This window comes from Vipera ursinii, assembly GCF_947247035.1.
Source record: "Vipera ursinii genome assembly, chromosome: 3".
NCBI classification, from domain to species: Eukaryota; Metazoa; Chordata; class Lepidosauria; order Squamata; family Viperidae; genus Vipera; species Vipera ursinii.
In genome coordinates this window covers 86,433,778-86,577,956 of record NC_139516.1, presented here as the reverse complement: position 1 = coordinate 86,577,956, position 144,179 = coordinate 86,433,778, and the positions used below count along the sequence as shown (strand labels likewise).

Here is a 144,179-nt window from a genome sequence, read left to right as displayed (position 1 = left end):
GAGTTTTTGGTAAGTTATTTTCCAGAATAGGTTTGCCCTTGCCTGCTTTCCAGGGTTGAGAGAGAGTGATTGGCCCCAGGCTACCCAGGTGTTTTTGTGCCTAAGGTAGGATTTATAGACTTCTGGTCTCTACCTGGTGTCTTACCTACTACACCAAACTGGCTTTGGTAAGGTGGTAAGCAAGTGTTTTATCAAACTTTAGAATAGAATTTTTCTCAAATGGGCATGTGTGCCACCATCTTTTCTCTCCTCAGTTTTAATTCTGGAATTTCATTAGATCTTCATCTTGGCTGTACTGCCTTCCTCAATCCTAGGGGCAGTATAAAACCATTCCTTCTAATTACTTACTTACTTACTTAATTATTAATTAAAATGCATTAATAATTACTTAATTAATTAAATTTATATGCCACCCATCTCACTGTCAGTGCCTCTAGGCAGCTTAGGCAGTGTTTATGCTCCTTGGAATCCCTAAGGCACATGCTCCTTTGTGGCTCTTTTTACAGGGAATCTTGGAAGACATACATGTATCTGATTTCAAAGAACTGCTCTTGTAGAAATTTACTTATTTGTTATTTCTTCTATCTGGCCAAGATCCTGACATAACTTTCCAGGTTGCCTGGTTTGGTGCCATGTATATCCAAACTATAGAAAGGTTAGTACAATTTTTGGTGGTTGCCACTGTTATCTGTATTATTGTTATATCTGCATTAATTTATTTGTATGTAATGTTATTCTATTTTATCTCTCCTTTTTAGCCTTATTAATAAGTATAGGTTTATGCATTTTTATTGTAGTGTTCTCTGGCCTAAAGTCATTAATAAAGGTAATTTGATTTGAACAGGATTTACAGCAGGCTGTGGAAACTTAATAATGTGGCCGCAAACTTTCTTTAGAACGTTGGCAATGCCACCAAAATTTGGACCTTCAATAGCAGCATCAACATTTGGTAAGGAGTTCCAGGGCCACAGCCGCTCTCCATATCTATACCAACAATAAGTGTTATGACATTTTACAAAAATGCCTTAGTGCTATTTGATTAAGGTACAATGAAAAATATTGTTACTTGTTTATTTATTAAAAAAATTAGACATTTAAGGGAATTTAACTTCCAGCATAGTATATATCTACCATGAAATGTTATACAGATTGACTTATGACTGTAATTGAGCTTGAAATTATGGTTCTTGGTCATGCCACTTGTTATGCAGATTGCCATGTGACCATGCCTGATTTTGCTACCATTTTTTTGCAGCAGTCATTAATCGAACACTATGGTCGTTAAGCAAATCCATTGTATGCAATTGACATGTTTTGCTGGAAACCAGAAGGAAGCATCGGTCATAAATTGTGGTTAAATGATTGAAGAATGCTGCAAACAGCTGTAAATGGGAGGTCGTTGCCGAGAGTCCAAAATGTGATCATGTGACTGTGGGGGAGGCAGCCATTGGAACTTGGAATCCAGATCACAAGTAGCTGACCTGTCCTAAGTCGAGGACGATCTGTATTTTTCCAGGAAGCTCAAATGTTCCTGGAAATCCTATACACACCTATTAAAAGTAAACAATAAATAAATCAACAATAAAGGTCCAGCTAATTAAATATTTTGCATAATTGAAGTGAGGTGCAAATGTTTTGACTCTCCAAATTTTGCTTTCGATTAACCAGTAAGAATGTTTTGAATATTGTGGGGAAAACAAATTTAAATAAGAATTTTGTAAACAGGACCTATGACGAGGCAATCAAGATGATCAATTAGAAAAGAAGCTTTATATTGATGTGGTTATTATTTGCAGAAACATGAGAAAAATGTCTATATTTAATTGTCATTTATTCAAATAATAAAATCTGCATTAATTTAAGATTGGCAAAAGAGAATATTATTGGAAGAAGAGAAAATCAAGCAAAGCCATTATATAGACTATAGAATTATAGAAATTAATTGTTATTGATTGTTTTTAAATATAAACCCAGACAACACCTTGTTTACCAAATATTAAAGTGATTATGTTAAAAATCAATGAAACATATTTTTTTAAAAATGAAGTGAAATGCAAAGGTTTTTGACTCTCCAAATTTTGCTTTTGATTAAGCCCTGAGTTAATTCCAGAAGTTTTCTATTTGTGTTTATTTTCCAACTTGCCAAATACGTGCAAGTGTGTGCATCCGTGTGTTGTTTTTTTTCTTCATAGAAGTGTTTTGTAGTTCTCTGAAATACTTAACACATCTAGGAAATATTTTCTGTTTTTTAAAAAAAATCCAGTGAGGATCATGACATCATGACTAATAAAAACATTTCCTCTTTGCTTTAAAATGCGAAAATTTCCAAGAGGAAATGGAGTCACTGACTTTCCACGAGTGGTTCATCAAATTGTATTTTTCAAGACAAGCTATTAAACGGCATGCTCGCACGAAGTGGGCAGTCAGATATACAGTAGTTTGGGAAAGCTTTAAAGTCAGGTCTATAAATATCTGTGTATTTGCTTGCCTATAATGACTGAGAATCGATTCCATACAAGTAGACAGGAAAACTCTCGCCAGCAGTGGTCTAAATGGGACCCTTTGCTTGAGGTACTAGGACCCTTTGTCATCACTGGCCACTGTTGCGTGTCCTCTGCTTCTTTGCTCTGCCACCTCTTCCGAAAAATCTACATTTTGAAATATGCATTCTGATAAAAATTCTAACATTGCAGGATATGAGGAAATAATCACATGTACTCTTTCACAGCAGGATATGAGGAAATAACCAGACAGGGTTTCTAGGTATTCTAATAGTTGCCAGTAGAAGGAGTCAATCAATCAATCAATCAATCAAAATAGAGTTGTAAGGGACTTTGAAGGTCTTCTAGTCCAACCCACATGCTCAGGCAGGAGCCCCTATATATCATTTCAGACAAGTGGCTGTCCAGTCTCTTCTTAAAAACCTCAAGTGATGAAGCACTCACAGCATCTGAAGGCGAGCTGTTGTTCCACTGGTTAATTGTCCTCACTGTTAGGAAGAGCCTTGGTGGAGCAGTGAGCTAATGCCTCCTTAAGTAACACCAGCTACCTGCAATTAGTGCAGGTTCGCATCCCACCAGGCTCAAGGTTGACTCAGCCTTCCATCCTTCCGAGGTAGGTAAAATGAGGACCCAGATTGTTGGGGACTTTGTAATAATGCCGCTGGGGGGGCCGAAAGCCCTAATAAGCAGGCATATACATAGAATGAAGGCTATTGCTAAGCACATTGATTTGTGCTTAGATTGTAAGCTGCCCCGAGTCTTCGGAGAAGGGCGGGATATAAATGGGATTAAAAAAAAAATCCAGGTTGCTTCTCTCCTTGATTAGTTTCCATCCATTGTTTCTTGTCCTGCCCTCTGGTGCTTTGGAAAATAAATTGACCCCCTCTTATAAAAGAGTCCATTTGCCTCTTCTAGAGAAATATGCCTCTCATGACTCCTACACCCATCACCCTATTCCTTTTCAGAGTAGGCAAAATTTTGTAAAGTGCAGAAAATGATTTAAGAAACATGAAGCAAAGAAATGTAAAATGCCAGATAAGAAAAAATGGAAATATAGCGATGTTTAATTTACAGCAACTTCATTCTCTATTCTGTTCCATAACATTTTTATAACCATTTTTGCTTTCACCCGCTCATTTTATACACTGTCTTTTGTTTTTAAGCTCACTACCCTTCTCTTTTTGGGGATCTAATTGACTTGATTCAGTTATGATTTCCTTTTTCTTTCTGTTTCTCTGAACCCATTCACTTTTCTTTCATATATTTGTTTGTACTTTAGTCCTCATTCCTTCTTTATATCTGGCCAATTCAATTCAAAACACTTTCTTTATACTGGTCATTATTGTTTGCATTCAGTGGACATTCATTTATCATTTATTCCCTCCTCACTCTATTTTTACTTCTGCTACCACACATACAGTATTTCTTAAGGAGCTCATTTCACTGTATTCAACTATTATATTTTACCTGATAAATTCAGCTATCATATCTATTAAGACAGCAAGCAGAAGCATGTTCTTAAAGACATCTATTGCCTTTTCTTTTGACCAACATTACTGTAACTCCTCAAAAAAAATGTTCCAAAGGCATAACATAAAAGGACTATATGATTACTAATTTAAAATAAGCAGCAACACCATGTTCCTTATTATTAAGGATATGCAAAGCTATTCAGTATGGATTTGTGAGAATAGAACAGCTGGTTTGAGTGGTTTACATTCAAAATAAAATTAGTCTTTCAGATGCTTCAATCTGAAAATGAAATGCTTTCTTCTGGATATAAACTAAAACATGGTTATTTGGAGTAGAGAGTGTGGAATTCAGGTTTTGATTCTGTATGGCTTTCATTGTTTTATCTATATATAAAATAGAAATAGAAATGGGAAATTAGGGCAAGAAAGAAGAAAGGGGGGTGGGAAAAGCAAATTCAGGTTTTGGTGATGTGAGGAAGTTGCCCTGCTTCTCTTTGGGTCAGTCATATCTTTCCTGTTGTTGGCTCAGCCTTGGTGAGGTTTAGAGCAAAGCAACAGGCATTTAAGGAGTGTGTAGCACATTGCAATACAAGGCTGTGATGAGCCCAGGATTCATCTCAGTGAGTGAGTGAATGGTTCTGAATGACCCAGTTGAGTTGATGTCTTAAGGATGGAAGAAGAGGCAAGCAGAGTAAGATTTCTAAGGAAAGACAGAAATAGCCCTCAGGCAAGATGGTCCAAAGAAACCAGATGAGACACATGATACTGCTTAGATGATGGGTCTGTATTAACAGCCATTCAACATGTTAGAAAATCATGTTTTCCGACTTTTCCTCTACCTGGTTTTCTCTACCAGATCTCCCCGTTTACCACCTTCAGTAAGCAGGTGGTACTTTCCCTGTATCACTGATAGAAAGTGTCTGAATCTAAGCAGTGAGGGGCACTTTACCTTAAACTTCTGTTCTAGTCGTGAGCGTGTGCTTTGTACTTCTTCCTCATCATGCGTTGGGGTTGGATGAAAATAAGAGGAGTATCTACTGTAGTAGCAGATACTGCAGTAGATACCGTAACTCAGCATTTCCCAGGGTACAGGTCCTGCTGGACATGGCTCAAATGGAAGATGAGATGTGAAAAATAGATGAGTATTTCTTACCTCATCCACCCATCCAAATTTAACATTTTGCCTTGATGAATGTAGTCCACTACCCATCCCCCAAATAATAAAAAGTTTCGTCCTGCTACAGACCATGATCCACAGGTTCAGTGAAACTTTCAAGATGCAACATTTTGTTTAAACGCAAGATGAACCACTCTTTCTGTTTTGTGCAACATCTTTATTCAGGACCATCTTGGAGCAGCTTAGTTCAATACTAATCCAATGGCTTTAATAAGAACGAATGCATAAAGGAGAAAAATAGGGGGGCAACCCTGAGCAGATGAACTTATTACTCAGGAAATACAATCAGAATTGCTGTCTGGTGCAACGATGTGAATGACTACGATAGTCACAAGAGTCTCTATATACTTTCATTCCACCGTAGGGCAAATGCTCACTGCCCAGTCAATCAGACAGAGGAGAATACCCCTTGCCTTTATAACGTACCATCATCATTAACTGGAAAGCTTTACTTTTCTAGGAAATGAGAAAAATATCCTTTGACCCATGACTGTTTTTAAAAAACAAATTTGCTGAGCAGCATTAATTGGTCAGAGCCAGGCAGATTTATTTGGAAAAGGCATCTTGCTTTTGTCTATTATTCATCATTTGATGACAGAGTGGAAAGACTTAATTTTCTTCTGAAATCTTTCCCTCACTTACATCCCAACAACACATATATATATTTTTCTAACATGTCCACTTGATGCCTGTATCTCATCCCTAACCTATGAGTTCTATAGGCTTAAATCATCCTTAGCTAGACCCCTGCCGAAGTAGCATTTTCTTAAAAGTCTAGGTAAATATTGTGTTTTGTCATGTTTGATCTTCGAAGGAAATCAAATGACTGGCAGCAAGGGTGTGGCAATGGGGAAACAGACACAGTCAAAGCAATGTAAGGATTGGCAATGGGCACGGCAAATATCTGTGGTTACTCAAGGATTGTTGAAGACCACTTCAGCTTTGCTGTGGGAAAAGGCTTTTAGGCTTGAGTTTCATTAACCATCTTGGATTGGGAATCTGAACTCTTAACCAAAACTTGCCTAAAGAAAGAACATTGGTGGTTTAAAGCCCACTCTTATGTTCTTGATTTAACTTGCTCTTACAGTGTTGCTCTGGCAAGCCCCATTTGTCTGCTGCTTGGGGGGTGGGGGAAAACCCCCCACAATTCTCTAGAACTCACTTCGCTTGTGATCCTTCTCTTGCATATTTGAAAATCACTTAAGAAGGGCGACAATTCACAGCCATTGCTTGTTTGAGCACTCTGGTTCTGCTTCTCCATAGCACTTGATGAGAAGAGGAACATTGTGTGGGGTAAACAGAGAGATAATTTTGATCAAATTGTCAATTTTCTGATTTAAGGCAGACATTTCCTTTCAGAGCCACTTTATTCCTTTCCAGACACCGACTGGTTGGATCACACTTCTTTGTGGTTTATAAATGGCATATGTGTGACATGGCAAGTTGAAGCTCTTGTTAATGTGTATTTTGTTTGAGAGTGGTTTTTCTGACTGCAGTTAATACATATTTATATCATCCAACTGATAATGTTGTCCATTTGTTTTTAACATTAAAATGTTTGTATGCTGGTTGAGGTTCAGCTTTTTTATCAGCCACCCACATAGAAAAAGATAGTTGTTTTTCGAATCGAGCTGACTTGTGGATAAAAACACATATTTAAAAAGCAGTAATGGAAATGTGAATACTAGTATTTACTAGTTATAATACTAGTTATAAACAAAATACCCTGTTTTTAAAAATGATAGTACTCTATAAATAAGAAAGATAAGCAGCCTATAATTTATTTATTTATTTTATTTATTTATTTGTTTTTATAAACCGCCCTTCTCCCGAGGGACTCGGGGCGGTGTACAGAATAAGGTAGGCATACAGAATGAACAATAGTGAAAAAACAATAGTAAAATACAAACTGGGACCCCAATTAGAGCTATCAGGCCAGGCCAGACTGCTGGAACAGGTAAGTTTTTAAGTCGCGCCGGAAGGTGCGGAGGTCGGGGGCCATCCGGATTTCGGTTGGTAAGCTGTTCCAGAGGGCTGGCGCACCCACTGAGAATGCCCTCCCCCTGGGGGCCACCAGCCGACATTCCTTGAGCGGTGGCACCCTGAGGAGGCCCTCTCTGTGGGAGCGCACAGGACGGTGGGGTGCTGACATTGGCAGAAGGTGCTCCCGTAGGTAGTCCGGACCCATGCCATGTAGGGCTTTGTATGTCATTGTTAGCACCTTGAACTTCACACGGAAGGCAACTGGAAGCCAGTGCAGCGCACGGAGGAGAGGTGTGATATGGGAGTATCGGGAGGCTCCCAAGAGTGTCCGTGCCGCTGCACTTTGCACCAGTTTAAGCTTCCGAGTGGATCTCAAGGGCAGCCCCATGTAGAGAGCGTTACAGTAGTCTAGGCGAGAGGTCACAAGAGCATGGGTGACTGTACGTAAGGCATCCAGGTACAGATAAGGCCGTAATTGGCGAACTAGTCGAACCCGGGAGAAGGCTCCCTTGGTCACAGCTCCTATGTGATCTTCCAGGGAGAGCTGTGAGTCAAGGAGGACACCCAGGTTGCGGGCCCTATCAACAGGGGGTAGTAACTTGTCCCCGATGTTAAGGGATGGGATGTTCTGAGTATCCTGGCTTGCCGGTACGTACAGCCATTCAGTCTTGTCCGGGTTTAGTTGAAGCCTGTTCCTCCCCATCCATTCCCGGACCGCTTTCAGGCAGCGGGACATCACGTCGAGGGCATCACTGATGCTGTTTGGAGTTGAGATGAAAAGCTGGGTGTCATCAGCATACTGATGGTACCCTACTCCAAAGCTGCGAATGATCTTGCCCAGCGGTTTCATGTAGATGTTGAACAGGAGAGGCGAGAGGACCGACCCCTGAGGGACTCCGCAAGCGAGAGGCCTCGGGGTCGACCTCTGTCCCCCTGCCAGCACCGACTGCGAGCGACCCTGGAGAAAGGAGGAGAACCAACGCAGAACCGTGCCTCCCACTCCCAGTCCCCTGAGGCGTCGCAGCAAGATACCATGGTCGATGGTATCGAAAGCCGCCGAGAGGTCTAATAAGACTAGGACAGAGGAATGGCCCCTGTCCCGGGCTCTCCAGAGATCATTTATCATTTACTAATAATGCAATATTAGTAAATATTATTCATTTTGTGATGAATTTCCAATATGCATACTTTAATTTTAGAGAACTGAAATTCATTAATATATTTCTTATAAATCACAGGGTGCAATTCATTAGAAACATACTCTCTTTTTCCATGTTTTCTGACCTGGAGATATTGACATTTAGAATCATTGTGATTAAGATCATTTTCTTTAAAAAATCCTATTCATGTTTTACTTCAAGTATTAACAACTGTTGTTAACAAGTAGTAATAATATTTCAAATTCAGTTATAATTGGGAACATCTATTTTTAGAAAATGAACAATTTCACATACCTCATTAATGTTTCCCCACATAGAAAAATATTTTTCTCTCATTATGGCTAATGATGATGATTAATTGCATTTACATACAGAATATAATTGAAATACTATATATTTAGGGATGTATTTTTCTTGTTTTTAAAATATTAATAGCAGTAATATTTAGAATAATTGAATTTGTAAGCAAGCAGTATTTACTATTACAAGTCAGAATGCATCAGATATAGTGACATTACACTAATTTTATGTTATTTAAACCATTTGGATAAATATATATCTGACCAGATTTTTGAGATTACAGAGATTTTATTACCGGGCAATCATTATTGCTATACTTTTGCCAGATTGTTATTGGTTAAGTCAAAAGACTTAAGAAGTAAATGTTTTTATTTCATGGAAAAAAGTAACCATGAAAGCCTAGTATATAATAATTCACTTTTTATATTTTTACATCAAATAATGGAAACAATAGAGAAAAATAGGGAACTCCTGCAGTGATATTTAACATAATTTTAAAAATTTATTCTCATGGCTAATAGGTTGGATGGTAGACAGCATCCACCAACAATGGCTCTCCACTCTTTATTGTTTATTAATTCCTTGCTTTGATTCTAATAAAGAAACAGATCTAGAGTTAAAAATGGTGCCTTGAAGTGGCTTTAGTTTTGTTCCACTGGAACATTTTTCAAGTTAGTTTTCCTCCTCACCCCTCCTCAGTTTTGAGCACACCCACTAATCAACCCAGAAATAATTCTGTATTTATTATTGCTACTCCGAGAAAGTTGATTTTTGAAAGTTTTGTCAATATTACAGTTATTTTTAGTGCCATTTCTAAAATGCAGACATGAACTTGTGTTAGATCTCTTAATCCCATGACAGATTTTTCCCATGGCAGATGACAGAACTGAGAGTTGGTCAGACGGTGTATTTTCAAATGTCATTGTGGAAAAAGTAAGAATAGGCCATTTTGAGATGCAGACTGTAAGGTGAGATATAAATAACATCATAATTAAATGCTAAGTGTAATCGGACAACTACTACTAATATACTAGTGACTAATATCTCACGGGCTCAAGAGTCTTCCATCCTTCCAAGGTTGGTAAAATGAGGACCCAGATTGTTGGGGGCAATGTGCTGACTCTGTAAACCGCTTAGAGAGGGCTATAAAGCACTGTTAAGCGGTATATAAGTCCAAGTGCTATTGCTAATAGACACCAATTGCAATATTTCTCTTGAAACTAATCTAGAGACTCACAGGTAGAATATCAGAATTAATATGGCAATTGTTGGGAATTGTTTCCCCTTCATCTCCTACTTTTCTTTCGCCTCTCTTTTGCCGATGAGTTTTCTGAAAAACTTAAAATTTGTACAATTTTTTCTATGGCTCAATAAAGATCTGTGGAACATATATTTTTAGATTTTCTTTGTAACTTCAGCCTGTATTAATCTGAACTGATGGTTGTGTGCCATGGAGTCAGTGTTGATGTCAAGAAATGAGTTTCAACTAATAGTCTCAGAAGAAAGTTTATAAAACGTGGAATTCTAACTTTGTCTTCTGCAGAATTAATTAGCCTTATTTTTCGATGTGACTCTCTACATCAAAGGCCCCCAACCTTATCTATTATCACCGCCCTGAGTCCTTCGGGAGAAGGGCGGTATGGAAATTAAATTATTATTATTATTATTATTATTATTATTATTATTATTATTATTATTATTATTATTATTATTATTATTATCATCATCATCATCATCATCATCAGGAGCCGCTTCCGTGAAGAAAATTTTTTCCATGGACTGGAGGGGGTGTGGATTTGTGCGCTGCCTGCATCCCGCAGATGGGGCTTCACTTGTTTGCATGCACGGTTGTTGGCATGGCGTGGACTGGTGCTGGGTTGGGGACCCCTGCTCTACATTCCACCACCAGTAAGATGGGCCTTGGTTCCAGGTTGAGATCCAAAGCTTCCACATTAAAAGTTAGGACGGGTGGAAGGCTGCATCTATTATCTCTCTTCTGGTGTTGGGATACATTTCCTCAATTTCTGAAGTTCATTGGCGTACTCATCTTCCACGAAAGTCAGTGAATCTAGCTGGACTAAGAAAGATCACTTTAACACAGAGCTCTTCCTGCTTTGTTAGGCTGATTTCATCCAGCACAACATTGAAAAATACTTAAGTAACTTGATTTGCAGAATCTGTATTTAGTGGTCCACAATTGAGGAAGATAGGAATGGAGAAGAAAAGGAGATCAAATGTGTGCGAATATAATACAAGTGAAAATATCCTCCAACCCAGCTGTGACTTAGATGATTTACATCTAAGATGCTTCATAGTGAAAATGAAGGAATTTCATAAATAATCTGACTAGCAGTGTCTTGTACCTGTCAATATATCGGGCCCAAGATCAAAACATGCATCTATTCAAAAGGACTGGAGTTTTGATCACATGCTCATAGGCATTATCTTGACTTTTTAAAACTCCCCAACAGATACTTTTAATCTCCAATATATATTTTAAGACTGTAAAACGTGTAAAGTGTTGCTTTACAATCTACTGAGCTTTGTATTTTCAGTAACACTTTTTGGCCTTGTATTTTCAAGTTATCTTGACTGCCCCCTCTAGAAACTGTTACAGTACATGAATCGAGCAGGATCTTGAAAAGTAACAGGCTAATAGTGCTAGCCTTTCAGAACATTTAGAAATATTTTTAATAGCAACCGGTTTATTTATAGCTCTGAGCAAAGCCTTGAATAATAGCATCGTGGAGTATGAGTCTACTTTGTGTTCACAAAAGAGGTTGACTGATGGAAATGTGCACATCTGGACATCACATTTTATTCTAACCAAACCATCTCTTCAGCGCATGCGCGCGCGCGCACACACACACACACACACACACACAGGGAACATGTTGTCCTCAGAATTTTCTCTTCAGAGAATACTCCCCTCCATTACTGCAGAGAAATCTAATGGACTATTCATTCACAGAAGTCTTTCTCAAAGGTGTGACTCATTCTCTTACAATGTGAATTTCAGTCTACTTACTTAGTGGCTTTCTCTTGCAGAGTGTAACTGCATGCCAGTTCACAAACCTTTTATAATTTTAAAATTATAATTATAAAAAATATATAATTTTTAAAAGTTCAATTAGCATTATGAAATTAATATAACTCTAAACGTATCATTCAAGTCCAACCTTAGTTTAAGTGCAGTTGAATGCTAAATTTTAACAGACACAATAAACTAATGAATTAAAAAGAAATATTACCAATTCTTATTAAAAGACAGAACAATGGCTAACAATAACGTTTTGAATTACAAAATGTTCTACAACAGTCCTATGCTTTTTATTTACCTATGTTATTCCATACTATGTACATTTATTCAAAGATGGTTTTAAAAGTATAATGGCCCTCTGTCATTCCTTATTTGTTGGCCATTCTGAAAGTTTTACATTGAAACACATGAAATAGATAAACCTCAAAAATTCTCGCTGTTTAAATATTAGTATAGCTGTTTAAAATGCTTGGAAATATGCCAGAGCAAGAAATCATTATTGTCCCTGACATTACCCACCTTAAACAAGTCAGTGATTTTCAGATAAATCTTAGCACTTTTGATATTAATGGCTTTATGTGAGAACAGAGAATATATTTAAATTCTAAAATGTCTACGTGACCCATTAATTAAAAAAAAAAGTTCACTCATGAAAGACGGATTGAGAGGTCAGAGCCCAGTAGCCAACCCCCACATACAGGTTATATTTATTCTAGAGATCACAGAGAAATGTGAGGAACTGTCTCCAGTTGTGTTTACCATGCATCAAAAGCTATCTCTGACTGCAATGGGAAAAGAGACTCCCCCCCCCAGGAATTCTACCTCCCACTTTCAGGATCTGTAGATCTGGCAAAGATCAGATTTAGGAGACAAATAGAGGCTGCAGGTAAACAGTTGGTACCAATCCATCTCCCGAGTTGTGCTGGCAAATACCTTCCATTGGATGAGCATCTGCAATGGATACCCACCAAGAATACGGACTGGATGGATAAGGTTTCATAGATAGAATCAGCCAGTGCTTTTTTTTTGTAAAAGAAAAAGGTGCTGGAACTCACACGTCATACAACCTGCCTTGCCTATCCTACAAGGTTCCATCCCAAAAAGGTGCCGGAACTCCGTTCTGAGTGTTCTATGACAAAAAAAGCCCTGGAATCAGCTAATATATATGGTCAGTTCAGAATGTGTGCTGTGGTCTTCTCTGAATTCTCTGAGACCACAGCTGAAGAGAGAAATCAGACAATCAACCCAAAGAACCAGGATGGTCGTCTCACACCTACAGCAGCATCAGGCAACAATGACCCTGAGTAGATCAGACCTGAATCAGTTAATTGGGGTCAGATTTTGGCAGGCACATAGCTGGGTTGAACCAAAGGCAATCCGCATATTTCCTTGAAGCAGACAGCAAGGCCACTAATAAAGGCATGCCAGCATATGGTGTTATATACGAACAGTTTCCAGGCTCTTGTCCCTCTGTTGAAAAACAACAATAACAAACAGCCTTTGATTTTGCTTCTGCATTCTTATCCCTCTTGCTTCTTGTCCTGCATTCGGACAAGCTCATGGAATTTTGTAGGGCTCAAACTAGACTTTTACAGACCACAGTTTCTGCTCTGCCTCTGCCTCTCTTCTGCTAGCAGATCACCAACTGTTCAAGTTACAAGACAAGTTATGTTCTCTGTGAACCTCTAAAGCTTAATTGCCTCAGTAATTGGATAATTACCCAATTCCTGACTAATACAGTATCAGAAAGTTCGTGTCATGACAATAAAATGTTTCAAACGTGTATCTGTCTGGCTTTTGGTTTTGGCAAAACTGGCACAGGATGATATGCCAAGTGAATGAATGGGTAAGTTCTCATGTTCTCCACCCTCAAACACTTTGTGTCATATTTGCTCTCAGAACCCTGAGAGGTTCAAAAGTCAATTGCTTGTGGCTGATTGAAGACGTTTCTCAGAGATATGATTTTCTCCCCTCCTGCTTCGATGAATGTTGTCAGAAGCTGAGCAGGATAAGTGAACTGCTGCCCATCAGCATTGCTTTCTTCTGATTCTGATTCTGCTGGTCATACATAAGTACTGGACAGGACTGTCTGGGCTTCTTTCAGCAATTGTAATTCCATCATCATTACAATCCTAAAAGGAAATAAGCTACATTAAGGCAAGGTGGCAGGAAGCAACAAAATATTTTATGTGGACCTGGCTTGTTTACAATACTTCTTTTTCTATAGCCAATAAAACAGAGGTACCCAACCTTTTGGGCACCAGGAACCGGTTCCGTGGAGAGTGCGTGGTTTTGTGTGCTGCCTGCATCCCACCGATGGGGCTTTGCTTGTTTGTATGGACCAGTTGCTGGCATGCCAGGGACCGGTACTGGTCCACAGACCGGGGGTTCAGGACCCCTGCAATAAAACATGTGTATAGATTTTAGAAAGCTGTCTGGAGAATATATTTGGTCCAAGAGGACAGGATTGATTCTACTTATGCTTTAGCTGACTGTATCATTCACTAATGTGCTAAATGTCTAAATAATCCCTTATGTAATCCCTCTTGCTTCCATTTTTGTCTGCTTTTACATAAGTCATATGGCACAATGATTTATTTTCTGATAGACTTCCCCTGTCTTGCTTCCCAGAGAGTTGTATGTTTGCTTGTATACCGGTATTTGTCTACCGTGCCTGTTTTGATTTCTAAATAACTGTGTGGGAGAGGCGTATAAGAAACTTACTTTGCAGATGGTTTTGAATCACTCAGTTGTGCAATCTATCATTAAGAGTTTGGCTTTAATTTCAAACCACCAAACATTTCATGCCAAGTAGCAGCTACAGATATGGGTATGGCTCCCCACATTAGTATTCTACTTTTGTGGGAAATGTTTTTTTTTTTGGTGGGAAGTGGCTGATGAAGTGCATCAGTTTTGAGTATGAGAGTTTGCCTACACACTTTAAAAAAACAGACCTAGGATTAATTTTTACTATTATGATTCTTCTGGTGGTAGAAACCAGCATTAACAATCAGGCATACGGCAAGTAACTCGAGTGTAGGGTTGGTTAGCTTATGCTTTTACCCTGATCCTGTAGAAACATCTAAAGAACTGCAAATGCTTTGTGCTTTGGCAGTTGCTTTACATCTCTGACTATTTGGCTGAGCATGTTATGTGTTGATGTGTTGTAATTGCTGGAATGGATGATTGTGCCTCTTATCTATTTTGCCTTATGCATGCATTCTCAAGCCCCTGATCGAAAAGTAGAAATCAAAACTTTTTTCTTTAAGGAAAAGAATCTCCATTTATTAATTTATATTAATAAATTTATATATAAAATAAAATTAATAAATGGATGTGTGTGTGTGTGTGTGTGTGTGTGTGTGCACGTGCCGTGGTGGTGCAGTGGTTGGAATGCAGTCCTACAGGCTACCATACACACAAACACAATATACCATACCATACCATACCATACCATACCATACCATACCATACCATACCATACCATACCACACACACACACACAATATGTGTGTGTGTGTGTGTGTGTGTGTAGGTGGGTAGGTAGGTAGATAGATAGATAGATAGATAGATAGATAGATAGATAGATAGATAGATAGATAGATAGATAGATAGATAGATCTCCATAAGAAAGGTTAAAACCACCTCACAGCAGAAATAAGGTTATTTTTTCTAAAAAGGAAAAAATATATTAGTGCAGATAAATGATAAGAGAAAGGATAACCATTCCAAGCTAAGGTAAATTAAAAGACCAGGGAAGATAGGGGATTTTTGCCTGATACTAGAAAGACATGTAGGTGATCTGCAAATTAGCATATCTCTGGCATTAAATAACCTGGACTCCATCTCCCAAGAGCTGTTTCTTTTTATCAATACATCATGGTGTTTATCAGAGGTTCTTTTGCTTCCAGAAATTGCTGGGTCTTGATAAGTATATAGGGGGGAAAAATGATTCTGCAGCTATTGAGCCCATAATTATGATGGCTACCCTGAAGTGGACCCAGAACAGGCTGTAGTGTGATGAAGTCAGATTTTCTATTAAATATTGTGTTTCAACCTTATTTCTGGACTATTTTCATGTCCAGAACATGAGCAGAATTATCCCTTGTATTGTTCTTAGATAGCATCTTGGCAGAACTTTAGAATCAAAGGAATTTGAATAGCTATTTCTCTTACATGTGCATGGAAACTATCTTCAGTTCCGAATGGGACATAAGTGGGCTTATGTAAAAACAGAATATGTTAGCTGTTTGAGAAGGAAATGGGGGAAACTATAATTTTCAGATAGGACTCACAGAATTATAAATTCAAAACATTTTCTGGCAGTCACATCATTATATGTGGAAGAGTGGATTTGGCTAGTTTACTAGAATGTTCTGGCTCTTCTTTTGCCTGCTATCAATATAGATATGTGTAAATACACTAACATATGACAAAATTCCTTAAATCTCAGTGCCTGAAATTGAAAAGAAGAATCAATCCTTATAATTTTGACTAGTAGTTAAGACATCAGACTAGAAACCAGGAGAGGTTGAGTTCCATTCCCACCTTGGGGATGAAAGCTTGCTGGGTGACTTTGGACCTGTCAACCCAACCTACTTCACAAGGTTGTTCTGGGAAAAATAGGAGTAGGAAGGAGTATTACATATGTTTGTGACCTTTTATTCTAAAAATAATAAAGATGAGATAAAATTAATGAATAATCACTGCACAGTTGAAATTCCTTAATGTTTCAGGAAGTAGGATGTGTATTAAAGTACTTCTGGTTTCTAAATAATAATAATAATAATAATAATAATAATAATAATAATAATAATAATAATAATAATAATAGCCTTGGGTGCAATCCCAAAACATCTGGAGCACCACTTGAACACCATTGGCATTAACAAATTTGCCATTACTCAATTGCAAAAGGTGGCCTTACTAGGAACTGCTTCCATCCTGCGACGATATCTGTAATACCCACAAACATCCACATCTGCCTATCCCAGGTCCTTGGTAAGGACTCGATAGGTAGACAAAAGTACCAAATCCAGTCTGAACATCTGGCTGACTGTGCGATGATCAATAGTAGTAGTAGTAGTAGTAGTAGTAGTAGTAGTAGTAGTAGTACTTGGAAGGGACCTTGGAGGTCATCTAGTCCAATCCCCTGCTCAGGCAGGAAACCCAATACCAATGTATGTCATACAAAAAAAAATCCATCTTCTTCCAGCCTCTTCCCTAAATCCGTGAGAAAATTGTATGCAATGAGCTCTTCTGATATTTAAACATCAGGAATCATTTAGAAGTTTGTCTGCCTACTCATTCCATCTAATGATTATGTAATTTTTCTTGTGACTGTTTGGTGAACAGATTCCTCTGCTATGTAACCAGAGATCCACGCCCAGAACTATCCTTTCAAGCTTCCTTCAGATTCTTAAAAACGGAAATATATATTCATCCTAATAAGGCATGTGTTTGTCTAAACAGTGATGTTGTTAGTATAATTATAGGACTAAAGTATTTTTTTTAAATGGACTAGATATTTAGCACTGATAACAGTATAACTGAGCCTGGGGGAATTAAATATGCATGTAATGAAGAAGGCAGCGTAGAGAAACTTTTCATAATTAGAGTGCTCATTCTGAGGAAGGCTCTAGTCTAGAGTATTGCCCGTGGGTGAAGAATGTTACTCATCTAAATTTAGAAAAAGAAGGTGGCTGCACTGAAGTCAGTTATGCTCCAATATATCCAGAGGTTTAAATTATATAAACCATGCTATTCAGTTTTGCTTAAGGATATTCTAAAACAGGAGCCAGCTTCTTCCTCAGCCTAGCAATCCTTGAGAAGATGAGAGGGTAATATTAATTCCACTGTGAATGTATCAGTGGCCAAGCATTCTTTTGGTATTACATTATCACACATCTCATGATAACACCACTTTCCACAGTTAGCAAGAAGCTGAATATACAACTCCTCACCACCACCACCAGTGATCTATCACAATCCATTCATACCTGTTTTCCCAAGTTTCAAACAGACATTTTTCACAATATACTGGTACCAACCACAGGGATTCAAATGTCTGGTGTCCATATACTATTCCATGTGGTGGGCCATCTCATAAGTCTAGGAACATATGAGGTGCTTTAAAAAACGATCTACAGCCAACTTGCTTGCTTGGACAAAAACACAGTAGGCTATTTCAGGGCTTTTCAACCTTTTCACCCATTGTACCACTTTTAGGATATGGCAATATCTGAGTACCACCAGTCGCCTAGCAAGGTGTCAAAAACCTGATGACCCCCCCCCCAAAAAGGAAAAAAATGATGAAGTACAGGTTGTCCTCGACTTACAACAGTTCGCTTAGTGACTGTTCAAAGTTACAATGGCACTGAAAAAAGTGGCCCCCCCAAGCCACAGCTGAGCAAGACACCTGCCTGCCAGCCAGGCGGCGCTCTTCCTCCTGTCCGAGGTTTTCATTGTTATGAGCATTTCTGTTGAGGATTGGCAGTGTGGGTGGGGAGGGGGTGGGGGTTTGGTTTTTATTCCACCCCCCCTCTGCTGGGTGGTTGCAGCAGGTTTTGGTCACTTCACATGACCCTGGGACACTGTGACCGTCATAAATATGAATCAGTTACCAAGCATTGAATGTAAATCACAAGACGCTGGAGATGCTGCGACATTCCAGCTGATTGGCACTTCTTCTGGGCTCAGCAGAAGCACCAGGATCAGCACCGAGCTCCAGCTGGAACCTGGCGCTGATCCTGGCGCTTCTGCTGAGCCCTGACAGCCCTGCAGCTCCAGCCATCTCTTTTTCAGGCTTGTGCGGTGCTTTCACCAGTTCAGCTCATTTCCCTCCCCAGCTACCACTTTTCTAGGATGGTCGCGTACCACCTGCCAGGTGCCAATGTACCACAGGTGGTACCTGTACCACTGGTTGAAAAGCCCTGGGCTATTTGAAATAACTTCCAAGAGCCAGAATGGTTAATACATTCTTATTTGACTTAAAATCATAGTTAATCAAACCCGATTTTCCAAACGTTTTTGTAGTAAGTGTTAAGTGAATGTGGTGATCATTAAGCAAACACAGTGGCTGTTAAGAAAATCCAATTATCTAATGGCAGTTTTTTGCTGGAAACTGGAAAAAGTAGTAAAAAAATGTCAACAATTATGGTCCAATGACTTTGGACACTGTAAACAGATGCAAAGGTGAACAGGTTGCCAAGCTCCCAAAATCTAATCACCTAACTTGCGTCGACTTTCACAGCCATAGAAACTTTGAAATCAGGTTGTACTTTGGGGGGGGGAGCGGGGAGCTGTCATAACTATGAACAGTCACTAACTGACTGGTTGTAAACCAAGGATTATCTGTAGTTGCAGGTTGGGAGACTCACGTTCAAGTCCATCTTGTGGCATGAAAGCTTTGGACCAGTTACTCTCTTGACCTAATTCATGGGTGTCAAGCTCAATTTCATTGAGGGCCGCATCAGCATTGCAGTTGCCCTCAAGGGGCCGGGTGGGTGTGGCCTGGGTGGGCGTGGCCTACTGGGTGGGCGTGGCTAAACTGCATATTCACCTCACAGGAATATTGATGGGAGGACAAAATGAAGGGAGGCCAGTTAAAAGATGCCTTTAATTCCTGGAGGAAGATGGGACCACCTAGGTATTAATCACTTCCTCTAAGTCTGCTTAAGGCCCTTTAAGACACAACAGTGCTGTTGTGAATAAAGAAATGGGTGATTAACATGGGATTGGAGCTAGCACAAAGTACTCTATTCAGCTATTCTAATGTTTGAGAGCAGAATCAGAAAAAACACTGAATTTTAAGTGAGTCTTAGTTGCTTAAAGACAGCTAGCTACTAATGAGGTGCTTGCTCACGTCCACCATCTGTCCTTGAATTCTAGCCACAAATTCTCTGTGACTTACATGATCCATTCATTTTTTTATTAAGGCTGACAAGTCTGTGGTTTTCATATTTTCTGGATTCCTTGCTTGGCTCCTTTTCTGTCAGTATTACACAGCCAGGATCTCAGGGCATGGGTTAATTTAGTTGACTACAATATGTTAATAACCCACATTGAAAGTTCATACGTAGGCTTTTTCTAGTAACCGCAGTACAAAGAAAGAAGCCAGCATATGAGCTATTCAGCCCACAATTTGGAAAATATTCACTCAGATCTTAACAGTGCTGGGGCTTCCCATAAACCACCAACATAGAATTACTCCTTTGTTACTAAGATTAGGTTGTTGTCTAGCAAAAGCAAACAGTAGCTTCAAATAATACTGTGGATCCGGCTAAGCTATTAAGAAAAGGATGTTTACTTTGTTCATGTTTTACATGCTGGAAGTGATCACCTATTCTGCACATATTCTTCTGAATTTATCTTTGAATCTTATATATTATACAAATCTAAGACTTCTTAGAAGCAAATGTTTGGGATGGCACCAATCAAAAAATATATTTAAAGGATTAGATTAGTGAAATATCTGGAAATTCAGAAATATTTTGCGTTATCACAATCAATACCGGAAGGAGTTGAATCTGTTTCATGCAGACATGAATGGATTTTGAAACACATGCTGGATTATGAAGTTAATTTATTTGTTATGGTTTTTGTTTCATTCTCAAAGATGTTCTCCCGCTTTCTATAGTAACATATGGTCTAAAATGTTTATTTTTATTTCTGTTTACTGCATTAGGGATTCCTTGTTTAGCCCTCTTCAAGCACATACAAACATTTTTTTTGTTTCCATCAAGATGCATTTTCCTGATGCAGATCCCCAGGAGAACAAGAGATTCACAAAGAGAATATCAATTCCTGACCAAAAAATTAATCAAAAAAGGAGTAAATTTTAGAATACTGATTCCAGAAGGGATTTTAATTAATTGGGACATGAAAAGATACAGATTGGACACTGTAGTCAAGGCAATGGAATTTTATGAGAAATACAAAGCATTTTTGGAAGGGGAAAGTCTGGAATTTCATGCAGAGAGAGAAACAAAGAAACAGGAAGAGGCAGCAACAGAAGGAGCAGCCAAACCAAGAGAAGAGGAAGAAACAAAAAAAACCACAAATATAGAAGAAGGGGCAAAAGCAAGAAAACAGAGGCAGATAAGTACAATTAGAAGAATAAATCCTAAATATAATTGAAGGAGATGGAGGAGGAAAATGGGATTTTTTTAATGAACATAAACGGATTGAACTCCCCTACAAAAAGATTTTTTTTACATGACTACAAAAACTAAAAATGGATATAATTTGTCTCCAAGATACACATATTAAGACAGGGGTGTCAAACTCAATTTCATTGAGGGCCGCATCAGCATTGCGGTTGCCCTCAGGGGGCCGGGTGGGTGTGGCCTAATGGGTGGGCGTGGCCAGCTCTACATTGTTGGCATCAAGGGTGCCTATGGGGGCCTGGGCAGTAGTGGGACAGATCTGAGGGTCTCTGGCAGAAGGAGGGTCTCTGGGCCAGGGCCAAGGCAGTGGGGGCCGTTCCCTCACTGTTTCCAGGATGGCTTCGCGGGCCACATGAAACCACTTCACAGGCCGGATCCGGCCCCCGGGCCTTGTGTTTGACATGTCTGTATTAATAGATAACATGATAAACTGTTGGAACAACCAAAAATTGGGAAACTCCACTTCACATCAGCGCAACAAAAAAAAGAGGAATACCTTTATATATTAAAGAAATAATGAATCCCAAACAAATCTATGCAGATGAAGAGGGAAGAATATTAATGGTGGAAATAATGATAAATCAAAACAGATACTGATGGTAACAATATATGCACCCAATAACAAACAAAAAGCATTCTATCAAAAGTTACATAAAAAAATAGTGAAACGAGTATCAAAATATACTGCTCAAAAAAAATAAAGGGAACACAAGATAAGACATCCTACTATTAACTACAGTACATTGTGCTGTTTAAGTGTTCCCTTTATTTTTTTGAGCAGTATATTTGCTTAATGGGAGACTTTAATGCAATGTAGATGGGAAGCTGGATTACAGAAGCAGTAAAATTGGGTGGAAAGGAAGGAATATACTACCTAAAACTTTCTTTAAAATGGCAGAAGAAATCTGTATACAGGATATATGGAGAGAAAAGAATAAAAAAAACCACAATATACATTTTACTCAAAAAGGCATAAATCATGGTCCAGAACTGATACGACATGGATATCTCCTTAATTAAGCATGATTATAAAAGAGATTGAGATAGAAACCAATATATGGGCAGACCACAATCCGATAAAGATAACCTGGAGAGGAGCTAAGAAAAAATTAAGATTGTCTCTGAACCAATCTTTATTGAAAGAGAAAGAATTTCCATGAATAGCAACAAAGGAAATGGAATTTTTCTTTAAAATAAACAAAAAAGAAGAGACATCTCTTCAAAATGTGTGGGATACGGCTAAAGCATACTTTAGAGGGCTGGCTATAACCTATATGGCAAAAAAGAACAAAGAAAAAAAGCAGCAGCAAACAAAGTTAAAGGAGGAATTTATGAAATTAGAATTAAATCTACAAAGAGATCCACAAAAGAAAACACTTTAAAAACAAATGGAAATAATAAAACATAAATTAAACTTAGCTGAGGCTGAAAAAATGGCCCAAAAAATTAAAAGGGCAAAACAAAATTTCTTTCAAAATGCTAACAAACTGGGTGGGTGGTTAGCATACAAATTGAAAAAAGAAAGAGAGAAAAAATTGATAAATAAACTGCAAGACTCAAAAGGAGATTTATAGTTCCAAAATGGCATAAAAAATAATAATAATCAAAGACTTTTATGGGACACTTTATGACACAGAAGAAACTTCTCAAGAAAAAATAAAGCAATACATAAAAAAGCTGACTTACTAAAAATTCCAGAGAACATACAAAACATGCTAAATGAAAAAATATCAATGATGGAGGTAATAGAGGCTATAAAAAGGCTAATAATAATAATAATAATAATAAAAATAATAATAATAATAAGAAGAAGAAGTTGGAAGAGACCTTGGAGGTCATCTAGTCCAACCCCCTGCTCAGGCAGGAAACCTATACCCTTTCAGACAAATGGCTGTCCAATCTCTCCTTAAAAACCTCCAGTGTTGGAGCATTCACCACCTCTGGAGGCAGGTTGTTCCACTGGTTAATTGTTCTAACTGTCAGGAAGTTTCTCCTTAGTTCTAGGTTGCTTCTCTCCTTGACTAGTTTCCATCCGTTGCTTCTTGTCCTGCTTTCAGGTGCTTTGGAGAATAGCTTGACTCCCTCTTCTTTGTGGCAGCCCCTGAGATATCGGATCACTGCTATCATGTCACCCCTCACTCTTCTCTTCATAATATGACTCCAAGTCCAGATGGGCTACCTGCAAAGTTTTATAAATGTCTACAAGATACATTAAGCCCATTAATGAAAGAATGTATAATAAAGTACTCTCAGAGGCTAAAATACCAGAAATGTGGATAGAAGCCAACATTACTTTAATACCCAAAGAAGATCCAAATTTGACACAGATAAAGAATTATAGACCAATATCTCTATTAAACGTGGACTATAAAATTGTTGCTTCAATAATAGCAGAAAGATTAAAGAAATTTTTCATTGAATTTATACGTACAGATTGAAGTGGATTTTTACGTAAGAGACAAATAAAAAATAACAAGAATGATCTTAGATATTTTGGAATACTGTGAAATGTACCCAGGGAAGCAGATGGCACTAATATTCCTAGATGCACAGAAGGCTTTTGATAAGTAAATTGGCAATTTATGATTCAACAACTAAATGAAATGGATTTTGGAGAAAACTTTATAAATATAATTAAAACAATTTATCATAGACAAAAGCTAAAGTAATTGTAAATGGAGACTTTACAGAAAATTTTAATATTAAAAAAGGCACAAGACAAGGATGTCCATTATCCCCATTATTATTTACATTAACATTGGAAGTATTGAATATAAATATTAGGCAAGACTCAGAAATTAAAGGACTGGAGATAAAGTATGAAAAATATAAATTACAGACATTCGCAGATGACTTGGTTTTTGTATTAGAAGAGCCGCTTGAGACAAGCCTCAAGCTTAAGAAAAATATAGAAGAATTTGGAGGAGTGGAAGGACTGAAAATAAATAGAGAAAAGACCAAAGTGATAATTAAAATCATACAGATAAACAAAAAAAATCAATTGTCAGAAAAAACAAACCTTCAAATAGTTAAGAAAATGAAATACTTGGGGATATATTTAACAGCAAGATGTGCAACAACAAAAGAAGACAACTACGTAAAATTATTTAAAAAAATAAAATTAGACTTGGAAAAATGGAAAAATCTACAACTTTCAATACTAGGGAGAATAGTAATGGTGAAGATGAATATTTTACCAAAACTACTCTTTTTATTTCAAACAATACCTATAAAACTGGGAAAAAATTTTTGATTAATTAAATTGATTTTGAAATTTATTTGGCAAGGAAAAAAAGCGAGAATCAGATTGAAAATGCTACAAGAAGCAAAAGAAAATGGAGGATTTGGGCTGCCAGATTGGGCTTTATATTATCAAGCATCTGTATTAATTTGGTTAAAAGAATGGATAACTCTTAGGCATAAAAGATTACTATACCTAGAGAGGCATGACCTACAACTCAGATGGCATGCCTTCCTATGGTATGGGAAGAATAAAATACATAGATACTTTCAAAACCACTACATAAGAAATGTACTACTTCTAGAATGGGAAAAAGTCAAAGCAAAAATCTACATGAAAATATCTGGATGGCTTTCGACAATGGAAGTGTTTGTTTACCCAAACTTAATTAACTATGAGAATATTGTGACCTATAAAGACATGTTGAATACTGAAGGGAAACTCAAACCCAGACAAGAACTGGAAGAACAGGGCATTGATCTATCATGGTGGCCATACATGCAAATTCAAATGAGATATGAAAAAGATTTTAAAACATCTGGATTTCATAATAAAGAACAGACAGAATTTGACTACGTATTATTGACATCAGACGAAAAATTAAGAAACTGTATAAGTATATGTTAAGTTTAAAGATGGAAGAGAAAAAAGTTAAAGAAACAGTGATAATACGGGCAAAAAACTTTGGGCATAACATAGAGTTAGAAAACTGGCAAAGCCTTTGAGAAAGACATTCTAAAATAACAAAAGTGGTGACCTACAAAGAAAACCTATACAAAATGTTCTACAGATGGCACTTAACACCTGTGAGGTTAGCTAAAATATTTAAAAATATGTCTAGCAATTGTTGAAAATGTAAACAAAACCCAGGCAGATATTATCATCTTTAGTGGACATACCCTAAAGCCAAAAGATGTTGGTCAAGAATACATATATGGTTAGAGAAAATGACTAAAAAAACACAGATTTTAAACTAGAATTATTTTTGTTAGGTATAATTGTAGGAAATTATGAGAAGGAATGTGTATATTTAATGTTACATGTATTAACTCCAGCAACAATTGTATTTGCTCAACTTTGGAAAGATGAAGGATTACCAGGGTAGGAAGAGATAATTAAGAAAATTATAGATTGTGCAGAAATGGACAGATTGACACTGAAAATGAAAGAGAAAGAAGATTCAGAATACCCGTATATACTTGAGTATAAGCCGAATTTTTCAGCCCACTTTTTGGGCTGAAACATTCCACTTCGGCTTATACTCCAGTCAACAAAAAAACTTACTGAGGACTTGTGCGCGGCTTTGGTGCTTCCGGGATCGCGCGCACCTCTCCCAAGCCACCGCCGTCCAAGACCTGCCGAAGTTTGGGGAGGTTTGGGGAGGTGCGCGCGCACCTCCCCAAACCTCCCCAAACGTCGGCAGGTCTCCGTTCCTCCGCGCCCTGCCTGCCTGCTTCTTTCCGCAGCGGAAAGAAGCAGGCAGGCAGGGCGCGGAGGAACGGAGACCTGCCGACGTTTGGGGAGGTTTGGGTGCCTCCCCAAACCTCCCCAAACGTCGGCAGGTCTCCGTTCCTCCGCGCCCTGCCTGCCTGCTTCTTTCCGCAGCGGAAAGAAGCAGGCAGGCAGGGCGCGGAGGAACGGAGACCTGCCGACGTTTGGGGAGGTTTGGGTGCCTCCCCAAACCTCCCCAAACGTCGGCAGGTCTCCGTTCCTCCTGCCGACGTTTGGGGAGGTTTGGGCGCCTCCCCAAACCTCCCCAGGTCTCCGTTCCTCCGCGCAGACCTGCCGACGTTTGGGGAGGTTTGGGTGCCTCCCCAAACCTCCCCAAACGTCGGCAGGTCTCCGTTCCTCCTGCCGACGTTTGGGGAGGTTTGGGCACCTCCCCAGGTCTCCGTTCCTCCGCGCAGACCTGCCGACGTTTGGGGAGGTTTGGGCGCCTCCCCAAACCTCCCCAGGTCTCCGTTCCTCTGCGCAGACCTGCCGACGTTTGGGGAGGTTTGGGCGCCTCCCCAAACCTCCCCAGGTCTCCGTTCCTCCGTGCAGACCTGCCGACGTTTGGGGAGGTTTGGGCGCCTCCCCAAACCTCCCCAGGTCTCCGTTCCTCCTGCCGACGTTTGGGGAGGTTTGGGCGCCTCCCCAAACCTCCCCAGGTCTCCGTTCCTCCGCGCAGACCTGCCGACCTTTGGGGAGGTTTGGGCGCCTCCCCAAACCTCCCCAGGTCTCCATTCCTCCTGCCGAAGTTTGGGGAGGTTTGGGCGCCTCCCCAAACCTCCCCAGGTCTCCGTTCCTCCGCGCAGACCTGCCGACGTTTGGGGAGGTTTGGGCGCCTCCCCAAACCTCCCCAAACGTCGGCAGGTCTCCGTTCCTCCTGCCGACGTTTGGGGAGGTTTGGGCGCCTCCCCAAACCTCCCCAGGTCTCCGTTCCTCCTGCCGACGTTTGGGGAGGTTTGGGCGCCTCCCCAAACCTCCCCAGGTCTCCGTTCCTCCGCGCAGACCTGCCGACGTTTGGGGAGGTTTGGGCGCCTCCCCAAACCTCCCCAGGTCTCCGTTCCTCCGCGCAGACCTGCCGACCTTTGGGGAGGTTTGGGCGCCTCCCCAAACCTCCCCAGGTCTCCATTCCTCCTGCCGAAGTTTGGGGAGGTTTGGGCGCCTCCCCAAACCTCCCCAGGTCTCCGTTCCTCCGCGCAGACCTGCCGACGTTTGGGGAGGTTTGGGCGCCTCCCCAAACCTCCCCAAACGTCGGCAGGTCTCCGTTCCTCCTGCCGACGTTTGGGGAGGTTTGGGCGCCTCCCCAAACCTCCCCAGGTCTCCGTTCCTCCTGCCAACGTTTGGGGAGGTTTGGGCGCCTCCCCAAACCTCCCCAGGTCTCCGTTCCTCCGCGCAGACCTGCCGACGTTTGGGGAGGTTTGGGCGCCTCCCCAAACCTCCCCAGGTCTCCGTTCCTCCTGCCGAAGTTTGGGGAGGTTTGGGCGCCTCCCCAAACCTCCCCAGGTCTCCGTTCCTCCGCGCAGACCTGCCGACGTTTGGGGAGGTTTGGGCGCCTCCCCAAACCTCCCCAGGTCTCCGTTCCTCCTGCCGACGTTTGGGGAGGTTTGGGCGCCTCCCCAAACCTCCCCAGGTCTCCGTTCCTCCGCGCAGACCTGCCGACGTTTGGGGAGGTTTGGGCACCTCCCCAAACCTCCCCAGGTCTCCGTTCCTCCTGCCGAAGTTTGGGGAGGTTTGGGCGCCTCCCCAAACCTCCCCAGGTCTCCGTTCCTCCGCGCAGACCTGCCGACGTTTGGGGAGGTTTGGGCGCCTCCCCAAACCTCCCCAGGTCTCCGTTCCTCCTGCCGACGTTTGGGGAGGTTTGGGCGCCTCCCCAAACGTCGGCAGGTCTGCGCGACGTTTGGGGAGGTTTGGGGAGGCGCCCAAACCTCCCCAAACGTCGGCAGGTCTGCGCGGAGGAACAGAGACCTGCCGAGGTTTGGGGAGGCGCCCAAACCTCCCCAAACGTCGGCAGGAGGAACGGAGACCTGGGGAGGTTTGGGGAGGCGCCCAAACCTCCCCAAACGTCCGCAGGAGGAACGGAGACCTGGGGAGGTTTGGGGAGGCGCCCAAACCTCCCCAAACGTCGGCAGGTCTGCGCGGAGGAACGGAGACCTGGGGAGGTTTGGGGAGGCGCCCAAACCTCCCCAAACGTCGGCAGGAGGAACGGAGACCTGGGGAGGTTTGGGGAGGCGCCCAAACCTCCCCAAACGTCGGCAGGTCTGCGCGGAGGAACGGAGACCTGGGGAGGTTTGGGGAGGTGCCCAAACCTCCCCAAACGTCGGCAGGAGGAACGGAGACCTGGGGAGGTTTGGGGAGGCGCCCAAACCTCCCCAAACGTCGGCAGGTCTGCGCGGAGGAACGGAGACCTGGGGAGGTTTGGGGAGGTGCCCAAACCTCCCCAAACGTCGGCAGGAGGAACGGAGACCTGCCGACGTTTGGGGAGGTTTGGGGAGGCGCCCAAACCTCCCCAAACGTCGGCAGGTCTGCGCGGAGGAACGGAGACCTGGGGAGGTTTGGGGAGGGGCCCAAACCTCCCCAAACTTCAGCAGGAGGAACGGAGACCTGGGGAGGTTTGGGGAGGCGCCCAAACCTCCCCAAACGTCGGCAGGAGGAACGGAGACCTGCCGACGTTTGGGGAGGTTTGGGGAGGCGCCCAAACCTCCCCAAACGTCGGCAGGAGGAACGGAGACCTGGGGAGGTTTGGGGAGGCGCCCAAACCTCCCCAAACGTCGGCAGGAGGAACGGAGACCTGCCGACGTTTGGGGAGGTTTGGGGAGGCGCCCAAACCTCCCCTAACGTCGGCAGGTCTGTGCGGAGGAACGGAGACCTGGGGAGGTTTGGGGAGGCGCCCAAACCTCCCCAAACGTCGGCAGGTCTGCGCGGAGGAACGGAGACCTGCCGACGTTTGGGGAGGTTTGGGGAGGTGCGCGTGCACCTCCCCAAACCTCCCCAAACTTCGGCAGGTCTCCGGACGGTGGCGGCTTGGGAGAGGTGCGCGCGATCCTGGAAGCACCAAAGCCTCGGCCGCGCGCAAGTCCTCGGTAAGCTCCGGGCAGTCACTTGCTTCGCGTCTCCTGAGGGAAGGGGGGGCGACTGGAACGGGCGTGTTTCCTCGCCTGCTGGGCGCCGCGATTTGCCCGGGGAACGCGCGGGCCCCGAATGGCAGCGTGGAGTGAGGAAGCGGACAGCCAGGGCTTCCCCGAGAGCCGCGGCCACACAGGGTATTCCTGTGTATTCAGGCTTGCAAAATGGCGGATCGAGCCTCTGCTGGCGGCAGAGGCTTGCAGAGTGCGGATCCAGCCTCCGCCGGCGGCGGAGGCTTGCAGAACGGCGGATCGGCTTATACTCGAGTCAACAACTTTTCCCAGTTTTTGGGGGTGAAATTGGGGGTCTCGGCTTATACTCGAGTCGGCTTATACTCAAGTATATACGGTACTTTAGAACATGGGATACATTTTATCAAGGTAGAGAGAAAGGAGTTTAATATGTATTAGCAAACTAAACATTGGAACCCAGACAATATGTTGCTGATAAAATATTAAGGATTTCTGACTATAAAAAATAATAAAACATTGAACAAAAAAAGATGGGTTTTCTTGCATTTGAATCAGTTCTTGCTCTCTTTAACTACCTTCTTTTAAAAAAAGACGATCCATTCTGAACATTAGTACTTTATTAGCAGAGAAACAATATCAGAGGAGGCTAAAGTTGTATCCTAGAAACCAGACAGTGATAGAAACATCCATTACTTTTATTACCCCCTTTCAGAAATACACAATAGGTGAAAGGAAGAAGAGGTAGACAGCTAGTCTCATCTCAAAGTCCTGTGGACACAGCGGACACAGCATGAAGATAGTCCCAGCTTACTTTTATCACTTCTCTTCATAATGCCCCAATTGTTTTTAATCTAAGGAGGAATTTTCCACTTGTTTACCAGATCTGTAAACCACCAGCTTCTCCAGTAAAAATCAGAGGAACTGTTCAAGAGCCTATAATTGCAACAGATAGTTATAAGATCAATTTTTTTAAATTCCCAGGGGTGAAATTAAATTCTTCCAGAAGATCTGGAGCACACTGACAAAATGGATAGCTAGTCTTCCCAGAGATGACTGCTCTATTAGATGCAATATTAGATGCACCTCCTTTATTAGATGCAGTCTTATTGGGCCACTGGCCGAACTCTCGGACCATCCTAGAAACCAAATGTATTTTATTTTTATTTTTATTTTATTTTAATTCCATTTATATCCCGCCCTTCTCTGAAGACTCAGGGCGGCTTACAAGCTTAGCAGTAGCCTTCATTCTATGTATATGCCTGCTTATTAGGGCTTTCACACACACCCTAAGTGGCATTATTACAAAGTCAGCTTAATTGCCCCCAACAATCTGGGTCCTCATTTTACCTACCTCGGAAGGATGGAAGGCTGAGTCAACCTTGAGCCTGGTGGGATGCGAACCTGCACTAATTGCAGGCAGCTGGTGTTACTTAAGGAGGCATTAGCCCACTGCTCCACCAAGGCTCTGTAGTGTAGTGTAGAGGTTGGCCTAGAAACCAGGAGACTGTGAGTTCTAGTCCTGCCTTAGGCATGAAAATCTGGCTGGGTGAACTCTCTCAGCCCTAGGAAGGTGGCAGTGGCAAATCACTTCCAAAAACATTGCTACAAAAACCACAACAGAACAGCAACTACCAAAAATGACTAGCTAAAAATTGTTGAGCCATCCTAGAAATCTTACTAGCCCAATTCTAAGCCTCACAGGAATAAGAACATAAGGCAAATATTCAGTTTAGGAGTTCCCAACTTCACTCTTCCTTCTTAGCTACATTCTTTGCAGCTCTCCCCCCCCCACCCCCCAATTCATTATACAGTATCTTACTCTCATTTTATTTTTTGCAGCAGTTATTCTCTGCCGTGCATGACTTTACCACTCCTTCGTGCATCTTTTTTCAAAATACTGCTGTGGTTCCACACATTTCCATGGCGTTCTGTAATGCAATTCTCTTTCAAGCATTTTCCACATCTATTTTCCTTACCCTTGCTTTCCATCCATTCTTTTGGGACATTACTCTATTTTCTAGTATTTTCTCTCTTATGGGACTCATGCTTTCTCTCCCTTTACTCACTCTGCTTTTAACTCTAGCTTCTTTCGCCTCTTCCCTTTTTCTTCCTGTCCATTTCGATCCTATCAAATACATCTGGACCTTCTCAAGAACATATGTTAATACCCTAAGAGGTAGATATAATATGCCAGCCCTTCTTGTGAATTAAGGGTGAAGAGTTGATGAAGCATGTGATTGTGAAATGCAGATTTTATATTGATTCACATTAGTTACTATTTTAAGAAAATGCCTACCTAACCAGAAAAATGTTACATTTAGTATTTTTTTGGTCAATAGAAACCCAGAAAGTGCATCTGGCATTTCAGTTATCTGGAGAAAAATATGTATTACTTCTTCCAGGAAAGAGTTAATTAGCAGTCCTTTTCAATCACTTTGTCATGTAATTTCAACTTGATTATTACATTTTATTCCTGAGGTTATCTTCAGTCAGTACGCCTACAGGTTTTCCAGGCAACTGTCTTAGCTCCACAATTAAAAGTCATCTTAAATAAAGAGAGGGGAGAAAGGCACCTCCCACAGTTGAAATGATAATCACAAGAGTAAAATGTAATAATTGCACTGAAATTGCACAATAAAGTGATTACAAATGGGCAGGTTTGATTAAATGACTCTGAAATGAATTCTCTTTATATATAAACTAACAACATGAATTTGTTCCTAGAATTATGTTACACTCATCATTACTGTCATGATAAAATTTTAGAATAAAGATTTGGAGTCTGAAATGAATGAATGCAAACAAGGGCATTAGGTTGTGTGTGAGGGAAGGGGGGAAACTCTCAAAAAGTCAAGATTTCTGTCACTCTGATCAAAGTCCCACCTCTTTTTTTGTGCAAGGTCAATTGGACTGCCTTGTTTATTTGCACATAACTATAGCAACACACACTACCATGTAAAAAGAGGCTTTAAGCATTGTTTAACAGCCATAGAAATGGCAGGCAGAAAGGGAATGTTATGGACCCAGTTGGTTTAAGAATTTCCATGTTTTTATTAACTTTAGAAATGGAAAGTGAGCAAGTCAAAGAAACAATCATAATAAGATGGGCGAAATATTTTGGTTATAATATAGAATTAGAAAAATGGCAAAATTTATGGGAAAGAAACTATAAATTGACAATGTCAACTTCCTGTAAAGAAAACTTATACAAAATGTTTTATAGATGACACTTGCCACCAGCAAGATTAGCAAAAATGTGCAAAAATATGTCAGATAGATGTTGGAAATGTAAACACAAGTCAGGCACGTATTATCATGTTTGGCGGACATGAGATAAGGCAAAGAATTATTGGAAAAAGATACCTGAACTTTTTTTGTTAGGTATAATGCCAGAAAAGACTAATAAACAAAGTTGACTTTGCATGTCACAACAGTGGCAAGAATTATATTTGCACAACACTGGAGAAATGAAGGAATACCATCAGATGAAGAAATAATTTAAAGAATACTAGAATGCGCAGAGATGGACAGATTGACTATGATACTGAAAGGAAAGGAAGAAATGGACTATTATCAAACCTGGGACTTATTTTACCATTGGCTAGAGGAAAGAAGAAAGGATTAGGAATTAAATATGTATTAGCATGTAAACTCAGACAGCACATTGGTTGAAAAATTACTATTGTATGTATATATATAAAAGAATTTCCACTGGCAGGGTCCAGGAAGAGAGCCTTCTCTGCTATTGCCCCTGCCCTAGGAAATACAGTAACTTTGCCCCCTGACTCTCCTAGCCTCCTGGCTCTGCCAACTGGCCTGGGGGCTTCCAAGAGTGCCATGCAACCCTTGGGGTGGTTGGTGGGTCGAAGGCAATTTTGCATTTTGTTCATTTCAACTTTGCTTTAATCTGATTTTTAACTTTGCTTTTAACTGTAGCTTTTGTACCCTTTTACTGTTATCTGTCCCCTTCATGGATTACTGCCTTGTCGTGGCGAAGGGGCTTGCGTAATTCAATGAAGCTATGAGCTATGCCATGCAGGGCCACCCAAGACGGACAGGTCATAGCAGAGAGTTCTGACAAAATGTGATCCACTGGAGAAGGAAATGGCAACCCACTCCAGTATCTTTGCCATGAAAACCCTATGGACAGTACCAAAAGGCAAAACGATATGACGCTGGAAGATGAGCCCCTCAGGTCGGAAGGCGTCCAATATGCTACTGGGGAAGAGCAGAGGGCTAGTACTAGTAGCGCCAGAAAGAATGAAGCGACTGGGCCAAAGCCGAAAGGACGCTCAGCTGTGGATATGTCTGGTGGTGAAAGGAAAGTCCAATGCTGTAAAGATTTTTTCTCCATAGGAACCTGGAATGTAAGATCCATGAATCAAGGAAAGCTGGACGTGGTCAAACAAGAGATGACAAGACTAAACATTGACATCTTAGGTATCAGCGAACTAAAATGGACAGGAATGGGTGAATTTAATTCAGATGACCATCAGGTATACTACTGCGGGCAAGAATCCCTCAGAAGAAATGGAGTAGCCTTCATAGTCAATAAAAAAATAGGAAAAGCAATACTGGGATACAACCCTCAAAATGACAGAATGATCTCAGTTCGAATCCAAGGCAAACCATTCAATATCACAGTAGTCCAAGTCTATGCCCCAACCACCGGTGCTGAAGAGGATGAAATTGACCGGTTCTATGAAGCCCTACAGCACCTTATAGAACTAACACCCAGAAATGATGTCCTTATCATCATGGGGGATTGGAATGCTAAAGTAGGAAGCCAAAAGATAACTGGAATAACAGGCAAGTTTGGCCTTGGAGTACAAAATGAAGCAGGGCACAGGCTGATAGAATTTTGTCAAGAGAATACGATGGTCATAGCAAACACTCTTTTCCAACAACCCAAGAGACGGCTTTACACATGGACATCACCAGACGGTCAACACAGAAATCAGATTGACTATATGCTCTGCAGCCAAAGATGGAGAAGCTCTATACAGTCAGTAAAAACAAGACCAGGAGCTGACTGTGGCTCAGACCATGAGCTTCTTGTTGCAAAGTTTAGGCTTAAATTAAAGAAAGTAGGGAAAAGCGCTAGGCCAGTCAGGTATGAATTAAATCATATTCCTGTTGAATATACAGTAGGGGTGACAAATAGATTTAAGGAATTAGATCTGATAGACAGAGTGCCTGAAGAACTATGGAAAGAGGTTCGCAACATTGTACAAGAGGTAGCAACTAAAACCATCCCAAAGAAAAAGAAATGCAAGAAAGCAAAATGGCTGTCTGAGGAAGCTTTGCAAATGGCTGAGAAAAGGAGGGAAGCGAAAGGAAAGGGAGAAAAAGAAAGATATGCCCAATTAAATGCAGAATTCCAAAGAATAGCTAGAAGAGATAAGAATGCCTTCTTAAATGAACAATGCAAAGAAATAGAAGAAAACAATAGAATAGGGAGGACCAGAGATCTTTTCAAGAAAATTGGAGAGATGAAAGGAACGTTTCATGCAAAAATGGGCATGATAAAGGACCAAAATGGCAGGGACCTAACAGAGGCAGAAGAGATTAAGAAGAGGTGGCAAAATTACACAGAAGAACTATACAAGAATGAGCTTAACGTCCCTGATAATCACAATGAGGTGGTCACTGACCTCGAGCCAGACATCCTAGAATGTGAAGTGAAGTGGGCCTTAGAAAAGCTGAGCAACAACAAAGCTAGTGGAGGTGACAGTATCCCAGCTGAGCTATTCAAAATCTTAAAAGACGATGCAGTAAAAGTGCTACACTCAATTTGCCAGCAAATTTGGAAAACTCAACAGTGGCCACAGGATTGGAAAAGATCAGTTTACATTCCAATTCCAAAGAAAGGCAGTGCCAAAGAATGTTCAAACTATCGCACCAATGCACTCATTTCTCATGCTAGTAAAGTTATGCTTAAAATCCTACAAGCTAGACTCCAGCAGTATGTGGATCGAGAACTACCAGAAGTACAGGCAGGATTTCGAAGAGGCAGAGGAACCAGAGATCAAATTGCCAACATACGCTGGATCATGGAGAAAGCTAGAGAGTTCCAGAAAAACATCTACTTCTGCTTCATTGACTATGCTAAAGCCTTTGATTGTGTGGATCATAACAAACTCTGGCAAGTCCTTAAAGAGATGGGCATACCAGACCACCTTATTTGTCTCTTGAGAAATCTATATGTGGGCCAAGAAGCAACAGTGAGAACTGGACACGGAACCACTGATTGGTTCAAAATTGGGAAAGGAGTCCGGCAAGGCTGTATACTGTCGCCTTGCCTATTTAACTTATATGCAGAGCACATCATGAGAAAGGCAGGGCTAGATGAATCAAAAGTTGGAATTAAGATTGCCGGAAGAAACATCAACAACCTAAGATATGCAGATGATAACACTCTAATGGCAGAAAGTGAAGAAGAACTAAAGAGCCTCTTGTTGCGGGTGAAGAAGGAGAGTGCAAAACTTGGGTTGAAACTAAACATTAAGAAAACCAAGATCATGGCATCTGGCCCTCTCAATTCCTGGCAAATAGATGGGGAAGAAATGGAGGTAGTGACAGATTTTATTTTCCTGGGCTCCAAGATCACTGCAGATGGGGACTGTAGCCAAGAAATTAAAAGACGCTTGCTCCTTGGGAGGAAAGCCATGGCAAATCTAGACAGCACACTAAAAAGCAGAGACATCACCCTGTCAACAAAAGTGCGGATAGTCAAGGCTATGGTCTTCCCAGTTGCAATGTATGGCAGTGAAAGTTGGACCATAAGAAAGGCTGAGCGCCAAAGAATTGAGGCCTTTGAACTATGGTGCTGGAGAAGACTCCTGCGAGTCCCTTGGACTGCAAGGCGATCAAACCGGTCAGTCCTAGAGGAGATCAACCCTGACTGCTCTTTAGAAGGCCAGATCCTGAAGCTAAAACTCAAATACTTTGGCCACCTAATGAGAAGGAAGGACTCACTGGAGAAGAGCCTAATGGTGGGAAAGATTGAGGGCAATAGAAGAAGGGGACGACAGAGAATGAGGTGGCTGGATGGAGTGACTGAAGCAGTAGGCGTGAGCTTAGATGGACTCCAGAAGATGGTAGAGGACAGGAAGGCCTGGAGGAACATTGTCCATAGGGTCGCGATGGGTCGGACACGACTTCGCAACTAACAACAACAACAACTGTTATCTGTAAACTGCCCTGAGGCACACAAGTGTTATGGGAAGTATAGAAATGTGATAAAACATACAAATAAAATATAGTCTGTCCATTTCCAAACACGTTAAGATTTAATTCTATTTAAAACCCTCTGTAGCTGCAGGGGAATAAAGGGTTACTTTTCCAGCCCATGCTAGACCTCCCTGAAAATTGCCTTTTCACTGGAAAGAAAGGCTAATTTCTGGTGGGGGATCTTTACTAGCGCTGTACAAAGACCAGGATTGTTACACAGTACCCCATCCCGTCCTAGATTCTATAGGCTTTATCTTTGCTGTATACGGACATCATTATGGCGGTAATTATTTAAAGACAGGCATGCTAAACATTGAATGTATGACTGCATGTTGAATTCAAGCTGTGTATAAATGGGCCACAGAATATCCTGTTGATTATTCAGCACTTGCAAGTTTTACTTCTTAAAATACTATCTGTATTTATGGTTTATTTAAGCGGGGAGGGGGTTGAGGCTGGGGGAAGGTTTTGATATTATGCAAGTGGAGATGAGTCAGTCTCTTCTGTCCATTTCACCTCCTCACCCCCATTGCCTGCCTTCGTTTCCTCTGCATCGTTATTTTTTTTCCTTTGACAGAAAGTGCCAAAAGACCTAATCAGAGGAAGAATGCAATTCAAAGACTATAAAGGAAGCTGAGAAGGCCACCATTCGTCTGCCCTCTTCTCTGTTTCTTTCTTTCTTTCTTCTTTTTTTTAAAAGTTATTTGGAAGAATAAACAGTTCAACTTTAGTGAGTCAATAACTGGCAGCCGAGTTTCCCTAAGTGCATGTATAAACACAAGGAGACAGTCGGGGTTTTTTTTTTCGTTCAACAAGACCCATCCTATAAATAAAGCTCTCAGGGAAGCATACATAATATAAAGAACAATACTATCAAAGTCAAATGAAAAGCTGCAGGCAGATACATTTACAAAAGCAGAGGGAAGTACTGAATCTACGCTACTTCCCAACTTTTCCCTCTTTGTGTAAGGCTTCGTCCTGGAACTGATCCTGTGGCCAGCTTTAGGAAGTCCACGTGCTGAGCTTTCTCTGCTCCTTCCAGAAGAACTACACCCTGCTAGCCTAAAATCAAACAAGAAAAGCCCGTTAAGAAGAAATGCAATATATTTCCAAATTAGCATGTTTCATGGGATGCCTCAGTGTGAGGAAAACTCCCCACACTGTGTCAGATGCTAGAAATCTAGATACTATATCTAAAGGAAATTTTTTCATTGGGGCAGAATGATATTTGATAAGGAAAAAAAAAGTCCAAAATCTAGAATGGGAAGCTAGACTACCAGGTCTAAAGCTGCGTAGTCCTGGACAATCACAAGATGACAGTAAAATGCTGGTGAAAACCCTAACTCTGTTGCTTTTCAATGATTTTGCACTGATTTTTGTAGCCTCTGAGGGGGGAAATGGCTGGATAAGGCAGACAGTTTTATTAATCTGAAATTAAAGGCTCATTCCTGAACTCTTCAAACCACCAAGGCTTAATTATGGGGTCATCTGCCAAAATTACTGTATACTGACAGGAAATTATTTACTTTTGAGGAAACCATTTCTCTCAAGGATTTTTTTTCCAGATAGGCATGCTTTTCCCAGCCATTAATTGTGTTTGCATTCTTGGTGGTCTACACTCCTTAGAACTGGGCTGTGCTCAGAGTAGTAGTTTCAGATTAGAGGATGACTTCCTTCCAAAAGAGAGAGATGGCTCTGCAGAATTCTCTCCAAGAGGAGCTGAAACTTGCTGCACCTTAGGTTTTTGGAAATGTTTATCTCCAAGATCTAGACAACATTTTTTTTGCAGGAGGGATGGGATGGCGAGTGTGGGGGAGACCAACGGCAGCACTAGATTCTGTAGTAACATGGTTGTTAAGTGAATCTGGCTTCCCCATTGACTTTGCTTGTCTGAAGGTCACAACAGGTGATCACATGGCCCTGGGACACTGCAACCATCATAAATATCAGCCAGTTGCAAAGAATTTGATCACATGACCATGGGGAAGATGAAATGGTCATAAGTATGAAAAACAGTCATAGGTCACTTTTTTCGCTGCCGTAGTAACTTCAAATGGTCACTAAATGAATGGTTGTAAGTTGAGAACTGCCTGTATATCATTTCAAGGAATGGATAATGTTGGCATTCTTGCATTCATTAGTGCAAAAATATTTTTGGTCATTGCTAAAGCACAGGGTTACTGTATGTGGCATACAGTAGTAGTGGGCCTGTACTAATTTAATTCCATTTTATTCTTTTTTGTACTGTTTTAATTGCCCTGTGAACCGCCCTGAGTCCTTCAGGAATAGGGCGGTATATAAATTCAACTAATAAATAAATAAATAAATAAATAAATAAATACATGCATACATACATACATACATACATACATACAAAGATCTGGATGACCATCAGACAATAGCAAAAGATTCTGTACCTCTTTAACCTCTAATGATTGCTGGATTTTGCAGTAAACAAAGCCTAGTAATGTCCAACATTTCTATGGTTAAAGAGTTCTGATATAACTATGACTTACTCTTTCTAAGCTGCCAAAATCTGGATCTTTTTGATCTCATCTAATGATTATTTGGATTTTTGCAGACCAGAAGTAGTAGTCCTGATTATTTATTTCAGGACTCTTAAATCACAGTGCATTTTATACATTACTGAGCATTGTTTTCTTAACAAGCTATTCACACAAACAAGCTTCTTTCATCTGATATGAGAACAAAAGAACAATTGTAACTGTATATTTGAAGAATTAATCCTGTGCCAAACAAGGCATATCTTTACTATGATCAAGAAGTAATAGCACTTATGCTTTCCTAAAGACAACCTGCTAAATGATTTACTGAAATATCAGATTTAAAAAGACGAATTTCCAAGAAAGCCTATTAAGTGAATTAAGTAAATTATAATTGTTCACTTAGAGTGCACCCATTGAAATGCTTGTGTTGTATAAATTATAGGATGGATTTATTTTGGGAAAAATGTAAAAATATTCCATATTTGACCATTTCAGGAAAAGGTTACTAGAACACTGCTGCTCCAGAGATCTGAAGCACAGTTGTGTTTAGCAAAGGTATTGGAGATGAATACCAGAACTCTTTGAGTTTCTTCCAGCTAGATTCCTACATGCTGAATATATATTGCTAAAGAGATGTTAATGTATTTATTTTGGACCCTACCTTGATTATTGCTTATGCACAATAATTGAATAAAGAGAGTTACAAAAAAAGTAGAATGTTTGGTTCTTTCAGGGATCACAGCTGTGTCAACAGTAAAGCATCATGTTTAACCACACCAGATGTGTTTCCCCAAGGTCTTGTTGCACTAGATTCTTTGCCTGTGGGAAGACAATTTTGGGCAGGAGAGTGAGTTTGTCTGCTGTTTTAAGAGAAAGGAAATGAAATACCGGTAGTTATCTGATTTGTTTATGGTAGTACTCCTCCTTTAATACTATACTTCCATCTGGAGGTGGAGAATCTGAAACTTTCAGCTTTCTGTATTAAGGGCCTTCTTAAATAACAACCCACCCACCCCAAACTACCTTTAATTGTGCTTATGAGCTCTCTTCACTTGTAGCTAACCATTAAGGCTACCATATCAAGGCTGCATAAATCCAATATCTACTGAACGGCTGCAAAGATATATAGGAAAATATAATGCCTTCCTGTTCTCTCAACATACTCTGAATTTTGCAGCACGAACCTGCCACATCTTTTTTATGGTTTGTTGCCAAGACGCTCCTTTCAATCAGTGAAGAAGATTGCCCTAAAACAGGGGTAGGCAACCTCGGCTCTTTTATGACTCATGGACTTCAACTCCCAGAATTCCTGAGCCAGAAATCCATGAGTCATAAAAGAGCCGAGGTTGCCTACCCCTGCCCTAAAACATCCTTAGCTGTACTAATGTCAAAGTACTGTTTTCCTCTTAAGCTCACAGCATGAGCCGTGGTGGCACAGTGGTTAGAACGCAATATTGCAGGCAAACTCTCCAGGCCCACAGCCTGGAGTTCGATCCTGACCGGCTCAAGGTTAACTCAGCCTTCCATTCTTCTGAGGTTGGTAAAATGAGGACCCAGATTGTTGTGGTCAATATGCTGACTCTGTAAACCCCCTAGAGAATGCTGTAAAGCACTATGGGGCAGTATATAAGTCTAAGTGCTATTCCTATTCAGTGACAGTTGCAAGGCCTATAAAATTGAATGTGTTTCACCAACCATACCATCAGTGTCCAGGTCTTCTTCAGCAGCACAATTTGAAAGCATCATTTCTTTAGCGTTCAGTCTTCTTTTTAGTCCACCTCTCATTGCCATACATTACTACTGGGAAAACCATAGCTTTGACTATAAGGACCTTTATTGGCAAGGTGATGTCTCTCCATTTTAATAGGCTGTCTAGGTTTGCCATAGTTTTCCTCCCAAAGAGCAAGTCTCTTTTAATTTCATGGCTGCGGTTACCGCATGCAGCGATCTTGGAGCCCAAGAAAATAAAATCTGTCACTGCTTCCATTTCTTCCATTTTTATCTGCCAGGAAGTGATGGGACTGGGTGCCATGATCTACTTTTTTAAAAAATGTTGAGTTTCACACCAACTTTTGTATTTCTTTCTTTCACCCTCATCAAAAGGCCTTTTAGTTCCTCTTCACTTTCTGCCATTAGATTGAGAGAGAAAGAGAGAGAGAGAGAGAGAGAGAGAGAGAAAGAGAGAGAGAGAGAGAAAGAAAGAAAGAAAGAGAGAGAGAGAGAGAGAGAGAGAGAGAGAGAGAGAGAGAGAGAGTGTGTGTGTTGTGATTCAGGGTCAGCCTGTGGGTGGTCAGCCTGTGGGTTCGGCAGTTGGGTTGGACGACTCAGAGGAGGAGGAGGGGGGTGTTGAAGAGCTTGCTGAGAATAATATTGAGGCTCCACAGAGCCCTCAGCCAGGCCCCTCCCACCTGGTCACGACGGAGACCCAGCTGCGTGAGCCTGACAGCGTGGATGAAGATGACCCACAGCTGGCCCTGTTCAAGGATGCCCAACGCAGGAGGCAGTCAATCAGGAGTAAACAGAGGAAGGCAATGGGGCACCTCGGAAGGAGGCAGAGAGAAGCCACGCCCTGAACTGTATAAAAGGGGAATGCATGGGAGGGCTGGTTTGCTGAAGGCAACCGCTTGAAAAGCTCCTATTTCATGGTTCGTGTTTGCTCTCTTTGTTCTGTGTTTTTATGTTAATAAATTTGGCAGGTTTAATTCCAGCCTCTTGCCTTCTTGTAAAAGGGGTTGTCCCTGCCTTTTCTGCAGGGCCGGTAGCAGGCTGGTACAGAACAGAGAGAGAGAGAGAATGTGATAATAACTGCTCACTTACTTTGTGCTGTAGTGCCAGTGAAAATCTTCCTCTGTTATAGCCCTTAAAATAAGATTGTTATTTGTTCTGATTTGTCCCAAAGAATGTTTCAGAAGAGATTGGGCAAATATGAGGGGAAAAGTCTAAGCTGTTATTGAATAATACAACTAAGTAATTTCAGAAATGATATTCCATTGAGGCCAAGAGGCAAAATAAATGGAAGGCATCTAACTTGTAATAAAAACTCTTTTCATTGAATCTGTGCTCATCAGTGGTGGTGATGATGACAACGATGATGATTCCAGCTGATCTTGGCTCCTGGCCACCAAGTTGGCAAAAGCAAGGAGTTTTCTTGGTAACATTTTTAGAAGAGGCTTGCCTTCTTCTCAGGATTGAGAGGGAGTGACTAGTCCAAGATCACTTAAGTCAGGCCTAGGATCACCCTCTCCCAATTTCTAGTCCAGACCACTACAGGAAACTGGCTCACAGTTTTATGTAACGTAATACATAAACATTATTGCATTACACAATACCTAAATTACATTATTTGAGTACAATTTAGGTCTTCACCTGGGGTCCATCAAATGTGTTGGACCAAAGTCTCATAGCCAACTGCCAACATGGCCTTTGGACGTCCTTACTTTTGTGTTCATTTCAGTTAACAGATTTCTTATTATCCTAATGAAGAACACTAGGATATTCTATCTATTCAAAAGTCACCGCAATCATGACATTTTTACCAAAGTGACGTTTATTTCAATTTTTTAGCAAAAATGCACCATAGTGAACAATGACCATAAAACCACTTAATGTTCATGTTGATTCACTTAATGTCTGATCACATAATGTTTGCTTAAAACCATCATGATTTAGGACAGGCTCCATTATAGTCAAAAGGGACGTGGTGGCTCAGTGGGTTATGACGCTGAGCTTGTTGATCAGATGGTCGGCAGTTTGGTGGGTCGAATCCCGAGTGCCACATAACAGAGTGTGTGCCTGTTATTCGTCCCAGCTTCTGCCAACCTAGCAGTTCGAAAGCATGTAAAAATGCAAGTAGAAAAATAGGGACCACTACAGTGGGAAGGTAACAGCGTTCCGTGCGCCTTTGGTGTCTAGTCATGCCAGCCACATGACCACAGAGACATCCTCAGACAAGCGCTGGCTCTTCGGCTTTGAAACGGAGATGAGCACTGGCCCCTAGAGTCGGAAACGACTAGCACGCAAGTGCAGGGGAACCTTTACCTTTACCTTTACCATTATAGTCATAAGTCGAGAACTACTTGTACTTGAAAATGGAATAACCATATTTGCCAATAAAATATGATTTGTAAAATTGATTTGCTATTTGCAAATATGCATACAAATCATTCTCTCAGAAACAGCAAAGAACTCAGAATGGAGATGGTGTGAGGGGGAAAAATTAGGGAGAAAAGTAAAGTTGGGGAGAGAAAGGAGATGAGGTCAGGTGAAGAGGTAGCTGGGCTAAGGGAGAGGGGAAAAAGAAAAGAAACCAGGACTTCAAAGTAGAGAATGTGATGCACAAACGTGGGAGATGTTCCCACCATCCCTTCTGCTTCACTGAGGATTCCTGGAAAATTCTTGACATCAAGAGATAAGAGAGGAGTGTTCAAGTTGACAAATTCCTTTTGAATCCTCTCTCTACAAAGAAGCTGGATTTTCTCCATTTGACAGAATAATGTTTCAGAACCATGACTAATGGAGGCTCTCCATCCCGCTCTTGTTTCTGGACCCCTCCTTCGTAATGAGGAAGCAGCTGTCCTGCATTTGCAGTTGTTTGATAACCTTCCCAAATGGGTAGAAAAGTGGGCAACCTGTGTAGAATGTATGGGGGAAATCCCATGATTAACATTTTGCATAGGTGAATGAGTTCGTGAAGGCCAGTCATTTCCCATAATAGAATGATTTCCTTCATAATAAACTTTAGTATGATTAAGAATACAGAGTCCAGGGGATTTATGAGGTTATTACTGCTTTTCAGAATTTTCTCAGGAGTTTATCAACGTCATTTTCTGATGATGTAAGCAAGGCTGTGGCAATGCAGTACCCATTGCTCTAAAGTTTTGCCATGGGTTAACATGCTGCTTAAAAAGCTATGCAACATCCTGTTGCCAAAAATAATATATCTATTAAAAAGCATGCTATGTTGCAGGCAAGAGCTTCCTCTTTAGAAAAACTTACTCTCTGGATAGATTTCCTGTAAAATATATGGTGTAATAGCACCATTCGTGATCACACAGACTCCAAATAAGTATTTGTTAGAAACACGCAAAGCTAATATTCACCAGTAAACAGTAATTTAAACAGTATGAAAAATTAGCAGTGCAAGATGATGAGGTTTTTGCTTCTCTGCAATATTATTTCTATTTAGTCTTATTCACACCTTCTTTGTTCTAACTGAAGCTTCTAGATTGCATTCATATGTAAGCAAATATTGTAGCCTTTCCCAGTCTGGGTTAGCAATGTTGCTGACTGAGAATGAGGGTTATAGTCCCAAATATTTGGAACTATAGCAAGGAGGACGTGATTTAATATATAGCATAAAGCAGTAATTTATATTAAGACATGGATATATTAGAATAAGGCGTAGATAACTGAAGCCAGGTAAAGTTTTTCAGAATGCCTACTGCATTGTACCATGATCCTCATCTTGACATCCCACTACAAATCAGTAAATAGAAGTGTACAACTTTTGGTGCTATTTTTCTGGGGAAAAGGGACATAAATTTGATTTAATTAATTAAATACAACTGATACTATTTTTGCACTTCAACTATATTTAATGACGTTGTTGTTGTTATTATTGTTGTTGTTGTTGTGCAGTGGGTTCTGGAGAGCAGGAAGGACGCCGACACGATGAGTACAGCATAACAGCTCTTTATTAGGTGGAAGGGATTGTACTGGAGAATAGGGGCTACCTGCACTCTTATATATACCTGGCCAGTACCTGGCCAGGTACTCAACCAACCAATCGGTTTGAACCTCTGTTTCCCGCCGAAATGCTTCCCGCCAAAACAGTTACAGTTCAACGCCTCCTGGTGGTGACTCTTATACACAGCTTTAGGTGTTGCAATAAAGCTTAATACATAACAATTATTATTATTATTATTCCAAACTAAAAACTATATAGTTTGGTGGCAACCTCTGAAAAGTGTGCCCCCCAGCATACCTTTCCACACATTTCGATATCGTTTGACAAAAATGCTAATAGTCAAGCTATGGACTTGACTTTTTGAGAAGAAATGCCTAGAAGTAGAACTAGAGTTGGTTCCTTATACACTTTTTTATAGGTAGTCCAACAAAATTGAATTGCAGGCATTTGTTCTTTCCTCCCTTCTCAAATGTGAGTGATAAAGAACACCTGTAAAGCATCCAGGGATTTGACCATGATCCCTGATTGCATCTTTAGTACTACAACAACCAACTTCACTGAAGTTGAATCACCCTGAATGAATCTTAGGTGGCAGGACAGAACATTATGGATGACGTACAAAGTCCTCAACTCTGCCTTTCCATACAACCACTAACAGGAAGATTTTGCTTAGAATAACTATATTGTGGGAAATGAGATTTAATGTATTCCCTATAGTTGCATTTATTTGCTATTAATTTGTTTTTAAATAAGCACAAAGTAGCGTTATAATACAGCGTAAAAATATTTATTATTTATTTATATTCTATTTATTTATTTTATTTTATTTTAATCCCATTTATATCCCGCCCTTCTCCGAAGACTCAGGGCAGCTTACAATCTAAGCACAATCAAATGTGCTTAGCAATAGCCTTCATTCTATGTATATGCCTGCTTATTAGGGCTTTCAGCCCCCCCCCCAAGCGGCATTATTACAAAGTCAGCTTAATTGCCCCCAACAATCTGGGTCCTCATTTTACCTACCTCGGAAGGATGGAAGGCTGAGTCAACCTTGAGCCTGGTGGGATGCGAACCTGCACTAATTGCAGGCAGCTGGTGTTACTTAAGGAGGCATTAGCCCACTGCTCCACCAAGGCTCTTTATTCTATGCTGCCCATCTTGCCATAGGTTTTTTTTACCTATCCTTCATATGAAATAAACAGCATTTTCAGAAAATAGGACAAAATCATAATATCAAAAAGCATAGTAACAAAAAACTGATTGAATAGGTAAGTCCTTGCCTGTTACAATAAGTATTGATTATACAGGTAGTCCTCCACTTATAACAGTTCATTTAAGTGACTGTTCAAAATTACAACGGCACTGAAAAAAGTGACATGACCATTTTTCACACTTACGACCTTTGTAGCAGCCCCATGATCATGTGATCAAAATTGAGATGCTTGGCAACTGGTTCATACTTCCTGTGTCCCATGTGATCACTTTTTGCAACCTTTTGACAAGCAAAATCAATGGGGAGGTCAGATCCGCTTAACAACTTATCAACTGCAGTGATTTACTGAACAACGGAAATTTTGGGCTCAACTGGGCTCGTAAGTCGAGGACAGCCTTTAACAGAGAATGGAAGGGACTTGAAAATGATTGAGAAACTTCCACCACCAAGACTCTAACTTGAATCACCACATTCCAGGTCAGACCCACACATTTAATCCCAAGTAGGACTTTGTTGCTGATCTCTATCAGGAGATCGGTTGCTAAGGAAGAAAGGACTCTTCTAAGCACTTGTTTAGAAAGATTTTCCCCTACTCTGGTCAGGTACTATATCTGGATCGGAGATTAGTCTACCTGCTGAAACAATAGCCTGGGGAAGCAGTAATTTTTAGGAAGGCCAGAGTGGTTAAATTCTTTATTCATTAATCTTGACTCTTAAATGACCTTCTCCTACCCCTGTGAGTTCCTGTTTGTTTAGCAAATATGACATTCTAACCACGTTGTTCCTGAATTTAAGTTCAGTTCCATTTTCACAAATGGAAAGAAGTACTTCTCAAAAAGATTTATTTATTTATTTTAATTCCATTTATATCCCGCCCTTCTCCGAAGACTCAGGGCGGCTTACAAGCTTAGCAGTAGCCTTCATTCTATGTATATGCCTGCTTATTAGGGCTTTCACACACACCCCAAGCGGCATTATTACAAAGTCAGCTTAATTGCCCCCAACAATCTGGGTCCTCATTTTACCTACCTCGGAAGGATGGAAGGCTGAGTCAACCTTGAGCCTGGTGGGATGCGAACCTGCACTAATTGCAGGCAGCTGGTGTTACTTAAGGAGGCATTAGCCCACTGCTCCACCAAGTCTCAAGATGTTAAATAGATATCCAAAATTGTCTAATTCTACTATCGATTAAAGCTGCCCTGGTGTTTCTATTGATACAAATGTTTTATAAGCTAAGGTACTGCTTTGAATTTTCCATTTTTTATGTGTGAAAAAAATTGTTTCTAAGAATGAAAATCATAAAAGGACGGGAGGGACCTCTTTCGCCTTTTGTTCTCTTACTTAACAAACAGCCACCAATAGCTGGTCCTTGTCCAGTTCAGCTGCATTCCTTTGAGATGAATAGTTATTGATATAGGTGCTGTTTTACAGAAACCCTAGTCAATTATCAGACAAGAACTCCTTGTCCTGTATCATGGATATAGCCAGAGAATGTGCGAGTGGCTGGTGTGCCCTTGGCAGCCCAATTTGGCTTTTTTCCTAGGTTACTTTCCCATGTGCACCTCTGCATATTAAAGATCACTTAGCTTCCAACTTGCATTCAGAGAGAAAAAGAGCGAGCGAGAGAGCAGTCTTTAGGGATTGACAGAAAGATGCTGTCTCCCGGGGTACAGATTTGTATTTCACTTGTCCCCCAACTATATGTATAGATAGTCCTCAACTTTCAACCATTTGTTTAATGACTTACATTGGGAACTACCTGTCATCTGCATGCGTTCCCATTTAACGTTTTCAGTTTTCAAAGGGGTATTGACATGATGGATTTCTAGAAACAAAGGTGGTAGCAGTTAAGGGAGTACGGTATCAAATGAGAAACAGAGAGCCAAACCTCTTAGCTTGCTTGGAACACAGTTTCTGTCACGTGGAAAAGACCACTTACTTATTTTGTAGCCACTATAGAGACTGTTATGCCAGGATTAGGATAGTTGCATGCTATCTGCAAAAAGGGAAAATTATACGCAGTGCATTTGAGACCTGCACAATATTTTGAATTCAGTTCCAAAAACACGCTTCAAAACACGAAGACCATGAATGTAGCTTCTGTTTGCAAGAGCGGCATCTTTTTCTGAGATCATGGGCAATTCTGCAAAGGTAATTCCAGGAAAAACTGCATGTTCATATTTTGGTATGCTCTGTCAGACTTTGCCCATGTAAGCTTCCATCAGGGTATAAAGCCTAAATGCTTTTGGCAGACATCCACAACTCTATGCACAGACATGTGGACACAGTTAGATAATCTGTATCTAACCTTAAAGACCACTCGGAGGCTCCAACTGGTACAGAATGCAGCCGCGAGAGTTGTGTTGGGAGTTTCCCGACACTCCCATGTTACACCTTTGCTCCGCGAGCTGCATTGGCTTCCAGTTGTCTTCCGGGTGAGGTTCAAGGTGTTAGTAATGACCTACAAAGCCCTACATGGCATGGGTCCGAAATACCTTGGGGAGCACCTGCAGCCGGCGTCAACTTCCCTCCGCCCAGTACGCTCCCACAGAGAGGGCCTCCTCAGGGTGCCACCGGTGAAAGAATGCCGACTGGTGGCCCCCAGGGGGAGTGCGTTCTCTGTGGGCGCGCCAGATTTATGGAACCATCTTCCGGTCGAGCTCCGGATGGCGCCCGATCTCCGCTCCTTCCGGCGCGATCTTAAAACCCATCTTTTTGAACAAGCTGGCCTGGCCTGATAGGACGGGGTTGGATTTTATAACTTGATCTTAACATTTAATCTGTATTAATTTATTACGGGCATTGTTGTTTAATTACTTTTTAATAATTTTTAATTTTTGTATCTTGGTTTTATTATGTATTGCCCTGTTCACTGCCCTGAGTCCTTCGGGAGAAGGGTGGTATACAAATTAAATTAATAAATAAAATAAATAAATAAATAAATAATCTGGGGGCAGACGTTGTGGAGCAATTTCACTAGCTCTTACTTAATACACTGAATACCTTTTGAGTTGTAAACAAAATATGAACATGTTCAGATCTTCAAGTTCCAAAGAGATGAGGACTTTGAAGGGCAAGCAGCTCTCTCTCAGATTGTTGTAGTTCCTTGACGGCACTTTCAATACTGGATTACTGCCCACTTGCTTAGATAAAATTCTTCTGCAAAAATGACATTACTAATAAAATCTTGAACCCTAACATTCTGTGTTTGCAAAAGTGTCTCCTGCTGAAGCATTTATTTTCAGTCATAAAGCTTACCTGGGAATTTTCTCCAAATCAAAACTATGCTTGAACTTTCTGCTATGATATTTACAGATTCAAAAATAACCTGGCAAATAAAATCCAGGACAAGTTTTCAAAATTCTATGGAAGACATCAACATTTTAAATTTCCTTCCATTAGTCAGAACCTAGAGGCAAATAGAAAATTGGTTTCAAATAACTGTTCATAACCCAGGAGAGTCAAAAACACAATTAAATATGTCTATTTAATTCTATTTAATTCTATGCCAGATTATGGACCATGGGTTGTATGAGGAAATCTGCCTATCATAGACCAGCATCTGTCATCAAAATGAATTTGTTTCCCTTTGCAAAGCTTTCTAAATATTTTGAACGTAGTCCATTAATTCTATTAGCGATATAAAAACTTTTGCTGTTTTCTTTTGCCAACCTAAACAGCTATATATTCTATGATAGATAGCACCACCTTGTGGGGGAAAAACAAAATACAAGTGTGTACAAAAGTACTTTTATCTAATGGGAGATACAAATGAAATATCTCACTAGCTTATGTTAATTCAAAGCTTGCAATCACAAAATGAAATGTTCTGCGCAGAATCCAGAAACAGTAGGTATCAATTTGATTTTTATGTATAACTATATTTCCATAATTTCAATGGGTATTAGGCTGCATTTACCTGTTATTATAATATATACAACATGAAATCACAGCTGTCAGTTCTTTAGCTGGTGTTAGCCTTCATACATATCAAACTCTTCCCAAGAAATTAAGATGTCATAATGTATTGGCACAGTATATCTCTAGACCGAGGTAGAATGGCCTTTTGTAACTGATAGACATAAATGTGGTCAATGCACAGATTTTCTAAGTGCCGTTCAACATTTTTTGGTATGGTACAGTGTGTGCTAATAACCACTGTTGTTATTTATTCATTATGGTTCAACTGTACTGTCAACCAGATGCTTTGGCTGGATTTGGCATTTTTATTCACCTATTGAGTCCTTCCTAAGGACTTGGGAGGAACAGATGTTGTTATTTGCTGGTGTTAAAAGGGATTGTCACAGGATGTCATCTGTTGCAGTAAAGCTGACTATTGCAAATGATTGATGATGATTTGGTCCATGCTGATGCTGTTCAACTGGTGTTCCAGAAGTTTTGAGATTGCCCCCAAGGTGCTTATTATTATTGGTACTATCTTTGCTTTCTTTTGTTGCAGTCATTCTATTTCTATCTGCAGGTCTTTGTATTTTGTGATTTTTCTCCAATTTTTTCTCTTCTCTTCTGCTTATTATTATTATGTGCCATAATAATAATCACATTTTTGAATGTGATCAGATAGATTTTTTTCCCCGTGACAACCTGTCCCTAACACAGGGGTCAGCAACCTGAAACAGTGAAAGAGCCACTCGGAACCAGTTCCCTCACAAAAGGAAAAACTGGGAGCCACAAAAAATGTGTGCACATGCACGTACATGCGCGCATGCGCAGAACAGGGTTTGACTGAAGAGTGGAGCCAAGGCGAGATATGCACCTACCCTGCATATTTGAATTGATTGAACTTTTTTAGTCCCACTTTTTTGTTTTTTGGACTTCATATGGCAGAGGACTGGGAGCCGCAGAAGTCGGCTGAAAGAGCCGCATGCAGCTCCGGAGCCGCGGGTTGAAGACCTGTGCCCTAACCTATTCTTTCAAATCTCCAAATTGTATACTTATTGCCAGTGTAACTGAGTCCATCTACCTTGATGCTGGTTATCCTTTTCTCTTTCCTTCCACTTTTCTCAGTATTAAGTCTTTTCCATTTTTAAAAAAGGGATGCGGTGGCTCAGTGGGTTAGGACGCTGAGCTTGTCGATTAGAAGGTCAGCAGTTTGGCGGGTCAAATCCCGAGTGCCGCGTAACAGAGTGAGCGCCTGTTACTCGTCCCAGCTTCTGCCAACCTAGCAGTTCGAAAGCACGTAAAAATGCAAGTAGAAAAATAGGGACCACTACGGTGGGAAGGTAACAGCGTTCCGTGCGCCTTTGGCGTCTAGTCCTGCCGGCCACATGACCACGGAGACGTCCTCGGACAAGCGCTGGCTCTTCGGCTTTGAAACGGAGATGAGCACCGGCCCCTAGAGTTGGAAACGACTAGCACACATGTGCGGGGGAACCTTTACCTTTTTTTAAAAAAATCTTTGGGTTTTTTTTGTCTTATTCAGAAACAAAGAAAAATATTTTCCATTTTATTTACGCATTCATTGGTTTTTCATATTTTTGAACTGCCCATCTCCTTCAAACAAGGAGATTGTAGTGTACAATCTCATTTTCCTAAGAATGTAGGAAAATTTACTACACATGATGCTAGATATGTTGTAAAATTATAGTCATAAAACCCACATAAAAGTTAATGCATATTAATCGGAACAGTTTTGTTATGAAGTATGTTTAATTTTATAATTGGCAAAATTTTGGTTTCTGCTTAAATTGCATGAACGATTAGTAACTTGATGCTAAACAGACATAATTGTTTTGCTACCTTACTTCCTACTGCAAAGAATTAATGTTAGCAAGCAGTGCTTAACTTAGATTTGTAGCTTTACTCTTAGCTGGAAAGAAATTATAACCAGATTGCAGTCTGAATGTTCTAGGACTGCCTCTATTCCACTTTTTTTTACATGAGGTCAAAGTTCAGTAAAAGAAAACGTACTTCATAGAGTTTTGAGTCATAAATATACATCTTAATGTGTTACTCTGGGAGGGTGTTTTGACAAGACAGATCCCAGCTCTGAGTGGGAGAAATCTACAAGTTGTAAGTGCTTTCACAATCACGCTGCATAATTTCAAACTGTAGAACACTTTCCTTTCTTTGCTTTTTAGAATTTAACTTTTTCAGAAAAACTTCCAGTGATAAATGAAATTATAAGTAAAGTCAGTTGTGATATTTAGGCAGATAAACCTTAGAAAGCATTATGCAGAATCCAAGTAGATGGAGGGATTCTCAAAGTGTGTAAGTTATTGACAAGGGTGATCACAATTTTTTTTTTTAAAAAATGACCAGGCTTGTAAGAACATTAACCAAAATTCACACTAGGCTTCCCTCACCATTTTGCCTATAAGTAGTCTGTGATTTACAACCATAATTAAGCCCAGAATTACGGTCATAAGTAATACTGTTTATTAAGCAGGTCATCATGTGACCAACCTAATTTTAAAACTTTTTTGCAACAGTCATTAAGCTAACACTCTGGTTGTTAAATTAACCCATTGTTCACAGTGGCTGTTTTTGCTGGAAACTGGAAGTAAACATTGGTATCTGGCAAAAAAAACACCACATCATAGATTGTAGTCAAGAGATTACAGGATGCTGCAAATGGCCATAAATGTGATCAGGTTATCCAGCACTCAAAATGCAATCATGCGACCATGGGAAAAGGCCATGATCTTCTGAAATTGGTAGTATATTTTTACTTTTTTTTAAAAAAGAGCATTATACTTCAAAATCCCGTCTCCAAACACAGGGTTTGATCTACCATTTTTAAAAAATAAATCAAAGTAAAGTTGTACGTGTGAGGACCAGTCACTTTTTTTCAGTGGCATTGTAACTTCAAATGGGCACTAAACGAGTGATTGTAAGTCAAGGACTACTTATGACGATGCTAAAATATCAGCATTTCAAAAACCATTATATAGCCCAAATGACATGGTGTTCTGGGAGAAACATTTTAGAAAGTGCCAAAACATAGATGCATGTCAGGTAGGGTGGGGTAAGCAAAAAGGAAATAAGACTGGAAAAGAGGGTCATCCATTCAGATACATTTCGCAGTAAGAGGTGTGTAATGTATTGGGCCTTGTTAACTTGAGCTGTAAGTGGGGTTTGAATGCTGTGAGATTGCTTAAGCAGGAAGTCGCCAGCTCCTCAGACAGTCAGTCTCCAGGACCGCCATTGGTTGGCTCTAGGGCGGCAACAGGTTGCTTTAATCCGATTGGCCGCCGCCTACAGGCCAGAGTATAAATAGCTGCGTTGCAGCCCTGTGTCTCAGTTCAGTTCCTGCATTCAACAAAGCATGTTCCTGCCTGTACTCTCTCACCTCCTGCTTCCAGCAAAGAACCCGGTACACAATAAGGTGAATAGCATCATCATCCCAGTCAAAGGTGACAAACTGAACAGAATGCAGCTCCTAGTCATAACTGTCCAATTTAAAAGCCTAAGCAGGGTCATCATCCCTGGTTATATGGAATGTCCAAACCGGTAGCATAGATTGCGAGAAGATCCTGGAGGAAGGCAATGACACCTCCCTTCTGTACAGTACTAATAAAACTACAGAAGTTGAGCTTGACTTACGAGCATTTTGTTTTAAGAAGGCAATGGCGACCCACATTCAAACTGCATGAATATGTCCGTCAAGTCATAAAGGAGCCAAATTTAACTAGGATGCTTTTTATTCCAAGTGCAGAGGTATAGTGGGAACTTCTCTAAATAATTGTGGTGGGAAATGTTTTCCTGCCAAACTTGAAAATAACAAGCTAAGATTAGAACAGAGGGCCAATTTGGTGTAGTGGTTAATGACCAAACTAGAAACCAGGAGACCGAAGGCAACTGGGTGACTGGTCCAGTCATTTTTTCTCAACTCTAGGAAGGAGGCAATGGCAAACCAGTTCCGAAAAAAACTTGCCAAGAAAACTGCAAGGACTATTCTAATGGAGAGGCATTAAAAGAAAGCCAGTCTGGTGTAATGGTTAAGGCACCAGGCTAGAAAAATGGGAGACCATGAGTTCTAGTCCTGCCTGAGGCACGAAAGCCGATGGGGTGACTTTGGGCCAATCACTCTCTCTCAGTCTAACCCATCCCACAGGATTGTTGTTGTGGGGAAAATAGGAGGAAGGAATAATAGATACGTCCACTGCCTTGAGTTATTTATAAAAATAATAAAGGCAGGATATAAATAAAAATAAGCACAGGTAGTCCTCGACTTATGACCACAATTGAGCCCAAAATTTATGTTGCTAAGTGAGAAATTTGATAAGTGAGTTTGGGCCCATTTTATGACTTTTCTTGCTACATTTGTTAAGTGAATCACTGCAGTTGTTAAAATGAATCTGGTTTCCCCATTGCTTGTCAGAAGGGTGCAAAAGCTAATCACAAGACCCCGGGGACACTGCAACCATCAAAAAGGTGAGTCAGTTGTCAAACATCCAAATGTAAATCACATGACCCTGGGAACGCTGCAACAATCGTAAGTGTGAAAATGGTCATTTTTTTCAGTGCCGTCGCAACTTCGAACGTCACTAAGCGAACTAAAACGATTGGAAGGCACATAGACAGCTGCATAACCGTCCAGAGCAGACTTTCTCCCCCTTCCCCCATTACAAGAGTAACGACAGGACTACAAAAACATTTCAAGAGGAATAACTCCGCAGCTCTGGCGGCTCTCGTTCCTTCTCTATTGCCCACCCCTCGCCGTGTCAGAATGCCTGTTTTTACCCAAGGGCGCAATAAAAGAAGCGCTTATTAGGCTGTGAGAGGATTTTCTTTTACTAAAATGGGCGGGCATTTCCTTTTTCCGTCACTTGCACGGGAGGAGGAGGAGGAGGAAGGGGGAGGGATAAGAAAAAGGTGCCGCAATCTCTTAAAATCCAATCGCGAGAATGGGAAGCGTGTCACCTTCTTGCCCTTCGCCAAGAAAGGTCCCATTGATTTTATGTGTTAAGTGTTACATTTCTGTGCCGCCCATCTCGCGGTGGCGGGACAAGCGGGCTCGGAGGCGCGCGCCCCTCCCTGGAACGCGGAGTTGTGGTTAAACACACACACACACACACACACACACACACACACTCCGCTCCTTCCCGGGAGCTGCCGCAACCCAACCCCCCCCCCTCGCGCCAGCACCTTCTTCCCAGTGCCCCTCCCTGGAACGCGGAGTTGTGGTTAAACACACACACACACACACACACACACACACACACACAAAACTCCGCTCCTTCCCGGGAGCTGCCGCAACCCAACCGCCCCCCCCCTCGCGCGAGCACCTTCTTCCCAGCAAGGCAAATAAAGGCAAGGCTCGCGGGAGAAAGCCGGGCGCGAAGGTGCGCGGCGACTCTTTGCAGGGCGGCGCTTTCAGCCCTCCAGCGCCGGTTTGCGGACCGGGAAGGCAGCGCGCTAGCCGGAGCCTGGGAACAGCTTTTGACTTGGAAGACCCGTAGTCCGCGCCCAGCTGCAGCGTGGCCGGCCCGGCCCTCCAGGCCTGGCTTCCCGGAGCTGGCAAAGCAGGAAGGAGCCGCCCAAGTTAACCCCAGCACCGAAGGCGGCGGGACTGGGAGAGGGGAGGGAAAAGCAGCATGGCGTGCTACAGAGGCGAGTATTTGGTAAGAGAGCGAGCGCCGCGTTTCCTTGAGGGGAGCTTGGAGGGGTGGCGCCCCCCCCCTCACCGTTGCAGGAAGAACTTCTGAGGCAGGTCGGAGAGGGAAAAGACGGCTTCGGCCCCTTGGCAGAAGTCCGGGACGTCGCAAAACGAGAAAGTCGCGTTTTCTTCCCACCCCCCGCCATGGTTACGCGCGGAGGCGGCGCTGCCCGCCAAAGCGGACTGCGGCGCCTCCCAAGCCGACAGGTGCATGTGAAGCAGGGGTCTTCAAACTTGGCCCTTTTATGACTTGTGGACTTCAACTCCCAGAATTCCTCAGCCAGGCTTGCCTGGCTGAGGAATTCTGGGAGTTGAAGTCCACAAGTCATAAAAGGGCCAAGTTTGAAGACCCCTGATGTAAAGGGAGCCTCTTTCTACGGCGAGGTTTTTTTTTTGTTTTCCCCCCTCCCCCTCTCTTGTGCATTTGTAGCGCGGGAGGAAGGGACAACCCCCCAGTTGGTTTTTGCAAGGGAACTCAATTCGGTTTGCAAGTTGAGGGGCGCGGGGGAGGGAGGGGGGGAAAGTTGCAATGTGGGAGAAAAGCAGAGTTCTCCGTATCTCGGTGGGTGCGATTAGCAAAGATCGGTTCTTTTTCAGGCATTCTTAAAAGAAGGAGCCCTGCCTTGCCCTGCCTTGCCCTGGCTCCTTGGACCTTAACGGATCTGTGATTAGGTCCCATTGAGCTGTAATGATCGCTGAATGGCGTTGGATCCATCCTTAGTGGTCAGACTAAATCATTTTGGCAAAATTGGGCTGATAGAATGAAGAAGTACCATCTACACTGCCTTGTCCTCTTTTTTGGGGGGGGGAGAAAGGGACGGTTTAAAAATAATGTGATTGGTAAACATTTGCGCTTGCTTCAGTGTAGCTTATTTATCTCATTAAGGGCCTATCCCATGTTTTCTGCAAGAGTTAAAAATGTTGGAAATCACATTCTGTAATGCACATTTCCCCCAGAGTTAATTTTATTTTTTATTTTATTTTAATTCCATTTATATCCCGCCCTTCTCCGAAGACTCAGGGCGGTTTACAAGCTTAGCAGTAGCCTTCATCCTATGTATATGCCTGCTTATTAGGGCTTTCACACACACCCCAAGCGGCATTATTACAAAGTCAGCTTAATTGCCCCCAACAATCTGGGTCCTCATTTTACCTACCTCGGAAGGATGGAAGGCTGAGTCAACCTTGAGCCTGGTGGGATGCGAACCTACACTAATTGCAGGCAGCTGGTGTTACTTAAGGAGGCATTAGCCCACTGCTCCACCAAGGATTGTATTGAGAGTTAGTGGATTGTATTGAGAGTTAGTGACTAGCTAGCCTCAAGTTACCTTCTTATTTTACGGATACCAGAGAGTATTTGTAGTATTTGTGGGGTCCTTGGTATTCTCTGAGCTCTGTTGTTTTCTTACGTTTTCATTACTAAACTAGGTAACATTAACGGTGCTAGTGAGAAGTAGAGTTTGCTCTAGTTTGCTTCAGTGTTGATAGAAGTGGTCTCGAGAGTATATAAAATGAGAGCAAACTTCACTCCCTCCTAGCACTGATGAAATTACCTAGATTGGTAATGAAACCTCTGCAAGAAAACAATCAAGCTTAGAGAGCACCAAGAACCCCACAGCTAAATTTTAATTGTAAGCCGCCCAGAGTTGCTTTTCAGAATGAGGTGGGCATCATATAAATTTAATAAATTAATTTAAAAAAGAGAGAAATCTGAACCAGGGTCTCTAGCTCTTTGGGGTCATGAGTGGCAAGTGCAGTGATTTGCCCTGAAACTTTATATTAGTCAAAACATTTACGTGCCATATAATTGCTGTAATTTTATTTACAATATCTTTTGATGTCATATCAGTTGAGTTCTAGAGAATGCTGTCCTAAGAGTACAGATAGTCCTCAAATTACAACCGTTTGTTTGGTGATCATTTGAAGTTACAGCAGGATTGAAAAAAGTGATTTATGACCGTTTTCACACTTGCAACCTTTGCGGTATCCCTGTAGTCATATGATCTAAATTCAGGCATTTGGCAACTGGCATGTATTTATGATGGTTTTTACTATCCTGGAGGTCATGTGATCACCTTTTGGGACCTTCTGAGAAGTGAATTCGATGGGAAGCCAGATTCAGTTAACAACTATGTTACTGACTTAACTGCAGTGATTCACTTAAGAACTGTTAAGAAAGACCAAAACATAGGGCAGAATTCACTTGACTGTATTGCTTAACGGCGGAAATTATGGGTTCAACTGTGGTGATAAGTCAAGGACTACTGGTAAGTTCTTGCTTGTTTCAGTAACATATATTGAGCAATTATGCAATACAGTAAAGCTGTTCATAGTATTTGAAAGAGGTGCTTTGCAACATGCAGGAGTAGAAACAACAAAAACTCTTTGAAGCTTTATAGCAGCCACTTGTTTTGTAAGGCTGCTTTAGAAGTACTTCCCATATGTCTCTGCATGCACTGCTATTTGCAGGAGAGAAAAGCAAAATATATGCTGTGTACATGCATGTGTTTTGATGTTTTACTTAGACTTATGGTACAACAAAAGGTTGTAAGTAACCATGTCCATGGATCATTTATATATATATTACATATCCAAACAGCACTTCTTAAGACATACAACAAATCTGCTGGAAAACATTGTATGAATTGTAAAAAATTATTATTGGTAAAATCTGCAGCAAAAGTTTAGCATCTCAGTTACAGTAGAACTCAATGATATTCCTGTTGAAGATTGCTTTCTTTTAAAACCATATAGCACTCTTCAATTGGCAGGAGAGACAAGGACCTTATACGAAAATCTTAAAGTATATAGGATACCTATTAGAAAAGTTACTTTTTCAGGTAATTCCTTCAGTTCATTTATGGACTCAAAAGTTGTTTTTTTTGTTAATACCCTTAACATTTAAGTTTATAATCTTGTGTGTTTGATACAGATTAAACTAAAATTATTATAATCTGACACTTGTCTGCTTTGTGCAGATTAAATTGAGTGACCAATATCTGTCCATTGGATGGCATGCGAAAGATACATTGTTTATCTAAACATCCTTAACATTTAATGAATTTTAAAATATATCCTATCTTAAAATATATACTTATCTTAGGTTTCTGAAGATAGATTTCCTGAATCAAGAAAGTGGCGACCATTGATACATAGGAAGTGCACAGACAAATTTTGGTTGATAATATTTTTCCTCTTTTGGGCAGGTTTGGTAAGTAGAGTTCCCATTGAAATAAATATGTTGAAAAGAATGAGATGTGATTGAAATTGTTAGTGAATAATGTGATAAAATGTTTCTTTATTCAACTGCAGTGGGTGATCTTTGAGCATATAAATTTTTCTGGAAGCAAAATTTTGCAATCTATTTTAAACTGGTTTTGCGACTGTCTATTGATTATATTATAGCAGGATGCAGGAACATAGCTGTTTCAGTATTCTACTGCATTTGTTTCTCCTAAGAAAATAGCTGTGTTGTTTGCCAGTAGACCCAGTTCATTGCCAGATTGCTATATATATAAGGATATAGATATGGGAAAATCAAATTTGACATTAGATTGTTTAATCTTTTTTAGCAAGAGTTCCTCCCCTCTCTCCCTTATTCTTATAGTCTAGAACAGGGGTGTCAAACTCAATTTCATTGAGGGCCACATTAGCATTGAGGTTGCCCTCAGGGGGCCGGGTGGGTATGGCCAGGGTGGGTGTGGCCTACTGGGTGGGCGTGGCTAGAGTGTGTATGGCCTACTGGGTGGGCGTGGCCAGCTCTACATCGTTCACATCAAAGGTGCCTAAAGGGGCCTGGGCAGGAGTGGGACAGATCTGAGGGTCTCTGGTGGAAGGAGGGTCTCTGGGCCAGGGCCAGGGCAGTGGGGGCCGTTCCCTCACTGTTTCCAGGATGGCTTTGTGGGCCACATGAAACCACTTTGCGGGCCAGATCCGGCCCCCGGGCCTTGTGTTTCACATGTCTGGTCTAGAATAATTATAAGGTCAGGGATCCTTAGTCCTTTCTAAGCTTGGTTGTTTTTTGCAGACGCTTCATTACCCAAACTAGGTAATATCATCAGTGCTAGATAGGAGTAGGGTTTGCTCTCAGTTTATTTTGGAGTTAATCTGTGCTCATTTGGGTCCTGGTTGCTGGTGGGAAGGTGTTTTATTGTTTTTGTTCCCTTTTTGGCTTGCTGATTGTCTCTTTTGCATACAGATAGTAAGTAGATATTGTTTATGTCTATGTGTCTGTTGATGGCTAATTTGTCATAGTGTGTCAGGCTTCTAAAAATTCCCTAGCGTTTTTAGACTTGGCTTGGTCTTGGATGCTCACAGTTTCTCAATTGAAGCTATGGTTAAAGGTAAAGGTAAATGTTCCCCCGCACATGCGTGCTAGTCGTTTCCGACTCTAGGGGCCGGTGCTCATCTCTGTTTCAAAGCCGAAGAGCCAGCGCTTCTCCGAGGACGTCTCCGTGGTCATGTGGCCGGCATGACTAGACGCCAAAGGCGCACGGAACGCTGTTACCTTCCCACCGTAGTGGTCCCTATTTTTCTACTTGCATTTTTACATGCTTTCGAACTGCTAGGTTGGCAGAAGCTGGGACGAGTAACAGGCGCTCACTCTATTACGCGGCACTCGGGATTCGGCCCGCCAAACTGCTGACCTTCCGATCGACAGGCTCAGCGTCCTAACCCACTGAGCCACCGCGTCCCTCGAAGCTATGGTTAAGTCTGTCCAAATGTTTTGAATTTAAAGTGTTTTCATCATGTCTTCTAACTGCAACCACATGGAAGCAGCATAGCACACAAGCCAACTAAAGCTCTTCAAAAGATCCTGAGTAAACCAAAAGACTCTGCAGCCCTACAAGAAAAAAACAGGAGTCATGTACAACATTTAGGGTAATGTTGCGGCACTACGTAGAACAAACAGGCAGAAGACTGATAGAATGCATCTGTGAACACCAACTAGCAGTGAGAAGACCTGATGAAAACTCTTTAATTAACTCCAGACCGACAATCATGTAAACAATATCCCAATCAAGAAACAGCCCAACCAAAGAACCTTTAAGCCTGTCCCTCCTTTCCCCGCCCCCCACCAATGGTGACAGGGCAGGTCACTAAAATATAAACTGAGAGCAAACCCTACTCCTAACTAGCACTGATGATGTTGCCTAGTTTGGATAAAGGTAACTCTGGGAGTCTTACCGTCTAGAAATGTATATGCTAAAACATAAATAAATTAAAAGCAAGAATTAAAAACCAAGGACACATGAGGGCAAGGTGGGGAGGTGGGATTTCTTGTTACTCCATCAACCATCTCCACTGTGCTGTTCCCCTCTTAAATTTACCAACAAATGAGTTATTTTCCTTTATTAGTAATTTTAAGGTCATGTTTGGGGCAAGCTCAGGAATGGAAAGGAAAATCAGGCCGTCGCTTTCCGTTAAACTGGTGCTGGTTACTAATCTGAACATTTTATTTCTCTTTTTATCTGGAGGAGAGATTTTATGGGTATCAATAAATAATCTTTGCCTTTCCTGATACGTTAAAGTTCTCCATATTAGCAGAGAAGAAAATGTTTCAACTTTATCATACACCGCCCCTATAATTGTAAGCAGAACATTTTGTTATCATTCCTATCTTTCTCTTCACCACAAAAGTCTACGGAATTGTAAACAGTAACAAGTATGTAAAGCAAAATTGTTTTTCAGTATAATCACTGACTCCTGGAAATAGTTGAGATTCCAGTTGTCAGTAACTTTGCTGTTTGTGATTATCTGGGATTCTTCAGGCTGATCTTATCAGCTACTGAAGTCATTAAGTGGCTTGTGGACTTGAATTCGAAAAAGCACCATATAATTCTGAACAAACTAGAAAGTAAGGGAAAACTATACACTAAATACATATATAATATTTTGTTACAGCTTCTGATAAATACTTCACTTGACATAATTGCATTATAAAGGAATCATAAATATTCTTAAAGGTTGAAACAGATGACCCATAATGTTCAGTAGAAGGAATGATATAAGTAGGGCAGATTGATGTGAATTCCAAGAATAAAGTAGTGTCCATGTGCTTACAGATGTTTATAACAGGCTATGCTGTAACAGCTGGAGCTACAGAAAGGCTTATATTTGGATATGATAGCTATGGAAATGTTTGTGGTCGGAGGAACACACCTGTGGTTGGTGCACCTTTGTCAGGACAAGATATGAGAAACAAAAAGTGAGCAGATTATTATTTATACTATTTTAACATTTACCTCCATTATATTTGAAGTGAAATTTGATTCCTCAGAAATCCATAATTGGTGGTGGGGCTACAGGTATTTTACACAAAGAAAAAAATGCATAAATATCCTAAAGTAACAACTATCTATAACAATATTTTGCTAAGATCTAGTATACTTGGAAATCCTCTAAGTCTTAAAATCATCTTCCTGTTTAATAAAATATTAGAGTTTAGCCTATATACAATATCAGTCAGAATAAAATTGCAGTAGTATGCAGTATGAAACAATATTAAATAGAAATTCATTTTTGGTTTCAGTTTTAAAAAAATCTGCTTTTGATGCCTAGGTGAAAATTGTAGGTAAAGTAAAATGCACATTTCATTTTGAAATAGCGATTTTCTCTCTCATCCTTAGATTTGTGTTCTATTTGAATTCATGTGGTTTGAAAATAAAAAACCTTAATATGAACTCAACTGCATTATGTGTATCAAGCTGTCCACAGGAGCAACTGAATTCTTTGGAAGATATTCAGCTATTTGCAAATAACAATGGTATGAGACCATATATATGAGTTCCTTTATATGCATGGTTTTGTGTATATATCTTTTGAAGTCTGATAAAAATATAATTGCGTGATCAATAAAAGATTGAATAAAATTATTGACTTCATATAAACATGGTTTAAAATAATTTTTGCCCTGGCGCATTATTTTATTGCCATTGTACAGAACAGTTTCTTCAAGATGGTCAGAGCTGTGGAACCAATTGCTTATTAAAATTTCTAAAAATTAACATTGGCTTTAAAATTATTAATTTATATAGATTTTTGTAATGAATATTTTGCCCAATTTACTGATTCTGCTTTTTCCCTTTTTTCATTTTTATGTCTTTTAATTATAATCTTTAAGGAATTATAAAATGTGATCTACATTTTCCTAAAAAATGGAACAAATCAGTAAAAATAATTCCAATACTCTGCACGTGATAATGAACATATTTTATGACTTTGTTTTCTGTAGGATCTTGCCTTTGTGTTTACAGTTTGAATGCTAGCAGTTGTGTAGATGGATCCAAAGCTTCTGAACTTTGTCCCACCCTACCAGTGCCACCAAGGTAAGAACAACGGGGGTATTATTTACCTAGAATGAAACACATTTTGCAGTTTACTAGTTTTGCATTGAAAAATTGCTCTTTAATTGCTCAATAGTTTCAAGGAAGGAATATTTTAAATGTTCTGCCTGTTCTAAGCACTCCGCATTGTAAAGTCCTTGACTTAACAATGGGAATTATGACTGGAATTTCTGTTGCTAAGTAATGTACATTAAATAAATAAAAATAAATAAACCTTTATTGTCAAAGTAAGAGCTACCACACCATGTGAACCAACTACACCACACACCGGCCTCCCAAGTCAATTCTGCATAAGTTCACAGAGATTATATCCCATTCAAAAGCCTAACAGCCCACGGATAAAAGCTGTTTTTCAGCCTGTTGGTACGGCTGGCTATACTCCTATATCTCCTACCTGATGGTAGGAGAGTAAAGAGATACCGTCCAGGGTGTGAGTCATCCCTGAGAATTTTCCTCACTCTTCCAAGGCAACGAGCCCTGGCGATGTCATCCAGTGGTGTCAGGGAACAGCCCACAATGTCTTGTGCTGTGCTCACTACCCTCTGTAATACTTTCCTATCCGCGGCTGTCAGACCAGCATACCAAACCACAATACCATACGAGAGGACGCTCTCTATAGTAGACCGGTAAAAGAGGGTCATAAGCCGTTGTTCTACCCTGTTCTTCCGCAAGACCCTAAGAAAGTGAAGCCTCTGTTGGGCCTTTCTAGCCACCTGGGTTGTATTAACTTTCCAGGTCAGATCTTCACAGAGGTAGACTCCCAGAAATTTAAAGGAGGAAACTGTCTCCACACAGTCCTCCCCGATGTAAAGTGGAACTACATTGCTTAGCGATGGCAACTCCTGCAGTCCACTTGCCATCTTTCACTAAGTTCTATAATTGTTAAGGCGAAACAACTTATTGCCAGCTTCCCACAACCAAAATCAATGGGAAAGCCAGTAGGAAGTTGAAAGTCTCAGGCAATCAGTGGCTGCTACCAGATGGGGAGGATGTGAGAAGGGGTGCAGGGGAAGGTGCATGAGAGGCTGTGGGGAAAGTGTATGAAGGTGCAAGGGAGGGTGCGACTTTCATTCCAATGTGTTCACTTTTTAACATTTATTATATATACATTTTAATCATCCCAGCTTATCTTTTCCACTGTTTAATCGATGTGTTCCGTGGAACCGCAAATGCTATTCCAATTTCGCACCTGTATTGATAGATGTGGTAAATGAGGTGGATCTCTTTCATCGTATTCTGGGTGGGCTCATGGCAGGAAGAGATACAGTAACAGGATTGTGCATCTTTTCAGTAGGTAAGTTGAGTCTGTTTGTTTCATGTAAACATTAATTATTTTTATATTTTAAAAAGCTATTAGTGCATTACAAGATATATGCAACTTTGTTCTGTTATGTTATCTTCAAACAAATAAAGATAAAATTACCCATGAAGAAAAAAATATCTGATCATATATTTAGTTGGAAAATTCTCCATTCTACATATCAGTAATGTATCTCAATAAGTAATAGAAGACTTTCTTCTTACTAAAGTATAGAAAAAATACAGAATATTTATCCTAAAGAAAAATATACCCATATAAATAAATAAATAAATAAATAAACCTTTATTGTCAAAGTACAACATGTGTACATTGAGATTAGCTGAGCCTCCCCCCGTGCTCTCTCTTCCCAACACACAGTGACAACAAACCCTCCATCCCACCACACTATGTGAACCAACTACACCACACACCGGCCTCCCAAGTCAATTCTACATAAGATTATGTCCCATTTAAAAGCCTAACAGCCCTCGGATAAAAGCTATTTTTCAGCCTGTTGGTACGGCTGGCTATATTCCTATATCTCCTACCGGATGGTAGAGTAAAGAGATACCGTCCAGGGTGTGAGTCATGCCTGAGAATCTTCCTCACTCTTCCAAGGCAGTGAGCCCTGGCGATGTCATCCAGTGGTGTCAGGGAACAGCCCACAATGTCTTGTGCTGTGCTCACTACCCTCTGTAATACTTTCCTATCCGCGGCTGTCAGACCAGCATACCAAACCACAATACCATACGAGAGGACGCTTTTTATGGTAGACCGGTAAAAGAGGGTCATTAGCTGTTGTTCTACCCTGTTCTTCCGCAAGACCCTGAGAAAGTGAAGCCTCTGTTGGGCCTTTCTAGCCATCTGGGTTGTGTTAACTTTCCAGGTCAGATCTTCACAGAGGTAGACTCCCAGAAATTTAAAGGAGGAAACTCTCTCTACACAGTCCTCCCCGATGTAAAGTGGGGCAGGTTCCTCCTTTTTTCTCCGGAAGTCTAACACCATCTCTTTCGTCTTGCCGATGTTTAGGTGCAAGTTGTTGTTACTACACCATATGGATAGTTTTTGTACCTCCGCCCTATATGCTGTCTCATCCCCACCTGTAATAATGTTGCGCAAACGGAGGGGGTGGGACACAAAATCTATCCAAAATCATAGCCAGACTTTTAGAAGACTGATCAGATGAATCCAGAGAGGTGTGCAAACTTTGGAATTCTGCAGAAAATTCTCTGAATGATACATTACAAAAAAATGGAGTAGAGGGGGAAGAATAGGAGCTCATAGGTAATTTTTAAAATACCTCTTCATAAAACAGCTGCTGCTGGGGAGAATTTCACCATTTATGATGTGCATGATAATTACCAGTCAAAATATTCATTCTAACACATTCAGAAGTGAGAGGCAAATGAGATTCAGGTATAAATTTGAAGTGCTTGTGAGCATACACAGTAGTTCCATTCAGTAGTTTGATATTCAGTGTGAATATCAAAAAGTAAAGTAGGAAAAACAGTTTTATCTCAGTATTAATTGATGTGATTAATTAAAAACAAAACAAGAGCTTCTTAATAAGAATTATCCTAGGAATTGTATGTTTTTAAAATTTTTGCTTTTCAAGAAAGAATACAAGTAGTTCTCACTTAACGGCCACTCATTCAGTGACTGTTTGAAGTTATAGTGATGAATGAAGGGGGCTTACAACAGGTCTTCACCATTGCAGCCGTTGCAGCATCCCTACAGTAATGTGCTTTGGTCGCTTGGCAACCAACTCACAATTATAGTGGTCATAGAGTCCCAGGATTATGTGAACACCATTTGCAACTTTCACTGATGGCTTCCAACAAGGAGGTCACAAATGGCTATCAGATTTGACCCACAGGATTTGCCTAACAACAGCAATTGAGACTGTCAGAAATGCTGTCGTAAGTTGGTGCAATCATGTGATGGTGAACTTTATGACCCAGTCCCAGTTATATGCTGGCAAATGAGGACTACCTGTAGTTTATTAAAATATCGTGAATTCTGATCTTTTCCTTAATTACATCCTTTACTTTCTTTCAGAATTTAGCAAATCTGCTAATATTAAATACACACACACACACGATTCTTACACACACATATGCACCTATATATTTATGAACGATTACCATGTACACTTTTTATTGATTCAGAAAGATTAATACATGATATTTAAAAATTATGTAATTCAGTTTTTACAAAGAGAGAAATAATTCTGAATACAAATGCAATGATAATGAAATGAAGAGCATAAGAAAAATGGAAAGTTGATCATGTATCCTTAAAAATAAACAACAATAATAAGTCTAATAGAATCTAAATAAAAATATTGTATTGAATTGGAAGAGAAATTGAATTAATTTCTATCTCCAAGTGATAAGACCTGCATGAAGATATATAGAATTTATTGTTAAAATCAAAGACAGTATGTGCACAGTAAGGATGTCATTGGATCCTGAAATATTTGGCAATTAAATTGGCAAGAAATGCAATTTCCATCTCTAGATACAAAGAAACTTTCCATGTACTCCACTTAATTAGCTTGTTAAAATAAGTAATCTATTCAATTGTTTTCGTTGCAGTTTTGTCTGCCCTAATGATGTTAGCCTTCAGATGTATCAGTATGCTCGTGGTCCATATTTTTCTTACATTACTTGTATTTGGATTATTATGTAAGTATTTATAATCATAATTTAATTTACAGTTTAGTAAAACTGGCCTCCATGCCAAATTATTTTACCAGTTATACATTAACATGAGGGCTTTTCACTTCCTTTCATCCGATGAAAAACTCTCATACCCTGAAAAAACATAATCAGAAAACTTACAGTGTAAAGAGCTACTTGCAGAAAAAAAATCTTTGAACATTCATGGTTCTTTCTATATTTCAAAAGCCACTAATAAATAAAATGATTTAATGAAAAAAATAGATCTGATTCTTCTGTCACTTAGTTTACTAGGAAATTAAAAATAATTTCAATAGGATTCATAGGTTAGTACCCAAACAAATACTTTGAATATTAAAGTCTCGTGACATCTGAAGGAATTCAGAAGCATAAGAAAACTTTGTATTAAATCTTGGAGAGAACTCTTGCTCTCTTCTTAATTATTTGATCAGGCATTTCTGACTCTTGAGTATATTTAACATAAGTGTTTTTCATAGTGTAGGGTGGTGGTGGAGAGAATTAGTAAAAAAAATACCTGTATTCCAAAAGACAAATATATGTAAAGGAAAGTAAATTGACTAATGAAGTGCAAAATTGGAATGAAGTTGCAAACACCAAGCTATTTATTTCATTTCTAATTTATATATTTATTTTGCTCCATTTTACAGAAGCAAAACCAAAGAAGCATAATTATTGGAAATAAAACTTAAGGGAAATTTCAGGGAAGGTGACCAGTTTAGCAATTCTAGGATGGATATCCACAATTAGTTAATACCTATGGGAATCGTGTTGGGATATTTCATTTTTAGGAGTTGCCCCTATGTTAGTTTCCCAGAAATTGTATAGATCTTTTTGCATCAACAGACACATTCCCCCCCCCCCAAATTCTCCTATTAAAATGGATAAACGGGCACTACTTTATATTGTGTTGAAGTTTATACCCCTCATGCAGAAGGCAAACTTTCTTAGGTGAGATAAGTAATGTGATTATAACATTTTTTTCTGCATGCATTAAAATACTATAGGATATGCCAATATTTGCAAGAATCCATCAAATACAACATTTGGGAAGCTTTTATTAACCATTTTGAATATAATCTTAAGAGGTGTATCATCTTAAAAGCTGTATACCTATTGCTATGAATTGATTTCCAGGAATCAGTCTTGAATTTGGAATGATAATTACAATTATGTTTGTTGTGGTAATCGTATAGAACAATGTAGTTGTTTATCGATGAGGGGGGATGTCATTGATTATATTCTTTTCTCTTTTTTGTCATTTATTCCTGCCCGGAATATTGAGATTAAGGAAAAAAGTCTAATGATGACAATATGTCTTTTATTCAAGAAAATTCACAACATAAGACAGGTCATCCTGTTCAGTACTCTGTGAAATAAAATGGGGGAAAATTTGAACCTCTCCCTTATTGTTAAGTTATGAACTAATAGACCAGCTTTTTCAGCATCCAAAAAACATGCTATATTACCAAGAACTTGAAATGTTACCTAACTTTACCACATACCAAATTAAGGAGGAAAAAGGTTTTACTGAAATTCGCGTGCACATTGCAAATTTTGCTTGTGCAGACATTCAGTTCTACAGCATCTAAAGAGAGGAAATGATTCTCTCCCTAAAATTGCCTCTCAAAAGTAGTGCTTGATTTCCATTTAAACCAGTTAGTAGTTCTTCCTGCCATATTTCCAACAATTTTTCTACTACTCAAGAATGATCTGTAACTGACATTATTTATTATTAAATTTGCATGCCACCCATCTCGCGAAAAGTATGAGCTAGGTAGCTTACAGGCGTTGATTAAAGTGCACTATAAAACATTAAAACAATATACAAGGATCTTAAATTTAAAAATCAAAATAAAATTAAGCAGGATGGAGAGAGAGAGGGAGCAAAGTGTGCACAGAGAAAAGGTAGGATCTACTATCTACTCCATTAGCCACCTCCAAAGTGCCACATCCCGATTGGGGCTCCAGGCTAGTTGGCACAGCCAGGTGTTCAAGGCCTTTTGGAGGGCCAAAAGGGTAGGAGCAAATCTGACTTTGCAGGACAGGATGTGCCATGGCATAAAATCCTCTTGTTCTGGACCCTGCTGGCTGAAATTCCTTGGCTTAAGATTCTCTAAGGAGATGCAGATCCACGTGTGCCTTCATAAGCAAAGAACCCAATTATAATCAAACGTTCTTCGCAGATAGTTGGAGTGGAAGGTGATATTGTATGCATCGACAGTATTGTCTCACAAAAATGCAAACTAGAGTCGAATTTTAGTTTGTGCTACCTTTTTTGTGCCAACCTATTTTTTTAGTCTCTTTGGAACTATCATGCTGAATAAATGCTTGATGATAAGCTTAATATGCCAGTGCTGCCCTTTGTCTTTTCAATTAAATAAACATTGCTGGATCTCTGTGTTTGTTCTAGTTGTCTCAGGTGTTATGTGGTGGCTTTATTACAGTAACAGCAGTGGGCCCATCATAGAATTAGAAACTGAAAAAGACAATATGAAATTATTATGTGGACTTTCTATTATATCTACATTTGTTGCGGTAAGACATCTATGTATATTATCAGTAATATTCTGTGGATACTTTATTTAATATAAGATGGGACTTCCTCAGAAATATTTGCTAAATTGAAAGCCTATAATTAATTTCTTATTTTTAATTGCTTCTAGTAAGTATACATAACCTGTAAAAAGCCAGTGTTAGTGCAGTTGAACAGACAGAAATCAGCATTTGCTTCAGGTGAATTATCCTTCCTTGATATGGCTATTATTGAACAACAATAACATAGAAATATTCACCTTCTGTCTTCTATCTGTTGCTCATTAGTGAATGCTAGGAGATATGGGGCTGTCCTGTTATCTTGGATCTTGCCATGATCCACCTCCTAAGCTGTTGCTGTTTTACATCATAAACACATCTCATGTTTAACAATCTCAAACTTTTGAAATTATATTTGGTTGACGCATTTGTTTTTCACGATACCCCTTCTAATATTAATTGCTGGTAAGATTTTATTTAAGGACATTCAGAGCACTGATACATGAAGAGTAATAGCATCAGTCATAGTATCCAAATAAGTCAGATTGCAGGGATGCCTGGATACAACTTAATTGTTTTGAATTAATCTATAATTTTCAGAATCTTTAATGAAGACAATTAGAAGATCCAGTTGGTCAGTAATGGAACTTGATGTAAAATACACTCGACATGACTGACTCAAACCTTGTAGTATTGGGCTCGGAATGTGTTAATTTTTAAAATCAAATTACTTGATAGATTCTACCAGCTAATAAATATCAGATTAGAATGGAATAGGACTTATTTAAGCTGTAGGGAGAGAAAGCACACAGTTGCTTCACACGTGAATTGTACCAATGTGAATTAGGCTTTTGTGTCCATCATCAGATTCAATTACGGTAATAGAGATTTGGGGACACCAAGAGTCAGTACTAGCAATGTTTTTGCCTCATTAGCCACTATACCCAGTTGCTGGCAGAAGGGGGCAGCAGATACATCGAGGAAGAGAGCTGTATTAACAATAAAATACACCAAAATATATTTTGAATAAGCTTGTTTTACTTAATACTTTTAACATTGTATTGTTAAGATAGAGATCTTTCTGCACCTCATTTTTAATCATACCTATAATCATACATATGATTGGTCTTTATGTTGTTGCATTTTCCTGCTGTATAATTGTAGCTGTTTATATTTAGATCAGTAAGAAAAGTTTAAAAAAAAGTTTTAGAAAAAACTTTTTAAAAGCATCCAACTAAAAAAAAATACTCATTGTTGAAATTATATTTGAGCTCTTTCTGTGTAGAAGCTATGTTTTTTATAGTGTATCTTCTACACATTTTCTTGGGCAGACGTGTTGTACGATTTTGAAATACGATATTGAAATTTTACTCTCTGTGTTGGTGTATTTATAATATAGATTTGTAAGACTACCCATCTCAAAATTATTGAGTCCAGTTCCTAAAGACTGTTTCTCATTTGGTAATAGAACCATTCTACTGCATTATTTTTCTTTTTATAGGTGATCCTTATTGCCCTGATAGTGTTATTAAGGAAGAAGATTCACTTGATTATTCAGCTCTTTCAGGCTGCCAATAAAATAATTGGCAAGGCCCCTTTTTTGTATTTTCAACCCATTTGGACGTTTGCAATACTTATTTTGTTCTGGATGAACTGGGTGGCTGTGCTCCTGAGCTTAGGAACTGCAGGTCAGTAATGTTACATCAATCCTCTTTGCTACATAAATATATCATTTTCCCCTGGTGATCAAAAGTTTTTAAAATTGTCAAGGTGTGTAAGTATGTTTGTATTTTGTTTTCTAGTATCTGGATCTACTTTACTGTTGATCTAGAACCAGTCAAGCTAGACCCTAAATTGGTTTTTATCTGATTAACATTGATATTGGCTTAAGTTGTCTTTTTATAAACAGCATATCCTAGCCATGTAGATTTACTTATCTTGGTCTCCCGTTATTTGACCTTAAGATAAAAACAGCATTTCCTGCAAAAAGAATATCCATTTTCTCTTACTTGCAATTAAGGAGGCCTGGATGATTACGGTCTTGTGTCAAAATGCATAGTATTGCTTGAATTAAGAAAACTTAATAATTTTAATTGTATGATTTAATACACCTGCTAAGGCAGTGTTTTGTTTCTACTGTGGAAATAAAGGAGAGGGTCAGAAGTCCACAGATCACACATAAGGTAAGGATCAGTATGAGTACAATGGTATGAGAATACAATATGAATGCAGAAATTAACAGTCAGCCAGCTAATTGCCTCTTTAGTGTGAAGCATCCATTATTACTTAATTTTGTTTCTATTTTCAAAACTTCAGAATGAAAAAGTAATTGGAAAAACTATTCAGTTGATGTAGATATATCCCCAAACCTTCCCAAATAAAAAAAAACATTGAGGCATAAAGTCACAATGATGCTCTTCTTTTATCCAAACTTTGCATTTGAACAGATATGCCTATTAATACTGTTTCTGTTGTATGAGGTTTTCTGTTAAAATTACATTATGTGAGATAGAACTTGATGTATCCATGTGGGTTAGTTTTATATGGTGCACTTGCCCCTCTCCAAAAGGAATGCCAATGCTAGGATTTAAATACCAAATTTAAATAATAAGACCATTCTGCAAGAGTAAAGCCATGAGGGAAATTATTTGTTGATATTTAAAAATGACTATAGAATACTCTGGGGACGCGGTGGTTCAGTGGGTTAGGACGCTGAGCTTGTCGATCAGAAGGTCGGCAGTTTGGCGGGTCGAATCCCGAGTGCCGCATAACAGTGAGTGCCTGTTACTTGTCCCAGCTTCTGCCAACCTAGCAGTTCAAAAGCACGTAAAAATGCAAGTAGAAAAATAGGGACAACTACGGTGGGAAGGTAACAGCGTTCCGTGCGCCTTTGGCATCTAGTTATGCCACATGACTACGGAGACATCCTCGGACAAGCGCTGGCTCTTCAGCTTTGAAACAGAGATGAGCACCGGTCCCTAGAGTTGGAAACGACTAGCACACATGTGCAGGGGAACCTTTACCTTTTATAGAATACTCTGTGGATTGAAGTGAAACATAATTAATTTTATTATAGTCTGCAAATTATTAAGGTAATGAAAATGAGGTGAGCAAGGACATTTATTTTTCATATTAACAGTGAAACCTATATTTATATAGGTATCCTTGGCAGATGCCGTCCTCCTGGAAAAAAAATGTGGCCTTTGATTCACAATGTAGTCATTTAGTGGGACCCTTATCTTCAAGCAATCTTGCTCTGTTCCAATCCAAATTTAATTATGATGCTGGTTTAGGTTTCAAGATTCAAGTAGCTCTGGACTCATTTCCCCCAAGACTAATGGATGTGACTTGCTCCTCCCTGTATGAGGATCTAAGCCAAACCATTGCTTGAAGTGGGGAGTTCTGAAAGCTGACATTAAATGCTGCTCTTTCTGTTCTACCACTTAAACCTCTAGTAGATATTTTACAATGACTATTTAACACTCTATTTATTGTGTTCTATCTATGGAAATACAAATTAGTTTGACTGAAAAAGAAAATTGGCATTATCGGTAGTCATGTGCAGTTTTCCTTTAGCTGACCTTAGCGAATGTGTTGTTAGGTTACAAGGAAACGCTTTCTATAACCTTGAAAAGACAGCTAGCTCGCCTTTATATGTAGGAGTGTGATTTGAAGGTCACATATTTCCTAGACAATGTGCTTCACTTAGAATACTTACAACGTTTTTTTCTCTTTCAGTCCCTGCCCATCCATCCATTTAGAAGCAGTTAGAGGTTCTAATTCATAATGGACATGTTAATGTCTGAAATTGATAGAACGGTAACAGCCACTAGATCTGTTAGAAAGTTACCTTGTTTGTTTTGCATTTCTTTCCCATGGTAAGGTATTGAGGAAAAAAAAAGATTGTGACACGAATACATTACCCTTTTCTCTGTATGTACCTATTTTCTAGTACAGATCCATATTCTTATCTCCTTTTGCAATCTTTTTAATTTTATAAATCCTTGTTTTCTCTCCATGGAATGTTGAAGTTATGTTAGCTATAGTTAATACCTTAAGTTCTAATTGACACAGGCAGTCAGTTTAGCGACTGTTCACATTTACTATAGTGATATGAAAAAGTAACTTTCTGATGAATCCTTACATTTATGGCCTTCACTGGTCTGTAAAGCAAAGGAGACTGCATCAAGATCATAGGAACAGTTGCTGTTTCACTTAGTGACCATTTCACCTAATAATGGAATAATTGCTAGTCACACTTGCAAAGCTGTCTCAGTGTTTTAAAAGTTTATAGTTACACTTGTATCTTACTTTGATGTAACTTAAACATTTTGGGGCTGCACCTTGTTCATTGTTTTTAATCTATCCCTAGTTTTTTTGTTTTTTTAGCATAAACATTGTGTCTTAATCTGACGTTTTATTTGTTTTTATTATCTTTTTTTATCTATAATCAGTTCCAAATATCTTCATTATAAGTTGTTTCTAAAATATGATAAACAGTTGAATAACAGCTGGCCAAACTTTTAAAAAAGGAGTTTAGAAGAATATTGATGCCTGTTCTTCTTGCCTTAAATTTATAGGCAATGCGCAAGTCATTTCAGGAGGCCAAGTGAAATACAAAATTCGATTTGGAATCCGCTACATGTGGTGGTATCATTTACTGGGGCTTATCTGGACAACTGAATTTATTCTAGCATGTCAGCAAATGACTGTGGCTGGGACTATAGTTACTTGCTTCTTCAACCGGTATGTACCAACAGTTAAACTAATTGCCAGAAACTTGTTCTTTAGCTTACTTTTACTGTGTTTTTAAGGGATTACGGGGGGAAAAATATCAAATAATCCTCTTAAGTATATATAAACAAGCCCTCTTGGAGTCAGTGGATTCCTTTCTCTGTAAGTATAAACAGATTATATAATTATTGAGGAATGTGATGAGAGCAGTTGATCTTTATTGGTTGATGTTCTATTCTGTGAACTAAGTAGCTTTCTTGCAAGTCTTGCTTGTCTCATTAATTCAGTGTCTGCATTCATGCATAACAGAATCTATAATTTAGTAGTACATCAACAGGATTCAGACTTCTGGACTTTCCCACACTACTTCTGCTACTCTGGCATGACTTTGGGGAAAAGATTAGAAACATTTGGTGTTTTCAACTAATAGCCGTTTTCCATTGGATAGAAACTAGAGCTGGCTTTAAATTAATGGCTTGTTTACATCCAGAAAGCTCAAATCATGTTTTGTAATTCAAGATTGTGATTAAACCATAGTTAAACTATAGCAGATTGTGCTTTATATACATTTTATTTTAAAAAAACTGAAAAGAATATAAAAACCAACAAACTGATACAGGATAAGGAGAAGATAGACAGGAAGGAAAAACAAAAGTACAGACGATACAAGGAAGCTTCTGATTTCCTCTGCTGTTTGGTTACCCAAAAAAGCTAACTTTTTTCTTTTCTAATCAAAACAACAAATCACAAGTGATTTTTTTTTCTGTTTCATGCAAAAAAAAACCCATTAAGGATTTCCAGTCGACCATAGATACTGCCTTTGGCTTCAATTATACTTTAATCTTTAAAATCTTTTGAATTAATTATTATTTATATCTAAAAGTTTTTAGCTTTTTTATATGTCCCCCAGATAATTTCCAGTCCTTTCAATGACCCATTTCCCCATTGCTCTATTTATATATAATAACCATAAATTTTAATCCATTTTAGCATACATTCTTTTACTTGTTTTTCTGCCACATATTTCAACAAAAGTTTATACATTTTAGCAATATCATCTTGATCATTAATATAGTTCTGTTTCAAACTCAGCCCTATGTTCAAACAATAAAATCTTTTATCCACTTCAGATCTTTCTGATAATTGTATATAAGATCACTGATAAGTAATCTTTTTATTGTCAAATCTTCTGAGTTTATTTTACACTCTCTTGAGAAACTTCTAATATGATGATAAATTAACCATTCATGTTTACTTATTTATCATCTAAAATAATTGCATATTGTTTTGAAACATAACACAAGAGCTAGCAGAAAACGAAAGTAGATGCTTTTAACTTACAGGTGAGAAATCAGACTCGTAAATGATACTGAGCAGTGATTTAGAATTAAATCAGTCAAGCTTGCTCTGTTTCATTTTGAAATAATACTTAACTATAAGATTTGTTGGGATTAGGGTAATATGGCATGGTTCACACATAACATTAAACCAGTATTTACTTTTTGACCATGTTTTTTTTTTTTGAATAAGCCATAGTTGCTTCGTTCACATTAGGCCAAAACAAATCAATCTTATTATAGCTTAATAATATGCATGAACAGGCCACTGAATGCACAGCACATTTAATACCTTAAAAGAGTTATATAAAAGCCTAAATAAATAAATAAATTACTTCTAACGGTCTGTTTAATGTATAATAAGTTGCTTTTTTTAGCTATATGTGTATACATGTATTAGAGAGTGAATGTGGGTGATAAGGCTCTATGTTCTAGAAATTCTATCAGAAAGGAAGAAGGAAATCAGTGCCTCTGGCATCAGGCAAGATTTATTGAGTTTCGGCCTGGAAGAAATACAGGTAGTCCTTGACTTACGACCATTCGTTTAGTGACTGTTCGAAGTTACAGCAGCCCTGAACAAAGTGATTGATGACTAGTTTTCACAAGACCAGCATGCAGCTTCCCCATGGCCACTGATCACAATTCAGACACTTGGCAACTGGCATGCATTTATGACGGTTACAGTTTCCTGAGGTCATGTGATCACCTGTTGCGACCTTCTGACAAGCAGAGTCAATGGGGAGGCCAGATTCCCTTAACAACTGTGTTACTAACTTAACAACTGTGGGAAGAACTGATTCACTTAACAACTGCGGCAAGAAAGGTTGTAAAAGGGCAGTATTCACTTAACAACTGTCTTGTTCACCAAAAGAAATTTTGGTCTCAGTTATGGTCAAACCTCAAGGCCTACCTGTACTACCAGAAGAATTTTATCAGACGGCAGTCCCTAAAAAGCTGCTTTTTTCATTAAATATTGCAAACGCTGCAATATTCTCTACCCTCATAGGTTTTCACAGTTTTCTGTTGTTTTCATGAAACTTTGATATTATCCACAATTAGAACTGGGAATTCTAATTTTTAGATTTTACTATTTAATTTAATTTAATTTAATTTAATTTAATTTAATTTAATTTAATTTAATAATATTTCTATACCGCCCTTCTCCCGAAGGACTCAGGGCGGTGAACAGGGCAAGAATAAAAATACAGGATTACAAAAGTTAAAAAAAATGATTAAATACATGCCCATATACTAAAAATACATCTTAAAACCCCAATAAAATGACAATAACAACCCCCCCCCAGTCCCCTCATCAGGCCAGGCCAGCTTGTTCAAAAAAGTATGTTTTTAGCTCACGGCGAAAGGAGCGAAGATCGGGCGCCATCCGGAGCTCAACCGGTAGCTGATTCCATAGCTCCGGGGCGCCCACAGAGAAGGATCTCCCCCTGGGGGCCACCAGTCGACATTCTCTGACCGGTGGCACCCTGAGGAGGCCCTCTCTGTGGGAACGCACAGGGCGGAGGGAAGTTGATGCCGGCAGCAGGTGTTCCCTAAGGTACTATTTGGTTAATAGCACGAAGTGCTTGTAAGTTGTATTAATAGATTTAGATTTTCTCCTGTGGTTCTCATCCTCTTGCATAGGTAAACAGATTTGTTTGTTTGAATTAACCTGCCTGGCTTATGCAGAATGGTTAGTCTGTCATTTGTTGGATTACGAACACTAGTTTCATTTGGCAGGTGCTTCTGTCTTTAAATATTCTTACGTGGCCCCAGTAGCTCATTCGTACCCAGAGTGGGAATCTCCAGTCAATCCCAGGAATGTAAGCTAAGCTTGGAAAGTTTAGAAAAGATGCAGAAGAGACGCTAGTAAAGTGCTTCTGTATTGTTGCTATTGTTTGCTTCCATTGAAAAGGCCCTGGGGGTTGAGCTCATGCATTACAGAATCACTACTTCATAAGGTTTCAGTTTTATTTATAGCAAGGATGCCTCACCCCTGTTGGATACGAAGGATTTTGGTTAAATTCTTTTTTTCTTTCATAATTTTCACAAAACGTCAACATGGTGTAATTATTTTACTTCAGTAGCTTGGTGAGGAGAAAGAAGGCATTCACAATAATTATATCCAGTGACGCATAATATTTTAATTTTGTTTTGCCACAAAATATGTAATTTAGATTTGTATTCAATTTGCAAAGTAATGTAAATATTATGTCTCATGACTGAAAAACAGTTTCGCTTTTCAGACACGTTCTTTCAGAACAAAACTATGGATTCTGAGCATCTACACAGGACACATACTGCCTAAGATACTTTTAGAACACAGAGAATTATAGCAAATTTTTCATAAAACATTAATTGTTAACACTGCATCCTATTACCATCCTTTTAACCAGAATGTATAGGATAAATAATTTTGGACTAGTTTAATTCCAGCCAGAAATGTTGATTTTACCAGTACTTCCTCTAACGAAATACCCTTCTGTTTGAATCTCTTTCAAATATGATTGTATCATGTTAGAACTAAACTTGACTATCTTAATGTTGTTGTTGTTAGTTGCGAAGTCGTGTCCGACCCATTGCGACCCCATGGACAATGTTCCTCTAGGCCTTCCTGTCCTCTACCATCTTCTGGAATCCATTTAAGCTCACGCCTACTGCTTCAGTGACTCCATCCAGCCACCTCATTCTCTTTTGTCCCCTTCTTCTATTGCCCTCAATCTTTCCCAGCATTAGGCTCTTCTCCAGTGAGTCTTTCCTTCTCATTAGGTGGCCAAAGTATTTGAGTTTTAGCTTCAGGATCTGGCCTTCTAAAGAGCAGTCAGGGTTGATCTCCTCTAGGACTGACCGGTTTGATCGCCTTGCAGTCCAAGGGACTCGCAGGAGTCTTCTCCAGCACCATAGTTCAAAGGCCTCAATTCTTTGGCGCTCAGCCTTTCCTATGGTCCAACTTTCACTGCCATACATTGCAACTGGGAAGACCATAGCCTTGACTATACGCACTTTTGTTGACAGGGTGATGTCTCTGCTTTTTAGTGTGCTGTCTAGATTTGCCATGGCTTTCCTCCCAAGGAGCAAGCGTCTTTTAATTTCTTGGCTACAGTCCCCATCTGCAGTGATCTTGGAGCCCAGGAAAATAAAATCTGTCACTACCTCCATTTCTTCCCCATCTATTTGCCAGGAATTGAGAGGGCCGGATGCCATGATCTTGGTTTTCTTAATGTTTAGTTTCAACCCAAGTTTTGCACTCTCGTTCTTCACTCGCAACAAGAGGCTCTTTAGTTCCTCTTCACTTTCTGCCACTCTAATGACTATCTTAATAGCACTGATAATTGTAAAAGTTACATGATAGGCATTTGAATCGAAAACCTTCCACTACCAGAGGGAACTATGTTCAGTCCCCTGGTGTTGATCTCTCTTCCTATTATTTGCTTGGTCAGTGTGTAGAAGATGTGATGAATCGATACAGTAGAACAATGTCATAAATATAGAAAAGAAAAAAAAATGTTATTCACATACTTTGTGGGAGTGACGTGAACAAGAGCTTTGTTTATTGTAGTCTGGTGTAAAAGCTTTCCTTTTAAGCTGGTAAGCAGTTACAGGAAACTGGAGAGACTTTCAGTTTTGCAAATCTGCTTCCTTACTACAGAGTCCATGAGGCACTCTGCTGTCTTCTCCTAAGCAGAATTAAACTGGGGACGGTTGTGAGTTGTTCCAGCTGGATTACTTATTCAGGAGACATCTGTTTTTACCTAAAACAATAACAATGAAACACGCTTTGCTTTCTTTTATTTTTGATGAAAGATGCATTCCTTAGAAACTGTAATGAAAACGATAGGTTCAGATAACAGCATGCTATATATAGTTTGCGCAAATGGGCTATGTGTATTCAAATATATAACTCGAATTTTACATTAATAGATAATGCATTTCTGGAAATTCAGTTGATTGGTAGACGACTTCAGTAAACATGCATTGAAATCCCAACTCAGCCATCATATTTATTGATTCTCATTGGGGGGGGGGGGAAGACTTTTATTCTATATCACCATTCTGTTTCTACAATTTTAATAATACTCTTCCCAGTATTATTTTGTAGCAAAAATATTGCTTGACTGTTAAGGACCTCTGAGGAAAATTAAGCACTATATAATTCTCTCCTGCTAAAATCAGTAGTAGGAATACTGGAAGCTAGCTTTAAATTTGTGAAGCTGCTGCTATGGGATTAAGTACTTCTCAGATTTAAACAAATAAAGAGAAAATGTTATTAATGCATTTTTTAAAATCGTAACAAGAACAATAGAGCGCATTTAAGAGTAGTTATACTATATCAATCACAAAGACAGTACAGAAAAATGTTGCTAAGACAGCAGCCCAGGACCATTTTCTCATAGTGATGTTTCCTTCAATCCCTCTTAAATGTCATACAATATTTACATGATTGCACTACTAGAAACACCATGAGAATTGCCCTAGTTTCTAGCTTCAGCATATTATATGACCTTGAATCTGTAATTCTACAAAGGATTATGTGTCAGTAGAGCAGCTTAAGACATTCCTTAAGTCCTATTACTTTTGATAAGGTTCGCATGCTTTATTCCTTTTGTATATTTAGTTTGATCTTTGATACAAAGAATATCAGGTCCTTGCCAAGAAAGAGGTAAGGAAATTATTGGTTAGAATCACTTAAAGAATTTCTGGATCTTTTCCTAGACATTTCAGAACATTTGTGCACATTAATTATCTATTCATACAAGTAAAAGGTAATCAAGCAAAGACAGTTAATTTTTTAATGCCTGTAAGAAATTTAACTACAAATGAATGCATAGTTCCTCTTATATCAAATATTATACCATTGGTTTCTGTACTAATTTTAACTATCAGATTATAATATCTTCAGGTGTTAATTTGAAGTTTCAAATGTGAGTGCTGATCAGGAGACATTTTGATTTATCTCAATTAAAGGTTAGGAAAAAAAATCTAAGACAGAGAATTAAAATCCTTTGAAGTATGATAGTTATTTTATACAAAAATCCAATCATTACCCTTAAATGGTCTTCTAACCTGAAATAACTAAAAAATATGCATACCACTTTTATGGTATTTCCTATTGAAAATACTAAAACACAGGAATACAGTAGAGCCATTTAGCTGTAGTGTAGCAGTAAGAAATTTTTGTGAGTCCTTGGGATTTTATGTTAAAATAAAAAATAACAGGCATTTTAGTGGGTGTTCTTTTTGTCCTGGCAAAATAAGGTTTATTGAATCTAGTTTAGTCTACTTTGCTATGCTGTAGTATTCAGTACTGGCTAAATAGGAGTATGGTTAATTCTAAATTCTGTTCTTCCTACTTTATTTAATTTATTCCTCTTTTACCATTTTTATAAAAAAAGCCTCAGCGCTTCACAAGCGGCAGGCAAGCACGTGAAGCTTCATTTAGGCACGCATGGGATTAGGGAGCTTCATTTGCACATGCACAAAACCATCCCTGCCCCCATTACCGTTGCTGCCAGTCCGCGGAACCAAAAGGGTTGGGGACCACTGCTTTATAGCACTCTCTAAGTGGTTCACAATGATCTTGCCCCTAACTATCTGGCTCCTCATTTTAGTGACCTTGAAAAGATAGAAGGCTGAGGCAGCCTTGAGCCGTTCAGGATCGAACAACTGGCTGTGGGAAGAGTCGAACTGCAATACTGCATTCTAACCACTGCACCACCCAGGCTGATATTGCTATGGGTACCATCTTTACTTTGTTTTACCACAGTCAATCTATTTCTATGTTGTACCTAGACTGGTAAGATTTCCCCTGGGGTTTATGATTTGGGAGGGGAGAATATGGAGAGGAGAAGGAAAAGTGACTAGAAATTTTTGCCCCTGCCTGTCACTTATAAATTTGATGCCTCTTCTTTTCTGACTCTTGTATTTTGTGTTTTTCTCCATTTCTTTCTCTTCTGTTTTGCTGTTTCCAGGTAATGCCATGTCCACTGTACAGATGTTTTTCTTATTCTTATTGACAGTTGTTAAGTCCAGGGTATTATGTAGCAGATGCTGCCTCTTTGAATTCTAAAGTCCCAAAGCACTTTAGTTTCTTCATTTTATGTTACTCTGTTTTCTGATGTATTTGCAACATTCCATGTCCATCTGTTTTCTTTTGTAAGTAGAACCTGTCAACATAGTTGCAAGGATGAAGGGTATGTTTCGTTGTCATTATTTTTCTGGTCTTCCTATCCACTATTAAATTTAGTTGCTGCCTACCTTACTATTCAAGGTGACCCTGAGCGGATAATACTCTTTCCTTCTCCTATTTAACCCTGTGCGAAGTAAGTTGGGCTGAGAGGGGAGTGACTGGCTCACAGCTACCTAGCCAGCTTTCATGGCTAAGGTGAGATTACTTGGAGACAGATGGGTGGAAATTACACTAGTTTGCATTTTCTCTCTCTTGGCTTGGCTCTTGCTCTTTGCACATGGCTACTTTTTCCCTCTTTTCAGCCTTTTGTCTGTAAAGAGTAGATCTGTCCCATGATAATGTGTGTGGAAACAGTAAATCTTCAACAACCAGTATTGTCTAGCTCCCTCTTAGTTTGTTAGTTTCCTGCTTTCTCCTGTTCAGAATTCTTCAGAATTTAAGTCTACATTTTTCTCCTCCTTCATTATAGCTCAGTAATAAGTCTCCTTTTCCTATGGGAAACTGATCTCTGAAACAGGTTTTCCCATACTGTGAGCTTTGAGGAGATGCAGGCAGAATCCAGGGAAGGTATGAAAAGTGTTTGTTTTTTATTGAAAGATAAAAAGGACAAGTATAAAAAGTGGAAAGAGGGGCAAATAACTAAGGCAGAATATCAGCAAATAGCCCGAGCCTGCAAAGATGAAGTATTGTCTAGCTCCCTCTTAGTTTGTTAGTTTCCTGCTTTCTCCTGTTCAGAATTCTTCAGAATTTAATCTACATTTTTCTCCTCCTTCATTATAGCTCAGTAATAAGTCTCCTTTTCCTATGGGAAACTGATCTCTGAAACAGGTTTTCCCATACTGTGAGCTTTGAGGAGATGCAGGCAGAATCCAGGGAAGGTATGAAAAGTGTTTGTTTTTTATTGAAAGATAAAAAGGACAAGTATAAAAAGTGGAAAGAGGGGCAAATAACTAAGGCAGAATATCAGCAAATATAGCCTGCAAAGATGAAGTGAGGAAAGCTAAGGCTTAAATTGAACAAAGGCTTGCAACCAAAGTCAAAAATAACAAAAGCTTCTTTCAACATGTAAAAAACAAGGAAAAAAATTAAGGAAATGATTGATCCATTAGTGGGGGAAAGTGGCAAGAAGGTGACAAGCAACAGGGAGAAAGCAGAACTATTTAACTTGTTTTTTGCATCTGTCTTTACACAAAGGGGAAAAAACAGTCCAACCTATCAAAAACAGTGCCATAAAAAACAGATTAGAAACACAAGTTAAGATAGGTAAGAAAATGGTAAGTGAGCACCTGTCCAGCCTAGACGAGTTCAAATCACCAGGACCAGATGGATTACACCCAGGGCTTTTTTTCTCATAGAATGTTCAGAACGGAGTTCCGGCACCTTTTTTGGATGGAACCTTGTAGCGTAGGCAAGGCGGGTTGTATGACATGTGTGAGTTCCGGCACCTTTTTCTTTTACAAAAAAAGCACTGATTACATCCCAAGTTTCTCAAGGAACTGGCAGATGTGAACTCAGAACCACTGAACTATATTTTTCAAAGATCCTGGAGCACTGGGGAACTACCAGAGGACTGGAAAAGAGCTGATGTAGTTCCCATCTTCAAAAGGGAAAAATATATCCAGGAAACTACAGACCTATCAGCCTGACTTCAATACCTGGAAAGATTCTGGAAAAGATAATCCAGCAACGAATCAGCGAACACCTAGAGGCAAACAAAGTCATTACTAAAAGCCAACATGAGCTTGTCAAAAACAGATCATGCCAGACAAATTATTACATTCTTTGACCAAGTGACAAAATTAGTGGACCAAAGGAATGCTGTGCATATATTTTACTTGGACTTCAGTAAGGCATTTGATAAAGTGGACCACAACCTACTACTTGATGAGATAGAAAAATATGGGTTAGACACCACCAGATGGATTCATAACTGGCTGACCAGCTGTACTCAGAGTGTGGTCCTCAATGGAACTGCATCTACATGGAGGGAAGTTTGTAGTGGGGTGCCCCAGGGCTCTGTTTTAGGCCCAGTGCTCTTCAACATCTTCATCAACGATTTGGACAAGGGGATAGATGGGGAACTCATCAAATTTGCAGATGACACCAAGCTGGCAGGAATAGCCAACACTCCAGAAGACAGGCTTAAGATACAGGAGGATCTGGACAGACTTGAACACTGGGTGCTATCTAACAAAATGAAATTCAATGGTGAAAAAAGTAAGGTTCTACATTTAGGGAAGAAAAGCCAAATGCACAGGTATAGTATAGGTGGTACCTTGCTCAATAGTAGTAACTGTGAGAGGGATCTCGGAGTCCTAGCAGACAATCACATAAATATGAGCCAGCAGTATGCTGCAACTGTCAAAAAAAGCCAGCACAGTGCTAGGCTGCATTAACAGAGGGATAGAATCAAGATCACATGAAGTGTTAATACCACTTTACAATGCCTTGGTAAGGCCACACTTGGAATACTGCATCCAGTTTTGGTCACCAAGATGTAAAAAAGATGTTGAGACTCTAGAACAGACATGTCAAACACAAGGCCCGGGAGCCAGATCCGGCCCGCAAAGTGGTTTCATGTGGCCCGCAAAGCCATCCTGGAAACAGTGAGGGAACGGCCCCCACTGCCTTGGCCCTGGCCCAGAGACCCTCCTTCTGCCAGAGACCCTCAGATCTGTCCCACTCCTGCCCAGGCCCCGACAGGCCCCCTTGATGCGAATGATGTAGAGCTGGCCACGCCCACCCAGTAGGCCATACGCACTCTAGCCACACCCACCCAGTAGGCCATGCCCACCCTGGCCCCCTGAGGGCGACCGCAATGCTGATACGGCCCTCAATGAAATTGAGTTTGACACCCCTGCTCTAGAAAGACTACAGAGAAGAGCAACAAAGGTGATTATGGGACTGGAGGCTAAAACATATAAGGAACGGTTGCTGGAATTAGGTATGTCTAGTTTAATGAAGAGAAGGACGAGGGGTGACATGATAGCAGTATCATGAGGCAGTCAAGCTATTCTCCAAAGCACCTGAAAGCAGGACAAGAAGCAACTGATGGAAACTAACCAGAGAAAAGCAACCTAGAACTAAGGAGAAACTTCCTGACAGAACAATTCATCAGTGAAACAACCTGCCTCCAGAAGTGGTGAATGCTCCAACACTGGAAGTCTTTAAGAAGAGACTGGACAGCCATTTGTCTGAAATTGTATAGGGTTTCCTGCCTGAGCAGGTGGTTGGACTAGATGACCTCCAAGATCCCTTCCAACTTTATTATTATTATTATTATTATTATTATTATTATTATTATTATTATTATTATTATTATTAATAATAATAATAATAATAATAATAATAATAATAATAATAATATCTTTATTAAAAATAGTTTCTATGGTTTTCATTGTTCATTTGTGTTCATTTTTAGGGTTTTTAGGGGAGGTTTGTACACTTAAGATTACAACTAAAGGGTTGTAATCATCTTGAGTAGTACAGTCATTTTTTCTTTTCCAAAAATGTGTCAGAAAGGGAATTGAATTTGAAAGAGGAAGCCTTCTTACTCAATTATATACATATTCCAATTTCATAGCAGTTTGTCCTTGTATGAGATGTTCTGTGGTATTTTGTGATTATTTATAAACCTCAGTAAGTTACTTTCTACTTACCGTGTTTCCCCGAAAGGCCTACCCCAAAACTGAGCCCTACCCCCAAAATAAGCCCTGGTTTTGGGGTGAAGCACAAACTTAAAAATCAAGCTAGGGCGGGGGTAGGGGTGTGGATCTGCTCCACCCACCCTGCACCCCCTTACCTTGCAGCCAGTCTTGTCCTCGCCGGCCCACTTCCTCTGAGGCGTCTTCTGCAGCCAGGCCTGCATTCCTCAGTCACAGGCCTTTCTGAAATGCCTCTGCAGCCAAGGACCGAGCTATGGATTCAATCCATAATTCAGTTCTGCAAGACCTCTGCAACCGAGTACCAAGCTGTGGATTGAATCCATAGCTCGGTACTCGGCTGCATAGGCCTCCCAGAAAGACCTGACTGCAGTGCAGTCAGCTGCAGAATGAAGCTGCCCCTTCAGCCCAAGAGGTGCACCTGCTGGGTGGGGCTGCCGGTGCCAGAGATGAGTAAGACATCCTCCGAAAATAAGACCTGGTGCCTCTTTTGGAGGAAAAAAAATAAGGCCCAGTCTTATTTTTTGGAAAACACGGTAGAAGCAGCACATTTAGATGCTTGGAAGTTTCTCCTAGAGCAGGGGTAGGCAGCCTTGGCTCTTTTATGACTCGTGGACTTCAATTCCCAGAATTCCTGAGCCAGCCATGCTGAGGGGAAAGAGAGAGGTTTCCAAGCTGAGCCACGCTGGCTCAGGAATTCTGGGAGCTGAAGTCCACGAGTCATAAAAGATCCAAAGTTGCCTACCCCTGGCCTAGAGCCTTTCCCCACTATGGAATCCACCAAGATCTGAACTAGGAGCTACATTCCGTATCCTTTGCTGTTCCCTCTGAAGGTTCTCAGCTTGTTTCTTTTGCCTTTATTCCCAATCACTGCCTGCTACCTACCTAACTTCACTCCAGACCTTAAAGAGATTTTCATAAATCTTGAGGTTTGTTTTGGGTCTGTTGTAAAAGGGGAAGAATACGATTTTAACATGACTATATAGGTACTCCTTGAATTACAACAACAATTGAGCCCAACATTTCTGTTGCTAAGTGAGACATTTGTTTAATGAGTTTTGCCCCATTTTACAACTTTTTTTTTGCCAGACTTGTGAAGTGAATCACTGCAATTGATAAGTTAGTAACCTGGTTGTTAAGTGAATCTGGCTTCCCCATTGACTTTACTTGTTAGAAGGTTAAAAAAAATGATCACATGAGCCTGGGTCACTGCAGCCGTCATAAATATGAGCCAGTTGCCAAGCATCTGAATTTTAATACCATGGGGATGCTGCAACGGTTGCAAATATGAAAAATGGTCATGAGTCACTTTTTCAGTCCCGTTGTAACTTAGTACGGTCACTAAATGAACTATTGTAAGTGGAAGACTACCTTTAATTAAGGAGGATCTAAGCCTGTCTAAAAGGATGGGGATGAAATGAAGGCAGCTTCATGAAGAAAATAATTGTAGAAAACAATTATTTCCAGGTTATATTCAAATCATGATTAAGTGCAACAGGAATGCCCATAGAGTCTTTAAGAGAAAAGGTTAACTGAAAGTAAGTAGCCATTTTTCAGATTTTCCCTGATTGCTATGTGTAAATAGTAGTTAAAACACAAGGTTTTTTTAGGAATCTTATGAGTCTATATAAGGAAAAATTCACATATTGAAATTAAGAGTGTCTTGGTATCATATACATGCTTTTTGAGCGCAGCAGAGTCCAACAGATTAAAAGCTTTTATTATGGCTAAAGACCAGCATAATGCAATTGAGTCCTTACATTATATAGTATAGCTTCTGAAATGGAATTGATTGAATGATAAAATTACACAAAATTTAAATTGATCAAAAATGAGATTTTATTTATTCATTTATTAACAAAATGTATATGGCCACCCAATTCACTCTCAGTGACTTCAGGTGGTTTGCAAGGATAAAACCCCAATTCATTCTTGGTGCATTAAAAAATGGAGTACTGTAAACACTTGGAAACACTATTGGATGAAGATTCTGATAGTTATATTGTGTTTATATTTCATTTTCTGTACAGTTTTTCATGCTTGCTTATTTTTCATTGTAGAAATAAGAGTAAACTACCAAGTCATCCAATCCTATGTTCCATATCAGTTCTTTTTTGCTATCATCTGGGAACAGTTGTGAAAGGATCCCTGATAATCCCAATCATGAGGGCTCCCAGAATTATTCTATTGTCTGTTTATAACATTCTGAAAAATAAGGTAGGCTCCCACTTTCATTTTCTAACACCATAGCATAGCAATCGAGCACATAAATGTAGACATTTAATACCTGAATAAGAAATGAAAATGCAGTCTTTATTTGCTTAATTTTATATTGGACTTTTTTACTTAGCGTTATTCAAAGGAACTTAGCAGGCAACAGCTTAAAAAGCAATAAATTCCACTGTAACAGGCTTACTATGAAAAGGATTCATATCCTAATGATTTACTCCTAATCCCTGATAACTAGAAAAAAAAATACTGCACAAACTACAAAGTTTGTTTACGCTAAGGGACTAACTACCTTTGAGGGGAAGATGGGAATGTCTATTATGAGTGCATCAGAAATGGAGGGTATGTGGATTGATGTTTCAGCTTTGTTCGTATAAACCAGAGGTCAAACTGCCAACCTGTGAGCTGGTTGCATCATGCGGAGGCCATGCCCACCCCAACTCCGGCAATGCGAAAAAAAGTTGCAATACGTTGCAACACATCGTGACACGGCGAGTTTGACACCTGTGGTGTAAACTATCATGCCCCGTGAGTTCTTAAGGTTCCAGTGAGACATAATGAAAAAGATTTTTAGAACTTCATATATTGAAATGGAAGGCTAACATGCATATATGCAGTATCAGATTTATACCCATAGATCAAGCTATGGGCAGAAAGTAGCAAGAAAATGTGCAGTCTTGCATCTTGCTCATTCGTGTTGTACTTAGCTATAATTTACGGTAGGTGTCAAGGAAAGACAAGTATGTTTGATAATATTTTGCAAACTAATTATACCATTTTATTGGATGTACAGTATTTGCATGACAAACCAGAACCACTTCTTCCCCTTCATCATACTGAAATTTTCCATAAGTGCATATGATAGAATTTTAAATTGAAGAGAAAAAAAAGAGTAAAGGAAAGATTAGACATTTACTTTCCCTTCTTGGTAATTTTGGCCATAATCAGGGCACTCTGCATCTCTTTCTTAAGGTTTTAAAAAAGTTAAGTGGGGAGAGCTGCTGGATGCAGCTCATGAGGTTCATTCGGATGCCAGCCAGGAAGAAGTGGGTTGGGCAGTGAGCAGTTTACCTTGTATTAATTGCTGCTTTCCATGGATTTGGTTATCCGGAATCTGAATAAATGCGTTGCGTGACCTTGGCCAATATTTCTTTGGGTGCATAACACTTCATAAAATGAGTTACATGTAAACTTGTTTGGTGATACAGGTAGTCTTTCGTTTACAATTGGTTGCTTAGTGGTCATTCAAAATTACCATGGATCCAAAAAAGGGGAATTACCATCCAGATCTGAAGTTCTGATGGTGAGGTCTTCCCGATGATGTAAACATTTATGGCCGTTTTTAACATCCTGGATGATGTTTATGACATTTTTGCTGAACACCAGCAGTTCTGATTTTCGGCAGAACCACTCCCATAAACGAACCATTGTTTATTTAATGACCACGGTCTTTGTTTTATGAACCCTGCATTCACTTAACAACTGCTCCAAATAATGTAAAAATTGGGTTGATCACATGAATAACCTGTGTTACGATCATTACTTACGACCATAATGGGCAGACTCCATTACAGTCCTTACTCAGGGTCTCCCTGTAGTGTTTTAGATACTATATTCCTTTATTCTGGTTCAGTAGCAAATGAGTGAAATGTTTTGTAGAAGAACCAAAATTATTCCCCATAGTGCTGGAACTTTTCAAAGATCCCTTAAATATATTTCAGCAATAACTGTGAACTTGTTTATCTGTTCATATACATTGCTGTTTAGTATTCTATCGCCTATACTTTTTTGATCATCAGTGATGTTTCCATTATTAAATCTGACTTTGTTACTCCATTTAAACTTACTTATTTGCCTGGAATTGCTTATCTTATTTCCCCAGATAGAAGAAAGTAGCAATAAAATAAAAGGGGCAAATGTTGCAGAAGCACTTCCAGACAGGAAAAGCAGTGACAGTGAACAGGGCAAAAAGAAAGAATTTTCTCATTGAGAAAAGGGAAATATCCTATCTTATACTTCAAAGCATATTATTAGTGTAAAAATCAAAACATAAGCCTCTTTGGTATGACTGCCAGGAAGACACAAGCCTAGTTTGGGTAATTTAACATTGATGAATGGTAAAGAGAATGATGGCTCCCTCTTTGAGGGAGATGGATGGGACAGGAATGTAATGTATGTATCAGAATAATAATAATAATAATGAATCATCATCATCATCATCAACTAATCCACTGGGCATTGTGTAAAAAATACGACTAGCCTGTGTCCGAAAAGTTGTGGGAACATAGGGTGGAAAAAGTTGTCGAGAATGAGAGGGTGAAGATCTTGTGGGACTTCCGAATACAGACAGATCGCCATTTGGAACACAACACGCCAGATATCGCAGTTGTAGAGAACCAAAGCGTACAGCTGATTGATATCGCTGTACCAGGAGATGCCAGAGTCGAAGAAAAAGAACTGGAAAAAATTACAAAATACCACGACCTGGCCATCGAAACTGCGCGATTATGGATGAAACGCGTAACAGTGATAACCATTGTCATCGGGGCACTGGAAACTATGTCCAAAAACTTTATAAAACACATCAAGAAATTGCAACTTCCTGCAATAACTCCAGCAAAGCTACAAAAAACTGCGCTACGCGGAACATCTTATATTTTAAGGAGATACCTGGTTGATACCTAGGATGCTGGCAGCAGCCCGTGTCAACCATTAGTGCCAGTCAATTTGAGTGTTCAGTTGACTGAGTTTCATGTTTTATGAATAAAAAATTTATAATGATAATATGATAATGATAATAATAATATAATGTAATGGTATGTATGTATGTCAGAAATGTGACACTTAAATGGTCCTGAAATAAGGGGAAATTACATTTAAAATTCCTAGGTATTATAAGTATTTTCAAGATTAAATCTTATGTTTCTGTTTCTAAAATAAAATAAAAACCAAGGATGCCATCTATCATTACAGGAGCCTTAATTCCAAAATTCCAAAGTCTTTTCAATGAATGAATGAACCTTTATTATCAAAGTACAAAGTGTATACAGTGAGATTGGCTGAGCCTCCCTTCGTGCCCCACCACCATCACAACTCACAGTGACAACAAACCTACCATCTTATTACACCATGTGAGCTAATTGCACAATACACCGGCCTCGCAAGTCAATCATACATAAGAGTTATTTCCCATTTAGGAGCCTGACAGCCCATGGATACTTCATGAATCATGAATATAATTGATGAATATGAATCTTCTATTCTGTGCATGGGAAGTGTGAAATATTAGAAGAATGTGAAACACTTGCTTTTTAAATTCTGGCATCTTTGATGATTAATTACAACTTGTGCTTTTTCCCCAGGAGAACACGTGTGCAAAGTGTATTTACAAATGCTGTTTTTGCAGTTTCTGGTGCCTAGAAAGATTTCTTGGATATTTAAACCAGGTATATTATATAAATTGGGTAATATCACATGCATAAAAATGAAAGTTATATGAAAAAGAAATGCTATGCTGATGAGTAATGTTTCCAAGGCAGTTACTATCCCTGTTTTGTGGCAACCAGCAAAGAAGGATTATCTTTATTTAAGAACCCGTCACCCTTTTCATTCCAACTGATTTTATAGAAAGCATGCAGTACTATGCTATAAATTTTAGCTGAAATAAATCACATTGAGTTCAATAGATGTATTCAAGAGATACATCGGGATAGAATAGCCACTATGATTTATAATGACTGACTTAACTAACGAGATTACAACTAAATCTGATTATTTCATTCTGCCAGACATAAGCAGCTAGTGAATTATAGTCCACAAAATGAGAATATAATCAGTTTCAGGAAAAATCTAAAAGGAAACCTCTTGGCTAGAATCAGTGTCATTCGTGGCATTACTTCTATAAAATCCTGAGCTGTTCAAACCTGAGAATATATATTATTATTCCATACCTTTTTGTCAGGTGTGTGTTTCCCCAGAATTATTTTAGACTTTGGTGGAATGCAGATTAATATAATAACATAATTAATGCCTTGAGTCCTGATTTTTATAAGTGGGCACATTGGTTTGCTGCAAGCCTTCCTCTTATTTCGACTAAAGATTGCTGCTTTTCATTCCTTGACATACAGGAAACATTTTCATGTTGCTTTTTCTGGCAGGAAAGAAATTAAAATCAGTGAAACAGCATCTGCAGGATTTGCATTGGTGAAACATTATTTCCTTGTTTAATGCAATAAGGAAAATAGGGGAGATGACAATTGCAAGATGAAGGCAAGCTGAGAAGGAGTTTCAAGCTGTATCTGTGGAAGGCGAAGCCCAACCATTCATTCCAAAGCACTGTTTTCAGTTGAAGCAGTAGAAATGTTAATTAATATCTGGCCATATGACAGATGTTATAAAAGGCAATAAACTGAAACTCGGTTCAGATAAGGAGTTCAGTTAGTGGGTGGTTTGTGTGGAGGAGTGATGCTTTTTATAAAGTGGTTTCAGCTGATGTCCCCATCCATAAGGAAGACGTTCCATGGCTTGGGGATACTTCTAGGTCTTATCTTCATAGGCTTTTATGTACACATATGGCTACAGTAACTATCTAATTTGACCACAGTAAAATGCATTGTTTGAGTCTGCCTTTAAAAACTGCTTGGAACCCACAGTTGGTCAAAAAGGTAGTGGCCTGCATGCTTCCTGGCTGCTGCCATTGGGAGCATATAACACCTAGTTTGCAGATCCAGCATTCTTTACCAGTTGGTTTCTGGATACAATTTAAGGCGCTGGGTTTTACCCTATAAATCCCTTTGTGGCTGAGACCGTGGATGTCTGCAAGATTGCCTACTCCAATGAGTTAGATCATTTAATCTTGTTTTCTGAATTTCCTGTGTTGCTGGAAAATTTAGAATTTGCAGGACAGGTACTGAAGCCAGAAGACATCAAAGAAGGCACCAGGACTGCCATAAACTGAATCCTGTTTAATAAAACTCTTCACAATAATTTCTTACAGTGCCAGGTTTCCTTCCAAATCCCAGTCTAGTGAGTCCAAGCAGTAGGCACTCTCTCTGGAATTCGAATCACAAAGGGGATACTTTAATTTATAGCCCTTCCAACTGCCCCTGGAATTGCCTGGTTTGGTCATCAGCAAGGGAAGGTTACATATTAATGATGATTAAATGTCCGTAAGGTATCAGAGGCCTGCTAAGATAAAAGAGGAAAATAATTACCTACTTGGGGTTAGAGCAGAAATTTGTTATCTTGTAAGTCATGCATAACTTTGTCCTACTTCTGTTCTAGAGATACAACTGTTACGTTCTCTCTTAATTTCTTAGCGGTATTGCTTCAGTTCTATCTACCAATTTATGAGTACTCTGGGGGAACTGTATTGACTGGTATTCTTTCCAGTGTCCAACATCATATACTCCAAATATATCTACTTTCTGGCATCTCTACAAACTCAAGGAAGGACACTTAAAAGAAGCCACATTATGCAATTAAGGACTAGCCATTGGGCTGCATATATTTACCTTATGTGCAGGAGCAATTAATCCTGCTATTTCACTCTATAGCCCAGACATGTCAAACACAAGGCCCGGGGGCCAGATCCGGCCCGCGAAGTGGTTTCATGCGGCCCGCGAAGCCATCCTGGAAACAGTGAGGGAACGCCCCCCACTGCCTTGGCCCTGGCCCAGAGACCCTCCTTCTGCCAGAGACCCTCAGATCTGTCCCACTCCTGCCCAGGCCCCTATAGGCACCCTTGATGCGAACGATGTAGAGCTGGCCACGCCCACCCAGTAGGCTATACGCAGTCTAGCCACACCCACCCAGTGGGCCACGCCCACCCTGGCCATACCCACCCGGCCCCCTGAGGGCAACTGCAATGCTGATGCGGCCCTCAATGAAATTGAGTTTGACACCCCTGCTTTTGTTCCCTGCTCATATCTGAAAGAGGCTGTGTTATTATCCCATTAATATCTTCCGTTCCTGCTGTAAAAAAACCCTACTTCCTTCTACAGCTTCCATCTGTCACAGTCTCTGGATCATTACTTTTTCATTTTGCTGCACCATTAGGTCTCTGGGAGAGCTCTTTATATAGTGGGAGCCAGCCAACCCCTCTAAAAATGCAGGCAGGCTGTGGATTGGAAGCTGGGTGTAGTTTTATGCCTGGCTTATTTTCGGCTTCTTTCAAAAGAAGATTCTGTGCTATGGTGCCGTTCCTTTCACTGGGATAATTTTTAGAATCTTAGAATGGAAGATAGAATTTGGCTATTCTGCCAAGTAGCAATTATTTTTCACAAGAAGGATTTTTCAAAGGTTGGAGCTGTGCCATATAGTGTTTCTCATGAAGCTATCAGGTCAGTTTTTCCAAGACCTTTGACATTCTCTGTGTTGGGAAGTGTAAATGTATTTTTTTCCTTAAATATTTTCTTTGCGTACTAAACTTGAAGTATGTAAACAATCCCATTCCTTATTTATCTGGGTTTTTTTTTGGTTCCCATGCATATTAATGCAAAAAAGCCCAGAGTGAAATACAAATGTAAACAGTCAATATATGAAGCTTATTGGTTCGTCACAAATAAAGGCTTACTGGTTTGTAATTTTCCCTTGATCGAGATATTTAGCTATGATGCATGAATTAAGAAAGATTTCAACTTTAACAAAATGCCCTTAACTTAGTCAATTTTTGGGAGAATCAATGTTTGTTACTTGAAGTGTTCATCTTGACTGCTGCTTTGTTTTACAAGTGCTTTTATTTAAGTATTACTTTTAAAGTATTGTAACTATTACTAGGTAGATTTTTTAGAGTTCAAGGATTTGTATAGTAGGAATTATTTTTGTCTTTTCTTGACTTTAGATTGTGCTTAGCTGGCATCTGCTCCCAAAGGTGAGAGCTTGAACTAGGATGCAGAAGGCTAGAGAGACAAAAAAATTGGTTTAAATGGGAAAGAGATCCCATCTTTGCTGTTTCACCCTTTGCCCCATCCTATAATGTTCAAGATGTTCTCAATCCTTGGGAGTAAATTGCAGGCAGTTGTATTAGGAAGAAAACAAAAAACCCACAAGTTTCTTTTTAGAAAATTCCTTCCATGAAGAAAGAATGTTCTTGAATAATATATATTAATGCTGCATTGTTGAAATGTTTTACTTGTATTATTTTAAAAGTACTAAAATACTTAAGTTGAGCTAAGTTAATAGCACAATATTTTAGATGGTAGAGATTGTTTTTTTAATTGTTGATATGCTGTGTGTATCCTATGTCCAGGAAGGCACTGTCATATTACCCCCTGCACTGCAGCATAAATATTACGTAGAAGTGTCATGGGTTACAATTGATTTCATGTATGTGTGTTTTACAGTGTATTATTTCAGTATGATTTATTATAGACATGTAGATTTATATTTCTGTATTAATATTTCCCAACTCTTATGAAAAGAAATCATTGTATGCATTGACTTAATTTTCATAGGCTCCAGGAAACAAGTAAAAACAGAGTATTAATCTTAGGTTGTTGGAGGATGTATTTAAACAGATGCTGTGAGCATTTTCAGACCCATTCATGCCAACAATCAGAATTTTAATTCCAAATTGAGCATTAGAAGAATATACATTTCTTTTAAGAATAACTTATGCAGATTTGGGTACTTATTAAATATGTCAGTGGGAAAATTCTTCTTTTAAAGAGGACAAGGATGGCTCATCTTTCACTACATAAAATAAGGGATGTTTATAGCATTTTGGGAAAAGTAATTGTAGACTTTTGCATAGTCCTATTTAGATACTTAATTAATTTGGGTCTTGAGGAATGAAGGTTACCGATCTCCAGAGTTCTAAATAAAACTAGAGAAAAGTTTGTCCTCATAGTAAAAAATATTTTTAATTGAACGAAATATAAGTTTTGCCAATGGATTAAAAGTTAAGCAAATGATTTCATTTCCACAATATGATAAAATATATTTATAAAAGTAATTTTGGCCTAGTACTTCCTACTTTCTGCCTTGTTACTTCTGCTATTTTACCAATTAATGTTCCGATTGCAGAACGCATATGCGGCAACTATCATAAATGGGACAAATTTTTGTACCTCGGCTAAAGATGCCAGTGTTATTTTATCAAAAAATGTAACTAGCACCATGGCAATCAACTGCTTCAGTGACTTTGCTGTCTTTCTTTCAAAGGTAAAGATTTATTAACTTTTTTTTCTCATTAAAAATCTTGTTTAGTCTATATGATGCATCAGTCAAATTCAAGGTTAAATTCAAATTTTATGGAAATTAAATTGTTCTCTGGAAGCCAGTAGAAGATATATATAATAATCCTTGACTATCTTTACGACTTGATCACTGAGCAAGCAAAAAAGTATTCTTTGTGCTGGTAATTATGTCAAAGTATAGTGTGCGTTGGGGTGTTATGTTAGTCTTGGGTCCTGTTGGCAAAACTCCCCTCCTTATTTTTTTAAATTCATCTAACCATAATATATTTTGTAGCTAGATTAGACCTACTATAGTTGGTACATACATATGTTGACTGTGGTATCCAATGGGGTCTGACAGTAGTTGCTGCACCACAGTGTAGCTGCTTCCATCACACTGGCAATCTGTGAATGGGGGGGGGGGAGTTCAAAGAAGATAACCAATTGTCCAAGTGATGGAAAGAACAGATGCCTCTTAATGGGAAACCCAGATTCATTCATGGAAGAACTAAAACAATGAAGATATTTTCTTCAGTTAACTTAAAGCAACATATGGCAGGACGAAAAAGCCAAACAGAAGTGAAGAAAATAGTCAACCAATATTTATTGAGACAAAACAGAAGGTTTAGGTGAAAATGTCCTAGCAGATTTTTGAAAACAGTCATAATCTGAATACTAATTTATTTACTTATTTATTTAAATTTAGATGACACCCAATCTCACTATCCAAGCAACCCTAATACTGATATTAATACTAAGCATTTACATACAGTTGGTACCTTCTTTGGATGAGTCACCTTTTAAAATATATCTGATCTTATTCTAATATAGGTGTTCGTAGCTTGTTTCACCGTTTTTGGGGGCTTGATGGCATTTAACTACCACCAGGAATTAAAAGTTTGGGCCTTGCCACTGCTGCTGGCTGCTGTTTTCGCTTATTTCATTGCCCATAACTTCTTATCAGTATTTCAGACTACAGTGGATGTTCTGTTCCTTTGCTTTGCTGTTGATGTAGAAACAAATGATGGCTCTTCAGATAAACCCTACCTAATGGATCAAGATTTAATGGTAAGCAACCCCCCAAAAGCAATTTATAATGCCTTAATTCTTTAAAATGAGGCAATTGTGTCAAATGTTGATAGTAACATTTTTAGAAACAACTGTATTCCTAAGTAGTTTAGTATTCTTTTTTTTCCAGTTAAATATGGTGGCAAATATATTGTGAAACTTATTCCGCTTTCTAATAGAAATAGTTATTAGAAAGAATCTATTCTAGGTTTTCAGAATTTCATAGATGCTTCAGTGACTGTCATAAAAGGTAAGCTTCAAGAATTTCCCCACTAAACTACAGCTTTAAAAAAAAAGCATCACTTACAATTGTCACAACTGTTTTCTTCTCATTTAATATTCCTTTAAATAATTTTCCCCAAAACTAAAGTTTAACATTGTCCTAAAACATTTTAAATATTTTTTTCAGATAACAACCATTTTTATTAAAACTCTCTAAGAAAAAATCTATTACTGAAAAGGGTTTTCCTGCTGATGTCAAATGCTATGTCTTTATAGGCTAAGCATTTAATGTGATTTTCTAAACATACCTGTTTTAAAGTTTGCAAGATAATAATACAGTGCTAAATAGATAAAAAGAGCCGTGGTGGCGCAGTGGTTAGAATGCGGTAAAAGTAAAGGTTCCCCCGCACATGCGTGCTAGTCGTTTCCAACTCTAGGGGCCGGTGCTCATCTCTGTTTCAAAGCCGAAGAGCCAGCGCTTGTCCAAGGACATCTCCGTGGTCATGTGGCCGGCATGACTAGACACCAAAGGTGCACGGAACGCTGTTACCTTCCCACCGTAGTGGTCTCTATTTTCTACTTGCATTTTTACATGCTTTCGAACTGCTAGGTTGGCAGAAGCTGGGACGAGTAATAGGCGCTCACTCTGCTACGCGGCACTCGGGATTTGACCCGCCAAACTGCCGACCATCTGATCGACAAGCTCAGCGTCCTAACTCACTGAGCCACCGAGTCCCTATAGAATGCAGTATTGCAGACTAATTCTGCTGACTGCCAGCTGCCAGCAATTTAGCAGTTCAGTCCTGACCGGCTCAAAGTTTAGTCAGTCTTCCTTCCATCTGAGGTTGATAAAATGAGGACTCAGATGGCTGGGGGAGGGGGGCAATATACTTACTCTGAAAACTGCTTAGAGAGGGCTATAAAGCACTATGATGCAGTATGTAAATCTAAGTGCTATTGCTAATTATATATAAATTTTATTTAACTGAGGGGGGATTTCTTTTAATTATACTTATAATTTCTTTTTTCAAGTCCAACCTTAGACCTATAGATTCAGTTGCTCAGAATCATTCTACTGTGGTTTAATCACATTTTCTATATTGATGAAAAGTTATCATAGTTTTAAATTTGTGCAACAAAATATGTCATGTAATTGTTTGTAGGACAAATAAAACAGCACTTTATGGGAAATTAGTTCTGTTACTGTTGTTTCGTGTCGTCATCTTCTTTTTTTTAACCCATCAAGAATATACAATTTTTATTTACTACAGGATATATGTTTCACCCAGAATACAAAGAACCTTTGGTTAAAGTAGTGTTAAAATTTAATCCTGGCTTGGTAATCTTAATCTATTGATTTGAGTTTGCTCAAATAATAGTAGTATTAGATATAATAAGTCTGAATAGTGAATTGCTATTATTTGCAGAGCTTTGTCTATCAGAACAGCAAGCTTGCAAAGACCAAACAAAGAAATAGAAGAATATTTTATAACAATGAATGCAGCATTGAACTCCAGCTATTGGTAAGAGATAAACCAATTCTAAACATCAGTAGATACTGCTAATTGCACTGCGTTGCACTGTTTTCTCATAGCTAAACATTGGATAACAGACGTCCCTCAACCAAATGTGGGTCAGTAACAGAGAAGAGATGAGAACATCTGATCTTGTATATGATATTACCTCTCTTCATCTGAAATCTGGATAGAACAGAACATGGGAATATGTTTTTAAATAAATTACTCCAGTCTACATTTTTAATCAGAATAACCAAGCCTAAGTTCATTCCACTGGGATGAACTGAAAGCAGAATTCCCTGGGGATTTGGGAACTTTGGCAAGTTGTTACTTAGAAAGTTATAACAAATATATTAATATAAGTAGGCAGAAAATAACAATACTCCAGCAGTATCAAGTTGTTAAAATTAACACTGCTATGATCACTGCATTGCTGGCTGCATTAATCTTTTCCCAAGTGTCATAAAGTCGACTTCAGATACATAATTTCACTGTAAAATAGTAACACAATCTTTAAAATAACATCTGTGCAGCGTTTTTGGCATTTGAGCAAAATAAGTCATTGTGATGCTTCCCAAAGTATCATTTTGCTGTCAGGGGATTTACAGTAGCAGCCATCATTTTTCTGCCAATTTTTTTCATGCCAGAAAAGAAAATTGCACGTAGGAGTCATATTTCTGGATTTCTTTTTGTTTATGCTGCACACTCTGGAGGGCTTAGGTCCTTGTGTCTATTTTAAAAGTTTGGAAATAGTATATGGTAGGTGGGTTGCGCTGCCGAGAATCTGTGGTTTTAAGTTGATTAGGTTTATATATATGCCTCTGCTTGGTTTATTTCATCATATGCAGCTCTTTGTGCATTTCTGCCTCCACCCAAAAAATCCTCAAAAAGTTACATAAGCAGTGATAGAATTCAAAAATACTGTTATACTAAACTTTTCCTTCCCTGTTTTTATCATTATGGCTAATTTCATATTTTATTTTCCTTATTGTAGAGTTGAAATCAAGATGGCTTTAAAACTACATGTAGCAAAGATAAGATGAAGATTACCAGTACTTTGAAGAAAAAATAATTCTCTGAATTGATTGATATATTTTGCACTAAAAGAGACGATTTGGTCCACTTTCACTTTGTGAAAAAAATGTCTTCAGCTTTTATGATTTTGTTAAAATTATATTTAAAGTCTTTTTATTAAACTAATGATCAACTATGGTGTCCATTTTATGGTTTCATTTAGATCTTAGGTATCAATTCTTAGCCTCATTGCCAAAATGACTACACATCTGTTCCAGTGTCACAAGTTCCACCCTCTTTTTATTTCAGTTGATATGTTGCATCCAAGTGCCTTAAGGGGAGAGGGTTGTGTTGCTACACAAGTTCTGCAATTTTCTCAGATACAGTGGTGCAGCAACCAGTTTATTTCGCTAAAGAATACACTGGGAAATCAAGATGTTTTTTTAGGTGATCATATAGGGATTTTTGTTGTTGTTGTTGCACATCCTTTGTGAATAGCAGCTCAGTTAGGAACCCTGAAGATTATGGTTTTATTTTCAGACATCCCAAAAATGAAAACGGATAATTCAGAGATTTTTAATGTTAAAAATCAAGAATGTGTTGTATCTCCCCAGAATCACTTGTTTGGTGAGGTGGGCGGATATATATATTGGACGAATTTAATTAAATTTGAGAACATTTATAAAAAACAGCCACCTTGCTACAGATTTTATGAACAAAGAGAGATTGCACAGAGGATTGTGTGCTTTCATATCACAAAGGTAGTATGTTTACTTATATTCCTTTTTTTCTGAGTATTTAGATGTACACAAGTAATCCTTGACTTATGACCAATTACTTAAGAGACTGTTGGAAGTTACAACAGACCTCTCCAGGGCTACTTACAACCTGGTTCTGAAGTTCTGATGGCTGTTAACCCGTCAGGTGACTGCATGCTAGGCATTTGGCAACCGGCCTCCATTTATGTTTTTGTGGAAAACCAGCAGTACTTTGGCAAAAATGACCAATAGCGAACAATGAGATAAACAGCAGGCTCCATTAGGATCATAAATTGAGAACTTCCTGTACTTCACTATTAATTTCAACTTAAATCCCAGTTTTCAAGGTTATGAGAGAGACTGTGTTTCTTATGTATAACTGCAGAAATGAGACTAATCCAGCGCTCTATATGGATCAAGAGTAAATAGCTTTTCTTATGTTTCTAAGGATCATAAGTGTCTTGGGACACTTGGGATATCTTTGGAGAGTATGGAATTTTCAACCCCTTTACCTACATACAAGCTTTAAAAATAACAAAAGTAGTACAAAAAATGGATGATTTGATGCTGAGGGTCAGTGGCAGTGTTCTTCGACGGGTCAGGCAACATCAAAAATGGTGGGATATGTGGTTGGGAATACCCCTTGAGTTGCCCACCTCACATATGTACAAGTATTTACAATTACTTGGAGTAAAAAGTTTGATTTGGGGAAAAAATGCCCTTGTCAAAACTTGTCAAGCAGCAAGTAAGAGTCAAGATAATTGTGCGATCATTCCTTAACTCTGTATTCGTTGAAGAGGAATGCGTTCAAAGTTCAAATACTAGATTGTGCCAAAATGGACAGGCGTACTTTTGAGATTGAAAGAAAAAGCAACAACAGAATATTTTCAAACTTGGGACCTATTTTACCAATGGTTGGAGAAACAAACTAAGGATTAGGAATTTAATTTGCATTAGTGAATGATGAACTCGAGACATGTTTGTTAAATAAGCACTGTTGACTTGTATTAAAAAATTAATAACAGACACTGCAGAAGCACCAGAAACTGCTGAATTGCAAAAATTGTGTGCAAATGTATGTTGAGAATACATTGACACTAGGAATTTTGGCAGTGGTTTGCTCTCCAAGCTTGCCATTTAGCTCCCAAATGTTTCGTTACCAGGCTAGGTAACATCATCAATGGGATTTTGGTAGCCCTGCTAGTGATGTTACCTAGCTTGGTAATGAAACATTCAGGAGTTAAATGACAACCTCAGAAAGCAAACCACTGCCAAAATCTAAAACTTGAGCTACCAGTATTTTCTATTTTCACACTGAAGAAATGCCTAGGGTAGGGTTGCCTGTGTATTGTAAGAATTGTTTTAATAAATAAATAAAATGGAAACCTGTTACGATACCAAGGATATTTTTTACAGAAATGCCAGTGGGACCCTTGGTGACCTGAAAGTTATTTACAGAAAATAAAGAATGGATGACTGAAGTTCTCTGAAATAAATCTTTGGTTTAGTCCTTGAGTTAGCAGATTTCAAATATTATGAAAGCATTGCCTGTTACATAAAAGTTTTAGTACAAATGATACTATTTACCTCAACCACATATTTAGGCCAATGACATAACGTTATGTTTAATACGCACAGAGAGCTAACTTACATATCCTTCCTGTGACTGGTCCATTATACTGAGGTTTTACTATATTTGGAAGTGTGCCCGACAAAAAGAGTGATAAACTGAACAAGAAAGCAGCATGTTGGCTTTTAATAAATGGGTAATTTCTGACATACACACCCGGTAGTATGTTTTCATAAATCCACAATCCCCTCCTCCCAACAGATTGACAATTTTTCCCCTTTAGGCAATCTGATAGTAAACAATACACTTGTAATAAAGTCTGAAGAGAATTGATAGAATTTTCTTGAATTTCTCTAAGAAAGATGGGTTTATAGATCTGTGTGAGTCAAATCAGATTTGATATGGAGAAAATATACTTTTGTACACATAACATACCTTGGGATTAAATTGTAAGACTGCTTTATTTGAAATGTCAGGGAATCAAAATTGCCCTTGAATTAAAGTTTTGAAGTAGGTATTTGTAACCCTTTAGTATTTCATGTAGAAATTCTGGGATATTAGTTTCACATTTTCAATATAATAAGCAAGCTAAAAAACCAATAGAATCCCAATAAATGTGTCTTCTATTAAACCTGCAATTGAATCCAAAGTATGGTTGCTAGGTTGGAAAAATCCTTTGGCAGCAATAAAAAATGGAAATACAAAGTTTGATTGTGTGGCCTCTACATCCAACGTTAGTAGAAAATAATAGTATTTTCTAATAGGCAAATTGACCTCTTAATCAGCAGCAATGTTAAATTCTATTTTGCTGTTGCATTAACATAATGTAGAATTTTTACTTTTCTAGTTTTCACATTGAACACCATTACTATGGGCAGTTGCCTTCTACTGTTTTGTATGTTATAATTTTACTTAATTTGATTTTGAAGCTGCTTGGCTGCATCTGACTCCTTGATAATTCTGTGATTATAATTTTTTTTAATAATACAGGTTCTTCTATTTGAAGAAAACAACATTTATTTATAAAAATACAACAAGATCAGTTGATGATGAGAAATGTGGCAATAAATACAATTCAAAGGAAAGGAAATTCTACATGGATATATTATGGCACAGAAAATAAAGTCAGTGACCTTCAAAATGTAAAGATTTTTGTGGGCTCAGAACTTAATACTTAGTTCCCTTCTAAGAAAGCTTTTCCTACAATTTTGGTGAATTTAGACATTGTGATGAAACATACACAATTACAAATGCACATTTATTATTTCTACTATGACTTCAGGAGATAAGCAAGCAAGTACTTACAAAATAACCAACATTTTTTAACTATCAACTGTAACCTTTATTTTGATGGCATGGTCCAGAATTAACTTTGTGAATAAAAGCATCTACAGTCTTCCACAGAATGGAGCTGTAAATAAAAAAGTTTAAAAGGAAGAGCTTGGTATAGTATGTAAAATGCCTATTTCAGAACTAGAGTGTAAAAAAAATGCATAGTTCCTTATTATTAAAAGACTTGGCTGTATACAAGAGGTTCCCTTTCACAGTATTCCTTTTTACTTCATAAATGCTGTTATTGGTTATGCTGTAGACTGCAAATGTTACAGCACTAAAGGCAACTAGACAAAAAAAAGGGCAAAGAAAGGAAAAAGGAATGTTATGTTAAGGCAATATTTCCTTAAGTACATGAAGCATAATGTGTAAAAGGATGGGTAACAATTCCACAAGGCTAGTTTCGTTTTTCTTGAATAAAATAATAAACTAATACTGAGCTTTTGAGGCCAATCTAGTAATCAATGCCATGGTCACTGTATTGACCGTGGTAATCTCTCTGATATTCATCTTGGTATTCGCCGTGATAGTCATCTGGATATTCTGCCTGATAATCACTATCACTGATTTCTGATCCGTTAGTTCCTGTTCCTTGGCTCCCATTATGAATGACAGGTTCTGTTGGTGCAGCACAATACTTAGGATCATACACTTGACGTCCAAGCCCATATACGCTCATCCCCTTCTGCGAAGCCACTTTGTTGGTGCCCATTTGTAGTGATATTGTAGTGTTATCAATGGGCTGTAATGTGAGCTTTTGGTCATAGATGTCTCGCCTTGTTCCTGGTGCAGGCATCCCTGCCTAAAAAAGCAAACAAAACTTTAGGGATTATGTAGTTGGTACTTAAGACTGCCCGCTTAAGGTTGGCTCAAATTAATGATGGCCTCAGAAAGGGAACTTTACAACCTTTAAAGCACTGCATCCCCTCCCTGATCACATCATGATCTGGGTGCCTGGCAACCTGTTGGCATTTCTGATTGATTGCCAAGCACACCGTGATCATGTGACTGCCCCTTGCAAACTTCTCTGGTTTCCCCAGAAAATCAACGCAAGCTGCTGCCACCTGCCAAGAGGACTCCCTGGGGACTGGTTGAAAATCTCCATGCCAAATCCAAGCAGCCACACAGCTGAAATCCTACAGGGTGCTCTTTCAGCCAGCCCTCAGAGACAAAAGTGAGCTGGAATCAGCAAGATTTTTAGTCCCTGAGTGGAGAAGCAGCATGTTTAAGGTAAGGAATGTGGGTGCTTCTGGGTGGGGAAGGCCCAGCCCAAGACATGTGCAAATCGCTATATTTGGGCTGAAAATCCTGCTTGGTTGGTGGGGAGGATTTTCAGCGCCTGAGTGGAGAGGCAGGGCAGTAAGATAAGGTGTGTGAGGTGCCTCTAGAGGGTGAGGAAGGTCTTGATCCAGTGCAGGTTGCAGGTCTCTGCTTGGGCTGAAAGTTCTGCTTAGGTTTCAGCAGGAAGTTTTTCACAAGTGGCCTGCGACAGGCTTCTCCCACCCTCCAAGGCATATTACATTCCTTTCGTGGGACTCCGCTTAACAATCTGCAACAGCATTTAATGACCACAACACGGAGTGCAGAGATTGTCACTGACTGAAGCAATCATGTGACATCTTATTTTACTCTGACTGAGACCTGGGTCCCAATTGTGGTTGTAACTTGAGGACTACAGTGGTACCTCGGTACTCAACTGCTTCAAAACTCACTGAATTTGGTATTTTGATGCAAAAATGTCCCAGTATTCATTGTTTGTTTAGTACTTGACACTCTATGATCGGAAGAGGGGGACGGCTGCGGAGAACTGACAGGAAGTTGCCCATGCTGGGAAGGTCACTGCAAAAGGAAGCAGGGGATGGCTGAAGAGGGCAGACAGGAAGTCAGCCATGCTGGAAATGCCACTGACATAGGAAGAGGGACAGACAGGAAGGTCAAAGGATCATGGTAAATCATGTGGTTTGTTTGGTGCTCATTTTTAGTATCCATTGTACCTCCCAGAACCAGTTAATGATGAGTACCAAGGTACCACTCTATCTGTACAACTAGGATACCTGTGAAAGACTGTAAAACTAAGGTTCATTAAAACAGTGTTGTTCAATAGTTTTACGCAGAACATGGCTGTGGAATGGGGGAACTAATTTATTTGTATCTTGCTGTTTCGGTACTTATATAATGCAAAGAATACAAAGAAAAGTCTTCAGGATATTCTACTTTTCCTCAAGATTTAATTGAAGGATCAAAATGTACTGAGACTAAACCAGAGTCCGACCTTTCCAATAATTAGACTATTAAGTACAATTCAGAAGTGGAAATTTGGAAATCAAGGTCAGAGAGTAGATATTTCCTACCTGACTGGCTCCTTTATTAGTCCCCATCTGAAGGCTGATTGTTGTCTGGTCAAATGGCTTATCTGTTTGCATCTTTGGATCATAGAGGTGTCTCCTAGTTCCATAAGCTGTCATTCCTGCCTGGCTGGCACATTTGTTAGTCCCCATCTACAATCAATTAGAGAATACAATTTAAAAGGAAAAAAATTCCCCAAATGTTTGTTGTGATAGGTATGACGAATATCCAAATAAAGCATCAATTACAGAGAATAAAGTAGTACAGGTAGCCCAGAATTTATGTTGGCAAGTGAAAAATTTGTTTTCCCCCATTTTATGACTTTTCTTGCCACATTTGTTAAGTGAATCAATGTAGTTGTTAAATTAGTAACACACTTGTTAAGTGAATCAGGCTTCCCCAATGACTCTGCTTGTCAGACAGTCGCAAAGTACAACCACGTGACCCCTGGACACTGCAGCTGTCATAAATATGAACCAGTTATCAAGCATCTGAATGTAAATCACATGACCATAGAGATGCTGCAACGGTCATAAGCGTGAAAAATGGTCCTAAGTCACTTTTTTCAGTGCCGTTGTAACTTTGGTCACTAAATGAACAGCTGTAAGTTGACGACTACCTGCATAGCTAAAGAATTGAAGCCAAGGAACTTGACCTTAAGATGGAGGGAGGGGGGGCTTGCAGTCCTTAAATGATACCAAAATACTTGCCTTGCCCAAAAATTCATTTAACAGAAACTGATGTTTAAAAAAAGTATGCACAAGCATGTGATGGATATCCATAAAAAACAAGGCAAGATCCATCTATGAAAAAATTCAATCAAAATCGAACATGTACATATGGTAATAGAAACAAAATAAACAATCATGGATGCCAAGTATAGAAAAAAAGAAAAAGACAAAATATCCTAAACACAGCTTATTTTTTAAATAAGGCTTAGAACAAGATGTACTGACCAGAAACAAAAACTGCCCTTGCCATATCCACCATCTTAAAATTTCAGGATGTTCTCACCTCTACCTCAAAGCCTTACGCTATCACTCATCACCATCACCATTAGCTTTTCTGTTCCCTGGTACAGTTAATATTCCTTGGCTTTAGTTATATTCAGCTTAATTTAGTTAAGACTTATGGACTACGCAGCCTCCCGTGCTTAGCTCACAAAAATGATATTCCTGGGCAAACATTACCTAATGATACCCAAAGAAAAAACCATCACCATCCACGTCTCTGTGGTGATACCGGAATTCTTCCAAATTATGGCAAAATCCGCTTCAGATATACTTTGGCAATATCTGTAAACCTCATTGCAAATGCAACGAGCATAAGGAATAACCTTGAGGAAGAGGAGGAAGCAGCAACCAAGATAACAGTTCGCATGACAGAAATTTGAGTCTGGAGCAGAAAGTGCTTCAGACACAAACCCTAGTTCTCAAGAAGATAAGGGGGCGGGGGGGGGGAGGGAGAACTTGCAAGATTCTATTACTGTAATTTAATAACAGTAGTAGCATTAGTATCCATAACTTTGGATTTCTAACCTCATCTTGAAGGGTGACAGTAACAAATAAAGTAGCCTATGCTGGAACAAACAGCTGCTTTACTGTGGCTTGTTTTTTCTGAGATGAAGACTCTACCTGGAGCGCCTTTAAAAAAAAACATGGCCTTACTGCCAAGTGCGGCTTAAAAGTAGTTCAGCTTGGAACTATTGGAAAACTGCTCTGTGGTAATGTAAATCTCATTACTTTTTTTTAGAATACGGTATAAATCATAAGACAATCCCAAAAGTTTGCTCTCTATATTAATTTAGTACCTTTTATTCTTTTTCCTTACCTGCAAACCGATCACACTTTGTCCAGCCTTGAGTTTTCCAGCATCAAAACTCCTCGCTTGTTTTTCTGCATATTTAACACCAATATCAATTGTAGTGTGGAATCCCTTGGTTTTTGCCTAGATATAGGTTAAAATTACATTTAATATTTCTTGTACCAATGAAGGAGAATATTTGGAATTCGGGGTTGAAAGGAGGGGGTCACTGAGTTTGGTTGGCTTTTTGCAGACGTTTCATTACCCAAATTAGGTAACATCATGAGTACTAGTTAAGGGGGGGGTTGTCTCAGTTTATATTATCCAATAACCCAAAACAAGGGCATTGCTTAGTTCTTGATTGTTGGTCTGAGGTTTATCTTAACCTCAGGCCAACAATCAAGAAGTAAACAATATCCCAAACAAGGAACTGCCAAACAAGTTAACAGTAAACAGCCCAACCAAATAACCTCTAAGATCACTCCCACCAACACTGACAGGGCAAGCCACTAGAACAGGGGTGTCAAACTCAATTTCATTGAGGGCCGCATCAGCATTGCGGTTGCCCTCAAGGGGCCGGGTGGGTGTGGCCAGGGTGGGCGTGGCCTACTGGATGGGCGTGACTAGAGTGCGTATGGCCTGGGTGGGCGTGGCCAGCTCTACGTCGTTCGCATCAAGGGTACATATGGGGGCCCGGGCAGGAGTGGGACAGATCTTAGGGTCTCTGGCAGGAGGAGGGTCTCTGGGCCAGGGCCAAGGCAGTGGGGGCCGTTCCCTCACTGTTTCCAGGATGGCTTCGCGGGCCACATGAAACCACTTTGCGGGCCGGATCCGGCCCCCGGGCCTTGTGTTTGACATCTCTGTGCTAGAATATAAACTGAGAGAAACCCCACTGCTTCCCAGCACTGATGATGTTACCTAGTTTGGGTAATGAAATGTCTGCAAGAAAACAACCAAGCTCAGAGAATACCAAGGACCTCTCAGTATTTCTTGTACTTTTTCTAATCACTTATTATTGAGATACAAATATGAAATATAGTGGCATTTGTAACCAATTGCAATGATGGCATGAATGACGGCATCATGCAAATGCCCCCCCAAACACTCTGGTCTCACAACAGCCAACTTCTGGCATGGCACTTGTAGGAATGTCAGCCCATGTGAAAGAATGAAGGTTTATCATGTTTATTCAAAATTAGTTATCAGATCCTTGATTTGACATTTTGACCTATTGCTTTGTTACATGGTATGGTGATGATTTTTGTGCAGACAAATTAATGGGATCCATTAATTTAATTCTTAAGGTAGCCATTACCTTAATACAAACGCCAAACATATTTCTATATTTTTTTAGGTAACAAATGATGTGAACCAACGTTATAAGGTTTGTTATTTAGTAAGAATGGTAAATTGTGCGTTGGACTCCATAGATCAATATACTTACCAAGCCTGCAAGTGCCACCAATGATGTTTGAACTTGTGTCATATTTCCATTCTCAAAGAGATCATTTGCTTCAAAAATATCATGTGGTTTCATGCCATAATGTTGTATGGCCTTGATAAAATTTCCAATGTTCTCCAGCTAAAAACAAATGTAGGAAGTCACATTCTTAGGGCTTGTTAATGTTTGTTTACTTAAACTGGAGCTATACATTAGTTGAAACCAATAATTGTGGAGGGCTATTGTTTGAGAAAAGCAAAATGAGGTGAAATTTACTTGGAGGGGAGAAATGCTAGCTGCCACCATCCTTCTTCAAATCATTGTTCTGGCTGTTTTTAATGACAGTTATGATTTAGGTACACATATTTGTAAATAAGATTTTAATTGAGGAAAATGGTATTTAAATGAAGCTTGCAAATCAAGCGTAACAGAAAACAGGAAGCGAATATTTCATTGATTAACGTGGCATCAGAACAGTGCAATTTTATTTTATTCAACTAATATGGTCCCATATTTATACTACAGTTGCAAAAAATAATTTTGCTTCAGCATATGTTGTACTTGAAGGTTTATTTCGTTGGATGTGGGAATACATCCATTTAATCTTTCCTGCTACATATAACGTGAAAAATCATTTCCTTAGAAAATGGGGCAAACTTCTAATTTAAAAAAGATGCCGTTATTGGTTTTCATTCTTGTACTACTACAGGGCCCCTTTGTTTGGAAAGTGAGTGCACAGTATCAGATTCATTCAGCTATCAAAATTTTGAGAAAAACTGCCAAGAGATAGAAATTTCTCCCGTTCCGAGAAAGCTTTTAACAAAACTTCTGCTTCTCTGATTTCTCTTAAGAACTATCTTCCTCCTTGCTTTTATATTTGTGGGAAATAAATATACAGGGATGATACTTTCTAGTTACTAAAATTAGTAATCCTGTCGCTTGAACATTAGTGCTTTACAGTAGTTAACACTGTTAAAACCATTTGTTGTTCTTGAAAAATAAACCTTTGCTGGTCTCTTTTTGAAAACCATGGGCCATTAACTTATATTCATTACAATTCTCCTTAAAGAAAAGACAAATAAAAAATAAAACATAGCTTACCTGGTGCCAGTTTAATTTGGACTGGTTTATTTTCTTTATTGATCCTGGCTGGAGTTTGTTGATAAGCCTGCAAAAGTGATGAAGTATAAAGGGCCTTTTTTTTAATTTTCTCTCTTTTTACAAAGCCATAATCCATTTTAGCACCACGCTAAAAAAAGGGGGTTAATCCTGCTATCGAAGGTGTTTTATGTTTTTTTTCATACAAGAAAATGATCTTATGTACAAGCTGCATAAGTTTTACATTTTCCATGTAGTAGCTACCTTACAACCATTATATTGCATTTTCCTATATGTAAAATTTAAGAAGTTTCTTAAAGTTCCAATTTTTAGAAACCTGACATGAACATTATAGGGCAGACATGTCAAACACAAGGCCCGGGGGCCGGATGCGGCCCGCAAAGTGGTTTCATGTGGCCCACGAAGCCATCCTGGAAACAGTGAGGGAACAGCCCCCACTGCCTTGGTCCTGGCCCAGAGACCCTCCTTCTGCCAGAGACCCTCAGATCTGTCCCACTCCTGCCCAGGCCCCCATAGGCACCCTTGATGCGAACGATGTAGAGCTGGCCATGCCCATCCAGTAGGCCATACGCACTCTAGCCACGCCCACCCAGTAGGCCACACCCACCCTGGCCATACCCACCCCGGCCCCCTGAGGGCAACCGCCATGCTGATGCGGCCCTCAATGAAATTGAGTTTGACACCCCTGTTATAGGGTATTTTAGTAATAGGCAAGCTTATTTCGTTGAGAACAAAAAAGGCACAAAAAGTTGATAATGTTAAGTCAGCTAAAGAGACAGTTACAAAGGAGAACTATATTCTGTTGTTTCTAAGAGCTGCAGTTATTTTGTTATGTTCAGTTCTTCAACCCTGCACTTTTGACAATTACGTAATACACACATCTCTGGAAAACATACATAGCCTTTCCGAGACGCAGACATGTGTACATAACGTTTCAAAAATACATTTTGTTCTGTGCCCGACAGCTGCTGTTTTAGACTTAAATCTACCTGAAGGAGAATTTAAAAAGTGTTGCTTACTCGCATAGTATAATGCCATCCTTTAAGCCAAGCTGGAAATTTGGGCCAATGCTCATGCCAGTAACTTCTTCAATCCAGTTGCGGAGATCTTCTTCTACCTGAGGATCATACTTCAAAGCAATCTACAAAACCAAAAGGGGGAAAAAAACAAGTAAAGAATTAATGTCTCTTCTCTCATTTTAATTACTTTCACATTTGCTTAAGCAATTATACTTGAGATACACCCCTTGAGGAATGGATGTTATTTCAATCATCGATTTTATTATTAATCCGCATAAAAATAAATGTGTAATTATCTCTAAAGCTTTTTCTAAATTAGGAATTAAACTAGTGGATATTTTAGAATGTATATGCTGACTTTCTTTTAAGAGTTTAAATCACCAAGGATCATTTTTCCCTTTCACTTCATTCTTAATCAGATTTTCTAGACTGTATGATAATGAGCCAGTCTGCATAATGCTGATGTAAGTCTTTTAAATACTGCATACCCAGAGGAACCTGTCACAGGCAAGCCTGACTAACAAACTTAGATGGCTTTGCCTGTGGTTTATTTAGCTTAATATGCAAAATCAGAGGCTCTGATCTCTTCCTCTTACCAAGGCAAAAGTCTGATTCCCAAGAGGCTGTATAAGCACCATTCTCAAATAAAATGAAATAAAAACTACTATCAAATGAAATCCATATATTTTTGCTATGGCTTTGACAGTTGATGGCGTGCATAAATTGGAAGTGGCTATTTGGATAACCCATTTCAACCTTAAGCTGAATTTAAGTTAATGAGAAATATCTGCCGTTCTTCTGCTATATAAGACTCTTAGCCTAACTTCAAAAACCTCTATTTTTCTGCATAGGATCAATGGGGAGAGAAAACAACAGAGGATTACAAAGCATTCAGACATAAAGATGGTATCAAAAAGAGTGGAAATCTGCCTCCCCTTTCCAACGACTATCAAGGCAATGCTGAGAAAGAAAGAAAATAATTACGCACAATTCTAGAATATAGGCTCTAGAATCAATATTTATCTGAGATCAACCACGTTTGAGAGCAATACAGTAATTACTATATTTAAAAAGAATTATTCCTTTCAACGCTTTCAGTGATGAGGAAACTAAGCAGAGGTTAAACAATATTAGAGAAGCTAGAGATAAACATCTGCTTTAAATTGATTGAAAACTGGACAAAACACAATTATTGGCTAAGAATTTAAGTCGTAGTGTAATGATTTGCCTTCCTGGCTCCCAGGATCATTATAACATACTAAGGAAAAGCACTGTAGCACGCAGCAAAAGAAACAAGAAAAAAAAGCAATTAAATCACATCCGGCTGCACAAAACTAGGCCCAGAACTCAGCAGGTTTTCAATAAGTAAAACAAACAAACAGTCTACGCCAGGCACAATGGATACAGCAAGATAAAAGAAATGGCCAAAAATTCTAACAGAATCTTTGAAGGACTTTCTATTTCTGGCAATGCTTAACTTGGGTCATGAGAAAAAAACAATAATGTAGGAGACCATTTTGAAAAGTGACAAAGAATTTGATTGCTTAAAAAAAATCTGCTAAATACAAGATGTCACTGCACACCATTGTGACAATCCAATACTATTCCAAATATCACTCGACTGAACATCATGGTTGTTAGGAAGTTACAATGGCTCAGGATTGGTATTTTTCCCCCCCTTGTAATTGGTGAGAAGTTGGATTGAGCAAATTAGAAGATTCCCTAATGGGTTCACAGATAGGGTGGTTGCTTCTAATTAATAAAATCGGGCACAGCATAACTATCCCACTGGAAAAACCTTTCAATTTAATTAAGATTTTGCTTATCCCACCTTGAAATTATCATGAATTAAAATGCACAACTGAGGTATGTGCATAATAGCAATCAACACCTTTTGCTCTTGGCAATTCTGCCAACTTACTCCCAGTTGAGATGCCTTTTCCATGGCAAACTAAAAAGTTTGAATCTAGGTTTATGGGTACTGCCTAAGCAAAAAAAAATAATTCAGTTAAAATGTTAATTAATTGAGAGCTATCTTTACAACAAAACCTCTTCCTTGGTGAACTGCATGCATAGACAAAATGGATTTTCACTGGAGCCAAGAAGAAACCTTCTACTCCTCCACTACTCAAGACTTTTGTGGGAGTAAATTAAAGCCACACCATTATACTCAAACATTTCATTATAACTGTATCCTCCTATACTTTGCATAGAACAAGCAAGCCAATTCTTCATATTTAAGTCCCACAAGTAATTAACATCTTATTTTTTTCATTCTCTACAGTTCATCTTGAACTCACTTTGGCTTTTAAAGGACGCATTACCAGCTATCTCTCTACATCACAGATATGGGAGGAAAAACAGTCAGTGAATACAAAAAGGGTGAATATAGAAACTCAAAAAAGACATTCATAGTCAATGAATCTCTGTTTCTGTTTTGACAGTAATACAGAACCACACTGTATAATTCTTTTATAAATCAATGCCTTTAAAAATGTACTTTAGAGCTCATTATTTCTTTATCAAGCTTGGAATCTTTCTTAATAAAAGAGATATAGAATTAAAAGAGAATGTCAACACAAGAGACATTTAGAAGGTGATGAATTCTATATTAAAGACCACAAAGAGCAATATTAGCAAACGTTAGTAAAGCAAATTGAGCAATCTATTCTATCCCTATTTATTTACTTACATACTTCCATACCTATTGGCAAATGAAATTTTTCCAGTGTTCATTTTGCTAGTTTGGTATACATCTGAATTTCAATATTTCCATTATGGAATAAAATGCTTATTGCCTTGAGATGCACTTATCATCAGTGTTCCAGCAACAATAACAACAATAATAGAAGTTTAATAAACTTGTATGCCATCTGACTCTCAATGACTAGGTGGCTCACAACTATCAAATTAGAATAAAATTAATAAAACTTAAAAAATAAAGGTAACAATACTGGGCTAAACATATGGAATGTTACCAAAAGCTGCAAATATGTATTTTACTTTTGTATATGAATTTGTTTTCTACAATATTGCTGAAATTTCTAAAGGATTTATATTGTAGTTCCAATGCAGTATCAGACAAACTGTGTTATGAAACTTTAGTCATTTTTCTAAATTTTCTCAATGTGTACATTAGAGCTTCAGAGACTCCAATATACACAAAATAATTGTGTAGGCGTAGGATGTGTTTATTATTATTATGTCTGCTGCTTTCCTGTGTCTATAATTCCAACATAATATCCAAGCCATCTATTCCCATTTATGCTCATCATTTCTTTGGATACTTTTCTGTTTTGATACATTGTTGTTATGTTATGTTTTGACAACATACATGCAAAGCTTCTCAGTACTTGTCCCACTTAATTCAACTTTTCTTCCAAATGTATTATTTGTCCAGAGCAATGCATGGATGCATCATATACATGTGTGCAAGATCTTTAAATAATAATAATAATAATAATAATAATAATAATAATAATAATAATAATAATAATAATGGAATTTCAGTATATTGCCAGAGATATTGAACGGATGTGATCATGAAGTTACCAAGAAGCTTAATCTGCAAATAAGAAATATAGTACAGTATGGGATTACATCATCTTTAGGAGGCTGGGATATTTGTTCATGATTCAATATAAGATGGAAAACTAAGGGAAAGCTCCCCCAGTAAATTAGTGAAGGGCTGTCCTAAATGGCATTTCAATTTATGGGTTTGATACTATGCTGTATTTCTGGGGGCGGGGGGGGGGAGAGGGGAGCAAAAGCTGAAATTCTATTTTTCATTGCTTATATATTTTATGATTGCAACTACATAAAAGTATTTCAAGCATGTTGTGTGTATATAGTGAATATATTGAAGAGAGGCGCGAAGTGGAATGAAGCTGCTCCCCCCCCCGATTCCTACTGTATCCTGTGAGAGTCTGAAAAAGGCTCTATTTGGATATTATTACAGATACGCAACAGCAGAAGGAAGCAATTTTGGTGGCCAAAGATCAAATTTAAAATTGAGGTGGGTGGGGTAAAAAGGGGGTAGGAATGCATCACTTATGTGGGCATAGTTTCAGGGAACATTTAAGGGGTTCCTTTTGGGCACCCACCATACGTCTCCAATTTCTCGACATAGTAGAAAGTTCTTCTACCAGTTTTCCACCTAATTAAAGAGCAATTTGAGGTTGAAAGAAAAAAGAACATGGGAGCATAGGTTGCTCACTCCTGTTTTAACAGGATAAGCAAGATATAACACGCCGTAGACATAGCCCTATTTCTATCTCCTCTCTGGAGTTCACCTCTGTGAAGGTCTGAGTAGGGGTAAAAGTGTATGAATGAATTTTAAGTAATCTCAGGCAACTGAGAAACTTTGCAATGTCTGAAAGCACCAAGATCACTAAATTCTATGCTTATTTTGTCCTCATTGCTACCAAAACTAGATAAAATTAGGAAAAATTAACATGTTTAAAAATGTTTCTTTAAAAGTCTCCAAGAATTATTCAATTATTCTTCATACAAAATTAGAACAGCCCACTGTCTTTTTGCAGAATTATATTTAATTGAAACTATACTCATTCCTTCCTATTCAATTTAGACTTAAGTGACTGTCATTCTATAATGGACCCAAATTTCAAATCAACGGTGTTAAAATGCCTATCAGAAAGCACTACATATATGTTAAGCAGGGACATTGATAGAAATGAATTATAAGTTCAACAGGTAGCAAGCAGGTATGATCTAAGCCAGACATGTCAAACACAAGGCCCGGGGGCCGGATCCGGCCCGCGAAGTGGTTTCATGTGGCCCGCGAAGCCATGCTGGAAACAGTGAGGGAACGGCCCCCACTGCCTTGGCCCTGGTCCAGAGACCCTCCTTCTGCCAGAGACCCTCAGGTCTGTCCCACTCCTGCCCGGGCCCCCATAGGCACCCTTGATGCGAACGATCTAGAGCTGGCCACGCCCACCCAGTAGGCCATACGCGCTCTGGCCACGCCCACCCTGTAGGCCACGCCCACCCTGGCCATACCCACCCGGCCCCCTGAGGGCAACCGCAATGCTGATGCGGCCCTCAATGAAATTGAGTTTGACACCCCTGATCTAAGCTGAAGCCCTTGAAATTTGTGATTATTATGACATGATTTTACTGTTATAAAAGACAAGCAAAATAAATCTGCATGAGGTCCTTAGTGCTCTCTGAGTCTGATTTTTTTTCTTGCAGATGTATCATTACTCAAACTAGGTAACATCAGCAGTGCTAGAAGAAGGGGAGTAAACTGCACTCACTCCCTTCCAGCACTGTTGATGACACCTGGTCTGTACTGAAATATCTGCAAGAAAACAACTAAGTTCAGAGAGCACCAAGGACCACACAATTCAACTCTGAGCTACAATTATTCTCTTCCATTGAAATCTGCATTCCACTTTATTGGCAATGTCATAGATTAGATACACTACAGCTGCCCTGTTGTAGTCAGCATATTTTGTTAATCTTCTCATTAAAAAATTAAATTCTTAAATTCAGCTGAATTCCCACTGACAAACTGGGTATGCCCATCTTGTGATCTTGGCAACAGTATTGAAGTGATTTAAGTACTGACTCTTTTTCAGGATTCTTCTAGTCTACAGCTCTGATTTTATGGTGGTATTAACCAAGGCAAATTCTTCTTCATTTATTTCAGGATCAGCCAACCAAAACCATAGAATCAAAACCACCTAGGAAATCTTCTAATCAGCCCCCTGCCCAGCACAGAGAAATAAATGACTGTCCATTTTCTGAAAAACCTTCAGTGAGGCAACACCCATAATTCCAGATGCGGTGGCTCAGTGGGTTAGGATGCTGAGCTTGTTGATCTGAAGGTCGGCAGTTTGGCGGGTCGAATCCCGAGTGCCGTGTAACAGAGTGAGCGCCTGTTACTCGTCCCAGCTTCTGCCAACCTACCAGTTCGAAAGCACGTAAAAAATGCAAGTAGAAAAATAGGGACCACTACGGTGGGAAGGTAACAGTGTTCTGTGCGCCTTTGGTGTCTAGTCATGCTGGCCACATGACCACGGAGACATCCTCGGACAAATGCTGGCTCTTCGTCTTTGAAACGGAGATGAGCACCGGCCCCTAGAGTTGGAAACAACTAGCACGCATGTGAGGGGGAACCTTTACCTTTACCTTGTCTATTCCACCGTTTAATAGCTCTCATGATTGGAAAACTACTCCTCATTTTGAGGTTGGATACCTCAAAAACCCGTTGGGTTTTTGTCCTACCCTCAGGTGCTACAGAAAATAAATCCACATTCTCTTTCCAGCGATGGCTAAATATTGGCAGATTGGTACCATGTCTCCTCTTACACTCCCCCCCCCACTTCTCTTCTTTAAGTAAACATATTATGTTCTGTTCATAGGATTCTGCCTACCTCACAAAAACTGGGAAGACCATTCTGAGTTCCACGTGAAAGAAATAGGAACATGGGGCAAGTTACAGCTCCACTGTATTCAGACTAGGTGAAACAGTAGGTAAAATTGTAGTCCACTGCAAATCATGAAATTATTTTAAAAACATTTCTGAACCACCAAAATAACTCCCATAGAAAACAATATTAATATTAAAATATTAATACAGCTCTGCTTTCACATAGTAAAATCATCTGTTTGGGATCAGAAACTGTTCTCAATTTTTCCTTCCCCGCCTTGTCAACAGAAGGCAAGCTTTTCAGCTTCTTTAAAGATCCCCTTTGGGTTACTCAGCTAGCAGATTAGAGAACAAGCTATGACTTTAATATTCTTTTCCATTAATGCATCTCAATAAACCAACTCAATTCATTATAGATGTATTTCATTGTATTTTTAATGTACTCTGAAGTTCAATATCCAATTAACACAAAAGCATGCAGAGATGTCACATGCATTTCAAAATTTAACCAACACTCTACTCTAGTAACTCTGCACATACAGTCATGGCGGAAATTGTGGGCACCCAAGAAATTTTTCCAGAAAATCAAGTATTTCTCACAGAAAACTATTGCAGGAACACATGTTTTGCTATACACAGGTTTATTCCCTTTGTGTGTATTGGAACACAACAAAAAAGGGAGGAAAAAAAGCAAATTGGACATAATGTCAAACAAAACTCCAAAAATGGGCTGGACAAAATTATTGGCACCCTTAACTTAATATTTGGTTGCACACCCTTTGGAAAAAATAACTGAAATCAGTCGCTTCCTATAACCATCAATAAGCTTCTTACACCTCTCACCCGGAATTTTGGACCACTCTTCCTTTGCAAACTGCTCCAGGTCTCTCTTATTGGAAGGGCGCCTTTTCCCAACAGCAATTTTAAGATCTCTCCACAGGTGTTCAATGGGATTCAGGTCTGGACTCATTGCTGGCCACTTCTCCAGCGCTTTCTTGCCATCCATTTCTGGGTGCTTTTTGACGTATGTTTGGGGTCATTGTCCTGCTGGAAGACCCAAGATCTCGGACGCAAACCCAGCTTTCTGACACTGGGCTCTACAGTGCGACCCAAAATCCTTTGGTAATCCTCAGATTTCATGATGCCTTGCACACATTCAAGGCACCCAGTGCCAGAGGCAGCAAAACAACCCCAAAACATCATTGAACCTCCAACATATTTCACTGTAGGTACTGTGTTCTTTTCTTTGTAGGCCTTATTTCGTTTTCGGTAAACAGTAGAATGATGTGCTTTAGCAAAAAGCTCTATCTTGGTCTCATCTGTCCACAAGACGTTTTCCCAGAAGGATTTTGGCTTACTCAAGTACATTTTGGCAAACTGTAATCTTGCTTTTTTATGTCTCTGTGTCAGCAGTGGGGTCCTCCTGGGTCTCCTGCCATAGCGTTTCATTTCATTTAAATGTCGACGGATAGTTCGCGCTGACACTGATGCTCCCTCAGCCTGCAGGACAGCTTGCATTCCTTTGGAACTTGTTTGGGGCTGCTTATCCACCATCCGGACTATCCTGCGTTGCAACCTTTCATCAATTTTTGTCTTCCGTCCATGACCAGGGAGATTAGCTACAGTGCAGTGCCATGGGTTGCAAACTTCTTGATAATGTTGCGCACTGTGGACAAAGGCAAATCTAGATCTCTGGAGATGGACTTGTAATCTTGAGATTGTTGATATTTGTCCACAATTTTGGTTCTCAAGTCCTCAGACAGTTCTCTTCTCCTCTTTCTGTTGTCTATGCTTAGTGTGGCACACACAGACACACATTGCAAAGACTAAGTGAACTTCTCTCCTTTTTATCTGCTTTCAGGTGTGATTTTTATATTGCCCACACCTGTTACTTGCCCCAGGTGAGTTTAAAGGAGCATCACATGCTTGAACCAATCTTGTTTATCCACAATTTTGAAAGGGTGCCAATAATTTTGTCTAGCCCATTTTTGGAGTTTTGTTTGACATTATGTCCAATTTGTTTTTTTCCTCCCTTTTTTGTTGTGTTCCAATACACACAAAGGGAATAAACCTGTGTATAGCAAAACATGTGTTCCTGCAATACTTTTCTGTGAGAAATACTTGATTTTCTGGAAAAATTTCTGGGATGCCAACAATTTCAGCCATGACTGTACAAAGCCTAGCAACACTTGAGTGTGAAATATGGTAGTGTATGCATGCAAACTTCTTTGCACTATCTGCCTGGAGAAAAAAAACACAGCACAACACTTGCAGCCCCATCCATCCACATAAATTCTAACTCTTTCATATCTGAAGCTATACTTGCTATAATAGTTATCTTCAGCCAGCCAAACTAGCAAGCAAGGAATTGTAAGCAGCCTTCTCCAATCTAGCCATATGTTTAACTGCCTCCTTTCTTTCAAAGCCTTTATCAATCATTCAAGTAATTCAAACAAAAACAGGGACAAGACAGCCCCTACTGTGTTGTGCTGGTGAGGTTGAAAACAGAACTTTTGGAGCACCACCACTCCTTGCTGGAACATTCAAGGTGGCCAACTTCAAGCCAGAATGTTTTGTTATTTGAAGAATTCTTCATTATCTCTAGTGATAAAAATATTTTAGATAACACTTATCTGAAAATACAATAAACTCTTGCTTTACCAGACCAGAGATATGTAAAGCAAGTGTCCATGACTCCTGAATACCTATATCATGTGTGTTAATTATATCATTTGGGTTATATTACACATGCGTAATAGTAGCTAAAAGAGTTATGCACTCAACTCCTGCTTTGTTTGATATTGTAAACCCTTAAGCTTTCTTAATGAAGCACACAGAGACTTTATTAAAAACTTGATGGTGCACCTGCTATAAGTGACTTATGATTTTGCCAGGCTAAAAAAAAGAGGAAATACCAATTATTTTGCATATTAAATGTTGCATTGCATGCAGTTATAGTTAGTGTACAATGATAAGTAATTAATGATTTAGTACACAGAAGAGACTACGGTATTTGATCCCATGAAGTTTCTTTGAAAATCACTTCAGCCTATCAGATCTGGACTGCAAAAATCTAGAGAATCTTTTTTTAAATGGCAACAAAGAGTTACAGCTTTTTCTGTATCTTTTCTAGTATCATCCGGTGGTTGTGCGGGTTTTGGCTGTCCCAAACTAGTTGTGGATAGCTACAGGAAGTCCTTGACTGACAACAGTTTGTTTAGTGACTGTTCAAAGTTACAACAGCACCAACAAAGGTGACTTATGACCATTTTTCACACTTACGACATTGCAGCATCCCTGTGGTCATGTGATCAAAATTTGGATGTTTGGCAACTGGCTCATATTTATGACCATTGCAGTGTCCTGGGGTCATGTGATCCCCTTTTGACAAGCAAAGTCTATGGGGAAGCCAGATTCACTGAACAACTGCAATGATTCACTTAACAACTGTGATTAGAAATGGGGCAAAATTCACTTAACAAATGTCTCACTTAAAATATAAATTTTGGGCTCAGTTATGGTTATTAAGTCAAGGATAACCTGTATTTTTTTTCCTAGATGCTTAAGAAGAAATTGAAATACTATGGAATAGTTTATATCTTCTATTAAATATCAGTTAATATATAGTATTTGAAATGAGGCACTGCTTTGGCTATCCTCTTCTGACTCCTTTAGACAGAAGTCATCCCTAAACCTTTGCCTCACAATCCTGAGTGTTGCCACCTCCCAACTGATGCTCTTTTCTTCCTTTTTGTCCCCTCCGGATTTGTTTTTTTTTCCACCATTGTTGTTCTTTTTTTTATTCTGCTATTTTTACATTTTTTTTGCATTGTTCTTTGTTTTTAAATGTTTTAACAATTTTAACCTACCTAGGGTTGCTGGAAGTCAGGCGGCATATTTAATAAATTATTATTAATACTACCCATTTACTTCACCTAAAAGCTGCCAGCCGTATCATTCCAGAGTTTGTAAAAAAAAGTTTAAGCTAATTGGTATCTGATGACATTTGCCAAAGAACTGAATTCAGTGCATTTTTTTTAAAGATTTCAGTGAAAATATACGTTAATAAAAACTGTTCTGTCTCAGATTCAATCTAGCCACAAATCTAATAAGGAGTATATAAAGCAGTGCAAATTCCAGGGCTTGGTGTAGCCAGCCAGCAGCACAACACAACATGACTAAAATCTAAAAGAAAAATAGATCTGCCTCCTTCCTCTTTTAAAAGTGCCTAAGGAAAAAATAAAACTGCTTTTTATTAGTTTCTTCAAGTTTGAGTTTCCCAGGCTGGATTCTGCTTTCTTTCTAGTCAAATGCTTCCATATCTAAATGTCAACCACAGCCTGAAAATATTGAAGGAAAAACCACTTTCTATATTATATTTCAGAACACTGAAGTATGATATTTCAGATTTTTCCCTTTATTTTTTCTCATACAATTTTGTCCTCAAATGACAACTGGAAAGACATCCAAAAGAGTTAGGGTCAAAATAATCCTGTCAAAACCATATGAGCTAGTTGCCATGTAACCGGCAACAGAATGACCACTTCTGTTAATTTGCCTGTGAAAAAGGAAAATAATGTGAACAACAATCTCTTCTTGTAAAAATGCCAAGCAGCTGGATGGAATCTCTGTGTTTGTATGTGTGTGCCCATCAAATAATGGAAAGCATTTGAGGTGAAGTCTCAATATCTCAAATCTCATCTCTAATTTTTAAACTAAGTGGAGGAGATACACTCAATAGCAACGTCTTATAAAGTTTCAAACACAGGTTCTCCCATATCGTCAATCAATATGAAGTAACAGCCAATAGCACTGGAATTTTTGGGAAGAGGATACAAAACACAAGTAGTTGAAGAGAATACAGGAAGCATCTAGGTTTCTAAAATGAAAATCTGTCATTTTGGCTCCAAAAAAGGATCACTATGACATAATCAATCACACCAACCTTAAAAATATGGACAAAAACCACAATTTAATTAAAAATTGAAGATATGGGCTACAAGTCTGAATTCAGTTCCTTTCTTTTTTTTCTTAAGATGAAAAGATGACAATTTCTTATAAAGCTAACATTTAATCAAAATCAAGAATGAAGACTGATATTGGATTATATCCACAAGAACCAGCATTCACAATTTGACAATCACATATAGGGTAGAAATGTCCAAGATCAGATCATTTGATAACTTTAAAACATGATTTTGCCAAACAGGTCCCTGAAAGACAAAATTCATGTCAATACTGTTTGTCTGCAAGCACTAATTGCAGAGGTTGGCTTTGGAAATTAAGCATGATTTAGGAAAAACACAATGCCCTGACCTGCCAGTTTAACTAATACATTAACAAAATGTACGTAAAATCTTTATGCATTCAACTGAATTAAAACAATTAGACCATTTAATCCTTTGATTTGGTATTGGCCAAAATCACCTCTCCTCTTCCCCCATCAATCAGTTTTCCATTTTACCCATTTTTGTCCAATCACACACACACACACACAGAGAGAGAGAGAATGAGAGAGAGAGAATTCACAGTAAAGATTAATGAATTAAATTGTTCAAATTTATTATTTAATAAATAAATGTAAATATTTTTAATATGCCTGAGGCATTTCTTGGTTGCATGAAGCCTGGAAACTTCAGCAAATGCTCTTCTGTGGTCTTGTAGTCTCCAAAAAGAATGGGAAAGAAAGTCCCATTCTCGCACACCTGCCATGGATTGGACATCCCTGTGTGGGAAGTCAGCCCCCCCACCGAGAAGGAAATATTAAAAGGGAAGGAAAATATATTTCCTCAAAGGATCTTAAAAAGGCAGAAAAGCATGCCCAGTTTTCCTTAATAGCCCCATGTCTCCCTCCCCCAAGCAGAAACCAGCTCTGTAGAAATGCAGATGTAGGCCCCCAGCTAGAAGATTAAGAAGACAAAGACACCTAAAACCTACATACCCCACCCAAAGTATAAACCAGGACATAATAGGATTATCTCACAGATGCCAAAGGGACACAGGTCAAAATACATAACACAGGAAGGACAAAGCCTCAAAACAGGAAGAGGAAACAACTCCAAACAAAAGGTTCCAGAAGGTATAAAAACCCACTCCCTACATGTGCTCACTCTCTTTTCTGCCAGAGCCATCTTCCTGTCTGGCTCTCCTCTTCAATAAACTGCAACCTTCTTTCTAAAGCAGTCGCCTTGTCTATTCCCAGCTTGGATTGAACCACGATGAAGACTTTTCTTCCAACACCTGTACTAGACAATAATCACTCGTTTTTCCAAATACATCAATATGTAGCAATATAAGAGACGAAATGCAAACCCAAAAATACTGTTAAAATGATGCAGGCAATAAGTCTGGGCACACTTTGAAAATGATTTGGAAGAATTTCTTTGAACTTTCTTTCACGAACATAGCATTTCCCTGCTATTCATTACAGCAGGTTTCCTTCAAGCTTTTAAATAAGCCTGAGAAAAAGACCGTACTTCCTTAATGAACCAAATCAATGAAGTAGCTTGCATTTAATGTGACTCTTAAAGGTGGGGTGGTATAACATTATTTTCAGGCTCATGTTTGACATAATAAAAAGTACAGGTAGTTTTTGAGGTACAAGCCTAATGGAGCCTCGTTAAGTGAAAAAAAATTGTTAAATGAATGAGACTCAATTTTACAAATTTTTAAAATCAAACTCATTAATTGAATCAAATGGTTTGTTAAATGAATGCAGATCTGACTTACTATTTCCTATATGATTGCTGCCTGAACTGAGAGGCTTTCCCATGCCACCACCCATCAGCTGTTTCTGGTGCAACCTTTTTTTTTAAAAAAAACACCCCATTTGTTGCTAGTCTCCTTTTAAAAAAAACAATCCACTTGCCACTAATTAGCTTAAGAGTTTCCAGCCAGGCACTCAGAGAGAGATGGGGGAGGAATTTACAGAACTGTCTCCTTGCAATAGTAACAGAGATGGAAGAGACTTTGAGGTCATCTAATTTAACCCCCTGCTCTCACTAGAGAGTATTTCTGATAAATGCCTACCCAGTCTCTTCTTAAAAGCTTTTAGCACCCACAACTTCTGGAGGCAATTTAAATTTAAAACCTACAAACTACAGTAATATATGCTAATCTCCAAAATAAAAGCAAGGAAACAAAATGTTATAGAATGCTTTGTGTAGATCACTAATGGCGAACCTTTTAGCGACCTAGTGCCCAAACTGCAACCCCAAACCCACTTATGTATCATTGGGTGCCAGGTGGGCGTGTCCCATTGGATGGGTGTGTTCCATTGGATGGGTGTGTCCCATTGGGTGGGCGTGGCCCATTGGGTGGGTGGGACTAAAAAGTTCAATCAATTCCAACTTTGTAAGATCTTTTTTTTTCCCAAAAAAAGTTGAAATTAATTGATTGAACCTTTTTTTTGCACATGGAAGCGGAGGCCTAAAGTGAAAAGGTTTTATAAAACCCAGCTGAACACCTAGGACTGGGGTGATGGCGTGCATGCCCAGAGAGGGCTCTGCGTGCCACCTGTGGCACGTGTGCCATAGGTTCGCCATCACGGGTGTAGATGCTGGCTAGCCTTTCTGCAAGCAGTTTCAAGGACAATGCAAACAAACTTTATGTTTGCAAAGTACTGTACTTACAAACAGAATAGTTTGCAAAGTACAGTATTTAAAAAGAAGAGCAGTTTACACTATACCAGGGGTGTCAAACTGCCAGCCCACAGGCCAGACACATCTTGAAGAAACCACGCCCACCCCATTACCGGCAATGGGGAAAAAGCTCTGATATGTCGTGCGATGTCACATGACGTCGCAAGTTTGACATGTCTGCGCTATACAGTAACCAAAATAAAATATTTTAAAATACTTACAGAAGCAATTCTAGGACTCGAGTCAAGTCCAGGCAGCATTGGCTGCAAAACTCACCGGCTGTTGTTTGGCCATGTAACCAGAGACAAAAAAACAAAACCCTTCTGGCTTCAGGGTAACCCAAACAGCACAGGCAAGTCACAGAGTTAAAAATGGCTGCCACTGCAGCAGTGACTGAATCCAAGTCACATGGCTACCAAGGCCTCTTTTTGGTCGCAATTTTGAATTTCTAATATTTGCAAGCAATGTAAACTTGCATTGTAAGTACCCTTTCTGAATAAATTTGTTTTTGTAAAAACTCGGTAAATGACCATTCGTACCTGGGGGATTACCTGTACTTCACCAATATACTGGTGGACTAGTCAGACCATTAAAAAACACCCTCCCAAACCTTGTAATAAAACTTTAAGAATACTTTTAAAAAACACACACACATATTTTTGTATATTTAAGAAGGATGCGTTTGTTTAGAAAATTAACTTGAAATGCTAAAACAAAATTGAGGTTTATCTGTCCTTATAGTTGAGGCTTCTCTGAAAAGTCAGAATTAGAAGTATTGCATACCTCAGGCTCATCTCTTTATCACAACTTGAATAATAGCAAGAGAAAAGTTTATGAAGGTACTACTATTCTACTATCAGTATCCAAAATAAATAAAATCATAAAAGAAAAAAGAAAATGGGTAATAAGAAACACAAACTTGGATAAATTATACAAAATTCTCCTAACTACGTTGTTTTATAGGAATCAACAAAAACATCTAGTGGGATATCTTTATTAAAATTAGTTGAGATATAATAAAAACAGAGACAAGTAGTTGAATTCTTGCAACTTTTTGTACGTTTTATTATTAAATAATTCTAAAGTATATCACAATGTCTTTTATATAGGAGCATTCCTGGGGATCTGTTTTTGTTTCATCTTTACAACAACAATCTCGTGAGATAGGCTTGACCGAGAATAGCCCAAAATGTCCATGGCCGAGAGGCAGAGCTAATCCTGTGTCTCCTTAATCCTGGTCAAGTACCTTAAACACTTAAACAACACTAGCTTTTCTCACCCTTATTTTTACGAGCTTAACAAAATAAGAAAATAGCTCTTCTCACCCTTATTTTTAGGAGCTTAACAAAACAGTCATTGGACTGGATAAGGAAGTACATTGGGGGACAGAAGAGAAGCTGGCCATGATGTTTTGGCTCACATAATAGGCATGAAACAGATAGAAATGAGTCTACAAATGTTGCAATATAAAGAACAGAAACGTGCTACAGATATCATCAACTTACAACAGTTCATTTAGTGACTGCTCAAAGTTACAACACACTGAAGAAAGTGACTTATGACCGTTTGTCACAGTTACCTTTGCAGCATCCCCATGATCACGTGATCAATATTCAGATTCTTGGCAACTGATTCATATTTATGGCCATTGATGGGTCCCAAGGTCATGTGATCTCCTTTTGCCATCTTCTGACAAGCAAAGTAAATGGGGAAGCCAGATTCACTTAACAACCAGTTTACTAATTTATCAGCTGTAGTGATTCAGTTAACACCTGTGGCAAGAGAGGTCGTAAAATGGGACAAAACTCACTTAACAAATGTCTCACTTAATAACAGAAATGTTGGGGTCAGTTGTGGTCATAAGTCAAGGACTACCTGTACTGGGGCAAAGCAGAATATGTTTTATTAACTTACTGTTCTAACACCAAATAATTTTAGTGTGACAATACAGTGCATTTCAGCTCTTGTAGTCAAGCAACATCATGACTTTGGAAGTAACACTTTGAGAAATGCCTTTGTTTTTTTTTTTACCATTTTGTACATTCTATTTAATTCTGAGACTGTTTTTTTAAAAAAAAATGTCTATATTGAAGCTACACTAAAAGTATAAAAACTGGCAACACTGTAGACATACTCATTGCTACCTTTCGGGAAACCAGAATAAATGGTAGCATAAACAGGCATAGGACTGCTATTTAAAAGAATCCAGATCAAGAGGGTTAGTCCTCCTGCAGTTCAGAAGCAGGTATATCAAACTGTGTGTTTCTCTTCAACAACACAGAAAAACTATTACAGAATGCATCTATGTAAAGTTAAATGTGATCCCTTTAATACACAAATGCACTTGGGAACACTATTGCATGTAGGCAACCTCACAATTATCTTGATAACTACAAATTACAAATTGCTGCTGGGTAAAATAGGCTTATAGTTATATCTCAGGTATGCATAATTTGTAATCCACCCAGTCAGCTGCAGCACGGTGGCCACATTAATCAAGCGCTAGTAGTGACTGTCACCAAGTAGAAGTAAAACCAATAATTTAACTGAGCCACTCATGGGTTGCCACTGATGTTGACAGAATGCATTCCTTTATTTGTGTATAGCTCTTATTGACAGATTCTTTCTTTTAGGATGTGTTACACATAAACTGAGTCCAAATGTTTAGAGATTTAAAAGTCCACCTCCCTGCTTTATGTCAGAGGGAGCACTGGGAATCAGGGTAGCTGTCTACACTTGCCTGATTACAAAGCAAGCATGTTCTCTGTTGGTGCCTCCTATGCAAAGCAAAGTAACCGCTGGCTTTGGAATGAACTACAGGTAATTCTCAATTTATGACTTGTCGCTTAACAACTACTCAAAGTTACAACAGATCTCCCCAGAGCTACTTGTAACCCAGTTTTGAAATTACAATGGCTACACTCTCCATGGGGTCTCATCAATGTATTTTGGGCACTAGGCAACTGGTTCATCTTCGCAGTGTCTCACAGTCACACGATCACAATTTGCAATATTTTTTTTTTGCCAGTTTCAGGTATTTGCATCCAATTTCTAGCAAAAAAAAAATCCCATTGGGAAAAATGCATTTGCTTAAAGACTGCTGCAAAAAATGTAAAAAAAAATGGTTCTAATGACGTGATGTCTCAACGTACGACCATAAGTTATGACTATAATTCTGAGCTCAATTATTGTTATAAGTTGAAGACTACCTTTACGCTCTTTTAGTTTGAAGCTTGATGGCTTTCACTGGCTTAAAGAGAAGATAGTGGAAATAACAGCTACTTTATAGCAAATGAAAAGAACTGAATTAAGATTTGCTGGTTGGTTGTGGTAACAGAAGCTTTACTTCTTATTATAGGGTTTTGCAAACTAGCGCCCACCCACTAGACATCAGATCTGTAAACTACACATTAAGCGCAGAGCCCCTATAATTCCCAAATCGTGTGTCATTCCAAAAGGATAATTGGAACATGCTGTTCTTCCTTGTTGTCTTGATTTTGTAGCTTTTAGAATCTACAAAGTACCTCCTGAGGGAAGAGATACTGTCTTTAATGGCTTTCTGTAGTCCTAGGGCAGGGGTTCCCAACCGGAGGTGCAAGACAATATTCCAGGGGGTGCGAAAACTTGGGTTTTCAAAATTATAGTGTTTATGCATAATTCCTTGCCATTATTTCAAACTTTTGTAAGGGGTGCGAGAATATATCAGAAGCGTTCTAGGAGTATGGGGCAACAGAAAAGGTTGGGAGCCGCTGTCCTAGGGGATGCGATGGTGCAGTGGCTTAATGATCCTGGAATTGCACCCAGAAATGGGTGGTTTGAGCCCGACTCCGCAAGAAGGGGTGAACTCCCACTGCTTGCTCCTTGGCTCCTGCCCACCCAGCAGTCCAAAAGCATGCAATATTGTGAGTAGATAAATGGGTACCACTTTGGTAGGAAAATCCTGTGCTCATGTATGCAAGAGAACAGAAGCCAGCACTGGACTTGGCTGGGTGCCAGGCAATGCAACACGAGGCAATGTGACACCGATGGAGGAGCTTGGAAGAACCAGCAACTTGAGCACTGCTAGTCAGCTACGGTAGTTTAAGCTGGTGTGCGCCCCCTGCAGTGCACCAAGGATGCACCAAGGATGCACCCCCTGCAGTGCACCAAGCGTAAAACAGAATGAACGAGCAATTTAGGCTCTCAGAACTGCTTCGTTTCTAGCATTTATAGATTTCCCTGACACTGTATGCCATAAATAAATCTGCAGTCCTGAGGTAAACAAGTAAAATCAAGTTAGCACCCAGTGGCGTAGCGTGGGTTGTCAGCACCCGGGGCAAGGCAAGTAATTTGCGCCCCCTAACCCGCTGGGCGGCCGTTGCACTGTCCCTCCCCCAGATAGTCCCTCGCTCTCTCTCCGCACCGCACCGCACGCCTGGCCACCCCCCCCCTCCACAGTGGGCGGCGACCCGGCGGCTCGGATCGGATTCGCACAGCCAGCACTGCAGTGAGAGAGAGTGAGTGAGCCAGGCAGGGGCAGAGAGCTGCGAGTGCGAGCGCGCCCCCCCAGATGTTGCGCCCGGTGCGGCCGGCCCCCCTGCACCCCCCACGCTACGCCACTGTTAGCACCCATTCTTTCCCCCCTTTCCTTCTTCAAGAGGGAAATATATACCATGACTGTTGGTTCAGATCATATGCTCACATTGGACTTTTGAAGAAGAAAAGTTTACTAAGAATGATCATCATGACTGCTTGTAGTCACCCTCATAGTGTTGCTTCTGTATTCTTCCTCCTTGAGATAGAAGTATACACAGAGATTTCTTTCTTATACTAGTCCATCATTGATCCTTCTTCACTAGTCTCTCTTCCTGAAGCAATTTCATTTTGGGACATGAATTTGTGAAACTGTTTCAGAATCCAATTGGAGTCTTTGGAAGTTCATTTTCTATTCTGTTTTGTTGAGGAGGGGGACTAGAAGACCTCAAGGTCCCTTCCAACTCTGTTATTCTATTATTCTGTTTTCCCTCATTTTGGGTGGGAATAAACCAAAATACTTTTAAAACTCTAGTCTGAGCAAAGATTTTTCCAGGGGTAAATGTATATGGATATGAAGATTAAAACTACAAAAGGTTATCATTACTACGTTTTAAATGCTCATTTGAAGCTACAAGAATAGTTATTTATTCCCTTAACACGTGGGTGTCCAAAATGTGGTGGAGCTTATCTGTGATAGGACAGCAATTTAATAATACTGTTAAGAGCAGTTCTAGCCAGAGGACAGCTTATGTAATTGCGAGTTCTTGAGGCATGTCCAAGGAGGATATAATCTGGGCTCTCTAATGAGCTAATTTATTTGTTGTGTTTATATCCTGCCTTTCCTTAGGAATTAAAAGCAACACACATAATATTCCCACTCTAATTTTATCCTCTTATCCAATCTCAAAGTCATTCAGTGAATTTCATGACTGACTAGTGACTTGAATCTTATGAGTCTCCCAGTTGAAGTCAACCACTCATTATAGTCAATTTCTTATATCCTACTCAATATTAACTTCAGAAGACAAGATTTAAAAGTGGCAAATTTATCTAGACATGTTCTGATATGATCAGTACTCTAGACCAGGGCTTTTCAACCTTTTCACCCATTGTACCACTTTTAGGATAAGGCAATGTCTGAGTACCCCCAGTTGCCCAGCAAGTTGTCAAAAACATGACCCCAAAAAAAGGGGGGGGGATGATGAAATTACAGGTAGTCCTCGACTTACAACAATTCGCTAGTGACTGTTCGAAGTTATGACGGCACTGAAAAAACTGACTTATGACCATTTTTCACACTTATGACTGTTGCAGCATCCCCAGGTTCATGTGATTTACATTCGGATGCTTGACAATTGATTCATACTTATGACGGTCACAGTGTCCCAGGGTCATGTGATCACCTTTTGCAACTTTTTGACAAATGAAGTCTAAGGCAGGGGGGCAGCTCATCACTTAAGTTGCAGGGTGCCTGTGTGTGGGGAATCTATGGGTCTCTGGTGGAGGGGGGTTTGACTGGGGTGGGTGCCCTCCTTCCTCCCTCTCTCCCATTGTCCCTTCTTTCCTTCTTTCCTTCCTTTCTTTCCTCCGTCTTTGTCCTTTCCTCCTTCCCTCCCTCCCTCCCTTCCATTGTCCCTCCCTCCCTCAGGTTGCAGGGTGCCTGTGTGTGTGTGTGTGTGGGGAATCCATGGGTTACTATTGTGAGGGGGCAGGAGGGAAACCAAACTTTTCAAAAGGCATGTTACTGTTTATCCCTACCTTTCTTCTTTCCTTTCTTTCTTCCTTCCCTCCCTCCCTCCCTAAGTCTAAGGCTTGGGGGGGCGGGGGGACAGGTGAGGAGAGAGTGGAGAGAATCCACCAGACTCTGCCTCCGGCAGCAGCTTCTCCTCCAATTGGTCCCACTTTCTCTGTGGAGACCAAACAGGAAATCCACTCCAGGATTTCGAGTGGGGTGCCTTCGCTTGCCTGCCCGCCCGCCCGGTTCCCAAGTTAGGTGCGTGCTTAGGGCTAAGGCAGGGATATGCAACCTTGGCTCTTTTATGACTCGTGGACTTCAACTCCCAGAATTCCTGAGCCAGCATAGCTGCTCAGGGGCTGCTCCGGCTGCTGCAATTGGACAGCCCAAGTGGCAGAGAAAAGCTGGCAAGCGAAGGCAAGCGTAGTCAGGCCGCTTCCCACAGCTGCCGGAGAAGACACCTCAGGGGCGGGGTGGCACAGCTTCCTTCCCCAGGAGGAGCCGGCAGGCCAGGTGGTGGCCTTAGCAGGCACGGAAGACTTCAGTTTCCCGAAGCTGGGAAGAAGGAGATCCTCGTGCACTGCATGGGGCAGCTCCGTCCAGGGCTGGCTGCTCCTTCCTGTGGCTTCCACATGCTCACTCAGCCTTATCTATGCCGAGAGAAGGACACTGTGGGCAGAAGCGGAGGGAGAGGAGAAGGGAAGTGAGGAGAGGAGGGCACCGACGCCGTGCCTCCTCGCCCACTGCCACAGCAGCCTCCGCCATCTGGAAGCAACACTGCATGGGAGCCTCCAGGTCACAACCAGGCGGGAGGGCTGGCTCCCAGCCAGGCGAAGGAGGATGGAGGAGCGACGCACAGCCAGGTCCCTGGTTTGGAGACGTCTCGGCCGATCAGGCTTTTAGATCGCCCATTCCAGCCAGCCGCTTTCAAGGGCAGCTACGGGTTGTCAATTGAAAATCATGGGGAACAGTAGCAAGCTGCAGCGGCAGGCCCTGGGTCACATCTCCTGCTCAGTGAAATCAACTCAGCAGGTGGAGCTACTAAATCTGGGCTGCTGATATCCAATAGGTGAGAGAAGGCCTCACAAACAGGACAGCCACACACGGCAGAGGCACTGCTCGGGGCTGGGCAGATTGCAGGCACTAGCAGTGGTGCCGGAGCGGAGGGCGCTCGCCCGTGTGATCACCCTCTGGCCCCGAGCAGCGCCTCTGCCGTGCGTATCTGTCCCGCTCGCGTGTGTGTTTGCCCTCCACACCGGTGCCGTCAGTGCCCCCAATCTGCCCAGTCTCCCCTCCAGCCCTGAGCAGCACCTCTGCCATGTGTGGCTGTCCTGTTCGCACGATCGCCCTCCGCCCCAAGCAGCGCCCACAATCTATCTGGCTTCCCCTCCGCTTGCTTTACACAGCTCGTCCTGGGCCCCCCACACCCATTAACCTCCTGCCACCATGCAGGGTAAGGTGACCGCCCCCACCCAGATGCCCTTGCCTCCCCCAAGCGTTTTTTTTTTACTAACCTGCTTTCAGCTGCATTCCATTTCTCCGTTCCCTTCTCAGCCTTCCCCATGTTTGTGGGACTATTGGTAAAAAAGAAAAAAAAGTTCCATGAGACTTTCTAACTTCTCGTGAGATCTCGCGAAAAGTTAGAAAGTCTCATGGAACTTTTTTTTTTGTCCCACAAACACTGGAGCCTGAGAAGCGAATGGAGAAACGGAATGCAGCTGAAAGCAGGTTAGTAAAAGACGCTTTTTAAACTTTTTGTTTTACATTTTCCCCCCAGTGCTGTTCTACCAGTCCTACACGTACCACCAACCATGTGCTTGCGTACCACTAGTGGTACGCATACCACCGGTTGAAAAGCCCTGCTCCACACACAATGGGTGCTACAGTATTTCTAGTCCTTCCAGGCACAGAAAGACAATCGTAAAAAAGCAACCAATTGACTGGAGGAAAATAATTATTAAACTAGTACCATATATTTGTTTCATTTGTTTTTTGTTTTCCATGTGGAGAAAAAAAAGGGACATGGTCTGGTTTGGACACTGCAAGATTATTTACTTCTACGTCAGAACAACATCCAGTTGGGGATATGGGATACCCTGGTGGCACAGTGGTTAGAATGCAGTATTGCAGGCTAACTCTGCCCACAGCCAGGCGTTCGATCCTGACCGGCTCAAAGTTGACTCAGCCTTCCATCTTTCTGAGGTCAGTAAAATTAAGACCCAGATTGTTAGGGGAAATATGCTAACTCTGTAAACCACCCAGGCAGTGCTATAAAGCCCTATGGGGGTGTTATTTAAGTCTAAGTGCTAATCCTAATGCTATATACTGTTTCCTAAGTGAGAACAACAAGCAGTTGGTATCATAATATAATTTTTGCTCCTTCCCTCTGAAAATGGCCAACCTGTACAGACTTGGAACTCGTTAGGTTACAGAGTCATACAGAAAAGATAATTAGTAAAAAGAAAACTCCAGATCAGCATCTCAATATCAAAATAATTTTAGAGAAATTCTGAAGAGCTGGCTGCTGGGCAAAATCTATGTATGTCCTGGAGGGCAGAATGAAAAGGGACCTAGTGCTCTATCAGTGCCTGAGCTTGGCTATTCTTCAAGTAGAATTCAATTTTCTGGATTCAACTTCCTAAACTGGAAACAATTTAGGACAGGCTACTTCCTAAACTGATATAATCTAGCTTCTTCTGGTTAAACATCCAATCACAAGCAAGCAACACGGTCCTTCTAGACATTCCTTTATTATTCAATCGAGCAAATACTGTGGGACGTTTCCTAGTACGAACCTCTCACTCCATTTATTTATGAGATTTTCTCCATTCACTGTACATTTTAATACATTTGGAATGGACCATTAGACTTTAAATCCCTTTTAATTCTACAACTGTTTTTGATATTTGGTCTTATGATGATGATCAAGCAGAAGGCTTCAACTATTGACATATAAAAAGAGAAAGAACTACATAATCATCCAATCCAAGTATTGGGTATTATACCAATCAACAGAGTATTTAAATATATAGATTCAAATGAACAATGTTAGAGTGCCCTGATTAAGTTACTAGCTAATACTTGCCCTAACATCCGTATTATTTAGAAAGATTCTGAAAAAAACTCAGTTCCTTAATGAGACAACATTATATAAATTTCCTAGTTTAATATTACAATTATTTAAACGTACTGGGTATTTTACTGACCTGCACATATATTCAACATTTCATGTTTTATCAGAAAATTATTACTTTTATTTATCAACCTTGTAAACTTCCACAATTTCCTTGGACTTCAGTTAACAACAATTACATATGTACATCAAGATAATAAAAACACCTGCAGGAGACAGCAACATAATTATATTAGAGTTCAAATCAAAATTAATATAATAGAGCTTCATCAACAACAAAAAAATACAGAGATGGTGTCATCCTATTGTGAAAACACTCTGGAAAAACTCTCTTTTCAATGTTTTCTGGAAGTCAGTCAAAAACTTATCTAATTGCTGGAGGAAGACAATTAACAACAAGAAGCACAACTGGGACTCATTCTCCCTCATCTCACTAAAGAACCACAGCCAATTTCTTTAGGGAAGAATAACTTGGACACACTGATTTTATTGGAGAAGAGGGTCCTGAAAATATTTTAAATACTCATCACAGCTTGGCGCATAGTTTAGTCTAAAAACCTCCAACCTACATCGTATATTTTTTTTTTGATTCACCATGTCTTTTATGACAATACAACCTAACATTATATTCTCCTAACCATACTTCAAATGAATATGCTTGTAACAATATTTGAAATTGGATTTCCAAATTATTGAAGTTATGAGGTGTTTGGACAGGGTTTGTGAGACTTTTCTGTGGTGTGTGTGTGTGTGTGTGTGTTTGTGTGTGAGTGAGTGAGTGAGAGAGAGAGAGAGAGAGAGACAGAGACAGAGATGGATTAGTGAAGTGTTCCTAGATCAGCAGTAAACCATTGTTAACCAGCCCTTGCCATTACATATCATAACAGTTATTAGTTGTTCATGCAACTGTTTAACAGAGGGGTTCTATCTAATGTTACTGAAATTAATGATTTCTGCACATCACAGTCTGCATTGGCTTAGGGTATAAATTAGATTTCTTTTTCCAATTATTCTTTGGTTTATACATATTGTTGCTTTAGCATACACATTCACCTGCTGAAGGAGCCTTTACAAATAAAGACAGGAATCTGGCTAGACATCATTTTCTGTTAAAAGGAGTTCAAGAGGATATAGTTCTCACTCCTCAATAACTTGACGGTCCCTTCCTGTTTCCTTTGATTTTGCACTGTATTGCATGTTACTGGAAACTAACTATAGAAGGACAAATCTTGAATAAGGCCAGTATTATACTCATAGGCAGGGCTTTTTTTGTCATAGAACGTTCAGAACAGAGTTCCGGCACCTTTTTTTGATGGAACCTTGTAGGGTAGGCAAGGCGGGTTGTATGACATGTGTGAGTTCCGGCACCTTTTTCTTTTACAAAAAAAGCACTGCACATAGGTATTAACAAATTAAAATGATAAACTCCACTAAGACTATAGTTTTGAGCACACCTGCTTCTAAGTTCTGTTGACTTATTTCTAAGTAAACCCATTTGCTTTGGGATTCAAAATTCCTCTTAGAATAAACTCCATTGAAGTGAAGAGATCTACTAAACGGGAGTGATCCATAATGTTAAAATACAAAAAGCCATAGCTTAAATGAAAGAGGATATTTAAAATGTTCCTGTGTGAATACAGGTAGTCCTTAACTTACAACAGTGACCGCTGAAAGTTACACCACCACTGAAAAAAGTGACATGATCATTTTTCACAATTACTGTAGCATCCCCATGGTCATGTGATCAACATTCAGATGCTTGGCAACCATTTCATACTCAGGACCATTGCTGTGTCCCAAGGTCATGTGATCACCTTTTGACAAGCAAAGTCAATGGGGAAGCCAGATTCACTTAACAACCAGGTTATTAATTTATCAACTGCAGTGATTCACTTAACAACTGTGGCAAGAAAGGCCGTAAAATGGGGCACTTAACAAATGTCTGACTTAACAACATAAGTTTTAGGCTCAATTGTGGTTGTAAGTCAAGGACTACCTGTACATAGTTCTTACTCTATCAAGAATATCATTCAGAACTAAAAAATATGGAAAAGGTTCTTTGTACAAACCCAAAGATGCTTTTTCAGGAGATACCGGTAACTGGGCTTTCTTGTTTCCCTTTGAAGATGTTTCGCTTCTGAAGAAGCTTCTTGGATGAGCAGCGAAACATCTTCAAAGAAAAGCAAGAAAGTCCAGTTGCCTCCTGAAAAAGCATCTTTGGGATAACTATGACCTGGATGACTGAGAATCTCCATAGACATTCTTTGTACAAAGTATCTAACAAGGTTGCCTCGTGCAACAAATACGGTCAGAATGGCACAACCAGTTAAGTTAAATTTCTTAAGATTGCAACCCTTTATGTCACATAGCAAAATATTTTTCAGTATGAGAAAACTTCAGTTATGGTTTATGTACCAGTAAAAATATTGGGCTGTGCTGCTACTTTAAAGCAGACAAGAAAACTAATTATCATGTACTGTCCTTTATTTCAATGTTTTACCATTATTAAACACAAACATGCATTATTAAAAATTGTATTTAAATATAGTGATGTGTTGCCAACCACATTAACTTTATGAATTCTATTGGAGAAAACAGGGCATGTAATTGAGTGGTAAAGCATCTAGAGCAGGGGTGTCAAACTCAATTTCATTGAGGGCCGCATCAGCATTGTGGTTGCCCTCAGGGGGCTGGGTGGTATGGCCAGGGTGGGCGTGGCCTACTGGATGGGAGTGGCTAGAGTGCATATGGCCTATTGGGTGGACGTGGCCAGCTCTACATCGTTCGCATCAAGGGTGCCTATGGGGGCCTGGGCAGGAGTGGGACAGATCTGAGGGTCTCTGGCAGAAGGAGGGTCTCTGGGCCAGGGCCAAGGCAGTGGGGGCCGTTCCCTCACTGTTTCCAGGATGGCTTCACGGGCCACATGAAACCACTTTGCGGGCCACATCCGGCCCCCGGGCCTTGTGTTTGACATGTCTGGTCTAGAGCAGAGGTGTCAAACTCGTGACATGTCACGCAACCTATCGAACCTTTTTCCCTATTGCCGGCAATGGGATGGGCGCAGTTTCCTGATGACGTGTCCAGCCCACGGGCGGGCAGTTTGACACCCCTGATCTAGAGCATAAGGAAGCCTTTCTAGCTCTGTTATCTTGCCCATCCCCACAAATTAAAAAAGAGAAACCTTGAACTACTTTCTTCTGAGTAGTTGTCTAGCTTTGCTATCTGTACATCTGTCTATAGGAGAGAAAGACCTTATAGGCTGGTCTATTTTGACCTACTTGTGTTTTATAATTCTTGTAGTAACTGCTTTGAACTTCTATGCTGACGGTTAAAGGAGAAATACTACATATATCATTTTCTAAATGCTTTGTGTATTAGGTACATCCTTACACATAATAAAGAGTGATTGTTCAATTCTCAGAAGTGAATTAACCTTTAAGAAGTGTTTTTGAGTATGCATCTTTCCTTTTCCAATACATGCCAACAAATAATTTTTCAATGAAGAGTTAGACTATATTACTAATTATTTAAAATACCTTTATATTTAGGAATGACTATTTAAAACCAACCAATTTTATGTGCGATTTTAAAAACTTAATGAGTAATAATTTATCATCTTAAAAGTTAGCAATAGCAGAAGTGATGTTTGTTCCAACAGGTAGCCCAGAAAGCAAAATGCCAAGAATAAAAAAATGGCTGATCATAGACAGGTAACCATTTACAGAACTAGATGGGGAAGTTTAATTAGGAAATAGAATTTATCCATACTTACTTTGGAGTAAGTATGGATAAATACCTATTGAAATAACTGGGATTTAATTACAAGTAAACATGCACAGAATTGGGTGGCCCAAGTTTAAACAAGATGGATCAAGCAGTATTGAAGAACCGTAAAATAAGTTTTTTTTTTTTAGTTTTCTGCTCTATCACCAAAGACTTGCATTTTGTAACATTAAAAAACTTTTGTTAAATTCATACTGTCACCTTGATGTTATGACAGGGGTATATTACAATGCAGGGATTAGGTACCACCACTGCACTTTTTTTTCCCAGAGGAAGAGTGGCAATATTTCAGAATACTTCATTTCCCAGGAGACTTAAGAGAAACTTAAGCCCAAGGCGAAGAAGCTTCCTTTGTGTTACTTTCCCCATCCCTCCCCACCACTTTGGACTTCAGAGCAGCAGTATGGAGACAATGAATATTCTGTGCACAACACCCACATGGATTGGCTGGTCTCTCCCCAGTACCCTATGATGTAATGCAGTTGGAATGTGCTGGGGTTTTGAGCTGGAAGTGTTGGGAGGGGACAGAGATGACACTTCTCATCTGTTTGGCAAACCAAAGAGGTTCGGCAAATTAACACGACAGAGCTGGCAGTCTGCCAAGTTTCATTACCTTTTCTTATATGTTCTATTTAGGATGGAAGTTAAAAACCTGAGAAGGGGCTCCCAATTCCTGAATCAGTACATCACTGATATCTGGGGAAATATGACCGCCTAAGACAGGAAATGAATATAAATTAGGCGATGCATCAAATAAAAGTGCAGGGGTTGGGGTTTTGTTTTTGTTTTTTTTAAAAAAATCCCTAAACTAGCAGGATATGATGGAAGGATTTAAATGAGTTACAGTGCTGGGGGGAGGTGGGGAGGCAGGACGTTCAGAGCGTCCTGCAGATTTCCACTACTAGTTTCCAGCAACCACCCTACTTTATTCTGGTTTGGCATTTTGTTTTGTTTTTTTTATCCAGCAAGTCTTCAAGACCACAATGGTTCAAAAGCAGAAAACCAGCCTGCCCTCAATACAACTGTTTTGGGGCTTTTCAAATCACTATTGTGGGCTTTGGGAGATTGCTCTTCCCGTTTTGTTTGTTTTATCGTTTTTCCTGGAGCGAAAGCCCGCTGCACCACACACACACACACACACACACACACACACACACACACACACAGAAGGGGGACAGAAAGGCAGGCGCGCATCCGTCTTCCACCCCGACGCTCCATCCTCGCCTGGCGCTCGCTAGCGCTAGATTGGAGCCACGTAGGCTGGGAACACCTCCCGCTCCCCCCCCCCCCCGGCTGCCGCCATCTCCCGAGCTTGGGTGGGTCCCACAGGCAGCAGCAGCAGCAGGAGAGCCAGTCCCAACTCCGAACCTCCTCCCCCCCCCCACCGTTCCGTTTGTCAAGTCCGGCACAAACTCCCGAGCCAAAAAAGAAAGCCACCGGGCAGCGGGCATTTTGCTGCCTTTTGTCCGTTTCTTTCCAGCAGTCGGAGCTTGTCCTTCAGCGGTTCGCCGGACTGATGATGTTCACCTCAGCATCTGCAGTACAGTAGTTGGAAAGAAAGGAGGGAACGAGAGAGAGAGAGAGAGAGGGAGGGAGAGAGAGAGAGAGGGAGAGAGAGAGAGAGGAAGGGAGGCCCTTTTCTCCCCGCCTTGCCCCCCTTCTGGGAAACTTCTTTTCCACTCCGAGAGGAAAGCAGCGCGGAGGCCAAGAAAAGTTAAAGGGAAGCGAGCGGGAGGCCTCCTCCCCCAGCTCAGGTCGACCCGGCAAGAGACGAGCGGGTCTCCTCCGGTCGACGCCGAAAGGACGAGGAAAAGCGAGCCGCAATAGAGGAACGCCGCTCAAGCCAACAGAAATCTCCCCGGGGGGGGGCGGGAAAACCCTACTCCTAAATCCTTCTCTGCACGCACACACACACACACACACACACACACACACACACACACCCTCCAGACCGAAAAGCAAAGCAGGCGGCGGGAAGGGTCGGAAGAAAAGGCCGAGTTAAAAAGGGAGTTTGGCGGCCCAGAGGACGCCAGGAGAATCGCGGGACAAATGCGTTTTCTTAGGAGGAGGACGACGACGACGACGCGGAGACAGCGCTACGCTATTCCATAAAGAGGGAGCTGGGAAGGCGGTGTTATGTGTGTGTGGGTGTGTAGGCTATTGGGCGTCCTGGATCTTTTTACAAGAAAGGTGCGCCTGGTCGTAGCTTACGAGTAAACCCCGTAGGGAGAACGTCTAGCAAACGAGAAAGGCCGGCAGGGTTTCTGTAGGCGGAATGTAGAGACAAGGGAACCCATGTTTTGGTCCAGGAGTGGAAGCCTCAGAAAGGCCCGGGTTTTGTTTTGTTTTTTGCGGTGTGTGTGTGTGTGTGTGTGTGTGTGTGTGTGTGTGTTGACGCGTAGGTCTGCGTTAACGTTTCCCCAAACCGAGTTAAGTCATGAGGGGCATTTCTCGCCCGGGTTCCAGCCAACGGGAATAAGACCGGGACAGCTTCCCTCCGCCCCTCCCCCAAACCGAAGCAACACATTTCTTTTAAGGACAAGGTTAGGGACGTCAGAAACACCTTCCTCCGAAGCTACTCTTTCTTTACGCACACCTACACCCCCCCCCACACACGGACACTTAAAACCAAACAATGGAGCGGGGTGGGGGAGAGTCGTGGAAGAGGCGGGGAAAATCAAAAGACGCTGCGAACAGGAGGCGGCTTTCCCCAAAACCTGAAACTTATGTGGGAAAAGAGGGGGTGGGTGGGCGCAGGAGCCGGGCTCCGTTCCCTCAACGAAGCGCGCAGGGAAGAGGAGCCGCCGCCGCGACGACCCCTTTTCCTTCCTTCCCTCCCCTCAACTCTTCCCGCGCCCGCCTGCCTCCATCCCACGCCTTCCCCCCCCCCCCGCCTCCGAGGCGCAAACAAAGCGGGAGAGAAAGCCAGCCGCGGAGCTAGCTAGCTAGCTGGCTGGCGGGCGGGCTTTGACCGCGGCGCTTCCAGCTTCCTCTCCTTGGCGGTGCTTTTTTTTACCTTATTCTTCACCTCGGCGGAGAGTCCGTAAGAGGGGCCCTTGTTAAAGTGAGTCATGGCGGCGGGAGCGGCGCCGGGTCGGTCTCGGTACCCGAGGTGGGGACGCGGCTGAAGCTCTCCTGTCTGCGCGCTCGACTGGATGCTCCGGGCTGCCAGTGGGGCGCGAGCGAGCGAGGGCGGGCCGGGCTGGAGAGGGAGGGACGTGGGCCAAGCTGGCTGACGGCGCCCGCTGCGGCTTAGACGGCCTCCGAAACTTCTAGTCCCGCCCCGGCCCAGAGAGCAGCCTTGGCGCCCCTTCTCCCAGCCCAAGAGCCATTCCTGTCCCGGCCACGGGAGGAGGAGCCCCGCCGGTGAGGCGGACTCTCGCTCCGCTTGCCGTGTCTCCCACTTTTGGAGTCCTGAGAAAAGCCTTCGAGGACCGGCCAGTTGCTAGCCGTTTCGCCCGCGTGAGCTTCACGAAAACCCCTCAACAATGCTGGCTTAATCGTGGAAGCCCGTTCGTTAACCTCGGGTCGAAATAAATCCGTTTACGACCCGCGCTAATTTAACCAACCGCAGTTTGCTCGTTAATGATGCGCCCGGTTAATTACTCACTGACTTACTACAACACCGCCCATCCTACCCTGAGTGGTTGCCTGGCCAGGTGGGCTGGGAAGGATTGGTGTTTTGGTGTAGCACCAAACGAGGGCACCTGATGGGGGAAACTGTCAGAGATTAAAAGAATGGTTGTTCATTCTCCTAATCCTAAAGGCAGCTTCTTAGTGTTTTGACTCAGAAGGAGCAAGGACCTAACCAGTGTTTAGGATTGCTCCCTTAGTAATCTAAACTAGCTTAAGTTATAGAAAACGTGGTTGCTTGAAGTCTTTAAAATGCACATGGAGGCAATTAAACATGTGAAATATTGTCTGTGCTTAGTGATATGTGCTTCATTCTCTTTTAGCCATGCATCCACCAATACATGCTGTCCATCCATATCTCTGTCTGTCTGTCTGTCTGTCTGTCTGTCTGTCTATCTATCTATCTATCTATCTATCTATCTATCTATCTATCTATCTATCTATCTATCATCTATCTATCTATCTATCATCTATCTATCATCTATCTATCTATCATCTATCTATCTATCTATCTATCTATCTATCTATCTATCTATCTATCTATCTATCGGAGCAATTATTCCTTCCTCCAAATTCATATTATAAATTAAAGCCATATGGGTGAACAAAGGCTGTATTGTAGATGAAGGGGGGGCTGTTGGAAATTTTGGGATGTTGCTGGGAGAAAGAGGGCACAGTGGAACAGAAGATAACATTTTCTTATGGATAATTGGAAAAAGTTATTATGAAAACATACTGAGAGTTGTACATTTATTTGGATCATTGTTGGAGGGAGAATTGGCAGTTGTTAATGACTGGAAGGGAATCTGCTTAGCACTTCTGCCAAGGAAGAGAGAAGCATCAAAGAAGGCAGGAAGGAATTAGTTGCTGTTCAGAATTTTGTAGCAGCATTATGGAAAAATAACAAGCAGGAAACTTTGTTTTAAGAATCCTAAAATGGCCACTAATTTTTAACACATGCTATAGAAGGGAGAGAATCTTTTTTAAAGTTTCTCAACTAGATTTATATCTGGTTAGCTTTTTCCCCAACTTACACAATATTTGTATATAAACTAAGCATATACAATACATGTGAATGCCTCCGTCTTTAGGCTGTCCTTTGCCTGGATCACAGGAATTACGGTTTTACAAATAAGATTGCTGTGTCTTTTTGTCCTTTTAGCAGGCTTTCTGTACTTCTAACAGACAGAAATCCATCGCATAACTGTTCCTGCATCTCTTAGATGTATATAATTTGGATATTGGATTTTTGTCATTTTTTTTAAAGTTCTGAATTACGTCCCTATTGGTCAGCTACCATAAAATGTCTTGTATGTGAATAGAATTTAGATACAGCCTTTAGAAAGAAACTCAAGGCCAAAAATGTCTGGTTTTGGTGTATGTAGCTGTAGGTGTGTGAGTGGATGTGTTTTTACATGGAATTCTAAGTTTATTTGAGTTTCCTTGTGTTTACATGGAATGCTAACTTTATTTGAATTTGTTTTTGTGATGGAGGAGGAGAACAGTCTTCTGATAACAATGTATTTAATTCTTCACAAATGTAGTTATACAGAGGGACTTTTACTTGGATTGCACTATTGTAATATGTTCAGTTGGAATAATTTTAGACCTTACCATCCTGTTTGTTTTGGATTCTTTTCACTTATAAAACTCTTAACTTGAAATGCCAAACTAAAAAAAAGTGACGTAACCCATGTTCTTTAAGAAGAATGGTTGGGTTTGCAAATCATGCTAAGCCAAGAGTCCACAATTTTTAGGACAAGTTTTAATTTTGGAGACCACACAACCCACACAATATGGCTACCATTGTGGAATTGGTGAATCACTTAAGTACCAGAACTAGGAGGTTCCTGCTGACCATCATCCATTATCTTGTTGGATAATTTCTGACACTTGTATTTTGAAACAAAGACCTTAACTTCAACTGCCTATCATTTTTCTTTTCTAAGACTGCTTTTAGAATAAATTTGCAGGCTGAGAAGCATTATTGAAAAGAAAGATTGTGCTTATTAACCATGGCACTTTGTTTTGAAGTGTAGTACTTCCCATTTCTTTCTATCATTTAGACAGTCTAAATCAGGGGTCCCCTACCCCCAGTCCGTGGACCGGTACCAGGCCGCAGCATGCCAGCAAGCGGTCCACACTAACAAGCAAAGCCCCATCCATGGTGTGCAGACAGCACACAAAGCCACACACTCTCTGGTCTGTTGACAAACCTTTCTCCACATAACTGTCCCAGGTGCCCAAAAGGTTGGGGACCTCTGGTCTAAATGAAAAAAAAATCATGTGGGGCATGGAGAAATTTGGATAAAGTATATGACCATTAAAGGGTGCTCCATGAAATCTATCTCAACACCTATTGTGCTGCCTTATTTATCATGGTAGGTGGATGAGCAAAGAATGCCAGCTGTTTATGCAAAGACTATTTAATCCCAGCAGGGTCATTCAAGGTATGACTAGTCCAGCTAAAGCAACTCTGCATTTATATTGGCTGCAGTAGTTTAAGAAGAAGCTGGAAATGAATGATCACTGCAATGACAATAGCAAAGGTAATGTTTCATGCTGTACGTGAGAAGGCAGTGGAAAACCACTCTTGTATTTGACCAAGAAAAGTACATGGTCAGACAAGATAAAATAACTAATGATATAATGTCAGATGGTAGGCCTCTTAGATCATACGGAACTCAACATACTACTGAAGAAAAGGTGAGGATCTTTCAGAATATTATTATTGCTTATGACATGAATAGATTAAAGCCCTTGGGACACCGTTGACCTGCAGTAAAAGGAAGTCAGAAGTGGCAAGAGACAGAATTACAGGGGAGCATAAGAAGAATGTACGTGGGAAAGCGCAATGTGGTGAAAAATGAAATAAATTGACTAGAGAAACTCACTGAGTTATTCCCATCTTTCTGGAAACCAGGATCCATTATTCAAGAACTTACAGAAGGATCCATTGTACACCACAGAAATAGAAAGAGTAATCAAAAAGTACGTGATAATCACCAAGGAATCTTTCTGCTCTTTATTGCAAGAAAAAATATTCTTGCAA

At 39.8% G+C, this 144,179-nt stretch overlaps 2 protein-coding genes across 3 annotated transcripts; one reads left to right on the top strand and one right to left on the bottom strand.

The window, feature by feature from the left end:
• The first annotated feature begins 54,482 nt into the window (after positions 1 to 54,482).
• SLC44A3 (solute carrier family 44 member 3) lies at positions 54,483 to 99,100 on the top strand. 2 transcript variants are annotated; one of them, XR_014492154.1, is made up of 16 exons: positions 54,483 to 54,847; positions 57,986 to 58,093; positions 60,948 to 61,090; positions 61,512 to 61,648; positions 62,117 to 62,210; positions 63,353 to 63,522; positions 66,126 to 66,215; positions 68,641 to 68,765; positions 70,264 to 70,450; positions 73,343 to 73,508; positions 86,740 to 86,896; positions 90,271 to 90,354; positions 94,934 to 95,071; positions 96,050 to 96,153; positions 97,803 to 97,898; positions 98,887 to 99,092. XR_014492154.1 is itself a non-coding variant. In XM_083359924.1 (16 exons), the coding sequence occupies exons 1-16, from the start codon at positions 54,821 to 54,823 to the stop codon at positions 98,890 to 98,892; spliced, it is 1,965 nt and encodes a 654-aa protein (XP_083216050.1). In that variant the 5' UTR covers positions 54,483 to 54,820; the 3' UTR covers positions 98,893 to 99,100. The 2 variants fall into 2 exon arrangements, 1 of the variants encoding a protein (XP_083216050.1); XM_083359924.1 differs by having other exon boundaries at positions 95,917 to 96,153; positions 98,887 to 99,100.
• Positions 99,101 to 101,367: 2,267 nt separating this feature from the next.
• Positions 101,368 to 140,679, bottom strand: CNN3 (calponin 3). Its single transcript, XM_083359424.1, has 7 exons — positions 140,511 to 140,679; positions 110,295 to 110,416; positions 109,258 to 109,324; positions 108,160 to 108,297; positions 106,743 to 106,859; positions 104,918 to 105,064; positions 101,368 to 103,368 (listed from the first exon to the last, which is right to left on the bottom strand). The coding sequence occupies exons 1-7, from the start codon at positions 140,565 to 140,567 to the stop codon at positions 103,021 to 103,023; spliced, it is 996 nt and encodes a 331-aa protein (XP_083215550.1). The 5' UTR covers positions 140,568 to 140,679; the 3' UTR covers positions 101,368 to 103,020.
• Positions 140,680 to 144,179: the final 3,500 nt, after the last annotated feature.

Coding starts and splice junctions, on each gene's coding strand:
- SLC44A3 (XM_083359924.1), top strand. CDS start 54,821: ATGGCGTGCTACAGAGGCGAGTATTTG. Junction 54,848..57,985: donor GCTACAGAGGCGAGTATTTG/GTAAGAGAGCGA, acceptor TACTTATCTTAG/GTTTCTGAAGATAGATTTCC. Junction 61,649..62,116: donor GCTATTTGCAAATAACAATG/GTATGAGACCAT, acceptor TGTTTTCTGTAG/GATCTTGCCTTTGTGTTTAC.
- CNN3 (XM_083359424.1), bottom strand. CDS start 140,567: ATGACTCACTTTAACAAGGGCCCCTCTTACGGACTCTCCGCCGAGGTG. Junction 108,298..109,257: donor CCAAATTAAACTGGCACCAG/GTAAGCTATGTT, acceptor ATTTGTTTTTAG/CTGGAGAACATTGGAAATTT. Junction 105,065..106,742: donor AAAGTGTGATCGGTTTGCAG/GTAAGGAAAAAG, acceptor AATTGATTGTAG/ATGGGGACTAACAAATGTGC.